The sequence below is a fragment of the Harmonia axyridis genome, chromosome 5 (assembly GCF_914767665.1).
Source record: "Harmonia axyridis chromosome 5, icHarAxyr1.1, whole genome shotgun sequence".
Lineage (NCBI taxonomy): Eukaryota > Metazoa > Arthropoda > Insecta > Coleoptera > Coccinellidae > Harmonia > Harmonia axyridis.
The window spans coordinates 42,374,357-42,497,537 of NC_059505.1; the positions used below are offsets into that span (position 1 = coordinate 42,374,357).

The window sequence follows — 123,181 nt, forward strand, 5'->3', positions numbered from 1 at the left end:
TGAAAAATTACATACTTGTGCATGACTTGACTTGATTTTAGATATTTATTGCTTGACTTGATATCAAGCTACTTGCTATTACTTGAGCTTGATATGCACGCGTCGCACGGCATTTATTTCTGCAATCTCGTGCGCGCTTGGACTAAATATGGGGATTCCTCGAACGCCGAGAGACTGAAGCATTCGCCAGTGTGACTTTATCAGTAGTTTTTTACATTTCCATTAAATCTATTGGTTGATTTTGGTAGTTTCAGAAATATCTTTTCGAACTTGGCCGAAATGGCCAAGGATTTTTTATCAACGCCAGCATCTTCACCTCCTGTTGAAAGACAATTTTCCACAGCTGCTGTTACAGTTTCAAAAACCCGCAATAGATTAGGCGACAAATCTATAAGATGCCTCATGTGTCTTAGAACCTGGTTGGAAAATTATGAAATCAAAACAAAGCCTGGAGGTTTCTCAAAATTAAGAAACTTTATTTTTTTATTATTTTTATTTTGTTGTGATTTATAGTGATTCAATTTATGTTTCTTTTTCAAAAGAGTTGATATTTTCGTTTCTTTTATACAATAAGGTTAATAAATGCAAGTGTTTTGCAAGTTTCTTTCTCATTTCATCATTTTTTATTGATGTGACACTACACAATAAAACTGCTGAAAATCAAGTAGCTTGGTATCATTCAAGTAGTAGCTTGAAAATCAAATCAAGCCAAGCCATGAATCCCTAATTACCGTGCGAATTGAGTTATTAATACGCCTGTCCACGTCAAGAAACCGCCTAATACTCTTCTAATAAGCCACATCGCAGGTACTCAATCACCTCCCACACACCCAAAAACAAAAACCACACCGTGAGAACCGCATTTTTCAAAATTTCAGACCATCCCGACGACACAACACTTGTTTGTGTATAATCGTCGTCTAGAACCTCCTAATTCAAGCCGTCCCGACCATAACGAGTCGCTTAAAAATCGCACAGACACACCAGAAACGTCACCAACAGACCCAATTTCCTTTTTTTATGGCCCTGGTCTGCGAATTTTGTTTCCGGTGCTACCTGTTATTACCGGTATCTCTTCCGTCCTTCTGGCGGCCTTCAGGTAGATCCCTAAACAAACGAAATCGGTGTCGGCCGAACGTCATAATCTCACGCGGAGTTCAGCGCAAATTAGAGGTCCGCACACTGGTATTTTTATTTTTTTTTTTTTTTAGGTGGGATCTATCGTTCATTGCGGTATATTTGTCATAGGGAGCACAAAAAAGATGTTGATTAGTCGACTAATGTCAGTTGTGACGTTGAAAATTGCAGGATCTCTGATGACAATCATTCTAAGATCGTTAGCGATGGATCGGTCGATGGACAGAAAAAAAAATGAGATGGTAAGGTTTAATTTTCCAACGTCGTGTCTAGGTGTATTACTTAGCATCCTACGGGTTTTTCTGGAAAACTGGTGATTTTTAGAGCGGATGTTGTGTACATGCGATTCTCGGGTTCAATGTTGTTGAAAAACAAGAGCTGCTGTGTCATCAAATTACCAGGAATTGGTCAATGAAAGACACGTTATGTATCTTGACAGAAGAAAGGAGTGATTTGTTTTCAACCTTTTGATTATTTTCTGGATGTAATTTTCATGGGGTCTCAATTTCACGTAGCATTATTTGAAAAAACTCGGAAATTTCCGCAGATAAAAATGCGTTGAAAAATATAGGGTGTCCCATTCAAAAAAAAAAACAACTCTCCCCTATAACTCCAAAACGGTAAATAATTTCTATGATCTGTTATGAGTATCTATCACATAGAGTAATAAACATAGTTAGAAGAAGTACACGCAATTTTCACATGGTTAGATTACGTTTTCGGATTGTAATATATTTTCAAATCCACAATTTTACTATATCGTTATGAATGTATGTTATATTGAATGAAATATATTTATTTGAGTGATTCCCGATTAAATATGCAAATGTGAATATTTGGAATCCGATATTTTTCTTAATTGTCGAATTTATAATAAGCAGAATATTTATTAATTTCTGTATATACCTGCTGAAATCCAAGGTTTGGCAACTTTTGCTCTCCTAGTGTCTTCGGTTGTTTAACGTCGTTTGGCGCGCTTGAATTTTGTTTTCTGAACTCCTAATATATTTAGGTATTCATTTCAATATATTTTGAGTTAATATGAAACGCTGATTCACTATGGGACATAAGAAGTGCGTTCTTTTTGGAGAAACTCTCGAATCGAGTGAAATATCGTATCACTGATATGTTTTCATTTCCGCGCGCTTCATGTCAAAAGGGATAGTTCATGTTGGGGACAAAATTTGCTTACTGAAAAAAATAATATGCTCCCTCTATCTATGTTTATTTTTTCGAAGAGTATCATATCATAAACCATAAGCATTACAAAAAAAAAAGTTTTAGAATACCTCGAATAAAAACTAAGATATCGCAAAAAATTTAATTTCTTTTTTTAGAAAGTCGTGAAGAATCAAGATATCCATGATCTGCTGTCTGATATCTTATTATTTCGAAAAAAAGAGATCAGGGGTCTTTGTCTTATAGTTCTCGAGATTCTTTCAATGAGCATCGAATTTGGGACACCCTGTACAATAATTAGATTGATACGTGGTCTTGAGTTTTATTAAATAATTTCATTCAAATATTTTTCAAACGAAATCAGACTCCAAATATTCAGATTAATCAGTTTAATCCATCCGAATTCATAGAACGAATGATATGCAGCTAGATCATTTCCTGAATAGCTCGAAATCATGTTCTTTGTCGTTTTATTGATAATAAAATTGAACATTTCCTGATGTTTGAATAGATAAAAGAGATATAATGCTGAAGGTTTTTAATATGAAGCTGAAGCTCGGAATCATCCTACACTGTGTCATTTCCTCTACTACGCATACTAATAATTAATTCAAGGAATCATTTCAGCAAATTTTGAATATACAGGGCCCTAAAAAACAGCGTGTTCAGTTTTCCTGGACGGGTTTCAATTTTTCAGAACAATGCCTTCGCAATTTTTATTTTTGGCATTTTTGATTAACTGATTAACTGGTTTTTGTCAAGTCTATAAGTCTTTCCTTTCTTTAGTCATGGTTCCCCACATTCTTCTATATTGCACGAAACATTTTGGTCTTCAAAGAAATAAACTTTTTAAGCATTATAGGCATCTGTCCAACGAAACAATTATTTCCAAATTCGACTGGATATGATGAATTTTTTGATTTCTTTCTTACAGTTAAAATTTGTACCAAAATTTTTGAGACATACGTCAAATAGGATCGGTTCCAGAATGGAACCCTGTGGGATTGCAAGATTTCTACTCTTGGAGGATTCCATCATAGAATTTCTCTCTCAGCTTCCTCTTTCTTATAGCAGAATTTTTATACACCACAAAAAAAGTGTCAGCCTAGTGAAAAACTCCCTTTCTGGTAATAGTTATTTTACTAGGCAGCAAAGTATAGTAGATTGACTGCCGCGGCTGATAGTTCATAGCCAAGCGTAGCGAGGCTAGGAATTCAGCCAAGCCAGTCAATCTACTTTGCTGCCGAGTTAAACATATAATTTTTTCTTTGATTTTTTATCATGATACATTTAGGATATTGTATTTGCAAATTATTACAATTCCCACAATCTTTTTATTCTTCCTGTAGTGATATATTAAAACGAAATTTGATAGAAATCGCAATTGTTGGAATGGTTGGTTGCTATGGAAATGTATATGTCCATGAGAAATATAGTTTGCCAACTTATGAAATATCTGACAATTTATTGGAAAAATATCAGATATATTTATATTATGGACAGTGATAGCGACTTAGAAGTATCTACTCCACTAGAAATAAGGAAGGTGGTAAAACATATTGATTGTCAGAAAATGTCGAATGTTTCATTTGCATTAAGAATAATCACTTTGCTGCCTTAGCAGGAAAAGTAATACTTTGCTGATTGATATGTGTCAGCAAAATCAACGGAGAAAAAATTCATTAATTATCCTTCAACACACCAATATAAACTTTGAAGCGATGACATTGAAACTCAGTGCTTTGATAAAAGTTTGATTGGCTTGACTTTCTCTTACTTTCTTTCTAGGTTCATTTTCTACGCATCTTTCCATTCCTAACAGAAAGCCATTCAAATTGATTAAGTCACAATAAACTACCTAAGGTAATTTTTTCCAACAACTCTGTCTTGGTGTTCCCCCAAATCCTCCTTAAAGCCTCTCCTTCCCCCAGTACATCACTCCTATCAAGAAAATTGATGAAACACATGCCGAGATAGATCCAGACAAGTACACACGAGAACCTGCTACATCCGTCTGATTGGAAGACGCGTATAAGAAGAGACGATACGCATTACGCAACATTGTAGGGATCACGCAAAGACTGCTGCAGAGCAGATAAAGATATAATTTTCATGATGTACGTGGGAGCCGGTAAATAAAAGACAATAGAGGAGTCTTCCCGTGGGTCGCAAATCCAGTTAGCACCCCCCTCGATGGAAGGAAAAGAGGAGAACAATATGTGCGTTAGTATGAAGAGGGAAGTCAAGAAGACAATGGGCTGTGACGGTGGCGTGTTATGTAGCAGCAGGTTGCTTTGTTATGATGGGACAGGGTGGTATTGCAGTAGGGGTGAGGATGTAGAGGATTATGGGGATGTTGGGAGATGACAAGTTGGTGTACGAGCCAGAAGAGTGCAAGAGAAATCAAGTGGTTTCACTTACGAGTCTATTGAAAGTGAAGACAGTTTTGTACAGATGGCAGTGCTAGTATTATATCTATATGATTTTTAGTTAGTAGCAACCTTCAAACGTCAAAATTTGACAGTTGTCCGACCGTTAATTTGTTATTCGAAAAAAGATGGAAAAAAGAATTTCGTGGGCTGATAAAACATTGTCTTATGAAGGGAAAATACAGTTGAAGCAAAATCTTGATGAAGAGTTTCCTGGGTTTGCACCAGGAAAATCAACCATCATTGATTAGTATACTGAGTTTAAACGTGGTGAAATGAACACCGAAGACGGCGAATGCAGTGGATGCCCAAAAGAGGCAGTCACCGATGAAAAATCAAAAAATTTCACAAAATAATTTTGAAGGACCGTGAAGTGAAGTTGATAGAGATAGCAGACATTGATGTGAAGATATCATCTGAACGTGTACATCATATCATTCACGAATATTTGTACATGAGAAAGCTGTGTGCAAAGTAGGTGCCGCGCTAGCTCACGATCGACCTAAAATAACGTGTTAATGATTCTGAGCTTCTGTTTAAACCTGTTTAAGTGCAATAAACCTGAATTTTTGCGTCGATATGTGACAATGGATGAAACATGGCTCCATCATTTCACTTTGGAGTCCAATCGACAGTCAGCTGAGTATACTGCACACGATGAACTGAATCCAAAGCGAAGAAAAACAACAGTCAGCTGGCAAGGTTATGGCATCAGTATTTTGGGATGCGCAAGGTATAATAATCATTGATTACCTTCAAAAGGGCCAGAACATCAACAGCGATTATTATATAGCGTTATTGGATGGTTTTAAGCATGAAATCGTTGAAAAATGGCCCCACTTGAAGCAAAAAGGCGCTGTTTCAAAAAGACAATGCGCCGTGTCACAAATCAATGAAAACAATGGCAAATTTGCTTGAATTGGGCTTCGAATTTCTTCTGCATCCACCGCATTCGCCAGATTTGGCCCCCAGAGACTTTTTCCTGTTTTCAGAACTCAAAAGAATGCTCGCTGGAAAGAAATTTAGCGCTAATGAAGAAGTAATCGCCGAAACTGAGTCCTATTTTGAAGCGAAAGACAAATCGTACTACAAAAATGGTATCGAAAAGTTGGAAGATCGCTATATTCGCTGTATCGCCCTCGAAGGCAAATATATGTTGAATAATCAAATCGAATTTTGTCAAAAAAATGTGTTTTATTATGGTATTAGCAGGTACAAACGATCTAAACCCAAAATTCAGTACAGATGTGCTAAGCGGCGTTCAATAAGTCCATAGTAACACAGATTTTTCGTTTAAAAAGGAAATCCAAATCAAAGGAAAAGTTCACAATTACAGATCCTTCAAGGAGATGCGCTTTTCTTTGAGGGATGTGTCCTTAAACTTTTCCACAGATTGGATCGCTAGAATCATGTTAATTTGTTAATTATTAATAAATCCTATATTCTGAGTGAATAAATTATTCAATTATTGTAAGAGTTTATTCATAAATAGCAAATGTTCGTTCTACCAGTTGAAAATTTGTTGATGATGAATTTATGTTATTTGTGGAGTTAACGTAAGTTCATATAAATTATTTATAACCGAAATAAATTGAATATTGTCAAATACCTTGTGAACAAATATTTTATTCTCTGTTAATAAACTTTTTTGAATGCATAATTTAACTATTAATGAATATATTAAATATAAATCTGCTGTAATAGTTGTGAATAAATAACCTCCAAATAAGTGCTTTATTAATAAAAAAATTTGGATTTCTCTCGGTGTACATAATGTTATCGGCTAAAAAAAAAGCAATCAACATCGACTCCTTCGTACCTCCAATCGAACCCTTCCAAAACCACCCCCACTTGAACCAATCTACCCCACCACCAACGTAGGCATTAAAAATGCAGCGCATTAGAGAAACGCGCAAATCGCAATTAGGGCGATCGGAACTAATAATACGACAAACGTTGGCCGGCCTGACCGTTGGCCGCATAATGCCAGTACGCCATAACAAATGAGAATTTAATTCGGGCGCACCAAATAAAACGATACAATCGAAAATAATAAAGCCGAAATATTTAGTTCGACGTCCGGCCGCGTACGTTTTCCGGAGCGCGCTCTATATTAGATTACAATTTAATCAGCGTTGCGATGCCGGCGGCGCGTATACCGAATAAGCGAGGGCCACCCCGCACACATACAAATATACGGGGGGGAACAGGGTTACCGGCCATTACTCAAACTTGACGTTAAATGGCTAATCCAATTGTTACCCTAGCGATATGTGGTTATCGCCGATCTAGCTGGCTTTTGTAACGGCGCGCCGTTGTTCTTTCCGGAGCGACGCTTGCCGATTGTGACGCAGGGACGACCTGGATCAGAAGTATATACAGATATGGCAGTCTGGGAGTAGTATATTTCACCGACTTTTGACGTCCACCTGATATAATTTAATTCAGGTTTAAGAGTTTACTTCCTACTTCTCATGCTTCAACTGATCTTAAAATCGCCAAACTGAGGCCCAATAATTTTCTTTTGGTCAGACATAAAACAATTCAAAAGCTGACAATGAATATAACATATCTACAAGGAGTATTGCCATAAATTCTAAACTAATAAAATTTTATTAGGTAAACTTATAACCTTGTACGTTTTAGATATAATATAATATATCGGATCGTGTATATACTCTTCGACTACCGTGGAGAGTTGTATATCTCACAGACTTTTGAAGTCCATCTGAAACCGTTTAATTCAAGTTTTATCTTTACGTCCTAATTCCCACATGCTAAACTGATCTCAAAGTCGCCAAACTGAGGCCCAATAATTCTCCTTTTGTCAGACATGAAACAATTCAAAAAACTGACAATGAATATAACATATCTACAAGGAGTAGATATTGCCATAAATATAATCTTGTACGTTTTAGATATAATATAATATATCGGATTGCGTATATACTCTTCGACTACCGTGGAGAGTTGTATATCTCACCGACTTTTTTGACGTCCACCTGAAACCCTTCAATTGAAGTTTTAGACTTTACGTTCTACTTCCCACAAATAGGGATTCACGGCTTGGCTTGATTTTCGAGCTACTTGGCTTGAGCTTGACTTGATTTCAAATCAAGCTCAAGTCAAGTAGTACTTCCTCAATCTCAAGTCAATTCAAATTTTTATTTATCATGTACTTGAATCGTATCAAGCTACTTGATTTTTAGCAGTCTTATTGTGTAGTGTCCCATCAATAAAAAAAAAATGAAGAAATGAGAAGGAACCTTGCAAAAAACATTTTTATTTATCAGACTTATTGTATAAATGAACCGAAAATATCAACTTTCTTGAAATAGAAACATGAATTAAAGCAATATAAATTATAACAAACTAAAAAAATGAAGTTTCTTAATATTGAGAAACCTCCAGGCTTTGTTTGATTTAATAATTTTCTATCCAGGGTCTAAGACACATTAGGTATCTTATAGTTTTGTCGCGTAACCTATTGCAGGTTTTTGTAACTGTAAGAGCAGATCTGGAAAATTATCTATCAACAGGAGCTGAAGATGCTGGCGTTGATAAAAAATCCTTGGCCATTTTGGCCAAGTTTGGAAAGATATTTCTGAATCTACCAAAATCCATCAAAAGATTTCATAGAAATGTGAGCTACTAATGAAGTCACACTGGAGAATGCTTCAGTCTCTCGGCGTTCGAGGAATCCCCTAATTTAGTCTAAGCACGCACGAGATTGCAGAAATATGTGCCTTGCGACGCGTGCATATCAAGCTCAAGTAATATCTGAAATGGTTGATGAAATAATTTCGGAATTAGAGAATGGAAATCCTTCAATTGGTCTGTTCTTGGATCTCAGTAAGGCATTTGACTGCGTTAGCCATGACCTGCTGCTGGAGAAGCTGTTCCACTGTGGGATCAGAGACAATCAACTGGAACTGATCCGGAGCTTTCTGAGAGGCAGGATTCAGAAGGTAAAAATTGAGCTGAATGGGGAAGACTATTTCTCGGCTGATCGGATTGTGGAGATGGGGGTACCCCAGGGAAGTATTCTTGGTCCCCTACTATTTCTTCTATACATAAATGACCTTCCTGATTGTGTCCAAAACTGTCTGCTTCTGATGTTTGTGGATGACACAAACATCATAGTGTCTAGAAAACTCCTAGATGACGCAGTTGATAACATCAAAGCTGAATATAAAAATTTTTTGAAATGGTGTGAGAATAACCAAATAATAGTAAACTCGGAGAAGACAGAGTGTGTTTTATTTACGACACATAATTCCAAACTGACGTTTCCTGATAGAGTATCCCTGGAAGGTGGCGGAAAGATGTTCCAGTCTTCAACCAACTTTCTCGGTGTAATCCTTGATAGCCATATAAGCTGGAGCTCTCAGGTGTTAAACGTGAGAAAAAGATTGAACTCGGTAATATTTACAATGAGAGTACTGTCGAGGAGAGTAGATTCTTCCTTTCTCAGGGTGGTCTATTTTGCCAACTTTCAGTCTCTCCTACAATACGGATTAATGATATGGGGTAATGCTTCTGATGCATCTGATATATTTATTGTACAGAAATCGGCAATACGTATTATGAATAACATGAAATACAGAGATTCCTGCCGTGGTGTTTTTCGGAGGAATGGAATACTAACATTGACGGGGCTATATGTGAAAAAGTGCCTACTCTTCTTCCGGCAGCAAAGTTCTTATTTCGAAAAATTCAGAAATACTAATAGTACAAGGAAAATGATTCCCTTTCATTTTCCCCAACACTCTTTAACTTTGACTGAGAAGAATGTCAAATATATGTGCCTGAAATTGTATAACTCTTTACCAAGAAAGATTCAACAAATCGATAATTTCAAAAATTTTAAAAGAGAAATATTAAACTTTCTAATTGAAACTGAACCTTATAATGTTCAAGAATATTTAGATCACTGTAAGTGTAAAGGATTAGTATAGCTGATTTATATTAACTTGTATTCTATTTTTGTTATGACATGTTCTTCTTCATGTATTGTACATTGATTTGGGAATAAAATTATTTGATTTGATTTGATATCAAGTAGCTTGATATCAAGTCAAGCAAAAAATATTTGAAATCAAGTCAAGTCAAGCTCAAGTATGTAATTTTTCACGAGTTTGATTCTCAAGTCAATTAGTTGGTTAAAATATCAAGCTACTTGGCTTGATGAAGCACCCACAAGCTAAAATGATCTAAAAATGTCACACTCAAATTCAAAAATTCTCTTTTCGTATGTAATAACACAATTGGAAAAGCTGGTTATGATTATAACATATCTACAAAGTGTATTGCTGTAAATTCTACAATTAAAACTAATAATATTTTATTAGGTGATGAATATAGCCTTGTGCATATTGGAAATAATATATCTACCGACCTGTATCGTAAGCTAATTAATTCTCTTTTTTCTTCAGAAACACAATTCAAAAAGCTGACAATGAAAATTCAAACTAAAAAAATCCCATCAGGAAATGAATATAACCTTGTACAACGACTTGGATCGAAAATATACTCTTCTACTACCATGGAGAGTAGTATATCTTACCGACTTTTGACCTGAAATTATTGGATTCCGGTTTTAGATTCTACATCCTACTTCCCACATGCTAACCGATCTAAAAAATGTCACACTAAGGCTCAATAATACTGTTTTGGTATGGAATAACACAATTTATGAAGCTGACAATGAATATAACCTGGAGCATTTTCAAAATAATTTATCAATTACAATCAATCAATATCAGAGAAACACTCTAGCGGAATTTTCCTGGTTTGGATCTTTCCAAAAAGTTCCTTCTAAACTTTGCGATACTGCGTGATCTAAAAAATATCTAGATCTCAGCAAGTTTATGCTACATCTTCCCACTGGACTCCTTACAGGGTATTGCCGCCTCAGGAAACCCCCCATGAAAATGAGTCTAGTAGAAAACGGATCTGCAGGGATGAAAAAGAAACTCTCGATCACCTGGTGAATAAATGCCATGCCATCGCTAGCCAACGCAGAAAATGCTTTGGACAAGAGACTTGTAGAAGTGAGGAAGTAAGGAGACTCTTTGAAGCGATCCCAGTTACTGGAGCTCATTAGAACACTATAAACTGAAGGCCGAGATGAAGACTAGGACGTATAATGGCGAGAACAACTCTGATGGGGGCACATCAGATCATAAGGTTGTCAGATGACCATAAGGCCTCCTTGTTTCCAGAATCGTAATGTGAGCATCATAACAAACTCTCACTTCCAATCCAAACAACAAAGATAGGCCATATTTGGCTTCACAACAATCTGTACTACTATAGATTATAGAGAGAGGCCATCTGTATGTATTTAATTGTTGTGAGGGGATCCTGCGGTTCTGCAAGGGTCGGTTCTTGGACCTGTGTAAAAGCAATTACTTTGAAATGATTATATCGCGATCACCAGAAGCCTTCGCTTCGATATTTCTAAATGATTATTAGATTTTGAATCTCATCGTTTGAAATCATTCTCTGCTTGAAATCCTGAAAGTACAGGCATTTTGGCATGGCCAAACTTTCCACCCTAAAAGCAATGATTCCTCAAAATCTGTAAAATGATGATATGATAACTCCAAAACGAATAAAATTATTCTCAAACTTCTCCACTCGTTTGTTTTGCATTACAATATCTCGAATAGTTGGCCAGTGTCGCCGGTCCGGCCCTGTCCCTCTTCGAACAAACATTGATTGCATTTTGATATAGTAAACCCATTTCGTTTAGACCGTAAGTTCACTTGGCGTACGTTTATGATTGCCTAGGACGCACTAATCGAATTCGCGTAGCTACAAGAGTCGAAAATTTCCCCAAGTTGAATTGATAACGATTTTCTGTTGCGTCAAAAATTCATGGACAATTTGTCCTAGTCGAGCGCGGATTACGGCTCTGGCCCCGCCATTATATTTTATTACGTTAGAGTGTATAGTCAATAATTCAAAATGTATTGTGTCAATAATTCGGTATAGATCCAAAATTCATTACCGTTATGTGTAGGTAGGCGGAGTTTTGTATGGTAGGCTATTCATGATCGTCTTTTATTTGAGTACCGGCAGCTACATTATTGGAAATGTTGGCTTATTTATTGATTATTATCGTTGGGAATTTGGAAGTGCGTGTTTTGAACCGTGAGGATTTGGGTAGAATAGCTTTTTGGTGGTTGAGATTGTCTCTGAATTAGGAAAGAGACGAATCTGATATAGACCAAAGGCGATATTCAATTTCAATGTATAGTTAATAGGCCAATTGAAAAGTCCAGGTCTATCATAGTAAAACATTTTTCTTTGGCAAAGTTCATTATTCAACAAAGTTGAATAGTTCTCTGATTGTTTTTGAATAATATGCAAAGTGGGACAATGAAATTATAGTTAGACACAAATAAAAGTTCTGTGAAAAGTCGTAGAATTTATGTTGTTATTTTAAGAAATTTTATATGAGTCATTTATGATGAATCGTAGAAAAACAGACCAATTGAAAAGTCCCCGGTCTACCATAGTAAAACACATGTTTTGGCAAAATTCGATTTTATTATTCAAAATAGTTGCCTTCGAGGGCGATACAGCGATTATAGCGATCTTACAACTTTTCGATAACATTTTTCAAGTATGATTTGTCTTTCGCTTCAAAGTAGGCCTCAGTTTCGGCGATTACTTCTTCAATGGCGCTTAATTCCTTTCCAGTGAACGTTCTTTTGAGATCTGAGAACAGAAAAAAGTCGCTGAGGGCCAGATCTGGCGAATACGGTGGATGCTGAAGCAATGCGAAGCACAATTCATGCAATTTTGCCATTGTTTTTATTGATTTGTGACACGGCGCATTGTCTTGATGAAATATCCCCTTTTTTCTTCAAATGGGGCCGTTTTTTAACGATTTCATTCTTTCAACGATCCAATAACGCTATATAATAATTGCCGTTGATGGTCTGGCCCTTTTGGAGGTAATCAATGAATATAATAACTTGCGTATCCCAGAATACTAATGACATAACTTTGCCAGCTGATTGTTGTATTTTTCCTCGCTTTGGATTCGGTTCATCGTGTGCAGTCCACTTAGCTGACTGTCGATTGCACTTCAGAATGAAATGATGGAGCCATGTTTCATCCATTGTCACATATCAACGCAAAAATTCAGGTTTATTGCTCTAAAACAGCTTCAAACACTGCTCAGAATCATCGACACGTTGTTGCTTTTGATCGATTGTAAGCTCGCGCGGCACCCATTTTGCATACAGCTTTCTCATGAACAAATATTCGTGAATGATATGATGTTCACGTTCAGATGATATATCTTCACAATATCTGCTATCTCGATCAACTTCACTTTACGGTCATTCAAAATTATTTTGTGAACTTTTTTGATTTTTTCGTCGGTGACAGCCTCTTTTGGGCGTCCCCTGCGTTCGCCGTCTTCGGTGCTCATTTCAACTTCCATTTTTCTTCTGAAACTCTTTCTTTTAGGTACATTTTCCTATACCACAGAAAGGTTCTGGGTCAATGAAAGGAGTTTGTGCTCATTTTCTGCCAAGTGTGTCGACATCTTCATTTCCTTTGATTTCCGAATGACCGAGAACCCAAACTTAGACTAAACATACCTTGTTATTATTGCCAATTTCGTTGAATTTTCTTTTTAAAAATGTTTTAAGTAGGTGCCACAATTTTAAATCTTTTTATTTCAATCCTTTCAATTTGCTATTTGCCAAACTTAGACTAAACATACCTTGTTATTATTGCCAATTTCGTTGAGTTTTCTTTTTGAAGATGTTTTAAGTAGGTGCCACAATTTTAAATCTTTTTATTTCAACCGTTTCAATTTGCTATCAATGAACATCTAAATAATAACGATGGTAATCTGTGCAATATTCATTTTCATTACAGAATAGGTATATATGATATTCAAATTTAATTTTCTATCAAGGTATAATACCTACGTCACATATGTAGCCACAAAAAAATCTCTCGACGACCTTGAAAGAAGGTCCAAATGGACCAGAGTGTCTGCAAACTTTCGTCCAATATTAATCAAGAGCGATGAAGCTGTTCAGATAGACCTATCGATCGTTGGCTTTCAATAAGTTTCGTGGCTAGAAGTTGCAACCCAGTGTGTGACATATTACAAGATAAACGATGGTGGACAAGCGATTACAGACCCCAATCTCCGAGTTTCTTGTCAGATTAAACGTTCTTCGTGTTGTCGACGCTCTCATTTTTAATAAGTTATCCCACTTCATCAACTATCTCCTTTTTCTCTTGTCTCAGTTTTCCCGATGTGTTCACGACGCTACTGGTTTTGATATTTGTGGAATATGATGGGTAGTTGTCTTTGAAATGAATAATGGGTAGGTTCTAAATATTTTTTCGAATGTACTGACGTTAAGTCATGAGTTTTTGAGGGATCATTCATGCGCTCATGAGGAAAAAACAATGTTCATCAATAAGAACCGGGTCTGGAGCAAAGATGGTATTGCCAATGCCATAACTATCACTTTTTTGACTCGTTAGTAGCAAGCTTCAAAAGACGAGTATAATAATTTTGGTACATATAGGATGTTTTTTTTCTAGGTATATAACTTCAAGTTGGCATTACTGTTCAAGATGGAGACCGATTTGACAGTTGTCAAGAGATTTATTCTCAGTTTGGTTTGGCAATTCATCATGAATAGACTCACGCCTGAACAACGCTTGCAAATAGTGCAATTTTATTTCGAAAATAATGGTTCTGTGCGGAATACGTATCGCGCACTACGTCCATTTTATTTTGTTTAGCGATGAAGCGCACTTCTAGTTGAATGGCTACGTCAACAAACGAAACTGCCGCATTTGGAGTGAAGCTAATCCTCGAGTGTATGTCGAAACACCGTTACATCCAGAAAAACTGAGTGTTCGGTGGTGAATCATTGGTCCGTACTTCTTCAAAAACGATGATGGCCAGAACGTTACAGTCAATGGTGAACGGTATAGAGCCATGATTACTAACTCTTTCATTCCTGAATTGAACAACCATGATGTCCAGGAGCTGTGGTTCCAACAAGACGGCGCAACATGTCACACAGTTCGTGCCACAATCGATTTATTGGAAGACACGTTTGGTGACCGCCTAATTTCACGTTTTGGACCTGTGAATTGGCCTCCAAGATCTTGTGATTCAACACCGCTAGACTACTTTCTGTGGGGCTATGTAAAGTCATTGGTCTATGCGGATAAGCCACAAACCCTTGACCATTTGGAAGACAACATTCGCCGTGTTATTGCCGAAAATTGGACGTCCAGATTGGACTACATCCGAGCCAGCCGTGGCGGTCATATGCCAGAAATCATATTTAAAATGTAATGCCACAAGATTATCCTGCGGATAAATAAAATTCATGTCAATCGAATAATCCATCGTCGTTCTATTGCAATTTAAAGTTCTATAGTTCTAAAAAAACACCCTTTAGTTAATTCCACATCACTTTCTACAGACATCAATCAATCTTTGGCCCGGTCCTGACCATCCGCCAGGTCCAATCTGCCCAAACCACCCCTCACGACTGACAGATCGGATCGACCACCCTCCCAAATCTAAAACGTCGCCAAGTGACTAACAATGAGGTTATTTATTATTTAGAAGGACGATCTTCCTCTTGTTACTCAATTAGTCTGAGAGCCTCCTGAAAAGTTTCCCCTGTCGAGGCATTGATTAACTTGAAAAGGATTCCTTCCGACCAATGTAGGATAATCGAATTACCCGATATTTTAACGTGAAAATCAATTCTTAGTTCGGATCTGATGGGATGAAATGTTAATCTTGATGTTCAATTGGCTGCTTGTGTTTTTTGTAGAGTTTGCTAGTAGACAAGCAACGTTACCCTTGATAAATTCACGAATTCTATCTTTAAAGTCTTGAATCGATTGTGGAGCATTGGCATGGAACTTGTCTTCCACGTGGCTCGAAGAAAAAAGTCCAAAGGAGTTAAATCATATGATCTGGGTGGCCAATTGTGATCACCTTTTCGAGAAATATCATGACAGGAAACCCTTCTTGCTAAATTACGGTTGTTCATTTGCTTGTGCGGCACGTAACGCAGTTTTGTTGATAATCAACGTCGTCCATATCAATATCTTTTGAGTTGACTACTTTAGTGATGTTGATAATACTATATTTGACACGATAGAATTAAAATATAGAGCAAAACTGATAAATCAGTGAAAAAATTTTGAAAATCCATCAATAAATGACTGAGAAATAGATTATTTGAATTTAGGTATTTTAGCGCGGAACGTCTTTGGTCTCCGACGTCACGGCTCTTGCCTGTGATCGCTACACCATAAATTACGTTTAAATACTTAGCCGCGCCAAGGCTCTCGCGCCGTTTGTAGTTGTACGGTGTAGTTTTAACTCAAGTTTTGTTTTTATGTCACCATAATGGAAGAAGGCTTCGTGAAAGGACAAAGTGACAATTTGCCTAAAATAGATATATTCGCAGTGATGGAGTTTTTTTCTTCAAATCCATCTTATGTCAGTGCAGAAATAAAAGGAGTTGAACTTTTCAAGTATGTATCTACTTTTGAGTTTGCTTCATCATGGTTCAACTTATAACGATGATTTATTTAAAAAACGTTTCATAAACAGTTTGTAGTTGAGTACTGGTTGTTGAAGTCTATCATAGCAAAACATATTTATGTGAGGAGTAAAAAGTAAAAAGAGAAAAAAGTAATTCATATGTATGTATATAGTAAGTTATTTCAGCCATCGTGTAACGAACAAAACACGACACGAACGGCACAAGTGAATGTACACCAATGAATTCGTAAGCACTCTGCGAATACCAGTCGTCTAGTGTGTGACGTCACGCCACTTACACGTACTATGAAATTATCTTTCAAGCGCAACTTCAAAGTCCCATATCTTTTTCATTTCTAGAGATATTTCAATGATTTTTCCATATTTTTGTTTCATTTTACTTAAATTTTTAGAATTAATCCTTAACAAAAAAATGAAAACTAGTCCATTGAGTGAAATATCATATCACTGATATGTTTCCTTTCCGCGCGCTTCATGTCAAATTTGATAGTTCATGTTGTGGACAAAATTTCTCATTGAACATGGCACATATGCTCCCTCTATCTATGTTTATTACTCTGAGATCAATTCCAAACGGTCATATTCAAGGAGTTCCTAGTCTTATTTTACTCATTAATAATCTTAATTTTTATTTGACCCATTGTTATGATGCCCTTCATATTGAAAAAGGAAATCAAGTTTTTCTTGAGACCCGAGACTCATACCACAACCATGAAAGAGCAGATGAACAAGTCCAACTCTACATCAAATCTTCACCCAAATTTCCTCCCAAATCCCGTACATCATCAGACACACGCCGAGTTACTCACCTAATCGAATTACCATTGCAACAACCCTCCAGATCGCTCTCAGATAAACTGCATACAAACATAACCTCTCAATCCGAAACAATTATACGGACTCTCTGGTAGTCAATCAAAACACAATAGGGGGCACCATAAACAGGCAGATGCCTTCCCTTTGCTCTCTCTCTCCATCCAGACTTAATTGATCCCTGATGATTGGGGAGTCGACGAAACGTCGGACAGGTCCTTGTCTGTCACTGGATTCGCCCACGAGTATTCTGTTACAATTCGATGGCTTGGATCTCTGGACTTGGGATGCATGGGAAACTAGGAATTAATACTTAAACTGCGAAATGGGGACATTGGAAAGGGTTCTGAAGGGAAGGGAGAGGTGTCTTTGAATGGGGATCATGATGGATTGATTGTTATCTGAGCTGTGGCAGAGTCAGGTTGGTGTGAAGAGGATTAAAGCATTCTCGTTGACCAAAAACTATCTGTTAATAGTTTTTCTCTAATTCACAGAATTTTCATTGAAATAAATGGAATATTTCCATAAATATCGTTTATTGATTTTTTTACTGAAAAATTTGAGTAGGCAGAACATTTTTCCGTTTCACAAATACGCTCTATTAAGGATGACGTCACACACCGTCATTTTAGTTCTCCTGTCAGTGTTCGGAATCCAAACAAACAAATTGTCATTCAAACTAGTACGTTGTCGTTGAAGAAATTGGTTTATTTTGTTAAATTAGATTATTTAAGGAACGATTTTACTATTAATTGATAGACAGAAGGCACGAGATTAAGGTCAGTAAGTTCGAACTTGAAGTTCAACTAATAAACTCGGCTTTTTACAAAATCTGGGGAATGATACAGGATTCAAACTTACTGGTATTAACCTCGTTCGTTCTGTCTATCAACTAATACTGAAATCGTTCCTCAAATACTCTTATTTATGAAAATAAGCCAATTCCTTCAACGACACCGTACTAATTTGAATGACAATTTATTTGTTTGGATTCCGAACACTGACAGGAGAACCAAAAATGGCGGTGTGTGACGTCACACTAATAGAGCGCATTTGACAGATAATGGGTAAATCAGTGGCAGGCATAAAGTAATGAACATAGATAGAAGGAGTTTCCGCAATTTGAGCATGTCCCCAACATGGTTGGATTACGTTGTCGGATTGTGATATATTTTCAAATCCACAAACTCACTATACCGTTATGATTGTATATTATATTGAAAATTGAAATATATTTATTTGAGTAATTCCCGATTAAATATGCAAATTTGAATATTTGGAACCGTTATTCTTCCTAATTGTCGAATTTATAATAAGCAGAATATTTATTTTTCTGTGTCTACTTGCTGAAATTCAAGGTTTGGCAACTTTTGCTCTTCTAGTGTCATCGGTTGTTTCACGTCGTTTGGTACGCTTGAAGTTTGTTTTCTAATTTTCTGATATATTTAGATATTTATTTCAATATACAGGGTGTTTCCTAAACATGCGGCAAAAATTCAGGGGGTTGTTCCTTGGACTATTCTAAGAATATTTTGTCCTCTGATGATTTTTGAAAAAGCTATTTGTTTCGAAGATATAGGGGAAACAAAATTTCAGATAATAACATTTTATTATGAAAAATTACATGAAAATTCAACTCAACCTACAAAAACTGTTGAAAATGACCACCTCTAGCCAGCATACAAGCATCCAATCTTCTCCTCATTGACTGCCGAACCCTTTCAAAAACACCAGAATCATTTCTTATTAAGTTACACCCAGCAATGATCCGATTTCGCAAGTCTTCCACATTTTCTACTGAAGTGGTATAAACTAATCTAATCTTATCAATTTTTAGTCAAAAAACTGGCCGTTTTTAGTAATTGGAATGTTGTTAAACAAATTTAAAAATAAATTGTACCTACTTAGTAAACACAGTGCGGTACGCATTTTTATTTAAACTATTATTAATTTTAAAAATATGAAAAATGTTGTTCGCCCTGTATCTTCGAAACAAAGAGGTTTTTCAAAAATCATCCAAGGACAAAACATGCTTAAAATAGTCCAAGGAACAACCCCCTGAATTTTTGCCGCATGTTTAGGAAACACCCTGTATTTTGAGATAATATGAAACATTGATTCACTAAGGGACATAAAAGGTGCGTACTTTGTGGAGAAACTCGCGAATTGAGTGAAATATCATATCACTGATATGTTTTCATTTAAGCGCGCTTCATGTCCAATTTCATAGTTCATGTTGGGGACAAAGTTTGCTTACCGAAAATGACATATGCTCCGTCTATCTTTCTTTATTACTCTTAGGTGGCAGGAGAGTTCCTAGTACCAGCGATTATTTCTACAGGATGTGACAGAATGAACGAATAGTCATAGAATTAGAGAAAGAAACAACAGATACTTTCCCAAATCCTTTCTCATATTGTTCCCTCCCCCAAAGGATTATAATCGGAAACAATTCCCCAACGAAAAAAAAACATCCAAAAAGCCGTCTAAATTTCACCCTCACCTCTAATAACAGATCATCGGCGGCCCTTCCAAAAACCGCAAAGATTTCTCAGTACGTCCGTCCGGCCCAGACTCTCTACTGGACCATAATCACAGGATATCTCTAATGGTCGCAATCAGCCCATCAAACACGAATCCTAAGATGACAATCGGAAAGTTGTCATTGCAGACGAAGATTACAGGTTTTGCTGGTTTAATTCGTGATTCGTGACTCAATCGTAAACATTGGATATTTTGGCCGGTATAGTTGCGGTTAGAGCCTCTATCCACACTGCGGGTTCACTTCCTGTCCCTCGATAATGGTACCTCAGGTACACGTGCAAGATGTAAGTGGAAAACATGCAGGTACTTGTGTCATTTCGTTCGGTAGAAAAAGGATGGTGTAATTATTAGATCTTGAGTGTTGTCAACGTTTTTGTGGGGTCGTTTGATCAAATTGGTTTTTTATTTTCGATGATGATTCTTTGGAATTGGTCGAGGCCAACTTTTTCTTTAATTCTGTGCCAAATCCTTTCTTTCACACAGATTTCATGGTTATAAAGGGTGTTTTTTTCAGAGCTATAGAACTTTAAATTGCAATAAAACAACGATGGATTATTCGATTGACATGAATTTTATTTATCCGCAAGATAATCTTGTGGCATTACATTTTAAATATGATTTCTGGCATATGACCGCCACGGCTGGCTCGGATGTAGCCCAATTTTCGATGACTTTTTCCAACATTTGTGGCCGTATATCGGCAATAACACGGTGAATGTTGTCTTCCAAATGGTCAAGGGTTTGTGGCTTATCCGCATAGACCAATGACTTTACATAGCCCCACAGAAAGTAGTCTAGCGGTGTCAAATCACAAGATCTTGGAGGCCAATTTACAGGTCGAAAACGTGAAATTAGGCGGTTACCGAACGTGTCTTTCAATAAATCGATTTTGGCACGAGCTGTGTGACATGTTGCGCCGTCTTGTTGGAACCACAGCTCCTGGACATCATGGTTGGTCAATTCAGGAATGAAAAAGTTAGTAATCATGGCTCTTTACCGATCACCCTTGACTGTAACGTTCTAGCCATCATCGTTTTTGAAGAAGTACGGACCAATGATTCCACCAGCCCATAAAGCGCACCAAACAGTCAGTTTTTCTGGATGTAACGGTGTTTCGACATACACTTGAGGATTAGCTTCACTCCAAATGCGGCAGTTTTGTTTGTTGACGTAGCCATTCAACCAGAAGTGCGCTTCATCGCTAAACAAAATAAAATGGACGTAGTGCGCGATACTTATTCCGCACAGAACCATTATTTTCGAAATAAAATTGCACTATTTGCAAGCATTGTTCAGGCGTGAGTCTATTCATGATGAATTGCCAAACCAAACTGAGAATAAATCACTTGACATCTGTTAAATCGGTCGCCATCTTGAACAGTAATGCCAACTTAAAGTTATATACCTCGAAAAAAACAGCCGTTATTATAAAATAAGTGCAGAGGGCATTGATCTTTTACTTCTTCTGAATGCAGATAACCTTTCTGCGACTGATTGTATTTCCACCATCCAATATAAATTATAATGTCAGTACTTACCTGCTCTTGATGTCTCCTAATTTTTCATTTTCAATTTTGATTTCGTTTATTTTAATGTTCTTTAAGTTATTCTATATTTCTGGACCGAGACGAATCCAACAGTTCAAAGATAATAAAAATTGGCTTGAGTTATGAAAGATTGTTTTATGCTATATGAACAGAAGCTTTTCAGAAAGCTCGTTTTCTAAAAAATAATTCTCCTCAATATGCTGAAATTTTGTACTAACAATTAAAGGCATCGAAAATTCAACTTCCGATCACCATAGTAATTTTTGAAATCTTCTAAAGAACACTTTGAAAATAAGGATGATCATAAACCAATATCAGAAATAATGAACCAAACATTCCATATGAGATTTTTTTTGAATAGCCAAAAACTCTCCAACAAAACTAAAAGTTAATGGTAAAATAAAACGTTGAATATTATTCTCTGTAAAATTTTTTGCGTCTTCCTTTTGAACCAGGATCTACTTCACCATTTCATGTCGAGATTATAATTTCGGTATTAACGACCTTGCATTCCCCAATTTTTTTCACTACTCCTTCAAAACAATCGCCCGATTGTAAAACAATCACCACGTTATTCAACTGTTGTTTACCTGAGGATCGCATGCAGAAAAATACCACAAATTAGACAAAGTGCTGAAGTGTAGTACGTTTTATTTAGTAATGCCATCGTATTCCTAGTGCTTACAATAATTACGCATATTATCTACAATTACAATATTTATAATACATAGATCACACTACGGTTTTCATTCTTTCTAAGTAATTATATGTGTGCTGGCAATCTGTTACTTGTTTCACAATTAAGTAACTCCCGTTTTGGACACGAATGTTGATTTGTATTTGTGATAACGCATTTCGTCTACGTCACTGTTCTTTATTGCACCTAGTGGATTCTTAAAATCACAATTTCACAAGTGGATATTTACAAAGAGAGTAGGAGGGGAATCTTCAATCGATTCAAACTATACACTACAAAAGATGGTCTACATAAAACAGTCACGTATTTATTTTTCAATCAATAATTAAACCTTCTAAAAATAGTTCACTAACGTCCGGTTTCTGAAAAGCCAATCAACGTTAAATTCAACTTAACAGCTGTCAATTCTATGGTCAAGCGTCATTTGGGTTGCTGAAAGTAAGGTTAACTCTTTTTATTTGAACATTCTGCCAGTTAACACAGTGGTCAAATATTACACGTATTTATTTCACATCATTTCAATTTTTATCTTCAAGTTAAAAGCTCCAGATAACATACACTGCGCAAAAAAATTAACGCACATTATGGAAATCTCAAATTTATTCTACAACTGAAGGTGTTCTCAATGATAATTATTTTTATCAGAATTATGCATGCATATGTTATCCACTTTCAACGTTTTTCTTCAATACAGATGTTTTTCCCAGCAGGAATAAAAAAATATGAGATTATCAGGTTTTGAATGTATTGGCTCCATTCTGAAATCAGTTGTTCTCGATCAATTCTAGTGATCAATAGTTTTTCTTTCGTTTGATTTTCTACACTCGATTGCTATGCAACGCGAAACACGAAATTTGACCCAAGAGGAATGTGCCCAAGCGGTAGTTTTGCGAGAAGAAGGGTGGACATACACAAGAATTGCAGAAAGGTTTGGAGTTTCCCATACAAGTGTGTCCAGAATGTTGCAGCGATTCAGGGAGACAGGTATAAATGTCCGAAGACCAGGACAGGGTAGACCACGGGTAACAACTGCTAACAATTCAAGAACGTTACTTGAGAGTTTCTTCGTTGAGACAACGGTTTGCAACCACTCGCCTGCTTCAAAATCAGCTTGAGCAAACTCATGGGGTGCAAATTAGCACTCAGACAATAAGAAATCGCCTCAGAGAATATGATTTAAGGCCTCGTGTCGCGGCAAGAGGCCCAGCTCTTACCCCAGCCCATCGAAGGGCGCGTTTGGATTTTGCGAGAGAGGATATCCATTGGGAAGAGGCTGATTGGGAGAGAGTTCTCTTCACAGATGAGTCTAGATTCTGCCTCTACCATTGTGATCGACGTTCCCTTGTATACAGACGTCCACATGACAGATATGCTCAGTGCAATTTCCTGAATACTACTGGTTTCGGGGGAGGATCGATTATGGTATAGGGGAATATCTTTGACTGCTCGCACAGACCTAGTGGTCGTTGATAATGGAGCTATGAATGCTGATAGGTATATAAGGAACATTCTTGAAGAGCATGTAGTGCCATTTGCCCCATACATTGGTGAAAATTTCATTTTTATGGATGATAATGCCAGACCCCATCGTGCACGCATCGTTCAGGAATATCTTGAAGAGGTTGATGTCTATCGAATGGGTTGGTCAGCAAGAAGTCCAGATCTCAATCCGATTGAGCAGGTTTGGGACAACCTCAATAGAAGGCTGAGAAGTTCAGATAATCATCCAGCTACTCTTAATGACTTAGGAATCCAACTCAGAGAAATCTGGGAAGGATTAGATCAGAACATTTTAAGATCACTCATTTTGAGTATGAACCGCCGTTGCCGAGCTGTAATTAACGCAAGGGGTGGAAATACCAAGTATTAAATCACTTATCAGCATTCCAGTATTTTGAAAATTGTTTATTTCTCTTCTTTCACATAAGATTCGGTGAAATCCTGAATTTTTCTTCCATTTTAATGATTTTTCGTTCAAAACCTTCCCGAGAGAACATAAAAAATAAGTTATAAAGTCAATGTAGAGTTAACTTTCATTAAAATTGAGATTTTCAGAATGTGCGTTAATTTTTTTGCGCAGTGTATTACACTGTACAACATTTTTGAAATCAAAATGTATTTGACATCGCTGTTAAGTTGAATGTTTGAAGTTGAAGATTTGATAAGATTTTCAGAAACCCGGGGTAATATTTTCACAGTTCATGTTTTGAAATTTACAAGGAATACCAAATCCAATGAGCATCGAATTTGGGACATCTAAGAATCTGCAATCACAATTCGCAAGATTTCCCAACAAATGAGAATTCGACTGTTTAACGTGGGCCAACCTGTACATAAATTCAACTTATATACTCTATATACAGCCAAAATTAACGGTACCAAATTCATTCTCTTACAGAGAATCAACACTGAGCGAACTTGGTAAGCCTACTAGCGATCTCAAAATAGTCTAGACTAGTACCAAACTAGTTCTGAACGTAACAATCGATCGAACAATCCCCTCAAAATTCAAATTTGCGGCACAAATTGCAAGTTCATCAAAACGTGGTCAGTCCAATTTCTGACTTCACTGTCTCTATTTTCACTTCTTCGAAGGGAGGGGTTTTATGTACACTTGGGGGGGACACATTTTAAAGCCTTGATTCGTCACAGAAGAGTATTTGGTTGCCGTTTTTTCAACACATGGATTCTGCAAGGGCTGGTTGAGGAGTGCTGTATGGTCCAGCCCAGGGTTGGAGGTTTTGGAGAGCGCTTAGAGCGCTGTCCCCCGTTCCTGCAGATTGGGGAGGACCTTCGCTCATGTAGCCTTTGGTTAGGGCTTCTGCTTGAAGGGACAGCATCAGTCTGTTTGCAGCTTGTCTTTCTGCTTCTCTCTCTTCGGCGGTTTGGCGTCTGAAAAAAAAAGGAAGATGTTGTCAGGTTGGCGTTTTAGTTTTTTTGAGTAAAAAGGTTGATGCAGCCTTTTTTAGGGGATGCAACTTTGAAAAATGACACAGTTTATGCTTTTGAGCGTTCTTTCACTAAAAGTTCAATGATTTTCGCGTATTATATTGTGGTGGCTTTTTGCCAGGCCAAGAATACAAAGACCCTACCGTTCTACGGCAAAGTCACCACGTTCTACTATGGAGATGGAGGGTGTTTATGGCAGGAACCACTAAGTTGACATACTGATGATTCCCAAGATGAAGAGGATATTAAAGAATAGGATACTCTTCTCAGGGTTAAAGGGTTTTTAGAAAAATGTGCTTCAATATTCTGTCTTGAGTCTTAAACAGTATCTGATTGGTTGTAACTAATTTTAAACACAAGCTTCCATGGCAAAGTGTTAAAGTTCGTAGTGTCTTTTTGTTACTTTATAAATTGACCCAAAATTTGAGCAGATTGTGGCGTGATCAATTTCTTTGTAGAAGTAACGGGTGTTTTTTTTCGAGGTATATAACTTTAAGTTGGCATTACTGTTCAATATGGCGACCGATTTAACAGCTGTCAAGTGGTTAATTCTCAGTTTGGTTTGGCAATTCATCGTGAATAGACTCACGCCTGAACAACGCTTGCAAATAGTGCAATTTTATTTCGAAAATGATGGTTCTGTGTGGAATACGTATCGCGCACTACGTCCATTTTATTTTGTTTAGCGCACTTCTAGTTGAATGGCTACATCAACAAACAAAACTGCCGCATTTGGAGTGGAGCTAATCCTCAAGTGTATGTCGAAACACCGTTACATCCAGAAAAACGGAATGTTCGGTGCGCTTTATGGGCTGGTGGAATCATTGGTCCGTACTTCTTCAAAAACGATGATGGTCAGAACTTTACAGTCAATAGTGATCGGTATAGAGCCATGATTACTAACTTTTTCATTCCTGAATTGAAAAACCATGATGTCCAGGAGCTGTGGTTCCAACAAGACGGCACAACATGTCACACAGCTCGTGCCACAATCGATTTATTGAAAGACACGTTTGGTGACCGCCTAATTACACGTTTTGGACCTGTGAATTGTCCTCCAAGATCTTGTGATTCAACACCGCTAGATTACTTTCTGTGGGGCTATGTAAAGTCATTGGTCTATGCGGATAAGCCACAAACTCTTGACCATTTGGAAGACAACATTTGCCGTGTTATTGCCGATATACGGCCACAAATGTTGGAAAAAGTCATCGAAAATTGGATGTCCAGATTGGACTACATCCGAGCCAGCCGTGGCGGTCATATGCCAGAAATCATATTTAAAATGTAATGCCACAAGATTATCTTGCGGATAAATAAAATTCATGTCAATCGAATAATCCATCGTTGTTTTATTGCAATTTAAAGTTCTATAGCTCTAAAAAAAACACCCTTTATAAGCGGTGCATACGTGTCAATAATGAGAAATTAGAACTTAAAAATTATAGAGGTGTATTAGTGTCGAGGGTGTGAAAGTATGAGATCTTAGAATCTTATATTTTTATATTTAATGATTATAACCGGTGAATAAGTGTTAAAAATAGGAAATTTGAGATCTTAAAAACTTAGAACTACAAATAATTAGCACTTATAAGCGAGCAGTATTCCAATATTCTCTGAATTAATGAAGCCATAATTTTGATTGTTTGAAGATGTCTTTAAATGGCAATTTTTTCCACAAATATTCCATTTTTATGGAGAAATCTCATCCGGCTAAAGCGCCGTTCAAACTGGAATCGGTACAGAGTAAATAATGGCGCACCTTTTCAGCAAAACAGATGAACGTAGTCTTCGATAGATGGGCCTGCCTGATCACCATATAACACCAATTTCGAATTAAGGCTTTTAAAATGCCGAAGAGCGCGAGACAAAACTAAAATAATGGCTTGTATATCGGAATCGTGGAATTCAGATTCCTTGTCGTGAAAAAAAAAAAGAAAGAACAGTCTGGGGGAATTGGACATCTGCGCTTCCATTTGAATACTAATGGACGCTTTCATTATGTGCTAATTGAACGTTTGGAGAGGCATTAGTCGATAATGACGAAAATCTATTAGCCGGTCGTCGAGAATAACACTATGGGTTTTAATTTTCTCGAACTAACATTCTAAATTTCGTAGTATTTGATTGAAGCACCATTCAACTTGAAAGATATACATTCAATTAATATCACAAAAAAAAATTTCAATGCAAGTTTTCAAAGATGGATAATTACATTTTTTTTACCACATTAATTTCTATCTTAAAAGTCTGATCAGGATGACAATGAATAGGACTATCGTTTTCATACAGGCAAAAAACATATAACTATTAATCTGCATTTCGATTTTAAATGATGAATTTAACAACTCAAAGTTCATCGACATATCCAAAGAAAAAATATGCAATGAAATATAAAACATTTTGTTAACCAAATGCTCGACCAAATGTCAGTAGTTCATGAAGAATATCAGGTCCAAATTTCGGAATTGTAAAAATTAGTATAGATCATAGAGTATTAAACATAGATAGAGGGAGTATACCTACGGAATTTTTACATGTCCCCCAACATGGTTAGATTACGTTGTCGGATTGTGATATAATTTCAAATCCACAATTTTACTATATCGTTATGAATGTATATTATATTGAATGAAATATATTTATTTGAGTGATTCCCTATTAAATTTGCAAATTTGAATATTTGGAATCCGATATTTTTCCTAATTGTCGAATTTATACTAAGTAGGATATTTATTATTTTCTGTATCTACCTGCTGATATCCAAGGTTTGGCAACTTTTGCTCTCCTAATTTCATCGGTTGTTTCACGTCGTTCGGCGCGCTTGAAGTTTGTTTTCTGAATTTCTGATATATTAAGGTATTTATTCCAATATCTTTTAAGATAATATGAAACGTTGATTCACTATGGGACATAAGAAGTGCGTTCTTTGTGGAAAAACTCGCGAATTGAGTGAAATATCGTATGACTGATATGTTTTCATTCCCGCGCGCTTCATGTCAAATTTGATTGTTCATGTTGGGGACAAAATCTAATTACTGAAAATGACATATGCTCCCTCTATCTATATTTACTACTCTGAGGTATAGATAAAATTAAATACACGAATCCAAATTCGAGTTAAGATATTTCTTGAGAAAGGTGTGGAAGTTTTTCCCTGCAAGATCTCCTTTGTATAGGATGCTGTGTTGATCAAAGATTCAACCGGAGTAGGGAGATGAACTGGGGAATCAGGGCGGTAAAACTCACAACGCGAAATAAATTTCAGCAATTTCAGCTTAATCAGAGTCGACGTTCAATTATTTAGAAGTTGCTAGGAGATACACAGCCACCGCTACGGCTGCCGTATTTTAATTATGATTTACAAGTACGTTTTCACCTACCTCTTACCATTAATGAACCTTAGGAGTTTTTGGAGGAAAAAAATTTAACAACTTTTAAATTTTCACAGATCAGTATTAGAGAATGTTAATTCACTAAATTATACAAAATTACTTTCAAATTGCTTAGTACAATCAAATATATATTTTCTAAAATGAAGGTTGATGTTGCAACAACCTCCAAATTAAATATTATCCTATCGAATATCATATTTCCAATTACAATTGAATTTCATTGTGTATCTGAGGTTGTTTTCCACTTATGCACATAAATGAAACTAAACAACCATCAGCAAAGGTTTAATGATTATGATATAATACACAGATGAGAACAAAAGACTCGAGATTATGATGTAATTTAGTTGCTATCTAGTAGAAAGCTCATTTGTACAATTCTATTCACTCAAATGAAGCTCATTCTATACAATTTTATAACTATTAGCGACACCTTACTCTTATAAAGGTGTTCTTGTTTGAGATCTCATAATTTCACATTATCGACACTTATGTACCTACCGCTAAAATTGCTAAAAAGGTTATTAATATAAATATAGGATTCAGATCTCATAATTTCACACCATTGACACTTATGCACCTCAATGATTGCTACAATTATATGAAGTTCTAAGATCTCATAATTTCCCATTATTGACACATATAATAACTCATTATTTGAAGTTCTGAGATTCTAAGATCATATTATTGACACTTATGGACCTACCGCCTTTAATTAGTAATTCATAAAAATATTCCATTCTAAGATCTCATAATTTCACATCATTGATACCTGTGTATCATATGTAATAGTTTATAACTAATTAAAAAATGCTAGGATCTTATAATTTAACATCATTGACACTGATGTACCGCTTCTAGTTACTAATTAATTAACTTTTATTTATGAGATCTTAGAACTTTCCCAAATAGGAATTATATCCGGTATATAATTGTCAATAATGTGAGATCAAGCACCTTTTATAATCAACGGTACATAAGTGTGTTTCATTTATAATCGTTTATAATTATTTAAAAGAGTGCTAGTTATTAATTATTTAACTTCTATTTAAGAGATCTTAGAACTTTCCTAATAAACAATTATAACCGATATACATAAGTGTCAATAATGTGAAATTGTGAGATGTAACATCTTTTATATTGAACAATTTTAAGCGGTACATAAGTGTAAATGATGTGAACTTATGAGATCATAATAATTTTTTTAATTAACAATTATGAGCGGTTCATGAGTTTCAATGATGTGAAATTATGAGATAATAATAATAATAAAAAGAGAGTTTTATATAGAGAGATATAAATGTTAAATCAATATGTAATGCTCATATTTGCCGAATGATAAAAGTATTCTATTTTGAAATCTCACAATTTAATAATGTACCGTTTATAATTATTAATAATAAAAAATGATGAGATCTCATAATTATACATCATTGACACTTATGTACTTCTTATATTCGTTAATTATAAAGAGTTCTAAGTTTCTCAGATCTCATAATTTCACACCATTGACACTTATGTACCGCTTATAATCTTTAATTTTAAAAGTTCTAAGATTTTGAGATCTCATAATTTCACATCATTGACACTTATGTACCGCTTATAATTGCCAAATTCCCTTCCTACTAATTCTTCCCGAGCAGAAGCGTATTTTCAATTAGAACCACCCCTATTTCATTCGCTTCCCTTCCGATTTTCCACGGAACCCGGTTAAGATTAATAATTCCCCCTCCTAAATCTCAATTAGGCTGGTCCCAATGAGTTTCCGAAGCTAGCAAGAGTTTAAAATGTCATAACTTACCGCTTCCAACTAATTTAAACGACAACAAATTGAACAATTTCCAGAGAACTTGCAGCTAAGCACCACCGGTTTTGGGGGTGGCGCACGAAGGGCCAAAGGGGCGGCCCGACAGCGGGGGTGGGGAAGAAAGTTGCAGGCGCATTAGCAGGAGCCCAGGACCGGGTTGGGGGAAGTTACAATTCGGTAGTTGACAGTTATTGGCAAACTCTCTTTCACCCAAAATGTTGTTATTTTCATTTTGATGATTTATTAAGATGTAGTTGTTGTCGGTTAGTTTATTTAGATGATACGATCTTCTCGAAGTTTGGAATGAATATTTCAGTAATTTTTTCACGTAAAAAATCCAAATTCCAACCAGAAAAAATTTGAACATACATATTTACGAAAGTCATAGTCAGATATTTTCTAAAAACGAACTCAATCACGCATGCGGCATTCATCATCAAAATCTACTCTGAAAACTTGAGGGTTCCAGTTTTTTCCATTGAGAGATATCATGTCCCATTTGTAGATGCTCGAAATGATGCTTTTTCAGTTCGTCTATAAATTAAGTGGGATTTTTGTAAAACAATAATTAAAGGACAGGTACACTTTTCGGCATATGAATAGGGATTCATCAAGACAAGAAGAGTAACATTTTAACCAACTACTCGACATGAAAATCAAGCTTGTGAAAAATTACATACTTGAGCTAGACCCGACTTGATTTTAGATATTTATTGCTTGACTTGATATCTAGCTACTTGATATTACTTGAGCATGATATGCACGCGTCGCACGGCATATATTTCTGCAATCTCGTGAGCGCTTAGACTAAATAAGGGGATTCCTCGAGCGCCGAGAGACTGAAGCATTCGCTAGTGTGACTTTATTAGTAGTTTTCTCACATTTCTATGAAATCTATTGGTAGATTTTGGTAGTTTCAGAAATATCTTTTCAAACTCGGGCAAAATGGCCAAGGATTTTCATCAACGCCAGCATTTTCAGCTCCTGTTGAAAGACAATTTTCCAGAGCTGCTTTTACACTTACAAAAACCCGCAATAGGTTAGGCGACAAATCTATAAGATGCCTCATGTGTCTTAGATCCTGGATGAAACATTATGAAATCAAACTAAGCCTGGAGGTTTCTCAATATTGAGGAATTCGTTTTTTCATTATTTTTCATTTTGTTATGATTTATAGTGATTTAATTCATGTTACTATTTCAAAAAAGTTGATATTCCGGTTATTTTAAACAATAAGTTCAATAAATAAAAGTGTTTTTTGCAAGGTTCCTCCTCATTTCATCATTTTTTTATTGATGTGACCCTACACAATGAAACTGCTGAAAATCGAGTAGCTTGATATGATTCAAGTACTTGATAAATAAATACTTGACTTGAGATTGAAAAACTACTACTTGACTTAGCTTGACTTGATATCAAGTCAAGCTCAAGCCAAATAGCTTGTAAATCAAGTCAAGCCGTAAATCCCTATTTGTATCAGAAAGTACTTGATATACTAGCATAGTATATCCTTATACTATGATACTAGTTACTTTCTGCCAATAAATGAAAGAAACTAAGTAACTAGTAACTTAGACGTTGCAAAGTAACTAATTTACTATGAAGTTGATGAGATGCATTCTTCAGTAACACATTAAAAAAAGAAAAGGTATCTAACATTCTTTTTGGCATATGAGGCACTATTTTAGATAACAAAATTTAGTTCTTTTCGGAAAGTACTTGGATACTAGTTAGTTTCTGCCAATAAATGAGAGAAACTAAGTATCCAGTAACTTAGCTGGACGTTCTAAAGTAACTAATTCATTCTGAAGTAAATGAGATATTTCCTTCTGCAACATATTAAGAAAAGAAAAGGAAACTAACATACCTACTTTTTGGCATCGAAGACACTATTTGAGATCACAAAATACAGTTACTTCTTAAATGTATCTGACAAACTAGTAATTTTTTGCCAATAAACGAAAAACACTAAGAAACAAACAACTTAGACACCACAAAGTAACTAAATTAGCCTAAAGTAACTTAGTTACCTAGTTCTACAATTTCTGGCAGCACTCGACGTATATTCTAACCTCCAAAAACCCGCGACACCAGGCCTGCCAACAGCGTTAGGTTCGTTAGGTGTTGATAGGACCGAGCGTTGATAATTAATAAACACGGTAATTAAACTACGCTGGTGTTCGCCCTAATTGGTACCCTCATCGCGGCAAGGCAGCGGTGCCAACCCCTCCCTTCCCCCTTCACCTCCGCCCCTGATGGCTGATGGAATCTCGTGTCGTAATTTTAATTAAAGCGAGGAGACGATTAATAATTAGGACGGCCATTGTTACGGCCCTGCTTATTACTTTGCATAAGGACCTCCCTGTACATCGGGAGAGAGAGGTATTTTATACGATGATCTTTTCGGCTTTTATCTTCTCCACTTTTTGGGCAGAGTGGGGGGTTTGAGGATAAGGTTCTGGTCGATTTTTTCGTTTGTCGTTTGGGGTAGTGGAGTTTTTGCTCAGGACTGATCTACAGGGCCTTCAGATATAGATTTGAGGATCACAGTGTTGGTAGATTTATAATTTAACGTCTTTGTCAAAAGTTTTGGCCCTAATTTCAACTGAATGAAAAATATACAGAAATCAAAATGTCGAGTCAGCTTTGGGAAGAACAATCATTCAATGACTTGTCATTTAAATGACAGTTCAGTAACGAAATCGATTGCATCTTAATGGCTTATAAAAAAGAGTTTACCAAAAGTGTTTATACCTAATTGGGCAGATGCTTATAACACAAGTAGTTCGACTTTTTGAAAAGTAGAATGTAAAAAGGTTTACCATGCCTAAAACTACCGAAAATTGGAAGACCTAGACTGTTAAATGGACGTAGAGCAAAACAGTTAATCGAAAGTGGCAAAAATAAAATTGGGAAGTCTTTGAGGAAACTACCACAGCGTTTTGGTGTTTCCAAGGATACAATTTCTAGAAAACTGAAGAGAAGGAATGTAGAATATTTTAAGAGAAAGAAATGTCCAAAATATAAGCTAAATCAGTTAGCTCGAATACCAAGATGTTGCCGTGCTTTGAGGTGCATTCTTATGGCAAATATCAAGATCATCGTCAAGGATGGAGTTAACCTTGAAGTTGAAGAAAAACGACGAATTTTAGACGGCCATATCGAAAATTGTTCAGGCAATGTGAAACTAACCAAAAGGCCCAATTTGCTAATATAGTTCTCGAATGGTTGACTTGATTTCAAGTCAAGCTAAAGTCAAGTAGTAGTTTTTCAATCTCAAGTCAAGTATTTATTTATCAAGTACATAATCATATCAAGCTATTTGATTTTTAGCAGTTTTATTGTGTAGTGACACATGAAAAAAGAATGAAATGAGAAGGAACTTTGCAAAAAACACTTTTATTCATTAAACTTATTGTATAAAAGAACCGCAAATATCAACTTTTTTGAAATAGAAACATAAATTGAATCACTATAAATCAACAAAATAAAGAATAATAGAAAAATAAAGTTTCTTAATATTGAGAAACCTCCAGGCTTTGTTTGATTTCATAATTTTCCATCCAGAATCTAAGACAAATGAGGCATCTTATAGATTTGTCGCCGAACTTATTGCGGGTTTTTAGTAACTGTAAGAGCAGCTCTGGAAAATGGTCTTTCAACAGGAGTTGAAGATGCTGGCGTTGATAAAAAATCCTTGGCCATTTTGGTCAAGTTTGGAAAGATATTTCCGAAACTACCAAAATCTACCAATAGATTTCATAGATATATGAGAAAACTACTAATAAAGTCACACTGGCGAATGCTTCAGTCTCTCGACGCTCGAGGAATCCCCTTATTTAGTCTAAGCGCGCACGAGATTGCAGAAATATATGCCGTGCGACACGTGCATATCAAGCTCAAGTAATATCAAGTAGCTTGATATCAAGTCAAGCAATGAATAACTAAAATCAAGTCAATCCATGCTCAAGTATATAATTTTCAGGAGCTTGATTTTCAAGTCAAGTAGTTGGTTAAAATGTCAAGCTACTTGGCTTGATGAATCCCTGTATTCACCACAAATCTACTATAATTTATAATTTTCATTCAAAGTGAAAATTAAGGATTCAACCTGATGTCCACACATTCCGAGAAGTCTACTCCCTGTCCAAGATAACCCAGCAGACCAATCAGACAAAATCGACGCCTCGCAGTCATCAAAAAGCAATAAAACACCACCTTCTGCCGTCGGTCAATCTCAGAGGAACTCGATCCACCCCCATTCCTGAATTTTTCAACCCCTTTCGAACAATCTAGCCGGCCAAACAGCCCACTTAACCTTGCTCCCGGAACAGCAACAGCTTCTGTCGTCTCTGTGTCTCCAGGATGGTGATGGGCGCTACGGATCGTAGTAGCGCCCAATTTGACGCCCTAAAAGGCCCTGAATAATGGAGGAGCCGACAGAGCGATACCCTGAATAATGCAGCTCGACATCGGTCTAGTGTTTAAGCCATCAAATATGCAAGAGTGCAGTTGACACTTTTCGGCTCATTATATATTTGAAGAGATCCGCATCTTTTACTGAATCGATCATGTGTAAGGGAACTCACAATCACGCTCTATCATTTAGTTTGTAATTTGCAAATTTTGAGTCAAACAACAAAGCATGTTCAGACGTAAGTAAAGGGTGTTTTTTTAGATCTATAGAAATTATATATATTATATAAATTGCAATAAAACAACGATGGATTATTCGATTGACATGAATTTTATTTATCCGCAAGATAATCTTGTGGCATTACATTTTAAATATGATTTCTGGCATATGACTGCCACGGCTGGCTCGGATGTAGTCCAATCTGGACGTCCAATTTTCGATGACTTTTTCCAACATTTGTGGCCGTATATCGGCAATAACACGGCGAATGTTGTCTTCCAAATGGTCAAGGGTTTGTGGCTCATCCGCATAGACCAATGACTTTACATAGCCCCACAGAAAGTAGTCTAACGGTGTTAAATACAAGATCTTGGAGGCCTATTCACAGGTCCCAAACGTGAAATTAGTCGGTCACCAAACGTATTTTTCAATAAATCGATTGTGGCACGAGCTGTGTGACATCTTGTGCCGTCTTGTTGGAACCACAGCTCCTGGGCATCATGGTTGTTCAATTCAGGAATGAAAAAGGTAGTAATCATGGCTCTATACCGATCACCATTGACTGTAACGTTCTGGCCATCATCGTTCTTGAAGAAGTACGGACCAATGATTCCATCAGCCCATAAAGCGCACCAAACAGTCAGTTTTTCTGGATGTAACGGTGTTTCGACATGCACTTGAGGATTAGCTTCACTCCAAATGCGCCAGTTTTGTTTGTTGACGTAGCCATTCAACCAGAAGTGCGCTTCATCGCTAAACAAAATAAAATGGACGTAATGCGCGATACGTATTCTGCACAGAACCATTATTTTCGAAATGAAATTGCACTATTTGCAAAAGTTGTTCAGGCGTGACATCTTGAACAGTAATGCCAACTTAAAGTTATATACCTCGAAAAAAAAAACCGGTATATGCGATCTCCAAGAGAAGGTACAATTGACGCATCCAAGAGCAAAAGCTCTAAATCTCCTGACACCACGTTCGTGCTTTCCTTTTTATTACTTCAAATTGTGAATTTGAGATATTGACTTGAAATTTATAGTATTGATTTAAAAAAAAAAATTCAATCACCACAAAATCAAACACCCAAGACGCTCAAAGCCCAACCAAAACACAAAACCGTCGACAAATTGACAAAATATCGATCTCGACTTCGATAACCATACCTGGCGGTCGCCAAAGGATTAATCTGGTCCAGATAAAGGCGCGTCGGCAGCATCCCTAGCTCCGACATCGTTCTGCGACCAACTTATTCTCCAACAAAGTGTCCCTGCTTTTAATTACCTGCCAGGTAATGGACATACCGTGTAAAACAAGTGACTGGCGCCGACGGAAACAATTGACGGCCGCCCCACATAAAGCCGGTCCTTCAGCGACACCTTGCGGGTACTTCTCGCTGACCACGCAGAGCTTTTAGACCTCTTGTATGTTGAAGATGGCCTTTCTGCCGTTTCGAGGTATTTCTTCAACGGTGCCGTCTGACGGTAATTTGTGGCGTTGAAAATTAGCGTATGTTATTGAGGTAATCGCCATTTATCCAGGTGTGAGGTTTCATGACAATAGGATCAGCCGTTTTGGCGTGAAAAGGTGACGAGCAAATAAGAAAAATCAGCAAAAAAAATCATATATGGATTTAGTTTAATGAATATGGATTCACAAAATATTTCGTTTTGATACCTACTATTTGCTTCCCAGCTTCCATTGTATACTTTTCTAGCTAGACAAAATAGCTCAGAAATCTTCAATTGGCCGAACCTGCAGCAAATTTAAAGGTTTTCATTTTTCGCCACAAGAGGTTGTTTTGAGCCATTTTAACCAACTACTTGATTTGAAAATCAAGCTCGTGAAAAATTATATACTTGAACTTGGCTTGACTTGATTTTAGATATTCATTGATTGAATTAATAACGGGTGTTTTTTTTCGAGGTATATAACTTTAAGTTGGCATAACAGTTTGGTTTGGCAATTCATGATGAATAGACTCACGCCTGAACAACGCTTGAAAATAGTGCAATTTTATTTCGAAAATAATGGTTCTGTGCGGAATACGTATCGCGCACTACGTCCATTTTATTTTGTTTAGCGATGAAGCGCACTTCTGGTTGAATGGCTACGTCAACAAACAAAACTGCCGCATTTGGAGTGAAGCTAATCCTCAAGTGCATGTCGAATCACCGTTACATCCAGAAAAACTGACTGTTTGGTGCGCTTTATGGGCTGGTGGAATCATTGGTCCGTACTTCTTCGAAAACGATGATGGCCAGAACGTTACAGTCAATGGTGATCGGTATAGAGCCATGATTACTAACTTTTTCATTCCTGAATTGAACAACCATGATGTCCAGGAGCTGTGGTTCCAACAAGACGGTGCAACATGCCACACAGCTCGTGCCACAATCGATTTATTGGAAGACACGTTTGGTGACGGCCTAATTTCACGTTTTGGACCTGTGAATTGGCCTTCAAGATCTTGTGATTTAATACCGCTAGACTACTTTCTGTGGGGCTATGCAAAGTCATTGGTCTATGCCTCTAAGCCACAAACCCTTGACCATTTGGAAGACAACATTCGCCTTGTTATTGCCGATATACGGCCACAAATGTTGGAAAAAGTAATCGAAAATTGGACGTCCAGATTGGACTACATCCGAGCCAGCCGTGGCGGCCATATGCCAGAAATCATATTCAAAATGTAAGGCCACAAGATTATCTAGCGGATGAATAAAATTCATGTCAATCGAATAATTCATCGTTGTTTTATCGCAATTTAAAGTTCTATAGCTCTAAAAAAACCACCCTTTACTATTGTTAAATAAATACTTGACTTGACTTAAGATTGAAAAACTACTACTTGACTTGAATAAAAGTCGAGCTCGAGCCAAGTAGCTTGAAAATCGAGCCAAGCCTCGAATCCCTACTCATAATGAATATCATACAAAACATTCAACAGATCTGTGGTCTCCAATATACTCATGAATGAAAGAGAAGACTTTTCTGACGTTTGCAAAAAACTAATTTACAACATGCTGGCTTTCAACTCAAAACAAACCATGTAGATATCGGATAATCGACCCAGAAGAGAGATAAAACCAGACTTTGTACCAAATCTCTTACGGAAGGCAACATTCCAATCTCCCACTATCTCAAAAAAAGATAGCTTTCCTTCCTTCTACATACCTCGATATCGGACAGGTCTAAACGAACATCACTCACTCCAAACGTCTTGTTCGACTAATTGAAGATAAGAAAGATAAAAGCAATAGATAGACCTGTGACCAGCAAGGGACAATCAGAGCGTTTTCAAATTTCATTAGTGCCTTGTATCAATTTGTAGGCACAAGGAATAACAATTAACTACCACAGAGGGGTGACGGAGGGGTCATTACGAGGTACACCTTTAGTTCATTACACGTTTCCGTTTCCTGCTTTCTCTTTGTTTCGTGGGACACGCAACTGCGATGTTTTCTGTATATTCACTGTTGGAAAAGTTTACTTAGATCGATCTACGTAATCTAGAAATTTTAATTAGCTACTTTGCGCGACGCTACACAAACAGCGGAGAGATTAGTTGTAGTTTTTTTGCTGTTTTACTTGCGGTCCGGTCGTGTATAGCGTTTTGGTTGGATGGAGACCTTCGTCGGACGTATACGAGGTGTTTGAAAATGAGAACCACTGTAAATCTTCACACAATGATTTTTTATTTATTTCTGCTCGAAAAATATTCCAAATTCAAAGATTATCAACCCAAAAAACAAATTGGGTACTCCGAATTCGAACCTGGGGCTATGAAATTGCTAGCGCGCTATTAAAACTGAAACCTCTTATTGACAAACCCTTTATCAACCCCGATAATCTCTCTAAAATTGTAGAAATGGCGATGAATTGATTTCGTGAATAAGAGTGTAGTTATTTCTAACAGGCCAATTGAAAAGTCCCTAGTCTGCTATAGTAAAACACATTTTTTTGGCAAAATTTGATTATATTTTTCAACATAGTTGCCTTCGAGGGTGATACAGCGATTATAGCGATCTTACAACTTTTCGATACCATTTTTGTAGTACGATTTGTCGTTCGCTTCAAAATAGGCCTCAGTTTCGGCGATTACTTCTTCATTGGCGCTTAATTTCTTTCCGGCGAGCATTCCTTTGAGGTCTGAGAACAGTAAAAAGTCGCTGGGGACCAGATCTGGCCAATGCGGAGTATGCAGAAGCAATTTGGAGGCCAATTCATGCAATTTTGCTATTTTTTCCATTGATTTGTGACAGCGCATTGTCTTGATCAAACAGCACCTTTTTTTCTTCAAATGGGGCCGTTTTTTAACCGATTTCTTCCTTTAAACGATCCAATAACGCTATATAATAATCGCTGTTGATGTTCAGGTTCTTCTGAAGGTAATCAATGAATATTATATCTTCCGCATCCCACAAAACTGATGCCATAACCTTGCCAGCTGACTGTTGTGTTTTTCCTCGCTTTGGATTCAGTTAATCCTATGGAGTCCACTCAGCTGACTGTCGATTGGACTCCGGAGTGAAATGATAGAGCCATGTTTGATCCATTGTCACAAATCGATGCAAAAGTCCAGGTTTATTGCACTTGCTTCAAACACTGCTCAGAAACATTAACACGTTGTTGCCTTTGATCGATGGTGAGCTTGCGCGGCACCAATTTTGCACACAGCTTTCTCATGTACAAATATTCATGAATGATATGATTTAACGTTCAGATGATATCTTCACAATGTCTGCTATCTCGATCAACTTCTCTTTAAGGTCAGTCAAAATTATTTTGTGAGCTTTTTTGATTTTTACGTTGGTGACAGCCTCTTTCGGGCGCCCACTGCGTTCGCCGTCTTCTGTGCTCATTTCACCACGTTTAAACTCAGCACACCAATCAATGATGGTTGATTTTCCTGGTGCAGACCCCCGAAACTCTCCATCAAGCCAAGATTCTGCTTCAACTGTATTATTCCCTTCAAAAAGCAATATTTTATCAGCACACGAAATTCTTTTTTCCCATGTTGTTTCAAATAACAAAAGTAGCTACACTCACAAAGCAATATCTCACAAACTAATGGTAGGACTGCTGACAAATTTTGACACGTATCGTTTGAAGACTGTACTAACAAAAAATCATATAGATTTAATACTAGCACCGCCATTCTTGCATCACAACGGGGACTTTTCAATTGTCCTGATACATTGTATCAGTTCCTGTTCTGTGTGGGCTTTTCTACTGTGTACCATATACCACTGTTTGCTAATTCATCATACAAAGCGATGAAACGATGCATATGAGTAAATATTTGAGAGGTAACAGCAATCTCTGCACCTCAAACCGTTTTGTTTTTTCAGCAAACTCTCTGATAACATCCCATGTTACCTCCTCCTCGCGTAACCCACTAATTCAGCCGATAAAGAAGAGCACTACGTCGTTCACTCCATTACGTAATAAAGCCCTACCATACGGTAGGCAATACAGACCGGGTAATTGATTAGTTTTGATGAAGTTAGCTCCGGTCCCCGGTGCTGTAAAACCGCATTAAGGGCCCAGTCATCCTCTCTTGTCAAGTTGGAGAGGAGGAGGTGAGTCGGTACGGTAGGCTGTTACTTTAACGACGCGGTCGGTATAACAGAAAGGAGAGCGAGATCGTATTAGTGTAATTGACTGAATGCCTCCAACGACATCCGACCATTGCGTAAAACACACGATAATGGAATTTGGTGCCGTATATTCCCTCCCTGGCTCACTTCCTGCACTCCCGAATTGACTATCTACGACGTTGACACGATTATAAGCGTTTAGATCGGATCGGGAAGGCTTTGGAAGATTGGGAATGTCGCTTTTCGTCGAGGCGTAGGTGTTCTGCAAGGTGACACTCGTGGTACGGTATTGTTTGGGTTTTGTGGTACCGTACGCGGTAACTTTTGAATGGAGAGGCCGGGAGACTTGAAATTTTCAGGGAACGTTTAAGGGATGAATGTGCCTGTTGAGTTCGTTTATGGGACTAATACATCCAATAGTCTTGAAGTTATAGCCATATGAAAATTTAGTTTTCGAATAACTCAAGAAATACCGATTCGTGAAAGACGGTAGTTGATTCTAAGACAACAACTGAAGGCTTATGAAAGACTATTTGTGTGAGAATTCTGCCGAATTAAGGTATAGAAGAAATGAAGAATTTAGCTTTATAGCGACTTTAACGAAACATGAAATCAGGAAAAATATCACAATAGCAGAAGAATTGATTCTCTCTGATACAATGTACTTTTTCATCAATATAATTATATTATGAATCTTTCCTTCCTCACGATTATGATTGAGTAATTGAGATGAGTATTCATTGTTTCGATGAAATATTCATTAAATAGAAGAACTTATTAAATGTATATTTATATGCATCCGTTCTTGGAAGAAGATAAAGATGTAGGTATCAAATACTTTCATTGAATTTATGTATACTTTTGATTCAGTGTTATAGTATCATTCAACAATATCAGTGAGATTTTTTTCAGCTTTTAGTGAAAGATCACGCAAAAGCATCTGTACTCACGTCTAGTATTCCACAGGGTTCTGTTCAAGTTCCCTTTATAATTGGCAACAGTTACTAGAGCTTCAGAGACGCCTTTTTCTTAGGCAAAGAAAGTAGATAACATAATAACCAACAAAATTTTTTTGTTGACACTTACCTCCACTTTGTCCGTCTGTTCTGGAACCACGTTTTGACTTGTGCGTCCGTCATCTTCAGGGTTTTCGCTAAAGCTGCCCTTTCTGCGGAGGCCAGGTACTTTTGCTTGTGAAACCTCTTCTCCAACTCTGCTATTTGAAGTCTGGTGAATGAAGTACGTGGCTTTTTTCTTTTTGGTGGCGTTCTGTTCTGGTATGGGTGACCTATCCGCCTCGTCATGGGAAATGACGCTGAAAAAAAAAGATGGAATCTTAGGTTTGAATCAACAAATAAAAGGTACAGTAATCTGGTTGACAATGAAAACATAATAAACGTTTTGAATAGTTCAATCAATGAATTTTTAACACCTGTTTGTCATCATAGCTACAAGCAAGAGGCATTGATCTCACATATCATTATTTTTAAGATGCTATTGAAGTGCCGAAGGAATCTCAAGGAAATAGAATAACAAGTTCTTTTTAGTCTGGTTTCCTGGTTACTCGAGAATTAGAGGGAATGACGAGACCAATACAATTGCTAGAAAAGGTGCACCAACTACTTCCACTGACTCAGAACCTTTCTGATTTGGTATAGGTAAATGTACCTACAAGAAAAATTTTCAGGAGAAGGTAAAAACCGAAAGAATCGAAAGCTAAACACTTTGACAGCATTTTCTTGGGTTGGATCATTACATTGTGAGATCTTAGAAGTACCTGAATCTTAGCAAGAATATAGTGCACCTCCTCACTGAATTCCTTACAGGGGATTAACGCCTAAGGAAGCACCTCGTGAGAATGAGTCTAGGAGAGAACGAATAGAGAAGATTCTGCAGGGAGAAGAAAGAAACTCTGGATCACCTGGTGGCGAAATGCCTCGCCATCGCTAGCCAATGCAAAACATGATTTGGATGAGAACATTGTAAAATTGAAAATTAAAGCTATCCTAGACACTAGAGTTAATAAGATATTTGGAACTGGAAGGCAAGCTGTAGATGGTGCAGTGAGGCGATAACAGCTCTGATAGGTATCACAATAGACCTTAAGATCGCGGTGCAAAGTAATAATCATTCAATAAGAATTCGCGCTGAAGAAGCAAATATTTCATCCCATAAGTATGCGGAAGCAGAATCAACAAAGGTCGAGGTATAGACCATTGACTCCTTGTGAAAAAAAATTTTTCGTCCGTTCTCTTCATCTGCGTAGAGCAGATGAAGCGGAGAACCGAATTCTAGCTACTTACTTCTCGATCAACGTCGTTTGCGGTCGTTCGTCGTATTTTATATTTCATTTCACTTGTTTTTCATGGTTGCACGATCTTCCCATCAGTGGACGGTGGTCGTGTGGTTTTTGACATCCCGATGGCTTCGCAATGAATGAACTGGTTAATGGCGTCGACAACAAGAAACTTAAGAACGCCTCGATGGCGTTTTTGAGCAGATTTTGCCAGAGAAAAACAGAGAAATTATAGCGTCATTTGGAGGCAACCAAGCTTGAAGTAGTTTTTGAGGAGTCGACGTTTCATGACAGAGGAAAGACTTGTTTTTGGATGGCTTACAGATTAGGTACACTGGCCGACACAATTTTGGACATTATTGTTGATTTTTCAACTATTCATTGTTGAGATAAAAAAAGTTAGCTGCTCAACCAAATTCCTGCTGTTTGTCAATAGATGGCTTCAGCAGTAAGTGCTAGTAGTGCACATCACTAGCTTAGACATATGGTAAACAAACTATTTTAACATGAATGAAATCACTATAAATCATAACAAATAAAAATTAATAAAAAAATTAAGTTTCCTAATATTGAGAAACCTCCAGGCTTTGTTTGATTTCATAATTTTCCACCCAGTGATCTAAGACACTGAGGCATCTTATAGATTTGTCGCCTAACCTATAGCGGGATTTTGTAACTGTAAGAGCAGCTCTGGAAAATTGTCTTTCAACAGCAGCTAAGATGCTGGCGTTGATGAAAAATCCTTGGCCATTTTGCCCAAGTTTGGGAAGATATTTCTGAAACTACCAAAATCTACCAATAGATTTCATAGAAATGTGAGAAAACTACTAATAAAGTCACACTGGCTAATGCTTCAGTCTCTCGGCGCTCGAGAAATCACCTTATTTAGTCCAAGCGCGCACGAGATTGCAGAAATATATGCCGTGCGACGCGTGCATATCAAGCTCAAGTAATATCAAGTAGCTTGATATCAAGTCAAGCAATAAATATCCAAAATCATGTCAAGTCAAGCTCAAGTATGTAATTTTTCATGAGCTTGATTTTCAAGTCAAGTTATTGGTTGAAATGTCAAGCTACTTGGCAAATATGTTTTTTAGGTTTCAATACTTCAAAATATATTCGGCACATCCTAGATTTCCATCAGCTTCTCCTTCCAAACGTCTCGAGCTGAGGACGATGCCACATCTTAATTCTCAATCATCCAAATTGGCCTTATCTCCCGATAAATAGGGTCGCGCAAGTTTGAAAGAGGCATTAATAATCACTTAGCTCTATTCTCTATGGGACATGGGTTCATCTGGTGGTCCAATAACTTCGCCAAAGAGCACAATAAAGAAACCCCCAGTATAATGAGGCTGTATGCTTCGGCAAGTTATTAGATCGTTAGGACGGGCATAGCCGTAAAATGTTTTAGCGCATTAACAATTTCCTTCCCTTAACCACAGGGTGTGTAAGGGTGGTTTATTTTATACCAACTGTTGTTTGGGGGTGAGTTAAATTGATGTATTATCGAATTGGCTGGAGTGGTTGGGTGGGAATGTTTTTGTTCGATGAGGATGGTGAAAGAGATGAACAGCAGTAGGTTTCGAAATGAAATGCTCTCTTAGTTTTTAAATATTCAACTCAATACCTATGTTGAAAAAATCCATTGAAAATTGATCATCTACAAGAAACGTTATATCTCTGAAACTACAAGTCACCGACTCCTGAAATCCATTTTTTTTATTGCTTAACATTCTTCATTAGTTAAATTAACAATATTATCAAAAATACTTATTGTCTAGGGGCAATTGGTTTGAATGTAACACCCTGTAGTTTGTAACATTTTTAGATTAATAAAAATGTATAAAAATAAGAAATAATATTTTTCATATTCTGTCTGCTAGACCAGAAGTACCAAACATGTTTGGAAACAGCTCATTTTTATTAATCTAAAAATGTCACAAACTACAGGGTGTTACATTCAAACCAATTGCCGCTAGACAATAAGTATTTTTGATAATATTGTTAATTCAACTAATACAAAATGTTACGCGTTACTTTATGAGCACTCACAAAATTATTGTATTTTTGTCCACCCTGTACCAATTGGAATCAACATGTGATACACTTTTGAAATCAGCTCAGCTAGAGTAATCGGAAAATTGAGACAAAATGGGGGTGTTCTATTTAAAATAAATGACGGTGAAGTCATTACTCGAGAGTAATTCACCCTGTATATTAGATTATTATTTTGAAATACGGTAAATTAAAATAAAAAATCGACGAGTTTCAGGATTATTTCTTAAGATGGTCTGTTCAGCTAAAAATGAATTTGTTCCATACTTTACGGACACAGTGTATAATGAGATGAGAGCCTAGTGAAAATTACCAATTTTTTTCTGAAATTTCAGTTTATGCGCTATAACTCCTGAAATAATAGACTGATCTCCCAACTCATGGCATTTTTGTGGTTTTCGACATCAAGTTGATGAAAAAAATGACGTTCACGGTTGGAACTTTCAATTTTTCGAAAAAAAATATTTTTCAATGTATGGAATATTTGCGAAAGATTCTTCGGTCTTCGATTTGTGTTAGAAATTTGGGAAATTTGAAGCAGCAGATTCCAATGTCGTTGACCAACCCATTGTTATTATGTTATTCTCCTATTTTTTTGAAATATTTCACTTAAAAATTGAAAAAATCATTTGAAATTGATCCACTTCAAGAAACGTTATATATCTGGAACTATAGAAAACAGACCCCTCAAATAAAAAACCAAAGAAATTCTGGGTACAAAACAGCACTAAATGAACATTCACACTAAAAGTGAAACATTAATCATTCACCTACAACGTTTCTAAACTTTTTTTTCTGCTCGTAAAATCACTGAATCTATCTTTTTGGTAGCTTTTAACTCGACTGTTAATTACTTAATAGACTGGAAGTGGAACAAACGAATTAGTCTAACAGAATTGCTGGGACAACAACAAGAAACAATTGCCAGTAATAGAACAATCACTGGCTCATTCGATTAAATCCGAGAAAGTGTTGTTTACGTAACTTTGTGAAATTGAAAACGACATAACATGACATTTAGATTAAATTCTTCACTCTACCAGTCGGCTTTTCTTACAATTCGAAGGTTGTACCACTGAAAGAGGTCTTGAGCACATTCCATTTGTCACTGTTTCATCTAACATATAGTGGCCTTTCTTTGTAGGGTACTTCAATGTTAATCGGTAATTTATCGAAGGTTTTCCATTAGATTAGATTGCTGATTTAATAGCGATCTTCTAGATCTCAAACCAATGTTTTAAAATAGCTATGATCCCCAATGTTAGGGACTTAAAACAGAATATTCTACATCAATTCAGCTATTCCAATTAGAGATTCATCATGCCAAGTAACTTGACATTTAAACCATCTACTCGACTTGAAAATCAAGCTCGTGAAAAATTACTTACTAGAGCTTGACTTGACTTGATTTTAGATATTTATTGCTTGATTTGATATCAAGCTACTTGATATTACTTGAGCTTGATATGCACGCGTCGCATGGCATATATTTCTGCAATCTCGTGTGAGCTTAGACTAAATAAGGGGATTCCTCGAGCGCCGAGAGACTGAAGCATTTGCCAGTGTGACTTTATTAGTAGTTTTCTCACATTTCTATGAAATCTATTGGTAGATTTTGGTAGTTTCAGAAATATCTTTCCAAACTTAGCCAAAATGGCCAAGGATTTTTATCAATGCCAGCATCTTCAGCTCCTGTTGAAAGACAATTTTCCAGAGCTGCTCTTACAGTTACAAAAACCCGCAATAGGTAAGGCGACAAATCTTCAAGATACCTCATGTGTTTTAGATCCTGAATGGAAAATTATGAAATCAAACAAAGGTTTCTCAATATTCAGAAACTTTATTTTTTAAATATTTTCTATTTTTTTGTTTCTATTACAAAAAATTTGATATTTTAGAATTTTTTTATACAATAAGTTCAATAAATAAAATTGTTTTTTGTAGGGTTCCTTCGCAAATCAAGACAACCTCAAGCCAAGTAGCTTGAAAATCAAGCCAAGCCGTGAATCCCTAACTCCAATCAATAAATTAGTTTGCAGTATTTTTTTCAATTAAAAACAAATTATACGAACAGTTGGCGTATCAGGAGATATCAAAATCACGAGAATCAAAATGAAATATGGCCTCACTGCTGAATTCCGGTCTGTAAAAAAGTTGAGCATCTTGTAAATAGCATTTTTACAGCCAAGATTGATGTTCTTGCCTCGTTATTCGAGTAAATTAATGGAAACGATAAATGGATGTGTTAAACTCGTTTATTTTTTTTAACGAATCGTGTTTCTTGTCCACTTTCCCATCAAAATGTCAAGACTGCGATCCATGGAAAAAATTTCCTTAATTACTTCTAGAGAATTGAATCAATTCGCAGTCATGGAAACGTTTTTTCAATTATTAAATTAATTGTGAATAAAGGTGAATAGCTCGCGAATTGAACTTCAATCGTAGATATTTGAGGAGATTTTGTTCAGAAAATTCTATGAAAATTTGATCACTCAAAATTTGTTTTTGCCGGAATTTGTTAGTACAAATGTTTTTATAAACACGTTGTGTTTGTGTTTTAATTTGCTCACACTATTTTATTGAGTAAATTTTTCTTGGATGTGTTTCACTATTCGTTCTGGGAAAACAAAAATTGTAGGAAGATTTTTCAATTCTTAATCGTGCCTATTAAAGCATTTTTGGTTTATTCTCGTAAACAATGCATTTTAAAGAATCACGTGAAAATGAATCGAACAGTACTTGATATTACAGAAAAACTGGTTTTGAACTTACTTCACCAGATGTTTTCATTCTGATGATTCACATGTTTTCTTTCAAGTAATATTGGAGGTATTTGAGTTGTCCACAATTTTTTCACATTCTTTGAAAATGGTGTACACAGGATTGCAGCGAAATGATTGAAAAACAAGTGGTTACTATACAGGGTGTTTCCAAATTAGACGTGAACCTTGAAAGAGGTGTTAGTATAGGGATTCATCAAGCCAAGTAGCTTGACATTTTTACCAACTACTTGACTTGAAAATCAAATTCGTGAAAAATTACATACTTGAGCTTGACTTGACTTGATTATAGATATTTATTGCCCTTCTTGATATCAAGCTACTTGATATTACATGACCTTGATATACACGCATCGCACGACATATATTTCTGCAATCTCGTGCACACTTAGACTAAATAAGATGATTCCTCGAGCGCCGAGAGACTGAAGCATTCGCCAGTGTGACTTTATTTGTAATTTTTTCACATTTCTATGAAATTTTACTTGAAGGAACTTCTCATTTCAATACGCTCTATTATTGTGACGGCACACACCGCCATTTTTGGTTCTCCTGTCAGTGTTCGGAATCCAAACAAATAAATTGTCATTTAAATTAGTACGGTATCGTTGAAGGAATTGGCTCATTTTCACAAATAAGAGTATTTGAGGAACGATTTCAGTATTAATTGATAGACAGAAGGAACGAGGTTAATACCAGTAAGTTTGAATTCTGTATCATTCCCCAGATTTTGTAAAAAGCCGTGTTTATTAGTTGAACTTCAAGTTGGAACTTACTGGCATTAATCTCGTGCCTTCTGTCTATCAATTAATAGTAAAATCGTTCCTTAAATAATCTTATTTATCAAAATAAGCCAATTTCTTCAACGACAACGTACTAATTTGAATGACAATTTGTTTGTTTGGATTCCGAACACTGACAGGAGAACTAAAATGGCGGTGTGTGACGTCATCACTAATAGAGCGTATTAGAACTATCACTTCATGAAGTTATAACCTGCATTCGAATCAGCCTGAATAGTATTGTTTAGAACACAATGGCAATAATTTTGAGCAATTTATATAGATAGAAGTTACTATTTTTACACTTTAATATTTATTATACTATTTCCATCGTTTTCAAGAATAAGTTGAGATTCAAAGTTTTAAACGAAGAAAGAGCGCTTAAGCCTTCACTCCATCCAAACCCGACGTCCAATTTCCATCGTAATAATGCCCCTCGCACACGAGCTCGGTCTCGAAGGTCTGTTTCGTGCATCCGACATATCATTACCGATTATGCCACGGCCATTTTGAGATAATCGAACCATGAGAAAGTTAATTTGTACGTATTTCATTTGATACGTTAGAGAGCACGTCCATCGGACCCCGTAATTAGGCGCCATCTTGAATTTTATAATAAAAATGAGCGTTGCCAACCGTCCGTATTAACGGCACGTAAAAATATCATTAGGCGAGCAGCCAATGGGAACGGAGAAGGTAATAGGATTTTTTCCCCGATCTCATCGGCGATCGTGAACAATTGACTGTTGTTCTCCCTCTGCCGGCGATAAGATTGAACAACGCTGATGATGAACGCGGAGCGGAACGAAACGTTGCGCCATTAGTTTTGGAACCGGTCGACTTTGATATGGGTTGTTGGAGTTAAATGTTGTCTGGTCCTTCGAGCCGGATGATTTTTGCGGTGGTGATATGACAACAGCGCACTTGATCGATCGGATCTGAAATAATGTCACTGAAATATTGGATTTATGTAGTTCGATGTTCTCTTTGAATTTTCTATGGTTCTGGTTTACAACAGAAATTTTGAGTGAAGATGGTTATTCTTTCTATGCTCGCTTAATCTCAATCTAATAGAAACAGTTATCATGGAAATATTAGATTATTCCAATATCCTTCTTGAATTTTCTATGGGTCTGATGATGTTGTACCTAATCAGTTTGAAAATTTCGACGTAGCTTGAAATTTGTATTTTATGTAAAGCATGACCACCTATTCAATAGTTAGGTATATCTATTACGTCTAGTGAATGAATTTTCGCCATAAGTTTGAAGACTTATATCGTAATAAAACTTGGTTGTTTGACAACACCAAGAGTTCTAAGGAAGAGTGGGGTCTTCATTAAGAAACTCTACTGAGTTATTATTTAAATGACATTCTCATGAGATAAATTCAATTACGAGGGGAATTTTCTAGATCATTTCACAATCGAAAAGAAAGGTCAAAAACCTATATATTCGAAAGAATCAGTGGAAGGTTGTCGGTATCCATGGTTATCTCCTTGACAACGCCAGAATTGTAAGACCAATCATAATTCAAAGACATCTGATGTTTACGCGATAATGCCAGTTGTCTTTTATTTTTGATTGGTCAGATAGAGTGAAAATTTTGATATGAGTTTTACGAATCTGTTGTTCCTTATAATAATCCGCGAAAAAATGGATGTTGCCAAGTGGTGAATTGTAGGATGTTCAACTCCATTATTTATTATTCGTTTCTTCAGATGCTTTCTTAAGAAATTCTTTTGAGAGGGAGAAGTAAGTGATAAGTTTGAAATTCAATTCTTCAGACAAATCGCTGCGACCACATACAGTGTGGTCCAACGAAAACTTAACGTCTTGATATCCTAGCTTTGAAATGAAAATGTGGAAAATCGCTCGGACCCGCCAATTTCTGATTCGAGATGGAGCAACTTTTCAACTTTTTACGTTGGTTAAGTGTCCAAACTTGAGATCATTCCTATTGCAAAACTCTATAAATAAATAAATAAATTCATTTCAAGCTAAACAGACCATTTTAAGAAATAATCCTGAAACACGTAATTCTTGAATCTAATTTACCGTATTTTAAAATAATAATCTAATATACAGGGTGAATTACTTTCGGGTAATGACGTCACCGTCATTTTTTTCAAATTAAACACCCCCATTTTGTCTCAATTTTCCGATTACTCTAGCTGAGCTGATTACAAAAATGTATCACATTTTGATTCCAATTGGTACAGGGTGGACAGAAATACAATAGTTTTGTGTATGCTCATAAAGTAACGCGTAACATTCTTTATTAGTTAAATTAACGATATTATCCAAAATACTTATTGTCTAGCGGCAATTGGTTTGAATGTAACACCCTCTATTTTGTTACATTTTTAGATTAATAATAATGTATAAAATGAGAAATAATTTCTTTCATATTCTGTCTGCTAGACCACAAGTACCAAACATGTTTGGAAACAGCTCATTTTAATTAATCTAAAAATGTAACAAACTACAGGGTGTTACATTCAAACCAATTGCCGCTAGACAATAATTATTTTTGATAATATTTATAATTTAACTAATAAAGAATGTTACGCGTTACTTTATGAGCACACACAAAAGTATTGTATTTTTGTCCACCCTGTACCACTTGGAATCAACATGTGATACATTTTTGGAATCAGCTCGACTAGAGTTATCAGAAAATTGAGATAAAATTGGGGTGTTCCATTTAAAAAAAATGACGGTGACGTCAATACTCGAAAGTAATTCACCCTGTATATTAGATTATTATTTTAAAATACGGTAAATTAAAATGAAAAATCGACGTTTTTCAGGATTATTTCTTAAAATGGTCTGTTTAGCTAAAAATTAATTTGTTCCATACTTTACGGACACAGTGTATATTTGAAATATTTCTCAAACCAAAAATTTTTAATTTCTTGATGAACCCTAACCTCACCTATTCTCCAGATGAACGTATCAAAACCAATCATCTCCTCCCACCAAACGGATGTCAAGACGTCGATTAGGAGAGTGTAGAGGGCGCTCGTGCACGCGTAGCGTCGGTGGGAAGATGAAAAATTGGCCGTTACGGGTCGAGGAAGCGCACAAGTCTGCATATAAAAAGGCAATTCACATCAGCTTCCTAAACGGGGCGCATAACTTACCCGAATTTTAATATTGCTATATGCCTGGTAGTGAATTACGTCTGTTACTTACCGCCCCGGTGCGCCATTTTGTCCCAAGGGGGGGCTCAGTTTAAAAGTTCCAAGCCGAGGCGCGGGATTTACACTTTTAAACTTCCCAGCGACTTCATGTTGAATTTAACACGTATTGATCCCCCCACCCTGTATGAGTCGTTTTTTACTTTTTTATCGCTCTCCCCCACACACACAGTTCTGCAATAGCTTTTTTTTCTTTTTCTCTAAGAAAAAACTGTTCGGAATTCGAAAAAAACATTTTCCTACAAGATTCGAAAATTCTCGCAATATTCTGAATTTTCCTTACACGTGGCAACGTTGCAATATAAGAATAAAAAATCCCTAATTGACTAATTGAAGGAGCAGATCGACTTTCTTTCAAAACCTCTCAAAAAAGTCTATCGAACAAATAGTTTTCGAAATTCCTGATGAATTAGTAACTGCTGAGTGAATTCAGCCAAATTTTCCGTCGAGCAATGTCACATATACCTACATATAACTCTAATCTTAGAAAATGTCAATTACCAACAAGCAATTCCTCAAAAAACGACGAAAAACTAACTAACTAACACTGTTTCAAGAAGATAGATGGGTTAAGATTTCTGACATCGTTCACAAATTGGCAATAGTGCTACAAGAATTTTTCTTGCTAATACTTACTGAAAATACATTACTATCTTTATGTATGTATGTTCAAGAGTGTCCTACAAGATATCTCAAATTTGTACACAATACACATATACATTACAAAAGACAGTCATGCTAAGGAACTTGAAATCACCTTGCCATAGCTCTTTGCTGAACTGTGGTTGCCATAATAACATAAGGAAACTGTCTGAAGGCAACAAAGTCTCTTTTTTGCCAGGGCAAACACCTTCAAGAAACATGTAGTCCAACGCTCCTCTACCTTTTCAAAACCTTTTATGTACAATATTTCCTATTTGATTCCGAAATAGGCTTAAATTTCGGCAATAACTTCTACATTAGAGTTAAATTCCTTTTCTTGGAGCATTTATCTGAGGTTTGCAAAAAGACAGTAATCACTGGGAGCCAGATCTGGAAAATAAGCTCAGCAAGCAGTTAGAAGCGCCATTCGTTCAATTTGACCAAGGTTTGCATCCATTTGTGATAAGAAGCACTGTTTTGATGGGACTGATTTTCCTCTTTTACTCATTGTAACATCGACGCAAAATGTTCCTATTTATTTCCCTCAAACAGCTTCAAAATTGCGTTCAGAAAAAATCGTTTTGACGTTTTGTTTTCATACTTTAACCAAGTGAACAAGTTTTCGTGGAAAAGAAAAAATTATGGATAAAGTTTGAAGCATTTTGATAAGTTTGTATATTTATGTCATAACAAAACTGAGTTGTTTGAAATAATCACCAAGAGTCCAAAGCTTCAAGCAACTTCATTGAGTTATTAAATGAAAGACAGACTTACGAGATAAATTCAGTTAGAAGGGGTATTTTTTAGGATATATCACGAACAAAGTGAAAGTTCAAAAACTTTATATTCGAGAGAATCAGTGGAAGGCTGAGCGTATCCATGGTAATGCCGTTGACAACGCCAGATAAGAGTTGTCAGACCAATCATAATTTAAAGACATCTGGTGTTTACGCGATAATGCCAGTTTTCTTTGATTTGTCATTGGTCAGATAGAGCGAAAATTTTGATATGAGTGAAATAGGCACATGTATCAGCTTTACGAATCTGCGAAATATGCAATGGATGTTGCCAAATGGTAAATTGTAGAATGTCCAACTCCATTATTTGGTATTCGTTCTTTACATGATGCTTTCTCACTAAATTTCTTAGGGAGAGAGAAGTGAGTGATATAAAATACCCTTCAAATCAATTGCAAATATCCACATACACTGTGTCCATAAAGTATTGAACAAATCATTTTTAGCTAAATAGACCATTTTAAGAAATAATCCTGAAACACGTCGATTTTAGATTTCAATTTACCGTATTTTAAAATAATAATCTAATATACAGGGTGGATTACTTCCGAGGAATGACGTCACCGTCATTTTGCTTTAAATTGAACACTCCCATTTTATTTCAATTTTCCGATTACTCTAGCTGAGTTGATTCCAAAAATGTATCACGTGTTGATTCCAATTGGTACAGGGTGGACAAAAATACAATAGTTTTGTGTGTGCTCATAAAGTAACGCGTAACATTCTTCATTAGTTGAATTAACAATATTATCAAAAATACTTATTGTCTAGCGGCAATTGGTTTGAATGTAACACTCTGTAGTTTGTTACATTTTTAGATTAATAAAAATGAGCTGTTTCCAAACATGTTTGGTACTTGTGGTCTAGCTAGCAGACAGAATATGAAAGAGATTATTTCTTATTTTTATACATTTTTATTAATCTAAAAATGTAACAAACTACAGGGTATTACATTCAAACCAATTGCCGGTAGACAATAAGTATTTCTGATAATACTGTTAATTTAACTAATAATGAATGTTCCGCGTTACTTTATGAGCACACACAAAACTATTATATTGTTGTCCACCCTGTACCAATTGAAATCAACATGTGATACATTCTTGGAATCAGCTCAGCTAGAGTAATCGGAAAATTGAGACAAAATGGGGGTGTTCCATTTAAAAAAATGACGGTGACGTCATTACTCGAAAGTAATTCACCCTGTATATCAGATTATTATTTTAAAATACGGTAAATTAAAATCAAGAATCGACGTGTTTCAGAATTATTTCTTAAAATGGTCTGTTTAGCTAAAAATGAATTTATTCCATACTTTACGGACATCAACAACATCACCGTCGTAAAGTTGTAGATAGAGGAACTCGCGAAGGTCGTATAGCAAGAAAAACCTTCCACTACGCTCTACTTCAGCTGGATCTTTACGACATGGGTGGTACTTGTTTGCACCAACAAGAATTAATTCTGCTCGTACGTCCTGCCATAATTTCATGCAACGAAGGTTGCTACTTGCTTAGACCTCCATTGTTTCCTCAAGATCTCCGGACTAAAGGACGGTTCACACCCATATTCGTGGAAACGACACAAAGGATCCAAAAGCGTTACGCTGATAGGATAAGGAACGTATTTATAAACAATAACGCAATAATTGTGTGTGAGATGGATGTAATGTGTAATTACACGGACAGACAGACATGTAGACGATTTCAAGGAATCAGTTGCGTGTCTTTATGTTAATTCTTTGGTTTGTTGAGGTGAGAAACGATTGTGGAAAATGTTTGTGGAAATTGTGTTGGTACTACACTAATCAGTAGTGTAGGCAATATTTTGACTTTTGTCCCAGTCGTACCAATTCATAGAAATATACACTACGCAAAAAATTAACGGTGTTCTCAATGATAATAATTTTTATCAGAATTATGCATGCATATGTTATCCACTCTCAACGTTTTTCTTCAATAGGTACAGATGTGTTTTTCCAGCATGAATAAAAAAAGATGAGATTATCAGATTTTGAATGTATTGGCTCCATTCTGAAATCAGTTGTTCTCGATCAATTCTAGTGATCAATAGTTTTTCTTTCGTTTGATTTTCTACACTCGATCGCTATGCACCGCGAAACACGCAATTTGACCCAAGAGGAATGTGCCCAAGCGGTAGTTTTACGAGAAGAAGGGTTTGAGAATTGCAGAAAGATTTGGAGTTTCCCATACAAGTGTGTCCAGAATGTTGCAGCGATTCAGGGAGACAGGTATGAATGTCCGAAGACCAGGACAGGGTAGACCACGGGTAACAACTGCCATTCAAGAACATTACTTGAGAGTTTCTTCGTTGAAACAACGGTTTGAAACCGCTCGCCTCCTTCAAAATCAGCTTGAGCAAACTCATGGGGTGCAAATTAGCACTCAGACAATAAGAAATCGCCTCAGAGAATATGATTTAAGGCCTCGTGTCGCGGCAAGAGGCCCAGCTCTTACCCCAGCCCATCGAAGGGTGCGTTTGGATTTTGCGAGAGAGCATATCCATTGGGAAGAGGCTGATTGGGAAAGAGTTCTCTTCACAGATGAGTCTAGATTCTGCCTCTACCATTGTGATCGACGTTCCCATGTATACAGACGTCCACATGAAAGATATGCACAGTGCAATTACCTGAATACTACTGGTTTCGGGGGAGGATCGATTATGGTATGGGGTGGAATATATTCGACAGCTCGCACAGATCTAGTGGTCGTTGATAATGGAGCTATGAATGCTGATAGGTATATAAGGAACATTCTTGAAGAGCATGTAGTGCCATTTGCCCCATACATTTCATTTTTATGGACGATAATGCCAGACCCAATCGTGCGCGCATCGTTCAGGAGTACGTTGAAGTCTCTCGAATGGAATGGTCAGCACCTCAATCCGATTGAGCAGGTTTGGGACAACTTCAATAGAAGGCTGAGAAGTTCAGAAAATCATCCAGCTACTCTTAATGCCTTAGGAATCCAACTCAGAGAAATCTGGGAAGGATTAGATCAGAACATTTTAAGATCACTCATTTTGAGTATGAACCATCGTTGCCGAGCTGTAATTAACGCAAGGGGTGGAAATACCAAGTATTAAATCACTTTTCAGCTAATTTTTGTAATTTTCTAAATTGGATTAATTCTGCTCTGTAGAGCTCTGAAGAACACTCTAAATAAATCGAAACGTCAGCATTCAATCGAACTGATTACCTTTTTTGAATCCTTATCAAAAATTACCCTCTCATCATTTGGATGGTCGTTAAAACATCATAATCTGTACCATTAAGTCCCAAATCTATTAGAAATGAATAATTTCAAATGATACACATGCAAATACCCACTAAAACCTTTGTGTAGAAATTACAGGGTTCTGCTTTTCAGTGTTCACTTCATGAAACCAAAGTTTCCTACAATAATAATTTTAACGACTTTAGTAGCGAATGCAATTACAGGCTCTGTAGTTAACAACAAGAGAACCGATTTGTTCCCATGCCATAAAAACAAATTAATAAATAGCCCATCGCGTGACAACTGCCAATCCACAGAATGGAGTCTTCAAAATGGCCTCTGGAGCACTTAAGGCCTGTTTTCCATCAGTCACTAAAATATCAATATCCAACAAGAACCATTCCGCTAATACCACCCTTATCAACGTCCAATCAAGCTAACCTCGCGTGTTTCAAACTTTTTACGTAGCAGGCTTGTGTCATAACCCCCTCTACCCCATGTTTTTTCGGTTACAAGGGGATGGATTTGTCGGGATTGTTTTATGATATGTTGTTTTCCAATAAGGCAAAATTGAGGACGTGTAAACGAAGTAGGGAGCACTCTATTGGATAAATTACACTTCCATCAGTGTCGATGGAAATGTTCGATATGATCTTTATTCACGTTTATTTGTGCCTGTATCGATTTGCTTTTGATGTGAGGTTTTTGCCTTTTTGGGGGTTTTAACATGATTGGATCGAGGAGATCTTATCTGCGTTTTGGAGATATTTCACAGGCGTGGTGGAATGGTAATCATGTTAAACGTGAGAAATATTGAGGATTTTATGAATATTCTGTGTAGATACGCCCTTGCATCGATATGAAAAAGCTTTGCTCGAAATGGGAGCAGCGTTTGCTCACCGTTGCTCTAAAGCAAAAACGCATTCTACATTCCAAATGCTATTTGGAGCTGTTCAAACAGGCTTTTTTTGCTTCGATATAACTATGACAGTGAGCCAAATAAAGTCTCAGAGCCATTCTGTGGCCTCCCAGCCAGTCATCAAGGAATGTGAACAAAACAACAAAGATAGGCTCAGTCACTTCTCTCCTACTCGACGAGAGTCTGAAGACACAAATCGCTTCTGCCAAAAAGCTACTGAGACTGCCAAACACTTGCTACGCGAATGTGAAGCTGTTCACCGAAAAAGGCTACAAGACCTTGGCTCTTAGTTTCTAAAGGTAGAACAAGTACTTAATGGATATAGCCTCCAAAAAGGTGATAAAGTTTATTGAGACATTATTGTCTATCTGGTTAACAGTGCGGGGATGTACAAAAAAACTTTAGGTCAAGGTGCTTGTGAGGTCGAATGATCTTCTGCCAATCCTCTTATCTAATCTTGACGGAAACACCATCAACAGTGCTTAGAGAGTTACTCTAAGACTTCACGACAATGTAACTAGTTTGGTATATGTAGATAGCTGCGATTCTTCTAAAGACTAGACTAGGTACATTACATTTCAAACTCATCACTTATTTCACCCTCCCAAAGGAACCAAGTACTGCAGTTGATAATACAGGGAAAAGTGGAAGGCAGAAGGGGACCGGGTAGAAGAAGACATTCATGGTTGCACAATCTCAGGAAGTGGTTTGGCCAGACATCCATACAACTTTTTAGAAACGCAGCGAACAAGATAAAACTTGCCATGTTGATTGCCAACGTCCGGAACGGATAGGGCACGCCAAGAAGAAGAAGAAAGGAATTTTGTGAGAAATCATGTAAAAAACGAATAGTAAATACCTAATACAGTTGAACATTCTAAAATTCACTATTTGGCAACATCCATTGCATATTAGGCAAATAATAAGGAACAACAGATTCGTGAAGTTGATGAATTTGACTATTTCACTCATATCAAGATTTTCTCTCTATCTAACCAATCACAAAGCAAAGACAACTGGCATTATCGCGTAAACACCAGATGTTTTTAAATTATGATTGGTGTAACAACTCTGGCGTTGTCAACGACATTACCATGGATACGGACATCCTTTCACTGATTCTCTCGAATATAAATATTTTGACCTTTCACTTTGTTTGTGAAATGGTCTAACAAAATACCTCTTGTAATTGAATTTATCCCATAGAATTAATAATATGTGAGCTCAAGGTTTTGATTGCAGCCTGACTGTCAGGCTCTTTTCAGAGCTATAGAACTTTAAATTGCAGTAAAACAACGATTGATTATTCGATTGACATGAATTTTATTCATCCGCAAGATAATCTTGTGGCATTACATTTCAAATATGATTTCTGGCATATGACCGCCACGGCTGGCTCGGATGTAGTCCAATCTGGACGTCTAATTTTCGATGACTTTTTCCAACATTTGTGGCCGTATATCGGCAATAACACGGCTAATGTTGTCTTCCAAATGGTCAAGGGTTTGTGGCTTATCCGCATAGACCAATGACTTTACATAGCCCCACAGAAAGTAGTCTAGCGGTGTTAAATCACAAAATCTTGGAGGCCAATTCACAGGTCCAAAACGTGAAATTAGGCGGTCACCAAACGTGTCTTTCAATAAATCGATTGTGGCACGAGCTGTGTGACATGTTGCACCGTCTTGTTGGAACCACAGCTCCTGGACATCATGGTTGTTCAATTCAGGAATGAAAAAGTTAGTAATAATGGCTCTATACCGATCACTATTGACTGTAACGTTCTGGCCATCATCGTTTTTGAAGAAGTACGGACCAATGATTCCACCAGCCCATTAAGCGCACCAAACAGTAAGTTTTTCTGGATGTAACGGTGTTTCGACATACACTTGAGGATTAGCTTCACACCAAATGCGGCAGTTTTGTTTGTTGACGTAGCCATTCAACCAGAAATGCGCTTCATCGCTAAACAGAATTCGCTTATGAAAATCGGGAACAACGGAAATCTCATTTTGCACTATTTGCAAGCGTTGTTCAGGCGTGAGTCTATTCATGATGAATTGCCAAACCAAACTGAGAATAAATCACTTGACAGCTGTTGAATCGGTCGCCATCTTTAACAGTAATGCCAATTTAAAGTTATATACCTCGAAAAAAAAAAACCCTATACTTGAACCGCAAAATCTCACTTCTTAAAGGCGAACACACATCCCACGATTCGCACTCCAAACCTTAAACTGTAACCATATCGCTACAATCTCAACATTCTTATCTCTGAAAAAAAAAACAAAAACCACTATACCACCCATCCAAAACCATAAACTCAACCGTTAAGAGCCTCGAAACTCTCCAGAAAGAGCCGTTCCACAATCTAAAGGGTGTCTCCCATCATAACGTGTCGCGTATAAACTCAACAAAATAACATTTCATCGCCGGTATCAATAACAATAAATAAGATGTTAATACTTCCATTAAACGACGGCAATGGCGTAGGTACCGGGGGGGAAAGGGGGCTTATTAAGATATATTAACGGCACAATGGCTCTGGTATATTAAAACAACATAGTTTGCCGTAAAAGAGCTATTAAAATCCCATCATTATCGCTGAGAAATTAATCATGGGCTGGTTGGACCGAAGACGTTAGGATGAACTGATCGTGATGGTCGCAATCTTGGTTCTTTAATGCACAACAACATAAAGCTCTCAGGTACGATAAAGGACGTCGTTTCTAGTCTGGGCAATAAAAATGAATCTGTTTTTATCTAATATTGAGACTGGGGGGACACGTGTATTGGGTTTTTTAGACTTCTATTAATTACGTAGTAAATTACTCCTGACGAGGGAATTCTGCTAAGGTTAGCAGAGAAAGTTAGGGTTTTATTTCGTTTCCCGATTTTTCTTTGAGCTGCTCGAAGTCTGTTTGCCGCTTCTATCGTTTTATAGACTTCTAACTGTTTTATTTCGTTTTCATGTTGTTTGGTTTAAATTTTGTTAAGGATAATGCTGAAAATGTGCCATTCAAAACTTATAGAGTAATAAACATATAGATAGAGGGAGTATACGCAATTTTTACATGTCCCCAACATGGTTAGATTGTGTTGTCGGATTGTGATATATTTTCAAATCCACAATTTCACTATATCGTTATGAATGTTTTTTTATTGAATGAAATATATTTATTTGAGTGATTCCCGATTAAATATGCAAATTTGAATATTTGGTATACGATATTTTTCCTAATTGTCGAAGTTTTAATAAGCAGAATATTTATTATTTTCTGTATATACCTGCTGAAATCCAAGGTTTGGCAACTTTTGCTCTCCTAGTGTCATCTGTTGTTTCACGTCGTTTGGCGCGCTTGAAGTTTGTTTTCTGAATTTATGATATATTTAAGTATTTATTACAATATATTTTGGGTAAATGAAAAAACGTTGATTCACCATAGGACATAAGAAGTGCAATCTTTGTGGAAAAACTCGCAAATTGAGTGAAATATCGTATCACAGATATGTTTTAATTTCCGCGCGCTTCATGTCAAATTTGATAGTTCATGTTGGGGACATATGCTCCCTCTATCTATGTTCAATACTCTGAGGTTTCAGCTCGATATTTCCATTGATTAACCTTTGAGATTGTGTAATTTGTTGTTGTGAAATCTGGGAGTTTTCTCTTTATGAATCTGGTCTTTTCGATCAATTGAAGCTTCTACATACAAAGTTCAATTTGCAATGAAGCACTGTTAACGCAAACCAAATTCAAGAAAACAGCTGGTACTTAAATACCATAAATACAGAAATGAGGTGAACGTACTTCTATATTTTAATTTTTAATTCTATGTTTTTAAATCCAATTAGCTATAGGCAATTGAAATTTAAAAGCACGTTTTGATATTTTGCAGTTGAGAACTAAACTAACTATACTCATAATACACCGATTCACATGATATAATTTCGAAAACGAAAAATTTAGAATTCATATTACCCAATGTAGAAAATATATATTTTCAATTTAATTTTTTTCATTTTTGAGCAGATCTCTTCAATTTTAATGCTTATTAATTATATTGAATTGATAATTCGAAATCTCTATTCTCTTACAATAATAACTTTCTATATAATGCTCCATTTAGAACAACTGCTAATTATAGATATTTTAATTATATTTTAATAAGTTGAAAAATTTCATAAAATTTTCATCTTACAATTCAAAATGTTTATGATCAAAAATAATGAATCAGAATACTACTAACTCTACTTCTCAGCATTATATTCACAGCATAGTTTATTATTTTATTTGATATTATTTTTTTTTTATTATTTAACCTCTTCCATTGATATATTCTAAAACTTGAACTGTGAAAATTTCAAAAGACTGGAATAATGTCATTTTCAATTCTGCATGCTGAGTAATTGATGCGCCGGTAAAGAGCTTTACCGATGCAAATACTTCACCGACGCCTTCAGCCATGAATGTGTCAGTAAAATTACTATTTAGCTATGAGCAATTTCAATTCAAATTAAATAAAGGATCTCCACTTCTGATTTTCATTTCAATTATATTTTTATGACTATATCTATATTTATCAATATTATTATTTGAAAAACCACGGCGTTGAATTTATTGAATGTGAATTTTCGTTTTTTTTTCATTGGTTCAAAATATAATTTTCATAATAAACTACCAAAAAACTCAATTGAAAAAATTATTCGCAGATTAACTGGAAAGATAAATTTGATCCTTCAATATTTCGAAAACCTTTCAATTTTATTACAGTTATGGCCCATATTATGCATCCCTGTGGTCCTTTTTGAAAGGGCCCCAATCTAAGCATTCTAAATTAGATTTCTTAGCAAAAGTGTTAAATGGCCTTGATTTTTCGTATTATTATTCGAAATTATCCGCTCATCAAAATCCTCGACTTTGAGACGCTTTTACATAAAAAACTAATGTTACATTATAGGAATTATAGCTGATTGATTGTAGTCAATATCAATGCTTTGTTAACATATGAGCGATTTGTTAATTAAAATTCAACAAAATTGAATCACTTGAAAGAAATATTTGACATGAAAAAAATGATCGCTCTCATAAATTTTTCGAGGTCTCTTTTTACAAAGACCCTCCCTCTAAATCTTCAAGGAGCACAACACAACGTTGTAATAAAATCCAAAATACTCACCAGCAAGTCTATCTTTAACCACCTGCGAAGCAAAAGCTGCAGCCGCCGCAGACCTCTGCAGCACCGGGTCTAACCCCAACGTCCAAGGGTTGAACACAGCCCCAGGACTCCCAGAACCTCCAACCGGCCTATGGGCCGGCACCCTCAACACACCCTGTCCATAAAAACTTGCGGGCATCAACCCCAAAGCCGCCCTTTGCGAAAAAAGTCCAGCGGAATGATACAAAACACCTGGATCTCCGATCTCAGCCTTCTGTTCGAAGTTTTTCCCCAACAAGTTGGAGATACTGAAGGGCAGGGTGGCGTTGGAAGTCGTGGAGCCATTTTCGGGGCTCGAACATCTACTCCTAGAACTCCTGGGGTCACTATCACTGTGAGACAGGCGACTGTCAGTGTCCAACACGTTGATCTCGTGATCATCTTCGTGATCCGACATTTTTGGGTAAAGTCAGTCAAAAATCACTTAAATAACCTTTAAAACTCAACCTCTGATACTTGTCACATCATTAAAAAGCCGTGCGGTAATCATCCGACAATTTTTTTTATATATACTTTCACGCAAAGTGTATATACTCGTTGAAAGCACGTGCGACGCTGCGTCCGGTAGTCAGAAGGTCGGGGGTCCGCTTGCTTTGACGGGCGACAATCGAATACCAGGCTGCCAACTAAACCGGTTGCCATGACATCGACGCCGTAGTTAACGCACGCTCAATCATTGGCCAGATTTTATTTGTTGGCTCCACCTATCCCATTTCCCATTGGATTAAACTGATTGGGACCAAATTGAGTATCTTTCTGTTAATTTTTTTGTAGATCAAGTAAGTGGTTTTCTTGAGCGTTCCTGGGATGTTGTCACTTGGTGTGGAGCTTTGAGATATGTTGGTATGGATGGGTTTTCGACTTTGTATTTGAATTTGGATTGGTTGGAGATGAAATTTGAATCTCTCTGAAATTTACACGATTTACGTTTTGTAATGATGTAATGATTGAGTTAAATGTATTTTACAATGTTATTGGTTCTTGAAAGAGAAAAATCATTCATATTATATAAAATAATGAAATTGTGAATATTTCTCATAGAATTTGGAGTATTTTCTTCGTTCAACTAATTCAAGTGATGTAATCTCTTAGAGAATATTTTAATGGAATAATATTTCACTGAAGTTGATCAAATTTGTACCTACTTTTTCATTTTCCCAAAAATATCGTATTTTCAGTCTTATTTTGTTACCTTGACCTATTATTGATTCTCATTAAAATGAACTGAATCGATCAAAGTTTTTTGGAGCTGTTAAAGCGAAATAACAGGAGTTTTTGCATTGATAAGTGACAGTATATGAAACATGGATTCATCACTGCAATTCTGGGTACTCTTGAACGAATTGCGCTTCCAACAGCTGGAACACTCAATATATTCTCCAGATCTGATCCCAGTGGCTTTTTGCAGACCTCAAGAGAATGTTCCAGGAAAAAAATTTGCTCTAATGAAGAAGTGATTGTCAAGATTAAAGTAATTTTGAAATCAAAGACCAATCTTAGCACAGAAAAAGTCAAGTATCAAGTCAAACTCAACTCATGTAGTAATTTTTCAAGTCAAGTATTTATTTATAAAGTACTTGAATCATATCAAGCTACTTGATTTTTAGCAGTTTTATTGTGTAGTGTCACATCAATGAAGAAGATGATGAAATAAGAAGGAACCTTGCAAAAAACACTTTCATTTATTAAACTTATTGTATAAAAGAACCGAAAATATCAACTTTCTTGAAATAGAAACATGAATAAATCATTATAAATCATAACAAAATAAAAAAATTGAGTCTCTTAATATTGAGAAACCTCCTGGCTTTGTTTGATTTTATAATTTTCCATCCAGGATCTAAGACACACGAGGCATCTTATAGATTTGTCGCCTAACTTATTGCGGGTTTTTGTTACTGTAAGAGTAGCTCTGGAAAATTGTCTTTCAACAGGAGCTGAAGATGCTGGCGTTGATAAAAAATCCTTGGCCATTTTGGCTAAGTTTGGAATGATATTTCTGAAACTACCAAAGTCTACCAATAGATTTCATAGAAATGTGAGAAAACTACTAATAAAGTCAAACTGTCAAATGCTTCAGTCTCTCGGCGCTCGAGGAATCCCCTCATTTAGTTTAAGCGCGCACGAGATTGCAGAAATATATACCGTGCAACGAATATATATTAAGCTCAAGTAATATCAAGTAGCTTGATATCAAGTCTAGCAATAAATATCTAAAATCAAATCAAGTTAATCTCAAGTGTGTAATTTTTCACGAGCTTGATTTTCAAGTCAAGTATTGGTTAAAATGTCAAGCTACTTGGCTTGATGAATCCCTAAAAATGACCACAAAAGTATCGTATTATAGCTGCAAGAAAAGCTCGTCCCCGGTGACAACATCCGATGAACGCCCAATTGTGCTTTCGATGTAGCAAGTTGAGTGTTTTGTTTCAGATATTAATTGTCATTCCTTATTCTGATATAGCTATTTGGTTTCTTTCCCCCATCGAAGCCATTTTGATTTTCCGAGAATCGTTATTCAATCCAGCTTGATAGATCCGTCTAATGAATACCTTCATTTCTGTGAGATACAATGTCCATAGAATAGATTATCTGGCTAAATTGACTTGATGATGGTCGATTTGGAATTAATATCATCAGATGGTATGGAACCAATTGTCTGCCTTGTCATTATCTATCGATTCGAAGAAACTCGAGAATGTACGAAAAGTATATGTAGGTAGATATGGGAGATTCTAATGGATTATTCCTACTGTGTATCAATATTGATAGGATTTTAATGATTTTCGATAGTTAATCGTAGTAGTTTTGACGTTTCGGTTTGTATTCCTCATGTGTCTATGTTCTTCAACTAAAATTGTATTAATTTCATTCGAAATTTTCACGATTTAGCCATACAGCATTTTTCAAAGGTGTTGCATTATCTTAAAGGTAGATTAGCTTCACTATACTGAGTACTTCAAAGTCGTGTCTTGGTAAAGAAAAATGGCATTTGTTGACTGGAAAAAGAGAGAAATCCCTGTGAATCGTTCACTTTTGAGATGCATGAAGTTGAATTTTTCAAAAGTAACGAAATGTTACTTCGTACTGTCCAGATATTGTTTCCTTGTATTCCAACCTAGGGTTTGTAAATCCGAATCAATTTAATTATAGTCAGACTGCAATTAAAGCACTGAGCTCACATAGCATCGATTGTAAGATGGTATGGTAATGCACCTACAAAAAAGAGAACTTTGACTCTAAAAGATCCAGGAAGTATCTGGATCTTAGTAAGAATATGCTACACCAACTCACTGGATTCCTTACATTGCCGCTTTAGGAAACACCTCATGAGAATGGGTCTAGCAGAAAACGACGTGTACAGATTCTGTGGGGAGGAGGAACCTCCTCGCAAAACCATCGGATATTATGCCAACTACCTACGATTTTGAAACGCCCTTTGAAAAGTTTATAAATGACCGTCTCAAAAAGTCTCGTAAATCGTCTGGACAAAAAGTCATCCATATGGTTCACAGATGGATCAAAAACAGAGAAGGGCACCGGCATTGGGATATATGGACCTAAACTGAGGATCTCTAAAGCCCTGGGAAGTGAGCCCTCGATTCTACAGACCGAGATAATGGCTGTTTATGTATGCGCCCAGGAGTGTCACAAAATGAACCTCAAGGGCGCATATCTACATCACCACGGACAGCCAAACCATGCTGAGATCCCAGGAATCGTGTTGTCAGAGGTCTCTGCTGACTTGGGAGTGCCGTAACACCATAAAGCAACTGGCCAGAGGAAATAAGGTGACTCTACTATGGGTACCAGGGCACTGTGGGGTTGAAGGAAATGAAAGAGCTGATGAACTTGCAAAAAGTGCATCAAGACCTGCTGGACCTGAGCCTTTCTGTGGGATAGGAAAAGACCAATATAAAGCTGCGGTCCAGCTATGGGAGTTGAACAACAGGACAATCCACTGGACTAACACTCCTAGACTTGTTCAGGCAGAGAAATTCGTGAAGATTTCACCTATCTACGCCTAAAAGCTCCTGAAGCTGTCGTGAGCCGAGCTTCGGGTGATGGTGGGACTGCTGACGGGGCACTGTCGGTACAAACATCATTTGTACCGTATGGGAAAGTCAGCGGATGAGATTTGCAGGCTTTGTGGATCGGAAGTAGAAACGGCTGAACACTTGTTATGCAAGTGTCCAGAGCTGGCTGGCCTAAGAACCATTCACATGGGTAAGCCGGTCTTGGATACCAGAGAGGTAATGGCCAAGGCCCCTAGGGAGGTTGGCAATTTTATTAACGTCGTTGACGACCTCCCTGGTTTTCTATGAATGAGTAGGGAAGAGAACAACAGATCTGCATGGTCGCAGTTCCCGGAAGGCTTACTGATCCAAAACGACTCCAGTTCAAATAATAATAATAATAATGGGGAGGAGGAAGAAAGTCCGGATCACCTGGTGACTGAATGCCTCGCCATCGCTAGCCGACGCAAAACCTGCCTTGGACACGAAACTTGTAGAAGTGAGGAATTAGCCTCCTTGAAGCCATCTCAGACATTGGAGTTCATCAGAACACTGGAACTGGAAGGCAAGCTGTAGATCACGTTATGGAGAAAATAGCTCTGATTTGGGCACAATAGACCATAGGTCGCAGTGAAACGTAACCTCCTTGATTTAATCTAAATCTTATCTAATCTCGTGAAAATGTTTGGATTTTCTGTAGGATATAAAGCGTCTTTTGTGTATAATATGAGATGAACACGAGGTTAAATATTTCTTGAATAATGTCAGAGCAAAATATCATTTCCTGTGAGTTTTTCAGTCTGGAATAGTCACAAATATCTTGTTGTCCATAATTTCAACACCGTCTGTAGACCCAACATGTTAGTTGCTCAAATTCGATCAATAAAGCAACATTCATCATCAATAACTCCTCGTCTGGAGCTCTACAAATGAATTGATTGACATCTCTAGTGAAAATTTTGGATTCTTCAGTTCTGTATCCAACATTTTTCTTCTTGAAAAACATTAGTAACGAAGCATATTTGTCCAATTTCCACTCTTTCTTCGAGGGTGCAATTTGCTGCCAAAACCAGTCTTAGTAATAAGTAGAGACGTTTTCCAGAATACAGATAGTCACCATTGAAGTTTTACAGCCAAGTGAATAATGAAAATCTCATAGAATAGTCATGACCAATATAACCTGATTTCCTCCAAGATCAAAACCCGTATCTGCCTTTAAGCCCAGCCTCCCAAAAGGACCAAAAAGGGCCTCCCACCTCCCTATCTCCTGCAGCGAATCTTTTCGTGACCTTATAAGTATCTTTGTTTTACTGTTCCGGTCCACCGGTAAATGTTAATCTGCCGGATTTTATAGTTCCGGTAGCGGTGCTGGCCCGGAATAAAAAATCTTCCGGGTCTGGCCCGAGCGCATCGCAGGAGGCCGGATGAAAGTTTGAAGGGCGACCATCCCCTGGCGGGCGGCACTAAAGTTTGATATTGTTTTATTCGCCGCCCCCGGGTCAAGACCTAACCAAATTAGTTTCTCAACCCGATTTGTATGCCGTTTTCGGGTAACTTTTACGAGATTCCGGGAGGGGTGGAGGGACCAGAGGCGTAGGCGGAAGTTGGAAGGTTTTTGTTTCGTTTTGTAGGATAACGTTTGTCTCAAAAGTTTTGACACGAATTTCTTCATATTGGTTTGAATAGAAAACATGGCATTGCAGGTTCAATTGGAAGTTTTATAAACGATAAAACTTGTATTTTAGATTGAATGTACAGGTCCATGGTTTTTAACAATACGCAGTCTTCTTGGTAGGTATATCTATTCCTAGCATCAACCTTTGTTTGGACCATTCGAACTTTAATCTTAATGAATAGCTATCGTCTTAATTGTTGTTCTTTTTCTACTTCCCAACCTCCATTATATCCTTTTCTAGACAAAACTGCCCAGAAATCTTCAATTGGCCGAGTTTGTGGTACGTGTTGTTGTCGTACAACTTTGCTTCCGCCTTTCTTTTCCGAAATTGGAGGCTTTATTGTAAAAAACTGGTTATACATTTATGATTCAAAGTATTGTCCATCGCTGGCCACTAATTTTTCCCATTTTTCGGGTAGCGTACGAATCCCGCGTTGAAAAAACTGGTCATCTTTTGAAGCGATCCACTTTTTTACTTCTTCTTAGAACCGGAAGTGCTGGTCAACCAGGCCGTATGCCATTGCTCGAAACAAGTGATAGTCCGAGGGAGCAACGTCTGGAGAATACGGCGGGTGGAGTAGGACTTCCCATTTCAACGTTTCCAAGTATGTCTTGACCACATTCGCAACATGGGGTTAAGCATTGTCATACTGAAAATCACTTTATCATATCTCTCGTTGTATTTCAATGCTCGGCTCAAACGCATTAATTGCGTTCGATAACGATCGCCTATGCTTGTTTCAGTCAGTTTTAACAATATATAATACACTAAGAACTTGCTCAAGAATATAATACACTACGCCGAGCTGGTCCCAGCAGATACTGAGCATGACTTTGGAACGGTGAATATTCGGTTTGGCTTTCCTCGATTTTTTTTTGTTTTTATCCTATATGGAACTCGTAAGAAAAATATTGTTTTCAACAAGTAACCATAGATATTTTAGAGCATTCGATGAGGCTCAGTCGCAGATTTCTCTATATCAAAGCAGGAAATCAAAACCTCCCGCAAATGACGAGAATTCGGCTAGTAGATAAGCTGATAAATTTAATCGAGAATAACATTTTGATGCAGACACAAATCGACTAATATTTCGATGGGGCTATGTTAAGAATACCTAAACCTATTGTATGACATTTACGATCTATTTGAAGTTGTTCATCATAAATTTGGGGATTGTCGTTTTTCGACACAAAAGGTTAGTTGTGAGAATTCAATCAATTTTGAGTGTCACGTGCATAATAACTCGAAGTCCGGTCAAAACATAACATCTTATTGAGTATGGTTCTGGTGAATAAAATTGACAAATTGAGGTAAACAGTTTTGAATGTAACTTTGACTGCCCACAGCTTCTCTTGTCAAAAACATTCAATCTTTCTTTATATTTTTAGGTCATCAGCTTGAAGTAAATACTGTGTGTTTAAAACGAGTTACCATATACTGTAAAAAATAAAGGACCCAGATGGCAGCCCTGGGACACTCCAGGAGTGTTACAAAACGTATTAGATTATTATACATCCTCATTGAATCATAAGACTTCACCACTAATTCCAATTTCAGCAAACCTACAGAGTAAGATGGAATTCTTGATTTTATCAAATGTCTTGCAGAAGTCAGTGTATGTTACATACACCAGATACACTTTTTCCAACTATAAAGCCATGCTATTGATCCAGATGATGTTTATCCAGATAAGTTCCTCAGCGTTACCAGGACGTACTCAATGTGAGTCTGTTTAGGTTATATTTGACACTACATCTAGAATTATAGAAGATATAAACACTCTTATTGGTTGGACTCTTGCGTTTATGTACCATGTCAATTTTCAGGTATTACTGTCTTATCGCTGAGTATTCATAGAAGATACTACTTTGTTAAGTTGGTGACCCATTTCCAATTGTACCAATCTATGCCGACACCAATGTAAAAACCCCAAGTCTAAAAAGCAGACGACCTCACATCATCAGCAATGCTGTTGACTGATGTCAACCACCACTCCACCTCAGATCATGCAAGTGTCCTCCCAACTCCCAAAGCTCTGCACAAACAGTTACCAACCACACAAAACGTAAACCCCTCAGGGATGCCAACCTAAAGATTTACGACGCCAGACTAACACGACGCTAAAATCATAAAGTTTCACGTATCTACAGAAATACAGATGCCATTTGTAATTCGACCGGATGAATCGTAAAGACAAACGAAATCGGACCGGCCAAGACGCTCAACCCCCGAACAGAACTACCTCCCCCCACCCCCGGGGGTAATAAACGACAGCCCCGTCCAATCTTCCCCTTTATGAAAGATTTACGCGAATCCTCAGACGTAACAGTTGGCGTCGCATAAAACAAAAGCTAACCGCTATTTCTTACATCAATTTGCCGCGCTGCTCATTTGTTTCCGCGCGCGCCATCTCTGAAAAATTGATGGGACTACGAGGGCGCGGACAAAGGAGAGAGGGAGGGGGGGTGGAAAATCGGACGTGGAGATAAGGGATTCGCGGGGGTGGCGGTAAGACGGATTGCGATTGTTGGAGGTGAGAGATGGCAGGGTAGCCAACCGCACCAACAGAGAAGGAGAGGAATAAAAGAAACGTTGGACGCGAGGTGAATGCTAGATCGGAAGATGGGGTGGCGCATATAAGTGAGAGTGGGTATTGGGAGGCTTTGGGGGTGATACTCAGGGTGACTTGTGTGGACCGGACTTCACATGAGGCATCTTATACACTGTGTCCGTAAAGTATGGAACAAATTGATTTATAGCTAAACAAACCATTTTAAGAAATAATCCTAATTTTTTATTTTAATTTACCGTATTTCAAAATAATAATCTAATATACAGGGTGAATTACTTTCGAGTAATGACGTCACTGTCATATTTTTTAAATGGAACACCCCCATTTTGTCTCAATTTTCCGATTACTCTAGCTGAGCTGATTCCAAAAATGTATCACATGTTGATTCCAATTGGTACAGGGTGGACAAAAATACAATAGTTTTGTGTGTGCTCATAAAGTAACGCGTAACATTGTTTATTAGTTAAATTAACAATATAATCAAAAATACTTATTGTCTAGCGGCAATTGGTTTGAATGTAACACCCTGTAGTTTTTTACATTTTCAGATTAATATAAATGTATAAAAATTATAAATAATTTCTTTCATATTCTGTCTGCTAGACCACAAGTACCAAACATGTTTGGAAACAGCTCATTTTTAGTAATCTAAAGATGAAACAAACTACAGGGTGTTACATTTAAACCAATTGCCGCTAGACAATAAGTATTTTTGATCATATTGTTAATTCAACTAATAAAGAATGTTACGCGTTAGTTTATGAGCACACACAAAACTATTTAATTTTTGTCCACCCTGCACCAATTGGAATCAACATGTGATAGATACATTTTTGGAATCAGCTCAGCTAGAGTAGTCGGAAAATTGAGACAAAATGGGGGTGTTACATTTAAAAAAAATGACGGTGACGTTATTACTCGAAAGTAAATCACCCTGTATATTAAATTATTATTTTAAAATACGTTTAATTAAAATAAAAAATCGACGTGTTTCAGGATTATTTCTTAACATGGTCTGTTTAGCTAAAAATGAATTTGTTCGATATTTAACGGACACAGTGTAGATTTGTCGCCTAACATAATGCGGGTTTTTGTAACTGTGAGAGCAACTCTGGAAAATTGTCTTTCAACAGGAGCTGAAGATGCTGGCATTGATGAAAAATCGTTGCTGATTTTGGCCAAGTTTGGAAAGATATTTCTGAAACTACCAAAATCTACCAATAGATTTCATAGAAATGTGAGAAAACTACTAATAAAGTCACACTGGCGAATGCTTCAATCTCTCGGCGCTCGAGGAATCTCCTTATTTAACAACGAGATTGCGTGATTGGACCTGAATTATCCGAAAATGAGGTTGGTGCAACTATTACGGTAAATGGATTGCGCTACCGAGATCATTGATTTTTTTTTTTTGGCTTGGGAGATATTGATTTCGACGGTGCTACGTGCGGAAGGTCCCATTTGAAAAAAAGAATTCTATAGCAATATTTCATGAAATATCAGTTTGTGGAAACACAGAAATGAAAAATTTCCAACAGAAGAAAGTTACAGCAATATTTCGAAAATGAACATTTTCTAACAACACCCTGTAACTATTTAACGCTGATAGCTATGGAGTTGCGGTTTTCGCCAATAATTTTCTCATAAAAATTGGCTCTCAGACATCGATATCAGTTTTCGTTTATCTACTAAAGAAATAGGACTTCACATCCAAAAGTGTCTAATTTGGCCCACCTGTAGCCTGTACACTATTTGATGTCTCTAATATATCAGCGAAAATACTAAAATGTACTATGATGTTCTAAATCGTGCACAACGTATTCCTATATCAGGTTTATATTTTTCTGAAAGTTTAGAATTGCTGATTTGTTTCACCATCGACACACTTGATGATTCGATAAAGCTGATAATACAACTCCAACATTGTACGATTTGGAATGTTCCGATGTTGCTAGGTGATTTGGCCTCATCACCTGGCAACGTACTGACTTTTTATGAATCGCGTATCATATTTGTCAATTCCCAATCTTTCTTCCAATAATTGTAAACAAGCTCGTAACATGAAATATTTTCGCCATAAAGATGAAGGTGCATATTCTTTTGAGAGTTCGGCAAAATATGCACAAAGCTCGGACGTAGCCAGGTGATAGTCGGGTCACCTAGCAACGTCCTCACATATTAAAAATCACTCGATTCTAGTCATATTTGGGTATAGCAATTTAATTCCTCTTCATGTATCCCTACTTTTCACGTATATTATTGTTCATTATTCCGTTATAACATATCTCAAATCTTTAAAATTATCGGCTTTTAGAAGCACACGGTTTTCCCAGGGCCCTCCAAAAGGTTTTCCTCCTCTAAAATCGACTTTTCCCACTTGACCATCAAACAAGACGCGTATATAACTTTCATATTTTTGAATCCGATAGGGGAGCACAACTTTAAAGTGGTTTTGAATATTTGATGATCGAGAAGAAGAGACATCATGCGATGACGACAAGAAAAAAGTCAGTGTTGAAAGCGGTTACAGCATTTTTCAATTTTGGTACGTGAATAATGTATCGGTCGGCATAAAATGTTGGGAAAACAGCGTGGGAATCGATAGAGGTACGAGCTTTTGCTGAAATATAGGGTTGGCTTTTTTTCTTCGATGCTAATGAGCGTTTTCATGCATGGATATTGCCGCTTCACATTTTTTTTTCATTTTTCGTGACATTTGACAGTTGAAGTCTTATACTAAAATGCCAGTGAGCATACCTTAACATTCCACTTTTCCTTCTATTCCAGAAAAGTTGTTCTGTGTTAATAATAACCACAAAAATTTTCTGTAGAATGATCGTAAAATGAGAAAAACACTGACGTACAGTAGGAAACTTTTGACGCTCGTTAATTTGTGCACCAATTTCGTCCTTGGAGACCACATAACTGTATGAATGCAGATATGTTAAAAAAAAAGTTTCTTCTTATCAGGAGAAGGACTAGATCCAGGTTTTGATTCCGTCGAATTGGTGAACAAAGTCAATCGTACTATGATCCAATAGATGAAACAGAAAATCGAAATTGAACACGAGATAATGACGAAAAAAATTGACACGCGGAGTTTTAGGAAGATGATGAGATAATTGCTGATATCATTGAGGAAAATGAAAGTTCTCACAACGAAGATGAAGCTGTTCAGAAAGTGTTCACTTAAGAGGCGATTATATCATTCAATTCATGTCTATGATGGACAGAAATACATATTTTCATACAAAGTACAGCATTTTTTTATGAAAATGAGTTTGCACGCTCTAAAAATTATTCTATAATTCGAACGACAATCAGGGGGTGAGAAAAGCGGAAAAATTGTACCCCCACGAATCAGAATTTGACGGGTCAGAGCAATTTTCTACATTTTCATTTCAAAGACGTAAAATCGAGGTGTTGAGTTTTCGTTGGACCATCTTGTATACACTGTGTCCGTAAAGTATGAAACAAATTCATTTTTAGCTAAACAGACCATTTTAAGAAATAATACTGATTTTTATTTTAATTTACCGTATTTTAAAATAATTATCTAATATACAGGGTGAATTACTTTCGAGTAATGACGTCACCGTCATTTTTGTCTCAATTTTCCGATTACTCTAGTTGAGCAGATCACATGTTGATTCCAATTGGTTCAGGGTGGACAAAAACACAATAGTTTTGTGTGTGCTCATAAAGTAACGCGTAACAATAAATTAACAATATTTTCAAAAATACTTATTGTCCAGCGGCAATAAACAAATAATGACATTTCACAAAAAACCAGACGACTATGTTTTTTTTAAATTGAAAAGAAATAAGAAATAATTTCTTTCATATTCTGTTTGCTAGACCACAGGTACGAAAGATGTTTGGAAACAGCTCATTTTTATTAATCTAAAAATGTAACAAACTACAGGGTGTTACATTCAAACCAATTCCCGCGAGACAATAAGTATTTTTGATAATGTTGTTAAATTAAGTAATGAAGAATGTTACGCGTTACTTTATGAGCATACACAAAACTGTTGTATTTTTGTCGACCTTGTACCAATTGGAATCAACATGTGATATATTTTTGGAATCAGTTCAGCTGGAGTAATCGAAAAAATTGAGACAAAATGGGGGTGTTCCATTTAAAAAATGACGGTGACGTCATTACTCGAAAGTAATTCACCCTGTATATTAGATTTTTATTTTAAAATACGGTAAATTAAAATAAAAAATCGACGTGTTTCAGCACACAGTGTATACCTATAATCAGTTGAGCGGCCTCCGAGGGTGCAATTGGCTGCTGAAACCCATCGCAGAATTAAGTAGTGACGTTGAATTAAGGAAATAATCTCCATCACCACTCTGCTGCTAATTTTTTGACTTGCTCAGATTTTTTCATAACCCCATATAAAATTCTGAGTTCCACAACGACTGTCAGTGTTGCCAACCTCAGGAGAAATTCATCGAGACCCGGAATATCAAAAACCTCTTCGATTCAACCCTGAATAAATGAGTAAATGCCCGTCAGATGCAGTTTTTTCAAAGGATCCGGAACTTCACTAAGTGGAATGGCAGATTTCGCTGATGGATTTCCAGTTTGGATCATGAATATTTGAGGACGGTTCAAAAAGTTAACCCCTCATTTGTTGCAATCACATTGTCGCTTTTGTTTCCGCCCTTCCGTCAGGTAGAGAGAAAGGATCGATTAAGTTTTCAGGGACCGTTTTGAGAGGACAGACAGACGGACATCGGATCTGGATATTGGGTTTCGATCTTCACGTTGGCGGCACTGATTAATTTTGGCGCAGATGGAGCATTTTTGATGTAAATGGATAATTGACTTTTGGAACGATAGGGTTGGCAATTGTGAATGTGTCATTAGTGTCACTTGTCATTTGTTGGGATGGTTATTCTCCTCTATGTCGAGAATTTGAAAATTCTTTCAGTAAAATGGGAAAAAATCTAGGTTGAGTGTGCAACATTCATTTGATATAATTAACAAAACTTTGGAAGTAACAAAACTTGGGAAGTAACAGGCCAATTGAAAAGCCCCCGGTCTACCATAGTAAAACACATTTTTTGGCAAAATTCGATTTTATTATTCAACATAGTTGCCTTCGAGGGAGATACAGCGATTATAGCGATCTTCCAACTTTTCGATACCATTTTTCTAGTACGATTTGTCTTTCGCTTCAAAATAGGCCTCAGTTTCGGAGATTACTTCTTCATTTGCGCTAAATTTCTTTCCAGCGAGCATTCTTTATGAGGTCTGATATAAGGAAAAAGACGATGGGGGCCAGATCTGGCGAATATGGTGGATGCAAAAACAATTCGAAGCCCAATTCATACAATTTTGCCATTGTTTTCATTGATTTATGACACGGCGCATTGTATTGATGAAACAGCACCTTTTTCTTAACGATTCCATCCTTTAAACGATCCAATAAAGCTATATAATAATCGCTGTTGATGGTCTGGCTCTTTTGGAGATAATCAATGAATATTATACCTTGCGCATCCCAGAATACTGATGCGATAACCTAGTCAGCTGACTGTTGTGTTTTTATTCGCTTTGGATTCGGTTCATCGTGTGCAGTCCACTCAGCTGACTGTCGATTGGACTCCGAAATGAAATGATGGTGCCATGTTTCATCCATTGTCACAAATCGACGCAAAAATTCAGGTTTTTTGCACTTAAACAGCTTCAAGCACATCTCAGAATCATTAACACGTTGTTACTTTTGATTGATTGTGAGCTCGCGCAGCACCCATTTTGGACACAGCTTTACCATGTACGAATATTCGTGAATGATAGGATCTACACGTTCAGATGATATCTTCACAATGTCTGCTATCTTGATCAACTTCAATTTACGGTCATTCAAAATTATTTTGTGAACTTTTTTTATTTTTTCGTCGGTGACAACCTCTTTTGGGGGTCCACTACGTTAGCCGTCTTCGGTGCTCATTTCACCACGTTTAAACTTAGCATACCTACCAATCAATGATGGTTGATTTTCCTGGTGCAGGCCTTGCAAACTCTTCATCAAGCCAAGATTTACTTCAACTGTATTTTTTCCCACACAAATTAATTGTCAGATTGTTGTCAAACTTTGACACGTATCGTTTGAAGGTTGGTACTAAACTAAACTTAAAATCATATGGATTTGATACAAGCACCGCAATCTGTGCATCAGACTTTTTAATTGGCCTAATATGATTGTCGCTACACTCAAATTGTCAAATATATAGCTTCACCACAATATCACACTTCCAATCTTATCCTATTAAAATCATATACCTACTATTATTTTAACGTACGAAATGACCTAGGTGTATTATCAATGTGACATGATGTACTTATAGGTAGGTAATTTAGAACACTTTCAACTCGTAATGAGGCGAATTTCAGTAATAACATCTAATTTAACAAATACGTGTTATATTCTTCTTCCACAATTCATTACAGTCCAGTTATTTCAAGCTATTTCCGTCAACTAGTCTGATGCCAATGGTTGAATTGATGTTCAATTTTAGCAGTGCAGTATCATCGAGTAGCGTGTTGATCGATCGAATATCCAAACAGCAGTTTAAATTTTCATGTAACACGTTCAACAAGGTTTCGGCGTCAGTTTGGCGTGGATTGGAAACTTTTTGTTTCACGTCAAAGGGAATAGACGAAAAAAAAATCGGTTTGGATTTCGGCTCTTTGATTTTGAGCCGATTTGGATGAGGTGCATTTTGTGAAATGCGTTGGAGTTGGGATTGTATCCAGAAAGGTTGATATTTTAAAGTTTTATTTGTATTTTTTTCGACTATTAATTTATTGATCTTAAATTCTTTGGTGAAAATATGGCCACTGAGATATTTCAAACTAAATATCATTTTTGAATTGCTCTTCCAATTATAGTGACAAACAATATGGAATGCTATTTTTCCTACAACTGCTATGAAAAGCGTATTCTTCAAGGCTTACTCAATTTCAAAACTATGTATTGCTCATACTGTGGGAAATATTATTTCTCACGACTTTTTGCCCACACCTCGCTTGGTAGACCAATGACATTGGGCTTTTGAGTCGTTTCTATGGAAACGTAATAAATTAGCACCTACTGTCAACGAAGGTCATTTTGATTTGAATCAGGTCCATTACTTGAATTATTGAAATTTGTGCAGTTGTAGGAAAAGCAAAGTGTGCAACATGTGGAGAAAGTCCTTTTCTCGCTCGTGTGTTTGCGGCACTCGCCTTTCCACACTCGCGAGAAAAGTTCGACTTTGAACATGTCCGTTCTTTCTGATAAGCAGGGTTTAGTGAGTCTACATGATGAAGGATATTCAATTTAATACAAAAATTGACATCTTTGTGCCTATTACTTCACAATAATATATCTTGGTTTATTTTTGTCTTGGAATATAATTCCAATTCTGAAAATGACAAAATTAATAATCAACCAAAAGAAAATTCAGAATAACTAAAATTGTACAACTTGAGTGAACGGTTAACAAATTGAATAACTTAATTAACATAAAGACAGATGCACGTTTCGGAATTTTGGTATTCAATAAAATAATACAAAAGGTTTTGGTTTTTCTGATAAGCAGCGTCGAACGAGGTCGATATATGGATGGGTGATCGCCTACTTGAAGAACGAGTTCAAAACTTGAAATTTTCAAAGTAGATGACTAAAAGATCAAGATTGCCTAAATCTTATCATCCCTACAGTCAGAAAATCATAAAAGCCCACCCCCAGACGTATGCGTCGGGCGCCACCCCCTCGGGGGCAGCTTCGGAGGGGCCCCCCGCGTAACTGCGTTAACTTCCGTTACGCCATTTGTACAAAGTTCCGGTCCATCCATTATTCAGCCGGTGTTATATCGCGCCCTGTGTTGGACGCGCAGAAGTAGAAATATTAATAAAATAATTTGCTACCTCGTCCGCCCTGTATCTAATTGCGAGCCGAAGTTAATGCATTATTCAGCGTAATTTTAATCTGAATCCTCTTCAGCACGATTCATTACCGGAGCTGATTCCCGGAACGTTTTCGAATGTGATTCCGGTTGTCCTCTCTACGTGTAAGCCACGGTGTGATGGGGGCCTTAGACCGGGACAGAAGAGAGGGTTTTAATTCGATTGCGTTTGTGCTCGAAAAGGGGTTGTTTTAGATTGATTACCTTTGGAGTTAGATGAGCTGAACTTAAAAGTCATAAGGGGTTGATGGTAATTTTCTTATAGTTGTATTATATACCTCAAAAATTATAATAACTACCTAAAGGGTGTTTTTTTAGAGCTATAGAACTATAAATTGCAACAAAACAACGATGGATTATTCGATTGAATTGAATTTTATTTATCCGCCAGATAATCTTGTGGCATTACATTTTAAATATGATTTCTGGCATATGACCGCCACGGCTGGCTCGGATGTAGTCCAATCTGGACGTTCAATTTTCGATGACTTTTTCCAACATTTGTGGCCGTATATCGGTAATAACACGGCGAATGTTGTCTTCCGAATGGTCAAGGGTTTGTGGCTTATCCGCATAGACCAATGACTTCACAAAGCCCCACAGAAAGAAGTCTAACGGTGTTAAATCACAAGATCTTGGAGGCCAATTCACAGGTCCAAAATGTGAAATTAGGCGGTCACCAAACATGTCTTTCAATAAATCGATTGTGGCACGAGCTGTGTGACATGTTGCGCCGTCTTGTTGGAACCACAGCTCCTGGATATCATGGTTGTTCAATTCAGGAATGAAAAAGTTAATAATCATGGCTCTATACCGATCACCATTGACTGTATCGTTCTGGCCATCATCGTTTTTGAAGAAGTACTGACCAATGATTCCACCAGCCCATAAAGCGCACCAAACAGTCAGTTTTCCTGGATGTAACGGTGTTTCGACATACACTCGAGGATTAGCTTCACTCCAAATGCGGCAGTTTTGTTTGTTGACGTAGCCATTCAATCAGAAGTGCGCTTCATCGCTAAACAAAATAAAATGGACGTAGTGCGCGATACGTATTCCGCACAGAACCATTATTTTCGAAATAAAATTGCACTATTTGCAAGCGTTTTTCAGGCGTGGGTCTATTCATGAAGAGTTGTCAAACCAAACTGAGAATAAATCACTTGACAGCTGTTAAATCGGTCGCCATCTTGAACAGTAATGCCAACTTAAAGTTATATACCTCGAAAAAAAACACCCTATAGCAGCCCTACTACTACTACTACTACTACTACTACTACTCTGTTTCTACCATTCTGGCGGGCGAAACCTAAGTTAGTTTAAAACATTATTACACTTGTGTCCTGAAGTATCAATTCATCAATTTAACAGTTTGAGAATTACATTGTGTGACCGCGCAGTTGAGAACTTATTTCAAGTTCATCTACACATGATATCATAAGTTTATTTAACGAAATAATCTTGATCCTTAGGTATATTGTTAATATCCAGTTTTATTGGTTGTAAAAAAATAGAAAGTACATAGGCGTCCAAGGAAGCATCACTTGATAAATAATTACTATACTTGAATTGACTTGACAATGATGAACTTTACTTGTCTCGAACTTGACTTGAATTCAAATCAATCCAAGTCAAGTATCTTGAATATCAAGTCGAGCCGTGAATGTCAATACTATCGGTGTCAAATCCTGATCGATGAAACGATCTTCACATCCGTAATTGTCACCTTCACTTAACCCTTTACAAACACCCCCCACCCTCGATGAGACAATTCGAATCCACTTTAAAGATTCATCGAATCCTTTTTGGCAGTAATTAAGGCGAGAAACGATATTGGCGATGGTCTGCATTAGTAATGACCGAAGTCAGAGCCGACTCTCCCATCGGCAGAACTGACAGTCCGACGACTGTCTTCGGCAGATCGGCCGACAACTACAATTAAGTAAATTGTAGGGTTGAAAACACCCGGAAATGATCCGGTCGGATATCCGAGAAATTGAAAGGACGAATCCTGAAATATTGAGCAGGTCTTCGAATTCACAGTATACGGAGTGTGGCGACGTTTTGGATGAATGTTTGATTGGATGTAGAAGTTCTCGTTGATATTGCTATTTCAATATGCTGATTTTGTGTCTTGACCTTCTTTAAGTTTCATTTGCGTAACGAAGGTAAAGCTAATTCCCAAAAATAACGTTCAAGAACATTAAATATTATAAATGAAATTCATTTCACGGCATTCAGACAATTTTTCACCTCCCCGAGCTGGACTTGAACCTGCAACCTCCGAATAACTAGTACGATGCTCTAGCCACTTGAGCCATCGAGGAAGCTGAAGATATTCCGCAAAGAGGAAAGGATGCCTTACGAACTATATATATAATTATATATAGTATCGTAATTTCATTTTTTAACACACAGACGTTAAACTATTCACGTATTAAATATTATATTAATAATATATTAAGTGAACAACTTTGCTTCCGCCGTTTTGCAATAGATGACTGTAGCGGTAAGTGGTAGTCGATTACATAGATCCTAGATGGTAAACAATAAGCTTCGGTATTTGTAAACATAACGCCATCGAAATATTAGTCGATTTGTGTCTGCATCATAAAGTTATTCTCGATTAAACATGTCAATTACAAGCCAAATTCTCGTCATTTGCGGAAGGATTTAATTTTCTGCTTTAATATGAATGAATTTGCGACTGAGGCTCATCGAATGCTCTCAAATAGCTATGGTGAAGCCGCTATTAGAGAAGGTTTTCTAAGATGCAGAATTGGAAGCATTACTTGATCAAGACTCGTGTGAAACGCAACAAGAATTGGCAGGATCATTGGAAGTGACGCAACAAGCCATTTCAAAACGTCTGAAAGTCATGGGAATGATTCAGAAGCAGGAAAATAGGGTTCCAGACGAGTTGAAGACGGGAGATGTTGAACGGCGTTTGTTTGCTTGTGAACATCTGCTTGAAAAGGCAAAGACGGTAAGGATTTCTGCATCGCATTGTGACTGAAGACCAAAAATGGGTTCATTACGATATTCCCAAGCGCAGAAAATCATGGGGATATCCCGGCCATGCTTCCACATCGACGGCCAAACCGAATAATTCAGGATTATTAAAGAATAGTTCTTCTCGAGTTATTCGATAACAGATACGATAAAACTTCAAGTAACCAAAAAGTGTAGTACTGGAACGAAGTTTCTTTTTACATTTTTCTGAATTACTAGTGGTCCACCAAAAAAAAGTGAGAACATATTACCTGTAGATTTGCATTTTCACAATAAGCATATCAAAATGATGAAAACTTTAAATTGGAATATCGAAGCCAAATTAAAATTGAATATCTTGTGAAGGAAACGTGCTATGAGGAAATATTTTAAAAAAGGATCAATTTTCTACATCCTGTTTCTAGAAAACAAAGCGTTCGCAGGTCCTTATTTATAGGAATTTTTTTCTTAAAATTATCTGAAGAACCTGTCATTTCCATTTGTACCCCCAATTTGGGAAATATTAGAAAAATAAAGTGCTTTAATTCAGAAGAGACAAAATCCTCCGGAGGACGAACCTGCCCAGATTCCGCAATTAGCGATAAAGTTAACGATACCATGGAGTACCAACGTTATATTCCCGATGCAGTCCCATAAAACCTGAAATATATCAATAAGAATCGTTAATTCGTCCTTTAATGGCAATAAAATATTTACAATCGTCACATTCATTCTCCTTAATTGCGTGTATTTTAATTAATTCACAGTAAAGCAGTTAATTCATAATAAATCCATGCCCGTAGCCTGCAGATAGGACATTTCGATTTTGGTCTGGTTTATCTCCGGAATTCGGAGTAACCAAGTAGCCAATGAAGAAAAAAAAATTAACTGGTCTGATGTCGCGTTCATTAGGAACAGAGGGAAATTTGTATGTTTATGGCGGTTTTAATGGTTTTTGGTTCTTGTCTATGGGCATTTTTGTGCTGGTTGATGGTCTCATGTGCGTCTCATTAGGCATCTTCGATTTTTCGTTTGGTTTGAAGGAAAATTCTTTGGTGATATATTCGTTATTTTATGTTGTTGGTTAACTGAAAGATTGTCAGGGTGATTTGGGAGAAGGAGAGGTGAATTATTCGTAAATAATATCAAAAAATAAGTACAATAAAAAAAAAAGTTACTACGTAATATTCAAACAAGAATCTGATAGAGAATTTGTTTCTCAAGGAGTTTAATTCCGTTCTGGTTTAGATGACTGATATTTGAGGTGCAGAATTCGGTATGAGGAGCTTTTCTCGAAGATGGCTTTATTTCAATTTGAATGCATTCTCACTAAAATCAATGAAAATATTGCAATCTGTTTCCGAGAAAAATGAGGCGTTATTCAGAGTAACAAACATAGATAGAGGGAGTATATGTGATTTTCAGTAAGCAAATTTTGTCCCCAACATGAACTATCAAATTTGACATGAAGCGCGCGGAAATGAAAACATGTCAGTGACACGATATTTCACTCAATTCGCGAGTTTCACCACAAAGAACACACTTCTTATGACCCATAGTGAACCATTGTTTCATATTAACTCAAAATATATTGAAATAAATACCTAAATATATCAGAAATTCAGAAAACAAACTTCAAGCGCTCTAAACGACGTGAAACAACCGATGACACTAGGAGAGCAAAAGTTGCCAAACCTTGGATTTCAGCAGGTAGATGCAGAAAATAATAAATATTCTGCTTATTATAAATTCAACAATTAGGAAAAATAATGGATTCCAAATATTCAAATTTGCATATTCAATCGGGAATCACTCAAATAAATATATTTCATTAAATATAATATACCGTCATAACGATATAGTAAAATTGTGGATTTGAAAATATAGATATCACAATCCGACAACGTAATCTAACCATGTTGGGACATGTAAAAATTGCGTATACTCCCTCTATCTATGTTTATTACTCTATGTGCGTTCCATACTTAAAACTCACTCTCATACAGAAGCAGAAATCCATTTCTCCACCGAACAAGCTCCCACAAAATCCTCACAAAAAATTCCCGTGACCCTTTTACATCATTTACCGCCAACTAGGCCCATTTCCAACTTTGGCCTTAAGGCCACGTTAATTTCGGTAGTAGATGTCACAGCGAAAAAAACCGAGGCATTAGTAGTTCCAACCGAACCATAGACAAAGTCCCCACGTGATTTTTTGTTGCACAAACGGCTCGATTTAGAACTATTACCAAAACTATAATGGGCCCAATTGAGGCGCTCGCACCCACAATCAAGCCCTAATGGCCCAATATGCGGCTTTGGGAAAGGAACGCACCGCTATACTCCTTCACCGCACATTTTAAAATGTCATTAGAACCGTTTATTGACCGTATTTAGGCATGTTGCCTTGTTATTTCGGTAATCACCTGACTCTGGCAGACCAGCCTCGAGAGATGAAGATCGGACTGTCATTATATAAACTCGTTCGCGTTTTGGATATCATTTTCAAGAAGAAGAAGAAGGGTTTGATGATAATGACGGTTAGGGCGGCCGATGGGGAAGCAGCAGTTGTTGTGCGTGGAGTCGGGGCTTAATTGAAATGTTTTTGGTCATTGCGATTTCTGGGAGGTTAGTTGTGATAACCGCAAAGTGCTGTTGGCTGAGTTTTGGGTGGTTTTGACGGTGTTTCTTGATGAAAGCTTTATTTGAGATTGCAGATGTACCTTTACGGATGTGGTGCTTCCTTATTTTTGTAGTCATACTCATACTTCTCTTTTCTTTCTGCTATTCTGGCCAGCAAAACCCTAGTTAGGTTGAAACATTATCATTTTAAATCAAAAATGAAATAACAGTTATTAAGTAGCTATATTTATTTCTACTTTTTAATTTTTTTAAATTACAAATATTTCGCTAAATAGTAGCTTCTTCAGATTTTACATTTTTAATATCGTGAATAATAGTATATTATTCAACGAGCGGTAATGTAGCTCATAACTCACGCAGATGAAATTGAGTTATGACCATTACCTACTATACTTTATCTACAACTATATCAATAAATACTAAGAAACACATACAGACTTAGAATATAGATAGAAGAAACGGAAAGTGAACATTTGTGCTCGATCCCGAATACAATAAGAGAGATGGAAACTTAGTGTTGCCAATCAGTAATCACAATCGAACTAGCTCGAATCCAGTGTATAGTACAAAGATAGAACTTTTATTGAAAAACCTTAATAGTTACCTATAACAATGCTAAACAAATTTTAGATTCCTCGAGCGCCGAGAAACTGAAGCATTCGCCAGTGTGGTTTTACTAGTAGTATTCCCACATTTCTATGAAATCTATTAGTAGATTTTGGTAGTTTCAGAAATATCTTCCCAAACTTGGCCAAAATGGTCAAGGATTTTTTATCAAAGCCACCATCTTCAGCTCCTGTTGAAAGACAATTTTCCAAAGCTGCTCTTACAGTTACAAAAACCCGCAATAGGTTAAGCGACAAATCTATAAGATGCCTCATGTGTCTTAGATCCTGGATGGAAAATTATGAAATTAAACAAAGCCTAGAGGTTACTCAATATTTAGAAACTTTATTGATATATTGATGTGACTTAAATGAACTTGAGAAAAAAAAACTACTACTTGACTTGAACTTGACTTGAAATTAAGTCAATCTTAAGCCAAGTAGCTCTAAAATCAAGCCAAGCCTAGTTACATTCTTCCAAAAATTGAAGAACTTTTTAACGAAACGAATTTTCTCAATTTAGAAAGCAATAGTTACCTAATAAAACATAAAATACAAAATTTTCCTGAACGGATCTTCATTAATACAATCTAAAAATCTAATAGAAGGTGGATGCCACTTTTTGTCATAGATCGTGAAACATTTTTCATTTTATAACTCACAAAAAATTCTTTATTCTATTTTCTCCCTCCCAGAACCCAGTGCATTTTACAAGTGGCAACAAAATCAATCGTAAAGTTATTTTTAGCAACCGAATATTTTTTTCACTAAATTGGATGTCTTAGCTCTTATATAAAAGACAATAAGCTGATAAAGAAATGTTTTTTTTTAAATTCTTTCATCAGAACCTATCAACGTGAACTGTTGGAATTTCAGAGACGGATTGGATTTTTTCTACCTACATTTACAATCGCCCATTATTGAAAATAATAGATCGAAATGAATTACATAAGTCTATCGGAATATAATCGAAAACAATATCGGAAATTAATATTCGATGGAATTAAATCGACATTGTAATATCACTCTACGATATTGTTTCGCCAGACATATACTCACGCCATCCAGCACTGCATTAAAAATAATTGATTATTACGTACCAAAGAGGGGTATGATTTGATCCTTGACTTTTTTCGATTCTTCGGACTGGCATATACTAAGCGATCACGTACACGTCGACATGGAAACAAATGAAGCCGTCTATTACCTTAAACAGAAAGGTTATCGTTGGCTACGATCACACTGCCCAACAAAAACAATGTCTCAGGCTGAAAAATTTGTGATCTTATTGTATTCCGAACTATAGAATACGAAAATCGCTAGAAAATTTCATAGAAATCCGAATAACGATGGAATTTTGTCAGAAAATATGATTTTAGGAGCTAAAAAGAAACAAGCTATCACAAAGAATTTAAAATTAGAGAAAAGATTGATGTGAAGTATAAACTTTTCAAGTTTCGTTCCGATAATGGTCTTACGAAAGATAAAAGGTTTTCCAATAAGAGGTTTATTTTTGAATAGCTGATGGCCATCTGGACAGCTGTCACTTTTGATATATTCGATATGTAAAAACTACGCTTGGTGGTTACAATTGGTTACCGAGCACACTTAGAAGTTTTCAGCCTGTGCTTGTCATAACTGTTTTTTCGTCTTTTATCACAAAACCTAGAACTTTAGGTGTACAACTTTGCTTCCGCCGTTTTACAATAGATAGCTGTAGCGGTGAGTGGTAGACGAAATAAATAGATCGTAGATGTCATAAAATAAGTTAAGGTATTCGTAAATATAACGCCATCGAAATATTAGTCGATTTGTGTCTGCATCATAAAGTTATTCTCGAAAAAACCTGTCAGCTTACGAGCCAAATTCTCGTCATTTGCGGGAGGTTTTAATTTTCTGCTTTGATGTGAAAAAATCTGTGGCTGAGACTGATCGAATGCTCTCAAATACCTATAGTGAGGCCGCTTTTAGTGAAAGAACGTGCCGAGAGTAGTTTCAACGCTTCAAGAACGGTGATTTTGACGTCGAAGACCAGCATGGCGGTGGAAGAGAAAAGGTTTTCGAAGATGCAGAATTGAAGGCATTACTTGTTCAAGACTCGTGTCAAACGTAACAAGAATTGGCAGGATCATTGGAGACTGAAAGTCATGGAAATGATTCAGAAACAAGAAAACTTGGTGCCGTATAAGTTGAAGCCGAGATATGTTGAACGGCGTTTGTTTGCTTGTGAACAGCTGCTTGGAAGGCAAAGACGAAAAGGATTTCTGCATCGCATTGTGACTGGAGACAAAAATTGGTTCATTACGATAATACCAAGACCAGAAAATCATGGGGATATCCCGGCCATGCTTCCATGTCGACGGCCAAACCGAATATTCATGGTTCTAAGGTCATGCTCAGTATTTGGTGGGACCAGCAAGACGTAGAGTATTGTGAGTTGTTGAAACCGACTGAAACAATCACAGGCGATCGTTATCGAACGCAATTAATTCGTTTTAAAATAAAGCCTCGAATTTCGGAAGAAAAAACGACGGAAGCATGGTTGTATATTTTTTTATTCTACAAATTTATTTGCCACAACTAAGTATCAATAGAATTTACTAAAGAAGAGCAAGAAAAAAGATGAAATATTGTTTTTTGTTGAGCAGTGTCTTCAATAACTCGAAACGTTAGTGGATAGCCCCGGAATCGATTTATTTCGAATGGTATTAGATCGGGTTTTTTATTGCCTGTAAACACTGTCATTTTGTAACGATTCCAGTCGTATTGTAAACGACGCGGGTTAAATGAAAAATCCATCCTGACCCCGATGTCGATTCTGTGGGCGTCGGCAATCCGGCCATTAAAAATAGATTGTGTCTTTTCTGTTCGGACCATCGATTAACATTTATGGTCGGTGAAGGCGATGGCACTTCGATCTCTCGGCCGTATCCCTTCGAAAATTCAATTGTCACAATTTATAGTCTGGCTGGTCCTTCGAAGGGGATAGCATATCTTTTAGAAATGTAGGCTTCTATGGTCCTAACAGGAGATAATACAGAGTATGATTATAGGAGAGTAATGTTCATTTTTCCATTTACATTTGAAATACTCGGATCTTGGAGTTTTCGAATCGAGTTCACTTCTAACATGTGTTTTTTTCAGAGGTATATAACTTTAAGTTGGCATTACTATTCAAGATGGCAACCGTTTTAACAGCTGTCAAGTGATTTATTCTCAGTTTGGTTTGGCAATTCATCATGAATAGACTAACGCCTGAACAACGCTTGCAAATAGTGCAATTTTATTTCGGAAATAATGGTTCTGTGCGGAATACGTATCGCGCACTACGTCCATTTTATTTTGTGTAGCGATGAAACGCACTTCTGGTTGAATGGCTACGTCAACAAACAAAACTGCCACATTTGGAGTGAAGCTAATCCTCAAGTGTATGTCGAAACACCGTTACATCCAGAAAAACTGACTGTTTGGTGCGCTTTATGGGCTGGTGGAATCATTGGTCCGTACTTCTTCAAGAACGATGATGGCCACAAATGTTGGAAAAAGTCATCGAAAATTGGACGTCCAGATTGGACTACATCCGAGTCAGCCGTGGCGGTCATACCTATGCCAGAAATCATATTTAAAATGTAATGCCACAAGATTATCTTCCGGATAAATAAATTTCATGTCAATCGAATAATCCATCGTTGTTTTATTGCAATTTAAAAGTTCTATCGCTCTAAAAAAACACCCTTTACAATACAAACATCACAGATTATTCTATGCGAAAATTTTGAATGAACAAAAAGTTTTCAATTGATGAAGTAAAATTAAGAAAGAAAACACCTCAATCCAATTTGTGCTGAATAACATTTGTTACCCCCAAACATATTGAAATCCTCACCACTTTCGACCCAAGTCCCGTTCCCGAAAGGTAATCATTAACCTAAATAAGAAATCAATCCATCTACAGTCTGTTTTAGATTTTCTCCTCATAATTGTCGGTTCCTCATCCTCATTCCAATGTTTAGCCGTAAATTTAGCCCCTGTGGTGCCGACTCTGCTCATTAGCAGATCGCATACTCCTTCATTTATTCGAGTTGGCGCTGAAACTGGTCATTTAGATTTCGGTGGGTGCCACATGTGATCTACATGGCCTACTTACCGACCTGATTCGCTAATTGCACAGGATGAGAAACCGATACGGGCGTTTGGGAATTTTGCACGCTTATTATCGAGTGGTTTGATGATTTTTAACGAATTTACGCTTCTGTTTGTGCTTGTGGAGGGGTGAGGGGGAGTTTAGAAAGTTGGTTTGGTCTTGTGATCACGAACGGTAGGTTAACAAAGCAATCTGTAGTGTTTTTATGCTGAATATATTCAGGGAGTCTTATGCCTATCAGACAATTCTGGATAACTGGACTTAAAAGTCTAAGGGAGTTAAATCACAAAATCTCGGTGGCCAAATGTGATCACACAAAAGGGAATTTTTCTTGCAAATTTGAGACTTTTTCGTTTCTTGTGTGGCATGTAACCCGTCTTGTTGAAAGGAACGTCGTCCAACTCAATTTCTTTCAATCATAAATCATATCGGCCTTAACACGGCGAATGTTGTCTTCCAAATGGTCAAGGGTTTATGGTTTATCCGCATAGACCAATTACTCAACATAGCCTCACAGAAAGTAGTCTAGCGGTGTTAAATCACTAGATCTTGGAGGCCAATTCACAGGTCCAAAACGTGAAATTAGGCGGTCACCAAACATGTCTTTCAATAAATCGATTGTGGCACGAGCTGTGTGACATGTTGCGTCGTCTTGTTGGAACCACAGCTCCTGGACATCAAGGTTGTTCAATTCAGGAAAGAAAAAGTTAGTAATCATGGCTCTATACCGATAACCATTGACTGTAACGTTCTGGCCATCATCGTTTTTGAAGAAGTACAGACCAATGATTCCACCAGCCCATAAAGCGCACCAAACAGTCAGTTTTTCTGGATGTAACGGTGTTTCGACATACACTTGGGGATTAGCTTCACTCCAAATGCGGCAGTTTTGTTTGTTGACGTAGCCATTCAACCAGAAGTGCGCTTCATCGCTAAAATGGACGTAGTGCGCGATACGTATTCCGCACAGAACCATTATTTTCGAAATGAAATTGCACTATTTGCAAGCGTTGTTCAGGCGTGAGTCTATTCGTGATGAATTGCCAAACCAAACTGAGAATAAATCACTTGACAGCTGTTAAATCGGTCACCATCTTGAACAGTAATGCCAACTTAAAGTTATATACCTCGAAAAAAACACCGTATATTTCGTTCAATCTTCTCGCTGCTACATCTATTCTAACGGTGTTAGGTCCAGACTTTCCGCTTACCACGAAAATAATCCAAAATTGTAATCAAATTTGGTCAACGTAGAAAAAATTGACGAAAAACGAAGTAAGGTGAGAAATCTTCAAAAAATCACAAGAACTCAAATATCTCGTCAACAGTTGATTTTTGGATTTCACTAAATATGGCTCAAACGACAGCAAATGAGCCATAATCACACGTCCCCCAAGGTTTACGTCTAATTTGGAAACACCCTGTATTTATTGTATTTCTGCGATTACGGAACCCTAAAAAACCACGGGCTCCACTTTCCAGCCTTGAAAAGCCCAGCTATCACCTGCAGACACAATAAATCCCAAGGAATTTGATCGGAACCCGAATAAAATTATAGACAATAAACATTTAGATAACGTTGAGACGTTGTCAGCTTTTTTTTCGAGCCACTTAATAAAAGCGTCTAGTCCATCTAGTCATCGAGTTTCACTCTGACTACATAACGACTATGTAGTCGTTCTGTAAACGTTAAACACTCTCCGATTTGTAATCGTTTACAAGTAAAACGCATTAAGCACAAGAGGAGTCTTCTCTGTAACCACCACATTGGACCCTCTTACGTTTTACATGGATTTGCCCTCTTCTGATTGCAGTCAATACAATAACGTTCTTTTTATTTGTTTGCACTGGGATTTTATTTGTTGTGCACTGGGATTTGTTTTGTGAGGGGTTGGGAGCAGATAACTGAATTTTAAGGGGTGCTATAGAAATTTGATATGATGTATGATCTCTGGCATAGTTTGTTCAGTTTTTGAATGACCTGGAAACTAATCCATCTAATATTGACCCTTATTCCATATTTGAATGTTTTCTGTTTTGAAAATTTTAGATTGTAAGTATACAAACAACGCATTTCATCGAATAGTTCACCTTATGAAGAAAAAAAATCAATATTCTTTCAAAGAAATAATTCGATTCTTTCCTTCATTAAAATTAATTCCATAGATAGACCCAATATGTACTTCTAATCAAATATTGCATCAATAGCCATCTATTCGTGAAATGTTGAAACTACGAACGACAGCGTCGTCTGACGGAAGACCTAACAACCTATATTCCTGTCAACTTTTACAGTGAACTGTAACAGAGAAAATATAACAGTGTACTGCCTCACCGAAGGTGGGACTGTAATAAAGTACAGGGTTCTTGAAGTCGTGAGTGCTGGGTAGCTATTGGATGGGTATATATCCGTTAGATGACTCTAGTGTTCATATCCCACAAATATGTATGTAACTATTGGAAAAAGTATAATCGTTTGTTATGTATTCACAAAAATATGAATAAAAAGAGTAAATAGTTATATGTTGCAATATTCGTTTTAAAATTTAGATAACTTCAATTAATAAGGAATTGAAATTTAAAGACTTGCTCAATATTTATTTAAAATATGAACTCTTTGGTGATGCAAGATGGAATGAAAAATTATTCATCTCTGTATAATGTTTTTCCTGAATAATTCAAAAATAAAGATAAGAATCTTGAAACTTGAAGAAAACTACGACTTTAAAGTTCCTTTTCTTTTTTCTAGAGACCTGAGGGTTTGATTGAATTTTTTCTCCTGGGAGTTATATAAATTGAAAACTGAACAATAATCCATTTTACACACGAAAAACTTTTTGACAATGAATTTATTATTATAGGTATGTTTCACTACGAAAAATCCAACAATTCGGAATATTTTTTGAAACATTTATTCAATGGTTCCTAGAAGAGAATTTTTTCTTATTTTCATTTATTTTGTTTCAGCCTAGTGTACAGAATGATGTCTAGTTGAAATTTTGTATGTAGTTGCTTAGATTTTTTGCTTGAATGTTGAAGTTACGGATAAGTGAACACCACTGATCAGAAACCGTCCCATTTCACAACTTAGTGTTATAGGTACTAATAATTGCTAGACAGTGTACTCTAGTTCCGAAGAAGTTGGTATTGAATATTGTTACACCTCCTCCAAAGGTTCTTCTTGTAGTTAATTAATTTCGTCAAGGCTACATTTGCAGCCATCGCTTAGACTTATGCTTACCTAACTCCTGATTTGTGGCCTGAAAATGTTCTGACCACCTCATCAGGAGTTCTCAGACTTTTTATCAATCGTGAAGCTTAAAATTCCTTAATACAATTTTTTATGATGAGATTTTTTTTTTATGATAAGAAGTAGGATTTTTGAATGAATTCTAGCAGAATACATTGACGTTGTACTTTAATCCAGGCACCTAGAGATTTTTTAGCTTCAGAAACATACACTGAATTGTGAACGGTAGATTTTTCAACTGTTCTTCTCTTCCACATCTCCCAAAACTTTGGAAATTGATATTGTAGCCCTTCAAAGAATCCCAAAAGAATCATCATTGAAAATTTTAAACCAAAAAGCCAAATATTCATGATTTAGTCGTGACAAAACTTTGTTGGACCATAAATGAACCATGGGGAACTCCACATCATAGAAAGCCATAGCAAAATCAAAGCCTTAATGCTTTTGGCAGGTACCGAATGAGAGTTAACTGAATACTTCACCCTTATTAATACGCTTGTTTCACAATAACAAAAATTAACTGAATCAAAAAAATACAGATCTGACAGAATATTACTCATAGGCCTATGAGAGACAATAAGACTTTTGCAGTTATAACAGAATTATATAATTTAAAGATATTCTTCTGTTATTTTTCAGTAAATTCATCAAATTTAGAAGTACCTGGGCCAGTAATGTATAATTATCATTGGGTATATTCGAGTATATTCTTCTGGATATCGTGACCTTTCAAACCCGTGAAGAATCAGATGGAGACAGACATCCGAGACCTTCCCAGTCTTAATCAATCCAAGAAATCATTAATAACAACCACGTGGGCGACTGTTAACAAACAAACAACCTAACCTAACGACGTTCCATCATTAGCAGAACTATAAAAAAGAAATCCAAGGAATTACGCAAAGTCGTTCGTCAAATTCTCAACTGAGGGCGTCATTTCTGCGCCCACGCCGTCGTCCGCGAGCGACATGCGCACACGTTCTCGCTCTTTGCCACCCAGAAACAAAAGACCCACGTAGCCACTAACCTAACATGGCTCCCTGCCTGGCAACGCCATTCAGGTGTTTCTCTCGGATGTTGTTTTACCGTCCATTCGGACGGTGCTGCCCTCTGCCCACCCAATAAGTGAGCTGTTCCAATCTGAACTACGCAGACGAGTTTGCCGTTGGATGGGTGAATGACTCTCAACTTGTAGAGCTGACGGGATTGGGTTGGGACCTGGTGGAAGTCTTCTTCGTGGGTTTTGTTGTGGCGGTATCAGATATTTCCTGAAAAATTGCAGTTTTTTTTAGGAATTGATTATTGTTCTTGCCAATCTCAGGAAAGGAAGAAAAAGTTCCAGAGGGCGCTACCTACTAGATGAGTATTCTTCTGTGATTTGCAGCGGATTTCAAGTTGAAAATGGTCTCAGTCTATTAGGTTTGAAGTAATGATGAAGAGTTAGTGGTCAAATTCTGGCTGGTAGTTGATAGTTTTAACCGCAATGCTGATATTCCTATTATAAGCCTTTATATTTCATTTTAAAACGAATATTACCTATAATTTCTTTGAATTTACTACAAAAAATATGGTGTTGACAATTTGAGGATTGCATTGTATAACTAGGGATTCAAGGTTTCGCTTGATATTCAAGCTTCTTGACTTTATATTGAAGCTACTTGGCTTGAGCTTGACTTGAAATTAACTCAAGTTCAAGTCAAATAGAAGTTTTTCACTGTTAAGTCAAATATTTATTCATTAAGTAGTTGATTTAACATTGAAAAACTACTACTTGAGTTGATTTCAAGTCAATTAGCTTGAATATCAAGCTTGAAGAGCCAATGGAGCAAATTTTCCAATTGGAGCGTTAAAAATATCCTACTAAACTTTTTTCGGAAACCTTAGGACAGCCAGCTTATATTCTCCTGATATTTTGCCAAGTGATTATGAAATGAGGAATGAACAGGTCAAATTTAAAGTATTCCAATGAAAATTCAATGTAGCTCATTGTAGGAACTTATTCCTATTTCCATCATCTTTGACGCGGCTTGTACAGGGTGATTCATTAAGAGTATCCAATATATGGATTGTTCTAGACCTCAAAATATGATTTTCTTGCCCAATATGCCTTATGAAAATAATGCTGGTTTCCACATATCAGGACTTTGATTTTGTCAATAATTTTTCAAGTTTTTACAATTTTCATTGAAAAATTGGTAATTTACAATATTTTCTAGAGGATATATCTTTCGACAGAACATGTGTTTTTTGTACGACAGGCAACACAACATTAAGTATATTCTACAAGTTAAATGAACTTAAATGAACAGTTGGAAGTGAGATTAATTGGCCACCGAGAAGTCCTGAGTATAATCCTTTAGAATTTTGATTTGTTCTCAAATTCATTGAACTCTGTAGAAACAATAAACTGTTCAAAATACATGAATCAAACAGGAGTATTTTTTTTGTAGAATCCAACGCTTTGTGGTATATTTTTATCATTTCACTTAGAAATTCAGCTGGAAACAATATTCACTTCGATTTATCAAACACATTCAAGGGTAATTACTAATTAGAACAATTAGAACCCTCTTTTAGGTAATAATGTAAAATTATAGTTCAATCCGACAAACCTCATGCCAAAAAACTTGAAATTTGCCAATTTTCGAATGAGAATTGTCAAAAAATAAATAATAAGTGCGAAAATCAAAATCCATGTTGGGCAGAATCATCGTATTTTGAGGTCTAGAATCCACAATTCAGAGTTTAGACATTCGAATCACTCCGAAAATTGAAAGACAAATAAATAAAATATGACTTGAATGTTTCTGATTGGTTGAGCTACAAATTTCCACCAATCCTATCGCTCCGATCCAGATACGTCACTGACTACGTCACTACAAGGAGCATCCAACACCAGTTAGAGTCGAAAAGTTTGATGTGCAGAATTGCAAATAAACGTTGAATCGAGGTCTTGAAAATTTTTTTGCGATGCTCAGACGTCGTCAGCCTTCCAGCTATGATAATAAGGATAGCCGAAACGTATCACTTATAATGCCCAAATGAAATTCGGCAAGGGCAGGTGCAGACGCAGCCTTACATTCAGGTGGCGGTATAATCGATTAGCTGCCTCCATTATGATTGAATTATGCGCCACCGTGTGCTTTGTTTTGGCCTTTCCAATCAATATGAAATTCACGTTGTCGAACATGTTATTAATTGAATACAGTGGCGGGTTCAGGGTTTCAGGGGATAGGGAACACCGTAGGGCTTTTTTCGAGGGGTATATTGAAAATGGAATGTTTGGTTTAATAGTGCTTATGTCAATAAAATTGATGGTCAGCATAACTTTTCCTTGAGAATTATCAGTGGAACCATATTTCACATATACACTGTGTCCGTAAAGTATGGAACAAATTCATTTTCAGCTAAACAGACCACTTTAAGAAATAATCTTGAAACACGTCGATTTTTTTATTTTAATTTACCGTATTTAAAAATAATAATCTAATATACAGGGTGAATTACTTTCGAGTAATGACGCTACCGTCATTTTTTTTTTAATGGAACATCCCCATTTTGTCTCAATTTTTCGATTACTCTAGCTGAGCTGATTCCAAAAATGTATCACATGTTGATTCCAATTGGTACTGGGTGGACAAAAATACAATAGTTTTCTGTGTGCTCATTAAGTAACGCGTAACATTCTTTATTAGTTGAATTAACAATATCATCAAAAATATTTATGTCTAGCGGCAATTGGTTTGAATGTAACACTCTGTAGTTTGTTACATTTTTAGATTAATAAAAATGAGCCGTTTCAAAACATGTTTGGTACCTACTTGTGGTCTAGCAGCCAGAATATGAAAGAAATTATTTCTTATTTTCATACATTTTTATAAATCTAAAAATGTAACGAACTACAGGGTGTTACATTCAAACCAATTGCCGCTAAACAATAAGTATTTTTGATAATATTGTTAATTGAACTAATAAAGAATGTTACGCGTTACTTTATGAGCACACACAAAACTATTGTATTTTTGTCCACCCTGTACCAATTGAAATCAACATGTGATACATTTTTTAAATAAGCTCAGCTAGAGTAATCGGAAAATTGCGACAAAAAATTGAAAAAAAATTAAAAGTTCCTTCATGAGAATATTGTACCTTTTTATTGATTAATTCGATTACGTAGATCACGAAAATGCCTGCAGTTGGGCGATTATTCCATTATTTCATGAATTATAGGTAATAATTTGAAATTTAAAAAAAAAAAATTGAATATTTTCTCGAGGCTGTCACTTCTCCTGGACATGAGCTACGCTCTTGAAACCTAACTATATTATAGATCAGAACTAGGATCTCTGAAAAACGTTTTCATTTGAGGGGTCTTGACAAATATTTCAGTGTTTTTTTCCAAATTTCGAGCGGTAGGTATCAAAATTGACTATCCTTTGGCGTTTTTCCTGCAACGTGTGGAAAAGTGACCCTTTTCGACTTAAAATGCGATTGGAAAAACAGTTTAAAGCGCAAGCTTTTAGAAAAAAGGTATGACCTACCTCAAAAATCGTTATTTACGCAAAGAAAAAACTATAACCGTTTCTTGAACTAGCCAGACCTCTCCAATATATCCCATAAAAATTATATTCCCCCTGTTTTTCTCGATTCTAAAACCTCTGCACGGATACACAATCTTTAGCAAATATATAAGAAGCTCGCCGAGCCAAAAACTGTTAATTTCAAGAGCTCATCTGCTTAAACGATCCACCCGTAGATAATAATCTTTCTTTGGTCAGTTATGTTGAACGCATTAGTATAATTAGAATTGCAGCATATTGCTTTTACTGCTAACAATTGCATCCCACTAATTGATATTAGCATTAGCATTGGCATATTTAATTATATGAACGTAGTAGATACGCTGAGAAAATTGATATATATTAAAACGATGAGGTAAGTCCTTCTAAATTATATACAGTTAGGACGGTATTTTAATTAGTTAAACCATATTGCAGTTGCCTACAAGTGGGAATATGCGAAATATCAATTGGGTTGGTTTCAACATGTGAGTTTGTCATTTTATAGTTTGAGAACGGTAACTGGTATAGATATCAACTCGGCCTCATTTAAATTTCAGGATTCACATTTTAATGAAGTTAGAGATCATATCATTGAGGAAATTTTAGATGTGTTGGTATTTTTCGTTCAAATTCACTGGGTAGTATTTAGGGATTCACTGGCATTGACTTGATTTCAAGTCAAGTTCAAGTCAAGTAGTAGTTTTTCAATCTCCATTCAAGTCAAGTATTTATTTATCAAGTAGCTTGATATTATCAAGCTACTTTTAGCAGTTTTATTGTGTAGTATCAAATCAAAAAAAAAAAATGAAGTGAGAAGGAATCTTGCAAAAAACACTTTTATTAATTAAACTTATTGTGTACAAAAACCGAAAATATCAACTTTATTGAAATAGAATCATAAATTAAATCACTATAAATCATAACAAAATAAAATATAATAAAAATTGAAGTTTCTTAATATTGAGAAACTTCCAGGCTTTGTTCGATTTCATAATTTTCCATCCAGGATCTAAGACACATGAGGAATCTTAAAGATTTGTCGCCTAACATATTGTGGGTTTTTGTAACTTTGAGAGCAGCTCTGGAAAGTTGTCTTTCAACAGGAGCTAAAGATGCTGGCTTTGATAAAAAATCCTTTGCCATTTTGGCCAAGTTTGGAAAGATATTTCTGAAACTACCAGAATCTACCAATAGATTTCATAGAAATGTGAGAAAAATACTTATAAAGTCACACTGGCGAATGCTTCAGTCTCTCGGCGCTCGAGGAATCCCCTTATTTAGTCTAAGTCCGCACAAGATTGCAGAAATATATGCCGTGCAATGTTTGCATATCAAGCTCAAGTAATATCAAGTAGCTTGATATCAAGTCAAGTAATAAATATTTTAAATCAAGTCAAATCAAGCTGAAGTATGTAATTTTTCACGAGCTTGATTTTAAAGTCAAGTAGTTGGTTGAAATGTCAAGCTACTTGGCTTGATGAATCCCTATTCCTGTGAGTAAAGTTTGCTCTTGAATTTTTTATGCAGTGCGTATTTATATGTGAAACCTTCATGTAGTACTTATTACACCTACATGTTTGACTTCATTCTCCCATTTTATATGTTTTCCATCTAGAGTTTATCACAAGTCCCCTCTTCTGTAGGAGAATAGTCAGGCTCTTTTTGTTGAAGAACAGTTGTGCTAAAAGAATTTTTAAATGATCAGTTTCCGGTACTATTGTCGGAATGTAAGTACCTACTCGTAGATGTAAATTAGGAACTATAAAAAATAATACCACCCACAGCAATTCATTTACATATATCTTAATTATTTTGAATGTGATTGTTTGAATCAATTAACATTGAATATATTTATGGTGCTTTCATTGCTGCACGTATTCTTCTCGATATACAAATATATATTTTTTAAGTATCAATTGAATCCATTGGGTACTATCATGAGCAACAATTTTCTTATTCTTTCGAATATAGAATTTAGATTGCTGTCAGTCTTTCTCCCATAGATTTTGACAAGGTCAAAGAATTTTACCAATGATTCTATATAATAATTTCACTAAGGTATATAGTATGTCCTGAAATCTTCTAGGAGTTAATACAATGTATAGTAACATTCATTCAAGTTTCACAAGTTGAGACCGTTTTTACAGGTTTTTTTTTTGACAACGGCGGTTCTTTGGTTCTTGAAGACTGTTGCATTTCTCACAATACGTTTGAACTTCGTTGAAGCCTTGTCAGTCTTCACCAATCTCAGAATAAAATAAAGAGGACATTAGCACTAAGTTCTGATTTCTCGTGGCCATAAAATCACTGACAAGTGGTAATGTTTCAACTTGGTTCCCCTCTACTATGGAGGGACAACTGCATGTCTGTTTATTCATCACTTTTCTTGTTCACTTCGTTTATCGTCAATCTATTGGAATCGCTCTGCAATCGTAGCAAACCTGATGAAATTACTGAACTTATTCAGTGAATTTTTATTGAAATTAATGTTATATTTCCATGAATATCATTTAGTGATTGTCACATTGAAAAATTAGTTAGCAGAACAGTTTTCTGAATTACAAATTCGACACATAATATGAAAATCCGTGACAGGAGAGTTTCGTTTCGAGTACAGAACAATGAAAAATAAACATGAAAAATGTGTGAAACTGAGATATATTCTCGCACGAGGTTGTTCTAACGGGTGTTTTTTTTCGAGGTATATAACTTTAAGTTGGCATTACTGTTCAAGATGGCGACCGATTTAACAGCTGTCAAATGATTTATTCTCAATTTGGTTTGGCAATTCATCATGAATAGACTCACGCCTGAACAACGCTTGCAAATAGTGCAATTTCATTTCGAAAATAATAGTTCTGTGCGGAATACGTATCGCGCACTACGTCCATTAGCGATTAAGCGCACTTCTGGTTGAATGGCTACGTCAACAAACAAAACTGCCGCATTTGGAGTGAAGCTAATCCTCAAGTGTATGTCGAAACACCGTTACATCCAGAAAAACTGACTGTTTTGTGCGTTTTATGGGCTGGTGAAATCATTGGTGCGTACTTCTTCAAAAACGATGATGGCCAGAACGTTACAGTCAATGGTGATTGGTATAGAGCCATGAATACTAACTTTTTCATTCCTGAATTGAACAATCATGATGTCCAGGAGCTGTGGTTCCAACAAGACAGCGCAACATGTCACACAGCTCGTGCCACAATCGATTTATTGAAAAACAAGTTTGGTGACCGTCTAATTTCACGTTTTGGACCTGTGAATTGGCCTTCAAGATCTTGTGATTTAACACCGCTAGACTACTTTCTGTGGGGCTATGTAATGTCATTGGTCTATGCGGATAAGCCACAAACCCTTGACCATTTGGAAGACAACATTCGCCGTGTTATTGCCGATATACGGCCACAAATGTTGGAAAAAGTAATCGAAAATTGGACGTCCAGATTGGACTACATCCGAGCCAGCCGTGGCGGTAATATGCCAGAAATCATAGTTAAAATGTAATGCCACAAGATTATCTTGCGGATAAATAACATTCATGTCAATCGAATAATCCATCGTTGTTTCATTGCAATTTAAAGTTCTATAGCTATGAAAAAACCCCCTTTACTTGACTTGACTTGAGATTGAAAAACTACTACTTGACTTGAAATCAAGTCAACTTCAAGTTGCTTGAAAATCAAGCCAAGCCGTGAATCCCTACTTTTGTGGTTTCTGAAAATAATTTCTTTAAACTTCAACGCCTTGTATTCTGGTAAAGAAGCAGTTGCGGAGCTACTTTGATGGAAACTTTTTCCTCAAAATAGTGTCGAACTTATCTGACGTTATTCTGGAAAATATTATACAGATCGAGAATCCAAAGCCTCCGAATCTATTTCGAAGGACTCTATTAGCATCGGATTTTTCCAGAAAACCTCGATCCAACTCGCATATTTCTCCATTTATAACCGAAATACGAATTTTTCATTCATTTTCCACAAAAAAAAAGCTCAAACCCACCCCAAATTCCCCTCTAACGATCCAAACACACGAAAATATCAAAACCCAAAGATCCGATCCGGGCTCGAAGGACCAACGGTTCGCGCGTAAACGTCTCCCCAGCCATACATCTATAAAAGTTAGTGTCTTGTATGTGTGTGCATGGGTGTCGGTTAGCGCGCCCGTAATTAGTTTCCTTATACGGCACTTCAAAGGCACCGCCGCCACGAACACGCCCCCAGCGCCCTCCCGGACCCCGTGCTCAAAAGCACCGCCTCGACCTGGTCGCGGTCCACCGAAAGATACCCAGATTTATTGACAATTATCAACACTAATTTAGACTCCTATCTTTGATATAACAATTATCTGGCTCTCTAATGCTGCGAACCCACGATCGGACGAAGATGAACCTCTCTTTCTATCTATACTTCTATACTAATGGTAATTTGATTTGTACGACAAATATGTCGGTTGTTTTTTCTTTGAAGGGAGATGGCGACTTTTGATAGGAAGATTTGCGAGATTAGTTTGTGCGATTGGGGATTTTCTCAATTTTGTTTAATGGATGTGGGATGTTGGAATAGGATAAAATTGTGTTAGGATGGAATTGAAGACGAATATGGTTGAAAAAAAAATTAGTTAGAGTGATGATGTGACGGCAGGAGTTCTTTGGCAAAATCTCAATTGTTGCGTATTTTTTTTTTGGCATTGTTTTAAATTTTCTATGGTTCTAATGAAGCTATCAACATGAAATTTTGGAGGAAGCTTGAAATGATTATCCAACATACACACGCAAAATCTCAACCAGATCAGATTATTCGTCTCTGAATTATTGAATATTTCTTTTTCACCGTAGCTTTAGATTGTTATTTAATATAAATCATAGAGTAATAAACATAGATAGAGGGAGTATACGCAATTTTTAAATGTCCCCAACATGGTTAGATTACGTTGTCGGATTGTGATTTATTTTCAAATCCACAATTTTACTATATCGTTATAAATGTATGTTATATTGAATGAAATATATTTATTTGGGTAATTCCCGATTAAATATGCAAATTTGAATATTTGAAATCTGATATTTTTTCTGATTGTCGAATTTATAATAAGCAAATTATTTATAATATCCTGTATCTACCTGCTGAAATCCAAGGTTTGGCAACTTCTGCTCTCCTAGTGTCATCGGTTGTTTCACGTGTTTGGCGCGCTTGAAGTTTGTTTTCTGAAATTCTGATATATTAAGAACTTTATTTCAATATATTTTGAGTTAATATGAAACGTTGATTCACTATGGGACATGAGAAGTACGTTCTTTGTGGGGAAACTCACGAATTGAGTGAAATATCGTATCACTGACATGTATTCATTTCCGCGCGCTTCATGTCAAATTTGATAGTTCATGTTGGGGACAAAATTTGGTTACTGAAATTGACATATGCTCTATCGCTCTAATCATGTTTATTACTCTGAGATATAAACACACAAAATTTCAACTATGTTTATCGGTTCCATGGTTACGAATAATTGGATAGTCTTTTTCATATTATTCTTAAATTTTCTATGGTTCTGGTAAACTTACTCGAAATCCTGCAAATTCTAAATTCTGAATATAATATCCACAAAATGTCAACCAGACCTGTATTACGGAAATATTATTTATCAGCACTTTAGAGAACTTTTTTTGGTGGTAATTTAAAAGAAGGTAAAAAGGAACTTTTATATTTAATTAAACATTCTTGATAATCCAAATTATCATGAAAGTTCAGTTTGTATAAGCTGTGAATGAATTATGAGTTTTTTCATGATTTTTTTTTTCATGACCTGTAGCAATAATTCATAAACATACGATATACTGATACAATCATCACAAAAAAAATTACTACAAGAAACATCCTATACCCCTAAAAAAAAAACGTTTGCCAGTCCATGTAAGGACATATTTATATTCTCCAAGGAATTTTCCATTTCAGTTTGTATCTCCAATTTATGAACGTCTTGTATATAAACTGTAGAATCTGTAGATATAAAAATCTACCTTCCTGCTTCATATGCCTATAGGTATTATGAAAAAAAAACAATAATTTCCTTCCGCTACTTTCAAAATAACTGAAGTGAAATATTGTTTTCATTCATAATTCCAAAAGGAGGATTCGTCAAGTAAAAACCGAAATAATCAAATAAATGTGTATAGGCAGATGGAATTTAAGAATTTCGCAAATCGCGGAATATAAACATCTGGACACATTGTGAGCAAATGTTCAAAACAAGCCAACCTACGGAGTAAACATCGGGAAAACCTTTATAATTACTTACGAAGTGATAAGCAAGGCTCCAATGAACGTTGCCAGATCTGCCAATATGGTAGACGATATTTTTGATAATTGTAAAACGTATACCCCTACATTTACTCGTATACAATATTAAGACCTTTTGAAATACATAAACCAAAACAAATTCATTGTTAGATTGTTAGATGTTGTTTTTCTTGTTGGTACCAAGCTTAAAAAAAATGGGTATTATAGGAACATAGTTGAAACTTTTAGCCAATTTAGATGACATTACATTAGTTGTTGTTGTTGTTTGAAAAACTGATATAATGTGTATTGATGAAACACTGTTCTTTGAAAAGAGGAATACTGTTGTAGCAAAGCAATGGCTTGATAGGTAAGTCTTATCCATCGACAACAACAGTAAAAAGGTAGTATGCTCATTTTAAACATGGTGATTTCTGCGGTTGTTTCAGTCTTGGCCCCCTAGGTTTCTCAAGAAATGAACAATCTATGTTCTGGAAATGAGATGAATATTCTCTTCTATTTGAACTGCAATATATTTGATAGAAAATCTTTTTTTGTTACTCTTTGCTTCATTCAGGATGAGACAAAATAGTAAAAAAAAAAAACTAAAACTAAAAACGAAAAAAAATTAAAAGTTGTTAACAAAAGAGAAATGGAAAGTAATCATCTAACAAATCAGAACTAAATGAGATTAGAAAGAGAGGAAACAGTTCAACAATGATGAAGTATATAAACTAAACGATGTCATATCAGTTCTTCAACGAGTGGACGTTAGAAGCCTTCACCAATTTTGGTCAGAAACCTGCTTCGTAGGCTCCTCTGCTGTCCTGATTAATTATTAATCGGTAAATGCTCTACCCGCCCGTCATTAATTCTGCATGGAGTAATTCATGGTCATGCGGCCATGCAGATCCAACTGGTTGACGTTGTAATTTACCAATTTGATTCAATTTCGAAATTCCCTAGAAGTTACACAGAGAAAGAGAGATAGAGAGAGACCGAGACGTGATTAAGTGCGGGCATATAAGGTGCATTTTTCGAATTTAATTTTCTAACTGAGCATTAAATAATGATTACCCATGCCGAGGATAGCGAACGATGCCTATCGCTATAATTAAAAAATTAATAAAGGTAGAGGTAGGCAGCAATTAGATTTAGCTGTGTCATGCCGGATCATGAAGGAATTATAGGGTTTCTTTCTCTATGCTTCGAGGTGGGATTGACGAAGGGCTGTCCTTGCACACTAGATTTCGTTACGAATGTTTCGGTTCTTGGTCTCCTTGGAGATGGCAATGCCTTCTAGTCGATGTCTTGCCTTCAATCCAGACTTTTCTTGGTGAGGTGAGACTTCTCAGAAGATTAGACTTGTATAGGGTGTTTTTTTTCGAGGTATATAACTTTAAGTTGGCATTACTGTTCAAGATGGCGACCGATTTAATATCTGTCAAGTGATTTATTCTCAGTTTGGTTTGGCAATTCATCATGAATAGACTCACGCCTGAACAACGCTTGCAAATAGTGCAATTTTATTTCGAAAATAATGGTTCTGTGCGGAATACGTATCGCGCACTACGTCCATTTTATTTTGTTTAGCGATGAAGCGCACTTCTGGTTGAATGGCTACGTCAACAAACAAAATTGCCGCATTCGGAGTGAAGCTAATCCTCAAGTGTATGTCGAAATACCGTTACATCCAGAAAAACTGACTGTTTGATGCGCTTTATGGGCTGGTGGAATCATTGGTCCGTACTTCTTCAAAAACGATGATGGCCAGAACGTTACAGTCAATGGTGATCGGTATAGAGCTATGATTACTAACCTTTTTCATTCCTGAATTGAACAACCATGATGTCCAGGAGCTGTGGTTTCAACAAGACGGCGCAACATGTCACACAGCTCGTGCCACAATCGATTTATTGAAAGACACGTTTGGTGACCGCCTAATTTCACGTTTTGGACCTGTGAATAGGCCTCAAGGATCTTGTGATTTAACACCGCTAGACTACTTTCTGTGGGGCTATGTAAAGTCATTGGTCTATGCGGATAAGCCACAAATCCTTGACCATTTGGAAGACAACATTCGCCGTGTTATTGCCGATATACAAATGTTGGAAAAAGTAATCGAAAATTGGACGTCCAGACTACATCCGAGCCAGCCGTGGCGGTCATATAGCAGAAATCATATTTAAAATGTAATGCCACAAGATTATCTTGCGGACTAATAAAATCCATGTCAATCGAAAAATTCATCGTTGTTTTATTGCAATAATTGCAATAAAACAACGATGAATTGCAATGCAATTCAAAGTTCTATAGCTCTAAAAAAAACACCCTTTAGTTACCTATTGAGCTTCCTAGTTCGAGAAACTGAATACATATTTATGAATCCGAATATGTATATAAAGTAGTAGTTTCATATTTATTTCAAACTATTTCATTCAAAATTAACCTGAGGAAATTCAGATTCCATATTCGGAAAATATATCTATGTTGTCTATGGTTCTATAAACAATTGATTGCCAAATTTTTAAGTTTTCATTCTCGAAATAGCTTCTTCAGAACCTTGAACATGTTCCTTATTCCTCCAATTGCAATACAGTGAATATTAATCATCGAATAAAATCTTTGACTTTTCAGAAAGCAAATCTAAACATACCTACACTATTTTCTGCCTCTAAAATATTATCGGGAATACTAAAATCTAGCATGATGTGCTTAAACAACTACTATACAACGTATTTCTATATTAGGTACACATTTTCCTGACAGTTTTGAATCGTTGATTTGTTTCACCATCGACATTTTTGATGATACGATAAAGTTGAAAATACAACGCGAACAATTGCGATTCAAAATTCTCGGTCGTTGCTATGGTGACGAGGCGCTAGCCCATAATCCTCGAATATTATAAATCTCGTAAGATTCTCGTTATTAAAATCCATATGTATGATTTGATATTTCCACAGTATAAGTTATTGTACTTCATGAAAATATTACCAAGATTTTTTGTTATGGATTCCTCTAGGTACTATTTTCAGGTGTATGAACTTTCATCAATATTTCCTCATATAGGAAATTCCTTCCTGTCAATCATGCATGTCTAGATATCCGCTCATGATCAGATCGACTCGACAAAATCAAAACAATAGCAGACATGTTATAAACAAAATCACGTTATACAAAACAATTGGAATTTTGGCGAAAGACTTTGGTATATATAATATCGGGAAAGTTATTTTGAATAATACTTCAGCTGACTCATCGCAAAATCAACATGAAGGTGTTCTCTTGTTTTGTTATTTTGGTGTCGCTATTATGTCTAGCTTCTACTTGTGTAAGTTCCGATAGAACTATTTGAATTTCAATTGAAATGCAACTCTGCATATTCGAATTTCGACAAATATTTGATTTGAGTTATTGTTTAGTTCATATACAAATTTTCCTTAACAAGTGATGCGAAGAAATTGGTCTTAACTATTCTTATCAAATTTTTTGTTCATTTACTTCAGTTTTGAATACAAAATATGTAGGTTAGATACAGATCTAGGATCTTAGAACATTTTTGGAACATAAGTTTCTCTGAGATTAATCACAATGTTGCCAAATTCAATAAGAATTCCCAAATCTCTCAAAAATACGAAAACATTTCAACATTCTTTTTTGTTTTCAGTGCCTAAAATCCAAATATTGGGATATCAAAACAAGTAAAATGGACGAGATGCTGGAGAAGATGGAATACATGATGGAGAAAAAGTTGGAGATGAAGTGCAAACTAGATGCGTACAAGAATATGAAACAAGCTATGAGTTTTGCAGGCAAGCTGCCTTGTAACTGTGAATACGTTTTTGGACATCCTATAGAACAGTGCAAACCAAAATCTTGCAATGCAGCACCTTGTGTCATGCATCCCCCACAATTTGGAGGTTTTTACTTTTGATGTGTTATAATTTGTTGTTATTTATTTATTTTTTATTACATATGATGAAAAATAAAGATTTCAATAAGTGTATTTTTTATGTACCTACATACAGGGTGATTCACCGGGATGGCCTATTAGACGTTTATGGAAAACTAATCATAATTTTGAGCTGAAAATTTGCATATTGGGGTTTGAGACAATGATCTTTCTCCCTAAAATATTTTCAGATCTCTACAACTTCCGGTTATACCGGAAACAGACTACTACTTCCTTATTTCAAATGGCACACCCAGTATATTATTGCATCATTAGATAGCTTTTTTGACGACAATTTCGGCAATAAGCCATACCTTGAGTATAAACTCAACGATTCATGAGTTAATGGGATTCTTATGAGAAAAGGTGGCGATGAAGACTCACATTTTTTGGATATTTCGGTAGAAAAAGCTTTTATCGAAAAAAATTTGTTTTTTTTTCGATTCTGCAAAAAAGCTGTACTATTCGCGGTTTAGACCAAAAATGTTCAGGGTGTTTATAAGAAGATAATGAACTTGGTCTACTCAAATTCATCAAAACTCACGATTTTCAAATTAGAACCAATATTTTTTATTACTTCAGTCGATTCTACGTACAAAAATAGTGGGGGTTACTTAAGCAAATCCTATACCTTACGAATCATTCATTACAATTTTTGAAATGTCAAATTTAGTTATGGAAACATCGAATCTTAGTTTCTTTCTACGTTTTATGAATTTTAACAATTTCATTGCGTTGTTGAATCGACTTTTAGTAATGGTGTACTTTTTACTTGTATACTGTCAAAATTGACAGCTGCCCAGATAGAGGGCTATTCAAAATGAAACTTCTCATCTTATTGGATTGGAATACCCATCACAAAATTATAGTTTCGATGACTTAGTTTTGAAATAACGGCATGCGATAATTTTGGTAGAAAAAATTATATGTACTTATAATTACAAATTTGAACAAACGCCCCTGCCTTCACATCCATGCTTTTTTTCCATTTATAAACGTCAGTTAAACAAGATCTCACAGGAATTCCAGAAATTCTATCACGCGAAGGTTCTCCACACCTCAACACCAATTAAACATGGATAAGTAGGTAACAACGAACCCAAAAAATCAAGACCTAACGATCGTACACCAAAAATCCCATTTGAATCACAGAAAACACATCAAAAGAAGAGGGGGCATGCGCTCCAGCTGTCAGTCACACAGAAAGGAGAGTTTTGGTCCCGAAATCAATTTTCCAAATTATACAAATACTAAAAGAAGGCAGTTAAATGGCATTTTAAAGATCAGTTCCCTGCTCTTAAGGTGTCTTCGGTGGTCAAATTACAGGGCATCAATATCAACTGGTAATTGCGGTAAAGGCTACTCATTCCGCTGGCGAGGCTAAAATACTCTCTGGCTGTCCCACAGACAAGGAACTCGTGGGACTCCCTGCGGCCATTTCTTTTCAAGACTATCAATTGTTAATTGGCCCGCTATGTAGTCGGGCTCAGTTCGTGAAATTCGGAGATGGAACTACTGGGGAACGGCCAATTGGACCACACGGTAGTCTACACGAATTTTAGATTCTGGTCCTTCTCGCCGGATCGCAAGAATTTCGCAACGATCGGATTTTGATATACCTACTGCGCAGAAATGAGCAATCGTCACGTATTATCGGGTGCAAATCTTGAATAACCAGAATGAAATTCTTCATGTAGGTTCGTTATTGAAGAGGTTTCATTTTGATATGAAGGGTGTTTTTTTTAGCGCTATAGAACTTTAAATTGCATGCGATGGATTATTCGCTTGACATGAATTTTCTTTATCCGCAAGATAATCTTGTGGAATTACATTTTAAATATGATTTCTGGCATATGACCGCCACGGCTGGCTCGGATGTAGTCCAATCTGGACGTCCAATTTTCGATGACTTCTTCCAACATTTATGACCGTATATCGGCAATAACACGGCGAATGTTGTCTTCCAAATGGTCAAGGATTGGTGTCTTATCCGCATAGACCAATGACTTTACATAGCCCCACAGAAAGTAGTCTAGCGGTGTTAAATCACAAGATCTTGGAGGCCAATTCACAGGTCCAAAACGTGAAATTAGGCGGTCACCAAACGTGTCTTTCAATAAATCGATTGTGGCACGAGCTGTGTGACATTTTTCGCCGTCTTGTTGGAACCACAGCTCCTTGACATCATGGTTGTTCAATTCAGGAATGAAAAAGTTAGTAATCATGGCTGCTATACCGATCACTATTGACTGTAACGTTCTGGCCATCATCGTTTTTGAAGGAGTACGGACCAATGATTCCACCAGCCCATAAAGCGCACCAAACAGTCAGTTTTTCTGGATGTAACGGTGTTTCGACATACACTTGAGGATTAGCTTCACTCCAAATGCGGCAGTTTTTTTTTGTTGACGTAGCCATTCAACCAGAAGTGCGCTTCATGGATAAACAAAATGAAATGAACGTAGTGCGCGATACGTATTCCGCACAGAACCATTATTTTCGAAATAAAATTGCACTATTTGCAAGCGTTGTTCAACTTAAAGTTATATACCTCGGAAAAAAAACACCCGTTACAAATAATATTTCACAGCAAAATTTCGATATAAAGAAATTTCATCAAAAGATTCATCATCGAAAATAATAGACCGAAAAAAAAAGAACTCAACGAATACCCACACAGTAACTATTACCCGCCAGAGATGAAACCGATGGCCTGAGGCTCCATCCATCATCACAATATGAGATGCTGAGTATTATACGATGAAATTGATGATAATTCGAAGAAAACATAAAAATTGTGACGTTAAGTTTTTCAGTTCGGCATTCTCCTTGGTGAAACTCAAAACAGTATATGTACGGTGCCTGATTTACGATTTGAATCGATTGATATTCGCATAAATTCTTGGTAATCACTAGAAAGCCATTAACTCTTGGAGTCGGGCATTGGCGTAGCAAACGGGAGATCGTTCTGTCTGTTTTTAGCAACTTTTGAACTCAAGAATTATTCATATGCTATAACTTCTTAGGTGATCCATTTAGACAGCCATTTTCAGCTCTTTCCTTAGTAAGGAGCTTTTGAGCGATCGTCATTAATTATTCATCAAGCCAACTACTTGACTTGAAAATAAAGCTCGTGAAAAACTACATACTTGAGCTTGACATGGCTTGGTTTTAAATATTTATTGCTTGACTTGATATCAAGCTACTTGATATTACTTGAGCTTGATATGCACGCGTTGCATGGCATATATTTCTGCAATCTCGTGCGCGCTTAGACTAAATAAGGGAATTCCTCGAGCGCCGAGAGACTGAAGCATTCGCCAGTATGACTTTATAAGGAGTTTTCTATTGGTAGATTTTGGAAGTTTTGAAATATCTTTCCAAACTTGGGCAAAATGGCCAAGGATTTCTTATCAACGCCAGCATCTTCAGCTCCTGTTGAAAGACAATTTTCCAGAGCTGCTCTTATAGTTACAAAAACCCGCAATAGGTTAGGCGACAAAACTATAAGATGTCTCATGTGTCTTAGATCTTGGATGGAAAATTATGAAATCAGACAAAGCCTGAAGGTTTTTCAATATTGATGATTGAGTTTATTTTTTATTTTGTTATGATTTATACTTTATAGTGATTTAATTTATGTTTCTAATTCAAAAAAGTTGATATTTTCGGTTCTTTTCTACAATAAGTGTAATAAATGAAAGTCTTTTCTGCAAGGTTCCTTCTCATTTCATCATTTTTTTTTATTGATGTGACACTATACAATAAAACTGATAAAACCAAGTAGCTTGATATGATTCAAGTACTTGATAAATAAATACTTGACTCCAAAATTGAAAAACTACTACTTGATTTGAAATTGACTTAAATCATGTCAAGCTCTAGCCAAGTAGCTTGAAAATCAAGCTAAGCCGTGAATCTCTACATGCAATTTTGCAAGAGGCTTCAAATTGTCTTTCTATATTATAATTTTAGAGATGGGTGCCGTGCAGTTGAGTTTTAAGAAATTTTGATCAAACTCTAAAAAAAAAAAATAAAATGTTGTTGGAATACATCAATTGTTACAGGTTGGTTTTCTATATATTTTAGTTTATGCGTCCCCTCCTCAAACCCCACCATTGACCAAGAGACCCCCTCGAAGCCAATAACTCCGAAAAAAATTAATTTCCAAAGTTTTTATCCTTCTAACCATCGGTTCTCTCGATTTCAATCATTCCGCTGGATTCCCCAAGAGCGGTCATTACGGATAATGCGAGAGCATCTCGCTCTCTGCCATTCCGAGTCTAGCCAGCGTTTAATGCCACTCCGCGTTGCCATATTTCGGGATTTATCCGTAGATCTGGGGATATTCGTTTTTGATTCTAGAGACTTTTTGAAAACAAGCAAAATGTGGGAAAATTATAAAAACGGGTTCTTCAAGAAACCTTTCATTGGACAACTTTTTATAAGGATTCAGTGAACTAGCTTGTGGTTACTATAACTGCATCATCATATACTTTTCACTGTACCACAGTGAGAAACATGGTAGGATAATTAAATTATTTCTTGGTTTTTATGAAGCAAGAAGAGGTAAAGTAGGTATATTCCATCAGAAAATCTGACCTCCCCGCTCTTGTTTTTTTATTAACTGTCCCACTAGATGTGAACATCGATATCCATTCGGTGGGACAAATATTAGGCCAATTGAAAAGTCCCCGGTTTGACGCACAGATGACGGTGCTAGTATTAAATCCATATGATTTTTAGTTAGTACCAACCTTCAAACGATACGTGTCAAAATTTGACAGCAGTCCTACCATTAGTTTGTGAGATATTGCGTTGTGAGTGCAGCTACTTTTGTTATTTGAAAAAAGATGGAAAAAAGTATCTCGTGTGCTGACGAAATATTGCTTTTTGAAAGGAAAAATACAGTTGAAGCAAAATCTTGGCTTGATGAAGGTTTCCGGGATCTGCATCAGGAAAATCAATCATCATTGATTGGTATGCTAAGTTTAAACGTGGTGAAATGAGCACCAAAGACGGCGAACGCAGTGGACGCCCAAAAGAGACTGTCACCGACGAAAAAATAAAAAAAGTTCACAAAATAATTTTGAATGACCGTAAAGTGGAGTTAATCGAGGTAGCAGACATTGTATAGATATTATTTGAACGTGTGAGTACAAAATAGCATTCAGGAATATTTGTACATGAGAAAACTGTGTGCAAAATGGGTGCCGCGTGAGCTTACAATCGATCAAAAGCAACAACGTGTTGATGATTCTGAGGAGTGTTTGAAGCAGTTTAAGTGCAATAAACCTGAATTTTTGTGTCGATATGTGCCAATCAATGAAACATGGTTCCATCATTCCACTCCGGAGTCCAATCGACAGTCAGCTGACTGGCCTGTAACGATGAAGCGAATACAAAACAGTCAGCTGGCAAGGTTATGGTATCAGTATTCTGGGATGCGCAAGGTATAATATTCATTGATTACCTCCAAAAACGCCAGACCATCAACAGCGATTATTATATAGCGTTATTGGTTCGTTAAAAGGATGAAATCGTTAAAGAACGGCCCCATTTGAAGAAAAAAAAGGCTGTTTCATCAAGACAATGCTCTGTGTCACAAATCAATGAAAACAATGGCAAAATTGCATGAATTAGGCTTCGAATTGCTCATGCATCCATCGTATTCGCCAGATCTGGCCCCCAGCGACTTTTTTTCTGTTCTCAGACCTCAGAAGAATGCTCGCTGGAAAGAAATTAAGCACCAATGAAGAAGTAATCGCCGAAACTGAGGTCTTTTTAGAAGCGAAAGACAAATCGCACTATAATAATGGTATCGAAAAGTTGAAAGATCGCTCTAATCTCTGTATCGCCCTCGAAGGCAACTATGTTGAATAATAAAATTGAATTTCACCAAAAAAATGTGTTATACAGGACTTTTCTACTGCAACCTCGAAATACTTCATACATACACCACTCAGACCTGGCAACGTCGCTCCACGTCCTCCCGAACTACGCTAATGAAAACTAATGATATATTCTCTCTCTCAGCGCATCACATAAAACAACGTCATTAATAGAATCGTCCTGCTGATCGTTCCGAATCCAGCATCTAATTCTGCATTCTCGGGTATGCGAAAACAACGAAAAAAAAATTAATAAATAAAAGGTTATGGGCCATATTTGTCGGTGTCGTCTTCGGCGTGTTTGTTAATCGGGATCCGGGGAGAGAGGGGGGAGTGGCATAAATTAGGACTTAAGTTGATTGCGTTCTGGATGGAATTTAATTGAAAAACGCGGGAGCTACTGCTTTGCTGATAAGTTATCCTGGAATGACGTGGTTTGGTCTTTTACCAGGTAACGGAGATGTTTTTATGAGATGCTGGTATTTTGGAGAAGGGGTCAATTTGAATAATTTGATTGGTAGTGGTACGAAATTGTATGGGTTGAGGTCTCTGTTTATCATTCTGACTCCACTATAATGCTTTCCTTATTTTTTTGCGAATTTGTATGGCTGTTCGATTGTATTCTTATGTCAAGGGTGTTTTTTAGATCTATAGAACTTTAAATGGTAATAAAACAACGATGGATTATTCGATTGGCATGAATTTTATTTATCCGCAAGATAATCTTGTGGCATTACATTTTAAATATGATTTCTGGCATATGACCGCCACGGCTGGCTCGGATGTAGTCCAATCTGGACGTCCAATTTTCGATGACTTTTTCCAACATTTGTGGCCGTATATCGGCAATAACACGGCGAATGTTGTCTTCCAAATGGTCAAGGGTTTGTGGCTTATCCGCATAGACCAATGACTTTACATAGCCCCACAGAAAGTAGTCTAGCGGTGTTAAATCACAAGATCTTGAAGGCCAATTCACAGGTCCAAAACGTGAAATTAGGCGGTCACCAAACGTGTCTTTCAATAAATCGATTGTGGCACGAGCTGTGTGACATGTTGCGCCGTCTTGTTGTAACCACAGCTCCTGGACATCATGGTTGTTCAATTCAGGAATGAAAAAGTGAGTCATCATGGCTCTATACTGATCACCATTGACTGTAACGTTCTGGCCATCATCCGTTTTGAAGAAGTACGGACCAATGATTCCACCAGCCCATAAAGCGCATCAAACAGTCAGTTTTTCTGGATGTAACGGTGTTTCGACATACACTTGAGGATTAGCTTCACTCCAAATGCCGCAGTTCTGTTCGTTGACGTAGCCATTCAACCAGAAGTGCGCAACAACAGTATTTGGTGGGACCAGCTCGGCGTAGTGTATTATGAGTTGTTAAAACCAACTGCTACAATCGCAGGCGATCGTTATCGAACGTAATTAATGCGTAATCCAATTACCGTAACAGTTGCACCAACCTTAATTTCGAATGAGTAAGCCCCAATCACACCACCAGACCAAAAATCACACCAAATAGTGACACATTGAGGATTTAGAGGCTTCTCAACAATCATTCTTGGATATTTCGATCCCCAAATACGAAAACTCTGTCCAAGATCGACGAGGAATCAATAAACCTGGATTTTCGTCGACACTAAACATGCAATAACAGCAATATTTTCAGTTATTCTTGAGTGACGCACAGGGTTTTGATTTTTCAGATCACTAATTTGTACCAACAGCTTAAATTTTCACACCATTTTCACGACTACCCAAAAGTGCTTTAGTTTTTCGAATTTTCGAAGGGTGACTGTAAAATTGTTACCATTTTTTAAGTAAATTTTGTCAATTTCAGCTTCCCAGATAGTGGGCCTTTCAAAATGCAACCTCTTATTGGAAAACCCAGTAAAATTTTTTTCCTACAACTGCTACGAAAAGTAGCGTATTCTTCATAGCTTACTAAATTTCAAAACTATGTATTGCTCATACTGTGGGAAATATTATTTCTCACGGCACTTTGCCTACACCTCGCTTGGTAGACCAATGAAATTGGGCATTTGAATCGTTTCTATAGAAACGCAATAAATTAGCACATACTGTCAACGAAGGCCATTTTGATTTCAATCAAGTACATTACTTGAATTATTGAAATTTGTGCAGTTGTAGGAAAAGTATAGTGTGCAACATGTGGAGAAAGTCCTTTTCTCGCTCGTGTGTTTGCGGCACTCGCCTTTCAGGCTCGTGCCACAAACTTCCACACTCGCGAGAAAAGTTGGACTTTCCCCACTTGTTGCACAATATACTATTCTCCACATGTTGCACACTATACTTTTCCTACAACTGCACAAATTTCAATAATTCAAGTAATGGACTTGATTCAAACCAAAATGACCTTCGTTGACAGTATGTGCTAATTTATTGCGTTTCCATAGAAACGACTTAAAAGCCCAATTTCATTGGTCTACCAAGCGGGTGTGGGCTAAGTGCCGTAAGAAATAATATTTCCCACAGTATGAGCAATACATAGTTTTGAAATTGAGTAAAGAATACGCTACTTTTCATAGCAGTTGTAGGAAAATTTGTTTTTCATTCAGAATCTTGTACAATACCAAGCCTCCGAATATTTTTGATCAAATCACACAGTTATGATACATTGTGCAACCCAAAGAATAGGTATTTCCTTCGAGTGAACCATTTCTCCGAATGGTCCAAACTTGATAATTGCCTCCGCGAAATGGCATCTCCATAAGGACCAAAGCCACAACTAAATTACCAAAGTCGTCCGAAAGGAGATGAACATAATTCATCTCAAAAGCTTCTCAAAGCAACATTGTACGAAAACAACCCATTAAAAATGCCAATATTGGCGATTGGCACCCCAAAGCTTTGGGACACCCTCTGCTAATACCTTCTGACACTAATGGTCAATCATTCGACGATCTATAAATCAGCTATCATTTACCGTATCGACAATCGTGGTTGACCTGGCGTATTTGTCAGATTGTCGAGGGTTTTACCTGAATTTGGGGAAAATTTAGATTCGTTGCAGTCAGTGGATACAATCTACTGATTTGGTTGGTTGAAAACATAGAGTAATAAACATAGATAGAAGAAGTATACGCAATTTTTACATGTCCCCAACATGGTTAGATTACGTTGTCGGATTGTGATATATTTTCAAATACACAATTTTACTATATCGTTATGAATGTATATTATATTGAATGAAATATATTTATTTGAGTCATTCCCGATTGAATCTGCGAATTTGAATATTCGGAATCCGATATTTTTCCTAATTGTCGAATTTATGATAAGCAGAATTCTTATTATTTTCTGTATCTACCTGCTGAAATCCAAGGTTTGGCAACTTTTGCTCTCCTAGTGTCATCGGTTGTTTCACGTCGTTTGGCGCGCTTGAAGTTTATTCTCTGAATTTCTGATATATTTAGGTATTTATTTCAATATAAATTGAATTAATATGGAACATTGATTCACTATGGGACATAAGAAGTGCGTTCTTTGTGGAGAAACTCGCGAATTGAGTGAAATATCGTATCACTGATATGTTTTCATTTCCGCGCGCTTCATGTCAAATTCGATAGTTCATGTTGGGGACAAAATTTCCTTTTTGAAAATGACATATGCTCCCTCTATCTATGATTAATCTGAGGTTGAAAATCAAAGGAAGGATGGTGACTACCATCACGGGAAAAATATACTGGGTATTGTTGGATGATGTGTGTTTCATGAAAATTTATTATAGCATCAGTTACAAAGTAACAGCATCAAATAATCAAATTATTCGAAGATTATTGATACGCATTTTCAGAACTTCACTTGAGTGTTCCCAAGGAATGCCGAAGAATTTTTCAAAATTGAGTTTTCATTTTGAATAGTTTGCTATCTGGTGAGCTTTCTTTTGAAATTTCAGAAGTAATAACTATATTTCTAAGAATGGAACGACGTACGCTTCAAAAACGCATTGAAATTCTTAGAATTCGCTACAAAAATAGTAAATATTTTACCTTCATGGCCAGAAACACAAAAACTGGTGAAAAAATTTGAGATGTTGGGACAAGCTAGTGGTGTTGAGAATCGGAACAGTGTGCGTCGCTCAAGAACAACTGAGGACAATGTTATCGAGGACATACAGCCGCAAATAAGCAAATTGGTCATGGAAAATTTAATGAGAAGGATATGGTGCTGCAACCGATACTTTAATGATATGATCCTCATTCCTCAAGAAATTTTGCCTGGAAAATCGTTTGAAAGCAACATTTCACAGAATTCGCCCATAAACGAACTCAACCGAGATATTCGGACCCTAAACCAGCCCTGAGCTTATTCCGTTCGACAATTATTACCTCGTACAAGTAAGAAGGACATAATCCATTATGAGCTCGAATTATTTATCATTTAGAAAACAATCCAACCTAAATAATTCAATTATGAACGCAAACTGTGAAACATTTTATTTCACACCATGAAAAGCCAACTACAAATTCTACAATGTTCTCTTGGTGACCTCCGGGTCATTTTTCCCCACGAACGAGATTGCCCAGTCCGGCAACGCAGCGTCCGTTCGAAAAGTATTTCTCCCGGGCCTCAAACCGCCTCATGACGTCATGGGCTTTCATTAAGCAAGTGGCTAGATTTATGTTGTCGGCGAGATCAAAGGCGGCTAAGGTGTGAGACCAATTGTTCCCGTGACAAAACATTGCCACGTAATTTACTGAGCGATTTCAATGGACCAATGGAGCCCCGGAGAACATTCCAACTTAGTGCTCTCTTCCACCGCCAGAAAGGATAAACGAGTGAGATTATTATTAATTCTATTAGTCCGATTCAATTATTTATCATCGTTGTTCTTCTTTTAGTTCCAGATTGATTTCTACCGTCGATTCGTTCCCAGAGACGTGAAATGGAATTTTGAGGAATTATTAATCTGGTAATCTTGGGCGATTGGGTTTTCGTTTAGAAAATCACGATTGGATAGTAGTAGGCTTGCAATTTATGTGATTGAGATTAAGATAGCTGAACTCGGGTAGCAGGCACTCAGAGCGATTTTAAGAGTTGATCGATTTCGATATTGATTCGATTTTCAAGCGAGATTTATACCTAGGTATCCCAAGACATGATTGTTTGCTTGAAAATGAATTGTATACATTTTCTAATTTTGATTTACACTGCTCTCAAAGTGGTAAATGAAGATAAAACAATCCACTCCATAAATCCCATGACTAACAATTTTTTCTCGAAAATTTATTTGCCAACATAGTCACCATCAAAAGTAGTTCATGTGCCATGTCCAACATAACGAAATAGGAATTCACGGCTTGGCTAGATTCTCAAGCTACTTGGCTTGAGCTTGATTTGATTTCAGTAGAAATTTTGAAATCTCAAGTCAAGTATTCATTTATCAAGTACTTGAATCATATCAAGATACTTGATTATCAGCAGTTTTATTGTGTAGTGTCACATCAATAAGAAAATGATGAAATGAGGGGAACCTTGCAAAAAACACTTTTGTTTATTGATCATATTGTATAATCAGAAATATCAACTTTTTTGAAATAGAAACATAAATTAAATCACTATATTATAACAAAATAAAAAAATGAAGTTTCTCGCTATTGAGGAACCTCCAGGCTTTGTTTGATTTCATAATTTTTCATCCAGGATCTAAGACACATGAGGCATCTTATAGATTTGTCGCCTAACCTATTGCTGGTTTTTGTAATTATTAGAGCAGATCTGAAAAATTGTCTTTCAACAGAAGCTGAAGATGTTGGCATTGATAAAAAATCCTTGGCCATTTTAGCCAAGTTTGAAAAGATATTTCTGAAACTACCAATAGATTTAATAGATATGTGAGAAAACTACTAATAAAATCACAATGGCGAATGCTTCAGTCTCTCGGCGCTCGAGGAATCCCGTCATTTAGTCTAAGCGCGCACGAGATTGCAGAAATATATGCTGTGCGACGAATGCATATCAAGCTCAAGTAATATCAAGTCAAGCAATAAATATCTATCATCATTCCAATGACTTTCAGGCGTTTTCAAATGGCCAAATTTCATGAAAACTATATGGTGAAGCAACCGTTCCCGTGGTGACCATTTGGCTGATATCGTTAATGACATACCTTTCCCTTCGTAATTAAATAGATGAATAAACATTCATTGATTTGTCTTGAAATATACTTTTTTTAAATTATTTTTTTATTTCAAAATGAAACCTCTAGTTGGAAAACTCCCCATTTACCAACATTTCGTAGTACACGAGTGATCAAAGGATTGATAATAAGATGAGCTTTCAGTTGTATGGAATTTGTATTTGAGTCCTTAGATCGTTTTACATGATGATTTTGCTAGATATAGTTTGAACTCAATGATATTTTCATTTGTTGCACCTCTGATGAGGTTTCGACTGTGTGCTTTTGTTTTCTAAAGGTGATTCGTTCATTGTAGAGCCAGACAAAACATTCAACATTCTTATTGACTTATCATTCAGTTCACTATTTCTTCGACAAGTTTTCAGTAAGTAGATACTCAAAACATGTGTATCGTTTCATGATATTTTCGAAATTTCGTTTTAGATCCCAATTAGTCTTTGGTTCTTTAACTTCCCAAACCAGTGACACAGACATGTTAATCAGAAAAGACCAAAACCGTCATTCCCCGAATCTCTTCGTCCTCCCTACGCTATAATCACGGCCAAAATTACACGTTCGAAAATCCACACACTTCCTCGACGCCACCAGATACCACATCACAAACATGCTAATTTAATCGAACTAGATCGGATCGTAATTCGATATTCCTCAGAAATACCTCCGAACGCTGAGACGTGGCAACCGCATACCTGGGAATCGAAAATCACACGTCAGTAGGTGTCGGCGGCGCGGGCAAATTACAGGGCGCGCATTATAACGCAACCCGTGCCCATTTGTCTAGTTATGTCGTTATGCCCGGTTTAATGACAGCCTCCTAACGCTAATTCGGGCATGGGCACCGCCAAAGGTGAGACCACCCTAATTTTGGGTCTAAAACAGACATTTGTCCTAAACGACAAATGATTTCGGACCGATCCGTCCGTCTAAATGGTCCTTCAGGGCGGATTTCGGATTGATTCCACGTTTTGGAGGTAGTTGGTATGTAGATGCGGAAATTGAGGTTGGGAATAACGGAGAATGAGGCGCGGAGTGATACTTTGGCAACTATGGAAAGGTAGTGGATTAAAATTCGTTGAATTCTCAGCGATACATTCATGCGCCAATTACATACATACGTGGTCTCCAAGGGTGCAATGGAGAATGAAAGAATGAGCCCTCAGAAGCTTCTGATTTCGCGTCAGTTTTTAGAATGTTTAGATACTAATTTTTTTCGGTAACCTGCTTCAATTTCTATGGTTTTGACGCAACAATTGATAGGAAGCTTGAAATTGCTTTTCTATAAAAGACTTCTCAAAAGAAAGATTGGATATAAAAAAGTAATTGAAGTAATAAGACGTTTGTCGAAGAACTGTTCATTAATTTTGATAATATGCTAGCCAACTCGGAAACAAGTGATCATTTGAAATCAGAATTTGATGCAAAATAATCTCTTATAAAGGGTGTTGTTTTTAGAGCTATAGAACTTCAAATTGCAATAAAACAACGATGGATTATTCGATTGACATGAATTTTATTTATCCGCAAGATAATCTTGTGGCATTACATTTTAAATATGATTTCTGGCATATGACCGCCACGGCTGGCTCGGATGTAGTCCAATCTGGATGTCCAATTTTCGATGACTTTTTCCAACATTTGTGGCCGTATATCGGCAATAATACGGCGAATGTTGTCTTCCAAATTGTCAAGGGTTTGTGGCTTATCCGCATAGACCAATGACTTTACATAGCCCCACAGAAAGTACTCTAGCGGTGTTAGATCACAAGATCTTGGAGGCCAATTCACAGGTCCAAAACGTGAAATTAGGCGGTCACCAAACGTGTCTTTCAATAAATCGATTGTGGCACGAGCTGTGGATATGTTGCGCCGTCTTGTTGGAACCACAGTTCCTGGACATCATGGTTGTTCAATTCAGGAATGAAAAAGTTAGTAATCATGGCTCTATACCGATCACCATTGACTGCAACGTACTAGCCATAATCGTTTTTGAAGAAGTACGGACCAATGATTCCACCAGCCCATAAAGCGCATCAAACAGTCAGTTTTTCTGGATGTAACGGTGTTTCGACATACACTTGAGGATTAGCTTCACTCCAAATACGGCAGTTTTGTTTGTTGACGTAGCTATTCAACCAGAAGTGCGCTTCATCGCTGAACAAAATCCGCTTATGAAAATCGGGAACAACGGCAATCACATTATGGGCCCATTCGACGAGTCTACGCCTTATTTGATGATCATTTGGCTGAATTTGATGAATTGCCAAACCAAACTGAGAATAAATCACTTGACGGCTGTTAAATCGGTCGCCATCTTGAACAGTAATGCCAACTTAAAGTTATATACCTCGAAAAAAAACACCCGATACCTATCTGTTCCTCTGCAGTCTGTGACTTCCGAAAACACAGAAAGAAACTAAAATTCGATGTTTGGATAACTGAATTTCACATTTCATGAATTATAATTAATTTTTCGTTGGGATTGTTAAGAAATCCATAAACCACTAAAATTATCAATTACGAATAATTCATTACTTGAGATGTCAAATTTGGTTATGGAAACATCAAATTTTAGTTTCTTTCTGTGTTTTTCGGAAGTCACAGACTAATCCACACAGTGAGAAATTACGGTTTTTCCTCATTTAAGGTTCTTCCTCGATAACTCTCAAAGTACCTACCCTATCAGCTCAAAGACCATTGAGTGTCGATACACTTCTTTCGACACCGTCTATTTTTAGACGATGCATCTTGGTCAGATTTCAGAACACGCTAAAAACCAGATGGACCAAAGCGGTTGAACCGCTAAATAACAGTCGGCACATCTCTGATCAATGAGAATCGACGGCTCTCTAACATTCTGTGTCTGATATTTTCTTAATTACCTGACTGTTATCAATTACTACACTTTTTATCCCTAATTATAGGTTGAAAGATCGTCCCAAGCCCAGCAGATCATTTCAGCTCTAATTGAGTGGGAAATCAGCACCAGTTATGAGCGTATTGGAGCCTCTTTTTGTCCTGTAATGACGGTACGCGGCGGTAATGGCCACCATAGGAATTGGTAATACGCTGACACGAAAAAAATTTACACAAAGGTTCATTATGCAGACGTCGATATGGGTTTCGACAATCGTTTTACACGTGAACCACCCGTACAGCTCTCAGATAGATGGATCTTTGGATCTGTTAACTTAATGTGTTGAAATTTTCATAGTTAAACATATTTAACTTGTAAATTTGGAGATGACATTATCCAAGTTTTTGCAATCATTGAATTTCAGTGAATATTTCTAGAATAAAAAAATGTCAGGTTTGGGTAAATGCCCAATGAAATTGATCCAGCAAATAATAGCTAAAAATGAACTAAAAAATATTAAATCCATAGTTTATATGGTGACAGTTCATGGACAGGCCAAAGGATATTTTCTGGACAAAGAGACGTCCATATATGTTCTGGCGTATTATTATTATTATTAACAGATTGGGCACTCAATATGCGCAAGCAAAATGGAGAGAAATGTAGATTTTCCAGTGAGGACAATCTGGAATGTGACTGCAAAAGTACTGATGGAAAAGTATGGTATGAAGAAGTATGGTATTACCTCAGAACATTAATAAGAGGAACGGATGCATTTGTTTTGATGCCAACATTCGTCACTCCTTGTCTGATGGGACATAATAACAGTAGCGTAACATAATTTGATTAATTTCGAAATTATCAATTCATGCTCAAAAATAGTTAACAATTTGATTTAATCATAAAAATTCTTGCGTGTTTCAAAAGGGTCAATGTTTTTCTCCAGTTTTATGATTTAGCTATTGTGAAGTTATGAAAAAAGGATTTCTGATAAAGCATTCAACAATCAAATCAGGATTCTCCAAGCCTATGGCCCGCACACACAATCGGCTAGCTTGATTTTGATTGGCACAAATGTTCACTTTCCGTTCCTTCTATCTATATTCTTAGGTTTTAACGGTCTTAAGCCTGCATAAATTGATATTCAATAACCTTGTACTTTTAGATTTTTTTTGGGTTTGTCTGCATCTTTATTTTACAGAAGCCCATCCTAATAAGTAGGGAAAAGTGGTCTTAAATGGCATAGTTCTATTAGGTGTACAACTTCGCTTCTGTCGTTTTGTCATACAATAAGGTTGGTAATTGTAAACATAACGCCATTGAAAAATTAGTCGATTTGTGTCTGCATC

At 36.6% G+C, this 123,181-nt stretch overlaps 2 protein-coding genes across 2 annotated transcripts; one reads left to right on the forward strand and one right to left on the reverse strand.

Moving 5' to 3' along the window:
• Positions 1-23,930: 23,930 nt before the first annotated feature.
• Positions 23,931-62,788, reverse strand: LOC123680994 (T-cell leukemia homeobox protein 3-like). Its single transcript, XM_045619147.1, has 3 exons — positions 62,219-62,788; positions 41,413-41,641; positions 23,931-24,828 (listed from the first exon to the last, which is right to left on the reverse strand). Exons 1-3 carry the CDS (start codon positions 62,652-62,654, stop codon positions 24,612-24,614), a joined length of 882 nt encoding a protein of 293 aa, XP_045475103.1. The 5' UTR covers positions 62,655-62,788; the 3' UTR covers positions 23,931-24,611.
• A 43,391-nt stretch (positions 62,789-106,179) lies between these two features.
• Positions 106,180-106,971, forward strand: LOC123680995. The gene is made up of 2 exons (XM_045619148.1): positions 106,180-106,296; positions 106,633-106,971. Exons 1-2 carry the CDS (start codon positions 106,237-106,239, stop codon positions 106,897-106,899), a joined length of 327 nt encoding a protein of 108 aa, XP_045475104.1. The 5' UTR covers positions 106,180-106,236; the 3' UTR covers positions 106,900-106,971.
• Positions 106,972-123,181: the final 16,210 nt, after the last annotated feature.

What these genes read in the sequence shown, in the direction of transcription:
- LOC123680994 (XM_045619147.1), bottom strand. Translation starts at nt 62,654, where the DNA reads ATGTCGGATCACGAAGATGATCACGAGATCAACGTGTTGGACACTGAC. An exon ending in GGTTAAAGATAGACTTGCTG is followed by an intron (nt 41,642 to 62,218) that starts GTGAGTATTTTG and finishes TTTTTTTTTCAG; the next exon opens with CGTCATTTCCCATGACGAGG. An exon ending in AACAGACGGACAAAGTGGAG is followed by an intron (nt 24,829 to 41,412) that starts GTAAGTGTCAAC and finishes TTTTTTTTTCAG; the next exon opens with ACGCCAAACCGCCGAAGAGA.
- LOC123680995 (XM_045619148.1), top strand. Translation starts at nt 106,237, where the DNA reads ATGAAGGTGTTCTCTTGTTTTGTTATTTTGGTGTCGCTATTATGTCTA. An exon ending in TATGTCTAGCTTCTACTTGT is followed by an intron (nt 106,297 to 106,632) that starts GTAAGTTCCGAT and finishes TTTTGTTTTCAG; the next exon opens with TGCCTAAAATCCAAATATTG.